General features: G+C 44.1%; 2 protein-coding genes across 2 annotated transcripts in view; both read left to right on the forward strand.

Moving 5' to 3' along the window:
- The first annotated feature begins 44,329 nt into the window (after positions 1 to 44,329).
- On the forward strand, positions 44,330 to 104,992 carry VTCN1 (V-set domain containing T cell activation inhibitor 1). Its single transcript, XM_003933526.4, has 6 exons — positions 44,330 to 44,480; positions 79,739 to 79,803; positions 91,959 to 92,306; positions 95,435 to 95,713; positions 100,850 to 101,019; positions 103,359 to 104,992. The coding sequence occupies exons 1-5, from the start codon at positions 44,449 to 44,451 to the stop codon at positions 100,972 to 100,974; spliced, it is 849 nt and encodes a 282-aa protein (XP_003933575.1). The 5' UTR covers positions 44,330 to 44,448; the 3' UTR covers positions 100,975 to 101,019; positions 103,359 to 104,992.
- Positions 104,993 to 129,043: 24,051 nt separating this feature from the next.
- The window catches only part of TRIM45 (tripartite motif containing 45), a 10,471-nt gene continuing 64 nt past the window's right edge, over positions 129,044 to 139,450 (forward strand). Inside the window, exons 1-6 of the mRNA XM_039460962.2 lie at positions 129,044 to 130,471; positions 132,461 to 133,194; positions 134,663 to 134,792; positions 135,742 to 135,856; positions 138,239 to 138,365; positions 139,248 to 139,450. The exon at positions 139,248 to 139,450 is cut by the window's right edge and continues 64 nt beyond it. Of these exons, the coding sequence (XP_039316896.2) occupies positions 129,984 to 130,471; positions 132,461 to 133,194; positions 134,663 to 134,792; positions 135,742 to 135,856; positions 138,239 to 138,365; positions 139,248 to 139,396 (1,743 nt within the window). The 5' untranslated portion in view covers positions 129,044 to 129,983 and the 3' untranslated portion in view covers positions 139,397 to 139,450. The remainder of the gene's footprint in view (positions 130,472 to 132,460; positions 133,195 to 134,662; positions 134,793 to 135,741; positions 135,857 to 138,238; positions 138,366 to 139,247) is intronic.

Here is a 139,450-nt window from a genome sequence, read left to right on the forward strand (position 1 = left end):
AAAATTCAAGTCCGCTGCCGAAATTTGCAAAAGTAACAAGGAGTTGAAAGTTAAGCACTGAGACAATGGGGAAAATGTCTCCAGGGCATGTCAGAGACCTTCACAGCAGCCCTTCCCATCACAGTCTGGAGGCCTAGGAGTAAAAAATGGTTTCCTGGGCTATGCCCAGGGTCTCCCTGCTCTATACAGCCTCTGGACATGGTGCCCTGAGTCCCAGCTGCTTCAGCTCCAGCCATGCCTAAAAGGGGCTAACATACAGCTCAAGCCATTGTTTCAGTGGGTGCAAGCCCCAAGCCTTTGTGGTATACACATGGCATTGGGCCTGTGGGTGCATAGAAGTCAATAACTGAGGTTTGGAAACTTCCACCTAGATTTGAGAGGATGTATAGAAACACTTGGATGTCCACGCAGAAGTTTGCTGCAGGGACAAGGCCATTGTGGAGAACCTCTGCCAGGGCAGTGTGGAAGGGAAATGCGGGGTTGGAGCCTCCACAAAGAGTCCCCACTAGGGCACTGCCTGGTGGAGCTGTGAGCAGAGGGCCATCATCCTCTAGATCTTAGAATGGTAGATCCACTGACAGCTTGCACTCAATACCAGCCATGAAAGCAGCTGGGAGGGGGACTGTACTCTGCAAAACCACAGGGCGGAGCTTCCAAAGGCTATGGGAGTGCACCTCTTGCATCAGCATGCCCTGGATGTGAGACATGGAGTCAAAGGAGATCATTTTGGAACTTTAAGGTTTAATGACTGCCCTATTGGATTTAGGACTTGCATGTGGCTGGCAGCCCCTTTTTTGTCCAATTCTCCCCTTTGGAATGGGTATATTTACTCAATGCCTGTACCTCCTTTGTATCTAAAAAGTAACTAACTTGCTTTTGATTTGACAGGCTTATAGGCAGAAGAGACTTGCCTTGTCTCAGATGAGACTTTGGACTTGGACTTTTGAGTTAAGGCTGGAATGAGTGAAGACCTTGGGGTATTGTTGGAAGGGCATGATTGTGTTTTGAATTGTGAGGACATGAGATTTGGGAGGGACTAGGGGTGGAGTGATATGGTTTGGCTGTGTCCCCACCCAAATCTCATCTTGAATTGTCATTCCCAGAATCCCCATGTATCATGGGAAGGACAAGGTGAAGATAGTTGAATCATGGGGACAGTTCCCCCCATCCTGTTCTTGTGATAGTGAGTTAGTTCTCATGAGATCTGATAGTTTTATAAGGGGCCTCCCCCTTTGCTTGGCTCTCATTCTTCTCACTCCTTTCACCATGTAAAGGATATAGTTGCTTCCCCTTCTGCCATAATTGTAAGTTTCCTGAGGCCTCCTCAGCCAAGCTGTGAGTCAAATAAACCCCTTTTCTTTATAAATTACCCAGCCTTGAGTATGTCCTTAGAGCAGTGTGAGAATGGACTAATAGAGGGTCTCAGAATCTAAACTATAAGTTCTGTGATAGACTAAAATGTAGTATACAATGTGCATATAGGGAGGAAGAGGTCAGTTCTATCTGAGCAGAATGGGGTGGGATAGGGTAAATCAGAGGAATTGTTATAAATAAGTGATGTTCAAGGCTGTTTTGAAAGAATGAGTGAGTATTCAATGGGTGTTTAAAGGCCTGAGGCAATAAAAGATTGCAGTGGTTCCCTTTTTTCTCCATGGTTTGTACCATTTATCCAAGGCTCAGTCATTAGTCACGTCAAAACCCCTATTTTGGAATAATCTGGGTTCCTCATTCCTTGGCTCAGCAAGAGAGCCTAAACTTCAACTTGATGAGCTTTCAATGGCAGCAGCCACCTTCTCAATTGGAAATTATTTTCTTCATGTTCCTGTGACACTTTCTGAATTCCTTCTCGCAGGATTTACCTAGTATTATAACTGCTTATGTACCTATACTATCTGTAATGAGTTGTAAGTGTGATCAGAGCTTTGAAAGGAGAAGCCCAGTGTGATTTTTCAAGGTAAAGTAGGGAAACTGACATAGTGAGGATCCCAGGAAGATGCACCCAATGGATACATAATTCTTTTTTTTTTTTTTTTTGAGACAGAGTTTCACCCTCTTACTGAGGCTGGAGTGCAGTGGCACAGTCTTGGCTCACTACAACCTCTGCCTCCTGGGTTCAAGGAATTCTCCTGCCTCAGCCTCTTAAGTACCTGGGATTACAGGTACACACTACCACACCCAGCTAATTTTTGTATTTGTAGTAGAGATGGGATTTCACCATGTTGGTCAGGCTGGTCTCGAACTCCTGACCTAATGATCTAGCCACCTCAGCCTCCCAAAGTGCTGGCATGAGCCATCATGCCCAGCTACATAATTCTGTATTGTTCAAATTAAGCTGGTAGCCAAGCATGGTGACACCCACATGTAGTCCCAGCTACTCAGGAGGCTGAGGCAGAAGAATCCCCTGAACCCAGGAGACGGAGGTTGCAGTGAGCCAAGATCGTGTCACTGTACTCCAGCCTGGGTGACAGAGTGAGACTCCATCTCAAAAAATTAATTAATTAATTAATTAAGCTGGAAGACACTTGTCCCCAACTCCTGTCTGGCTAGTTTTACTCCTTGGTGTGCAATGCTCCCATATTTACCCTCTAGTTCAAAATCCTATACAATGCCTCTCTATATAAATTCACTGTACTAGAGATCAAAGCCCTAGTATCTATCTATTCTTCTCTTTTCATTTGTCTCCTCTGTCTTCTATATTAAAATACCAGCTGGGCACGGTGGCTCATACCTGTAATCCCAGCACTTTGGGAGGCTGAGACAGGCAGATCATGAGGTCAGGAGTTTGAGACTAGCCTGGCCAACATAGTGAAACCCCATCTCTACTAAAAACACAAAAATTAGCTGTGCATGACGGCACACACCTGTAATCCCACCTACTCAGGAGGGTGGAGCAGGGGAATCACTTGAACCTGGGAGGCAGAGGTTGTGGTGAGCCGAGATCATTCCACTGTACTCCAGCCTGGGCAAAAGAGAGAGACTCTGTCTTAAAAAGTAAAATAAAATAAAACATCAATATATAACTGAGCAAATGGTCAGTCAGGTAGCAACCATATTCCCCAGCCTTTGTTATAGCTAAGAGGGGAACATGGCCCAATTCTTGCTATTGGAATGTGAGCAGAAGTAACATGAAGAACATCAAGGCCACATTCTTTATAGATAAAAGGGCTTGTTGTGCACCACCGTCCATTCTCTATTGTGTGGGAATGAGCAGCAATAGCAGCAGCCACCTTAGACCACATGGGTGCCACCACTGAGGTGACAGAGCTGCCCCGATACCTTGGGATGATCTTAGGGAACAACTGCCTGTCTGCTCTGGACTTCTAGACTCTCTATGGACCCTTCCCAGAGGGAGCATTCAACTTCTGTCTCACTGTATTTTGGGGTTTCTTTGCCAGAGCAGTTAAACTTATATCCTAACTCATGTATACAGGCTCTGCCTTTTGACATGTCTTTAGCTTAACGGAGGACCTTTAAAGCATTTATCCACTTTGTCATAATCTGTGCATAGTTTCAGTGGGAGGTTTCTCTTGAGCAATTTTTCCAGTTTAAATAGTATCATGATCCCCATCTGGCTCTCATTTCTTCTAACTCATCTCCCCTCATGCTCATTCTTATTGTACAGAAGCTCTACATATTTTGAGAACTGAAGTCACAGAGTCCTGGGTTTTCTTGGCTGGTCACAATGCTTTGGGGAGAGTGAGCTAGGAGAAAAAGGAGATGTGAAGAAGATTCTAATATGAAGATGAAAGCCTTAGTTACCCAGAGTCACAGCTCTCCATTAATGTGAATGTTTTCACTGCACCTTGAGAAAGAAGGAAACTGTGATCAAATAGCTGTTATTAGAGATCCATTCAAAAAACCAATCCATTCAAAAAGCCTGTATCAGAGTTTCAGCCCCATTGCTTACCCTTCCAAGGTGACATGCACAATTCTCTGTGATAAAGTAAGAAATTGTCATAATAGCTCTGGATCAGAGAGTCTCTGCTTTGTCAAAGCATTTTATTTGAGGGGAAAAATGGATGGCAATGCTTATTAAATAAAACATCCTAAAGAAATACTATACAAATGTTCAAGGGTACATGTATAAGGATATTTCTTGTGGTATTGCTTGCATTGGCAAAAAAAAAACCCTGCAAACTTCCTAATAGCCATCAGGATGAGGAAGATGAATAACGTATAGTTTGTCTTATTACAGAAAGCAAAGCACCCACTTCAAAGAAGGTATGTCTGTATCGACTTACTTGCAAAACTGCCCCCAATATACTGTTAGCAGAATGATTCTATTTTTGATAAAAATAGACAATAGATATTAATGTATGCATTTTCATATACCTAGAAAAATAGTCTGGAAAGATACACACAAAATTATTAACAGGGATTACCTCGGGAAGTAGAATTAAGAGAGTTGGAGTAGACCTTCATATTTACTCTATATAATTCTATATTGCTTGAATTTTTTATGATGGTGGGAATTCATGATGAGCCAGAGATCATACTTATTCTGCTCACTGATCTCTCATGCATAGAATAGAGGAGGTGATTAATAATCATAGTAACAGTTATGTAGCACCTACCATGTGCTAGGTAGGCACCTTCCTATGGACTTTATATAAGTTCATCTAATTTTCATATATATGCTATGAGGTAAGTACTATTACTATCTCCAATTTCAAGATAAGGAGACAGAGCATAGCGTAAGCAGTCTGCCCAAGGCAACAAAGTGATGGAGCTGAGATTGAATGCAGGCAAATTGGCTTCAGCGACGGATTGTAACCTCTATCCCATGTCGTGTCGATTAATTGATAGAATGAACAAATGAATGAATGAATAAATGAATGATAAAAAATTAGTTTTCCAGCTAAGTCTCTCATAAGTAGAAGAATCAATAAGCCAGGAAAGCTCATTCCCAGAGCATTCTACTTAATCAAGGTATTACAATTTGTCTTTCATTGCAAGGTAATGGGCTATTTATACTTAGAGCCTTCCAAATGCTGAAAAGACACTGATGTTAACTGTTGTTGATGAGTCACCGGGAGAAGCTGAACATTTTAATTTAAACTAAGTGAAAGAATTAATTGCCAGCGAATTAAAAGGCTTCGTCTGCTGTTCCTCTGCCTTTCACCTGGAACAATAACAAGGGCATCATGAGCACAGGCATGACAGCCTGGCTTTTCCTTTTCAAGCTGTCTGGTTTTCCAGCTTGTGAAATTGTCTTCTCTGTGCTTATATCTGGTAACTTGGAAGTGTAGGACAGAATTCTGTAGTCCGGAATTCTATCTATGCCTTAAGTGACCAGTGGGACTCCTCCCTCAGGGAAAATGGCTAAAGAATAGACCACGCGGTTGGGCACGGTGGCTCACACCTGTAATCTCAGCACTTCAGGAGGCTGAGGTGGGCAGATCATGAGGTCAGGAGATCAAGACCATCCTGGCTAACACGGTGAAACCCTGTCTCCACTAAAAATGCAGAAAATAGGCCAGACATGGTGGCACATGCCTGTAGTCCCAGCTACTTGGAAGGCTGAGGCAGGAGAATCACTTGAACCCATGAGGCAGAGGTTGCAGTGAGCCGAGATCATGCCACTGCACTCCAGCCTGGGTGACAGAGTGAGACTCCATCTCAAAAAAAAAAAAAAAAAAAAAAAGAATAGACCATGCTCTTGGAGCAGAGGAACTAGCTTTTATCTTATTAGTATCTTCAGCATCTGGCAGTACCTGGCATATAGTAGGAGTTTTACATAGCATACCATTTTTATGGTTTAAAGAAAGGAGTAAGAAAAATAAAGCATAGGCTGGGTGTGGTGGCTCATGTCTGTAATCTCAGCACTTTGGAGGCTGAGGTGGACAGATCACTTGAAGTCAGGCATTTAAGACCAGCCTAGTCCACATGTTGAAACACCGTCTCTACTAAACATACAAAAAAATTAGCCAGGTGTGATGATGCACGCCTGTAATCCCAGCTGCTCAAGAGGCTGAAGCAGAAGAATCGCTTGAACCCGAGAGGTGGAGGTCGCAGTGAGCCGAGTCCACATCACTGTACTCTGGTCTGGGCAATAGAGCGAGACTCCTTCTCTATAAAAACAATAAAGGAAGAAAAAGGAAAATAAAGCATACTCCTTGGTTAAAATAGTATTTTCTAAGTATAAAAATAGCATTCATTTAGCACCTACTATGTGCAAAACACTGTGGGAGATAAAAGTGAATACAAAATGTTTCCAGTCTTTAGCTTATACTAGAGTCAGAGATATATGCGCCTATGTCAGCCCTGTGAATTTAGGATAGGAGAATTTTACAAATTTGCAGTAGCCCTCTCTCTATCTCAGTCTTTTTTTTTTTTTTTTTTTTTTTTTTTTGAGACAGAGTCTTGTTCTGTCGCCCAGACTTGAAAAAAGTGGCAACCTCTGCCTCCTGGGTTCAGGTGGTTCTTCTGCCTCTGCCTCCTGAGTAGCTGGGACTACAGGTGTCTGCCACAATGCCTTATCATTCACCCACCTCAGCCTCCGAGAGTGCTGGAATTACAGGCGTGAGCCACGGTGCCCAGCCTCTGAGCCACCATGCTCAGGCTCAATAATCTTTTTATGTTTAGGGTTAAACAGGCTGTTAGAATCTATCCTGGTAACCTAACCATGTAGTCTCGATGGTCTGATTTCCTACCAATAGATGAACTTTTGAAACGCTCTCTTTCTGGACACACTAAACAACTGAATAATGTTCTCCCTTTTCCTCACTTAGTCCCATTGACCTTGCAAATGGCTCTTGGTCCTGTGGCTTCTGTCCTGGAAATACGGAAGAAATTATAATTAGACATGCCGCTTGCTAAATTACACTTGAAACTTCACCATAGTGGCATTTCTTACAAAGTAAGAAAACCCAAAAATGAAACTGTACAATAATGAAGCATTTAAGATAATTTTGGAAATATTCTTCCTGAGATTTGTTGCCATTATATTCTATTCATCTGTGCAAAGGCAATATACTTCTCACACAATTCACCTGAAACCTATGCTGTGGTTCTCATTTGCCCAGAAGTCATAAACTCACAAGGTTGGAAGAGACCCTGGTGACCATCTGGTTAAATGCCCTCGTTTCCCTTACAAAACAATAAAATTGCTTTAGTTTTATCTTTGTCATAAATTTGATATACCACAAATATTCTGAATGCTTCCCGTGGGTTACAAATGTAGCCTATTGGGTTCTATATTGAACCAGCTTTGTTTATAAAATTGCAGGAAGAATTAATACATAGTATCTCTTTGGATAATATAGGACAAAAAACATTGTCAGAATCAATTTTGTAAAGTGAAGTGTTCTGGAAATAAAAGATAACAGACTCAAAATTTTAAATTAAAACTCTGCATGCAGAAAGAATAAATAGGAGAAGCACTCCTATTATTATTATTTAAATTCCGGAGGAATGAATGACTTAACTAGTGGCTTAACTCCCAGGCTCCTTGGTACTTTGGAGGTACACTTAATCTTGCATTTAACTTGTTTAGAAACTAGCTTAGTAACGTGAGCAAATAGAAGCCTCTTTCTCTATAGTTAGAGATATCTTTGTCCAAAAACTTGTTGATTTGGTTTTTTTCATGACTGGGAATTTTTTTTATGACACAGGAAAGCTGTGAGCAGGGGCAGCTGGTAGCACAAAGGGTTGTTTTGGGGGAAATTTCATGGTACAGAAGGATTACAGATACTTCTATCTAAAAAGGGTGAGTGGAGTCTTCATCAGGTGATGGAGAAGATGAGGAAATAGAGGAAAGTGGCAGAAAAGCAAACCTCTGATATACATGTATGCAGACAGAAAGAAAACTGAAAATCCAGAATAGCATCTGGATCACATGTATTAATTTACTCTTCAACCAGATCAGTTCCACTTTCATCTAAATTACCTATTGAGATTCCTTGTAACATTTTGTTTTTAAAGAGTTATACTGAGGGGTATTCAAAACGGCTTAAAAACCATTGATCTGTTTCAATTCCCTCGATTTAAATCAATTAAACAGATGTTAATTAAACACCTGCTACACTTTGTGAAGTATCCTGGTTTCTAGGGACATAAAAATGAATGACACACTTTCTGCTCTTTAGAAGTTTATCATCTTATGGGAAAAACAGACTCATTAATCATCACAACAGAGGTGATAAGAGCTATGGGAACACAGATGAAGGAACAATTAATTCAGCCTGAGAGAGCCAAACAAAGATATAAACAGGCAACATTTGAGTTGGGCCTTTAAATATGTTGGAAGTCTGTCAGGTAGACAAATAGGATAAGAGCACTCAAGGATACATATGGTTGGCATGCCTGAGGTTCAGTGCTTGTGAGGGTGGTGGGTCTGCTGGGGACGTTTGGGGGTTGGCTCAGTGAGCACCATACCATGTTAAGTGGTCACCGGCTGCCAATGTTACTGTTTTAAGAAGAGCGATGAAAGGATTCCATCTATGCTCTAAATATGTAACCTTGGAAACAACATGGCAGATAAAAGATGAGGGAGAGTGCCCTTGGGAGGCTTTAAAAGAGTCTAAGTGGAAGAGGATGGGAGTCTGGACCCCATACACCTGGATGGGAAAGAACAGATGCAAGAACTATTTGGAGGTGGAAGTGGTTGTACTCGCTGATAAACTGAGTGTGACAGATGAGACAGAATAGCCAAAAGGATGCCTAGAATTCCTTCTTGGGAAGGGTGTGGGTAGATATTGGTCTTATTATTCTGTCTGCAAAAGACAGAAACTCAGCTTGGGCAAAATGATAAATATATTATCCTCAGAATCTAAATTTAGGTTAAGAAAACAAATTGGAGATGCAGCTGGGCATCTAGAACGAGAGAACAAATGCAATCTAAATTCATTCTTCCTCTTACCTGCCCTCTCTCCTACTCAAAACTCTCACTTCTGCTTCTTTCTATTAGTTTCTCTCCCATCTCTGCAAGATCTGTTGAAGTATTATTGAATTAAAATGACAAAATAAACTGTGCATATTTAAAGTGTACAATTTTATAAGTTTTGAAATATGCACACACCCACGAAACCGTCATTATATCCATCACCCCATAATCTCCCTGATGTCTCTGCAATTTCTCCCTCCCACCTCGCTTTACCTTTTCTCTCCTCCATTTCCAGCAGTGACTCATCTGATTTCCATCATTATGAATTAGTTTCCATTTTCAAGGGTTTTAATGTAAATGGAATCATCTAGTAGGTACTTGTTTTTGTATGATTTCACTCAGATTGATTCATGCTGTTGTGTGTATCTGTAGTTCATTCCTTTTCATTGCTGAGTAGCATTCTATCATCTCTGCTTTGTTCTCTGTATTGTTTTATTCTTTATCTCCTCCATTACTATTTCATGCGGAAAAAATCTCGCTCATGGAAGTTCCAAGGTTTACACTTTATGATTACCGCCACCAAGAACTGCTTGATTATCTTTCTGGTCTCAAGGTCAGAAATTCCTGGAAAGGTTTTTGATTGGCTCTCTGTTCGGTCAGAGCCTCTACCCTGCACCAGATATCTATGGCTGGACAGGCAAGGCTACTTGGAAAACATGGCAAAAACATGAGAATCATCTGGATGTTTCCAGCCTTCAGATCACCCAGGAACACCCTTCTGACCTTTTCCCCGGCTCCACTCCTCAGATTCACACTGAAATTATGAAAAGCAAATATTCCTGTGGAAAGCTTCAGTTTAGTATTATTTTCATTTCCCAAATTTCTCTGTACTTTAGGATATATTTCTGTTTTGGCTGACAGCTCAGTGATTTACACAGTTTCAAATAGTCTGCTATTTGACAGATCAGTAAAACAGAATCAAAATTTCAGAAATAGGTTCAAATGCATATAGGGTTTTATGATAGAGTTGCCATCTCAAATCAGTGAGGAAAATAATAGACTGTTCAATATATCACATTGGAATAACTCCGGATCCATTTGGGAAAAATAAAGTTGGATTTATGCCTGATGCATTATATCAGGATTCATTCCTAATGAATCAAATATTATACGTAATAAGTAAGTCCTAAAAGGAACATTCCTGTATAAATTCAGAGCAGGGAAGACCTTTCTATGAGAGATAAAATTTAGAAGGCATAAAGGAAAAGATTTTAAAAATTAAAGTTCGTAAAAATCAAAATCTTCGCTTGGCTAAAACTACTTGAGCAATGTCAAAAGACAAATGGGGGCAAGTCGTTTGCAACTCATTTCACAGACAAGGTTTAATGTTCTTAATATTTTAAGCACTCCTACAGGCCAATAATAAAAGACCAATTATCCAAAAGAAAATTGGGCAAAGAATATAAAGAGACAGTTCAAAGAAAAAAGAAATACATAGAGCTTTTAAATATATGAATGTCAGACTTACTCATATTACTCAAACTACGAGACATCATTTTTACTATCAAATTAGTAAAACTGAAGAGTAATGATGCACGCTGTCATCATGGAGAAGGAGAGGAGCACTATCCCACCTGCTGTTGCAAATGTCACCTGGTGTCTCATGTAGGTGGGCAGTCTAGCAACGACCATCAAAACTGATTATTCAAGGCTGGGTGTGGTGGCTCATGCCTATAATCCCTGCACTTTGGGAGGCTGAGGCAGGCAGATTGCTTGAGTTCAGGAGTTTGAGACCAGCCTGGGGAGCACGGTGAAACCTTGTCTCTACAAAAAATCCATTTGCCAGGCATGGTGGCATGCACCTATAGTCCTATCTACTTTCGGGGCTGAGGTTGAAGGATCACTTGAGCCCAGGAGGTCAAGGCTGCAGTGAGCTGTGTGATCACATCACTGCACCCCAGGCTATATGACAAAGTGAGACTCTGTCTAAAAAAATAAATAAAAATAAATAAAAATTAGTTCTTCAATGCAATGAATACTGGTTACTTTAGCAAGAAATTTGACAAGAACCTACCTGTCCACCAATAGGGGACTTATTAAATATATTATGGTATATCCATATAATGGAATATTGTGTAATTGTATTACTATAAAGGGAATGAGGGTGCTTTTTATGAACTGATATTGAAAGATTGCCAAGATGAATTATAAAGTGGGAAAAAATAAGATGCAGAAGAATATGCATAGTTTTCTAACTTGTTTGAAAGGAAGAGATTGAATTGTAAATTTGTATTTGCTTGTATACGAATGTAAAATCTCTAGAAGAATTCAAGGAAAACATTGACAGTTCACTGGTTTGCAGAGATGAAGTGGGATCTGCATCTGGTATGCAGGATGGGGTGAAAAAAAATGTATGTATATAAGTTTATTTAATTTTGAATCATATAAACATTGTATCTACTTTTAAAATTAATTTTTTTAAAAAAATTATTCTTTGTCTTAAATCAAATTAAGCCCCCCCTTTTTCCCTAAGCTTTGGTTCAAGGTAAGCTTAACTTGTAGATTTACCTTAGACCAGCAAACCATTACGTTTTCTTTAGGATTTACCTTTATGATTTTGGCTTAAGTCCCTGACCCTACATATCTATGTCACACCAATACACACATTGATGTGCACACTGCAGCGAGCACTGTACATAGGCAAGCATAGACACTCATTGAGAATCATGCATATATAAAACTCAATACAAGAGCAGAACGAGTAGACATCTGCATAGAAGATGTGAAAGGGAAATAAATATTGGGACCCCCAAATCACTAAGCTAAAGAGAAAAGTCAAGCTGGAAACTGCTTAGGGCAAACCTGCCTCCCATTCAATTCAAAGTCATCCCTCTGCTCACTGAGATCAATGCATAGCTGATTGCTTCCTTTGGAAAGGCTGATCAGAAACTCAAAAGGATAAACCTTTGTCTTCATCTACCTATAATCAGGAAGCCCCCTCCCTACTTGTCCCGCCTTTCCATATTAAATCACCATGCCTCGTACGTATATTGATTGATGTATCATGTCTTCTGAAAATGTATAAAACGAAGCGGTGTCCTGACCACCTGAGGCACATATGTCAGGACCTCCTGAGGCTGTGTCGCAGGTGCACAGCCTTAACTTTGGCAAAATTAACTTCCTAAATTGACTGAGACCTGTCTCAGTTATTAAGCGTTCACAAGGAAGAAGGTAGAGTCTTTGTAAATGCAATTTTGGAGGTGACTGGAGGGAGAAAGAGAAAATGAACAGTGGGAATGGAGGATAGAATCAACATAAACAGAATGTCGTTCTTTTATGTCTCTTGCTGCAAATGCTACAGGTGACTGTAAGGAGACCGTTGTCTCTGATTTAGCAGGAGACTCCAGAGCTGGATCATGCATCCTACAGTGTCATGGGTGCCGATCCAAGAGATCTGAGCCGGCCCCACTTCTGTGACTCCTTGTATTTTCTTTAATTTAGGGCATGGACAGCAGAGCTCTGAGGACAGCCAAGAGCTCTCTGGGCACATCAAGGCCCATTGTAAGTTCCCTACTCGCTTTCATTCCTGACGGCGAGAAGCGAGACCAGTAGAGAATGCCTACTTAGTGTGCTCATTTAAGGAAGTGACAGAATGTCTGTGTCACTGTGCCAGATTCAAATGGAGCCCTTCCTCCGAGGGAAGGGGTTGCTGGCTTTAAGGCCTCTGGGAATCGAATCTGCATTTTTGGCTCAGGTACAGGGTGTGTCTTCTGGAAGCCTCCAGCTCATTTCCTGAGACTCTGTGTCACCCTGTTTTGTATTACTCTAAAGGAACGCCTGAGAACAGATAATTCATAAAGAAAGGAGGTTTACGGCCAGGTGTGGTGGCTCATGCCTGTAATCCCAGCACTTTGGGAGGCCGAGGTGGGCGGATCACAAGATCGAGAGATCGAGACCATCCTGGCCAACACGGTGAAACCCCATCTCTACTAAAAAATACAAAAATTAGCTGGACATGGTGGCGTGCGCCTGTAGTCCTAGCTACTTGGGAGGCTGAGGCAAGAGAATTGCTTGAACCCAGGAGGCGGAGACTGCAGTGAGCTGAGATTACACCACTGCACTCCAGCCTGGCACCTGGCAGCAGAACAAGACTCTGTCTCAAAAAAAAAAAAAAAAAAAAAAACCCACAAAGAAAGAAAGAAAAGAAAAAAGAAAAGAGGTTTATTTGGCTCACGGTTCTGCAGACTGTACATGCGTAGCATTGGCATTGGCTCAGCTTCTGGTGGGGCCTCGGGAAGGTTTCCTCGCGGCAGAAGGCAAAGGGGGAGCAGATACATCACATGGCAAGAGAGGCAGGAGTCCCCAGACTCTTTTTAACAACCGGATCTCGTGACCTAGTAGAGTAAGAACTCACTCACTACTGTGAGATGGCACCAAGCCATTCATGAGGGATCTGCCGCTGTGACCCAAACACCTCCCAGTAGGCCCGTCCCGTAATATGGAAATCACATTTCAACTTGGAGGGAACAAACATCCAGACTATATCAACTCACTTATGTCATCCCTGGAAAATGTTCTCAGGCAAGGGCTCCACATGCACTACAGTTTGATCTCTGTCCTCTGGAAGGCTTCCAGCTCTGAGTGTTAGGCTCTTCAGAACAGACCTCTTAGGAGAATAAACAGAATGATGGACAATTGCTAACATTCGTTGAACACTTACTATATACTAAGCAACTTACGTACGTTATTCAGTTTAACCTTCGGAACTGCTTTATACAATTTGTGTACTTGTAACCGTAATAGGCTTATTCTGGTTACATAAACGATATACTTTACATACTTGTAAACATAATAGGTTCATTGCCCAATGTGTAGCAAGTCAATATGCCAAGATGCCAGATTGCAGCAGAGAAAGAGGTTTAATTATAGGGCTGCTGACTGAGGAGACAGAAGGAAACCTCAAATCCATCTCCCTGAGGAGTCTGGCATTAGAGTGTTTAAGGGTTTTGGAGTGGGCCGAAGTGTGGAGATTGATGATTGGTTGAAGAGTACAGGGTGACGTCATGAGCAGGAAGATAAAGAAACTGTATTCCAATGCTGATTGGGTTCCTCTGTGGGGGTCTTCAAACTGGTTGGCATCAGCTGTTCAACCAGAATTCAGGCTGTGCTTAAGCAATTCTTTTTTTTTTTTTTTTTTTTTTTGAGACAAAGTCTCACTCTGTGGTCCAGGCTGGAGTGCAGTGGCACGATCTTGGCTCACTGCAACCTCTGCCTCCCAGGTTCAGGCAATTCTCCTGCCTCAGCCTCCTGAGTAGCTGGGATTATAGGCATGTGCCACTATGCCCAGATAATTTTTTGTATTTTTAGTAGAGACAAGGTTTCACCATGTTGGTCAGGCTGGTGTTGAACTCCTGACCTCGTGATCCTCCCACCTTGGCCTCCCAAAGTGCTGGGATTATAGGCATGAGCCACCATGCCTGCTTAAGCAATTCTTAAACAAGAGTTATGTGATTCTAATGTGAGATATTTTATCTGTCTTAAACAAAAACCTTATGATGCTAACACTAGAAACCCTCTCTGTAGGAACAATGGGAATGCAAATGGTCAGTATCTAGTGCTCCCTGAATTTTGGTTGCAAAAAAGTGAAAGTTCAGCCTGATTAATGCTTAATTATAACTATATTTCTGTCCAGAATTAACTGTTTCTGTCCTCTTGTTAGCCCTGTGAGGACAGCTTCATGCTGTTATCATCCCATCTTACAGATGAAGAAACTGCAACTTAAAAGTTGACCAACTTGGCCATGTTTGCAAAGTTGGTGAGAAGGGAACCAGTATCAAAACTCAGACCTGTATGATCCCAGCATAATGCTTCATCCCAGAACACGCACGAGAAAACACGTTGCAAACTCAGGTTCTACATGCATTACTTCTTGTTGTTATATCTGTTGCTGTTCACAGCTAGCAGTTGTTGAGTACTTATGATGTGCTGCTCGTCTTACATATATTGTCTCAATTAACGTTAACACTAACACTTTGAATATATTGCTGCCTATATAAGGTGGGTTTTTTTTTTGTTTGTTTATTTTCTCAGAGTAACATAACTGATAAGTTTTGAACCCTGGCCATGTGACGCCTGCTCTTCTCACCACTACATTATACTGTCTTCCCAAAGACTTAAAGATTCTTGAAAAATATATGATGAGGTATTACTATTTCTAAAGAGAAACAAATGGAATTGCAACATTCCCATTCTGTGCGAGCTCAGAACTTTAATGCTTGTCCACTTTGAGTGAGACACAGGGTGAGTACCACAAATATTGTCCCTGTCTAACTCCACCCTGGTTTTGTGTTTCAGTGTTCTATGCCCTTTTTAGGAAGCCCATGAATGATCAGGGAGCCAGCACAATTGTTCATTTAACACTGCTCTCCTTTCCTCCTCCCCAAAACTTCGTTTGTTCATCCAACAGGCGGGTATGTCTTTTTCCCATGGAATTTTCTTCTGCCTTCTCTCTCATGGAGAGAAGAGGGGTACTTATCTGCAGACCTACCCTCAACTCAACTGTGCATGGGTAAACCAGCCCCCACTCTACCAGGAAACCACGTTAATTGTCCTCTGGAAAAGATTCTATTTGTTCCCTCTGCAACACAAAAATGCATTTTAGGCCTGTATACAAATTCCACATGCTCACAAAATTACTCCTGAGTTGTACTTTAAGATTGAGAGAGGCCAAGCGCAGTGGCTCACACCTGCAATCCCAGCACTTTAGGAGGCTGAGGCAGGCAGATCACAAGGTCAGGAGTTTGAGACCAGCCTGGCCAAGATGGTGAAACCTCATCTCTACTCAAAATACAAAAATTAGCCAGGCATGGTGGCGGGCATCTGTAATCCTGGCTACTCGGGGGGCTGAGGCAGGAGAATCACTTGAACCCGGGTAGCAGAGATTGCAGTGAGCCAAGATTGTGCCACTGCACTCCAGCCTGGGTGACAGAGTGAGACTCTGCTTAAAAAAAAAAAAAAAGATTATTAAGCTGGACATGGTGGTGCATGCCTCTAGTCTCAGCTACTTGGGGAGGTTGAGGCAGGAGGGTCGCTTGAGCCTACTCCTGGACTGCAGTGCTGTGTGCTGAGCAGGTGCCTGTGTTAGGTTCATCATCAATATAGTGACTTTCCAGGGAATAGGAGACCATCAGGTTGCCTAAGGAGGAGTGAACTAGCCCAGTTTAAAAACAGAGTAATTCAAAACTCCCGTACTGATCAATAGTGGAATCACACCTGTGAATGGCCATTGTACTCTTGCCTGGGCATCATAGCAAGACCCCATCTCAATAAATAAATAGGATACTTTAAATTTTTATTTTGTTATATTTAGGCTCATTTATAGCATCTTTTTCTTGGGAAAAAATTCCACACTCCCAGCTATAAAGCCGTAGACACATCTCCCCCAGCCCAGCAGTGGGGACAGGCTTGCAGTGGTGAAGACAGTGTATGGGCAGAGACCGGGGTAGGTGGTCAAATCCACTCCATATACCCAAGCTTTATATCTGCCTAAGAGAAGGCAAAATCGCTGCAAACTGGTGAACAAGGAAAAGTTACCTTGAAGAGTGAAGTTTCCAGTGTCAGCTCTCCCCCTTGCTATATTTAAATTATATTAAAAACTGAATATTCGCAGAGGGCTGCTTGTCTTTGTGTTCATTTTGAATCCTGTTTTGTGACCATGATTGAGGACTTAAAGGTTTTTTTGGTCCTTTGTCATGCTTAGTAAATGGTTTTATGTTCCTTGATTATGATAAACTTGTTTTTGAAATTCATTGCAAGATCTAAATTGATCATTATCACAAATGGGTGTCAGTGCTTAGCTGTCAGCGTTTTAGCAGAAATGAATGAACAACATTTTTTGGATTACTATCTTGTGACTTTCATTTTTACCTACTGGGAGAGCAAAAACACAGAATGATAAAGTATATTTTGAACCAAACATGAGCTCAAACATTCATTCAACAAACATTTATTGAGTACCAATTATTGGGCTAAGTGCTTTGGAATATAAAAAGATGAATAAGTCGCATTTCCTGAACTCATGGAACACGAATTTGAGGAAATAAGACGGATAAATAAATAACCCTACTAAAGTTAAAGTGAATAAATTCCTTAAGAGATGACAGAGCTCTTTGGGCATCAAAGTGGGGGTTGGGACCAAGTTCAGCTGAGAATTTTCCAGAAAAATTGGCACGTAAACTGATTCCTGTTAGAAAGGGAGGACTTAAAAAGTGATCAAGCAGGACCCGGAGGGGAGAGAATGGAAAAACCACTGATGGTTTTAGAAAGGCAAATGGCATGGGTTAGCTGCGTGGCTCAGAAAGACGATAGACACTAACTTGGTGGCTATTGCAGTGATTCAAATAAAGTTGTTAGCCAGGTAAGAGACTGCAAATGTGAACGGAAAGCACAGATTTGAGAAATGCTTCAGAAGCAGAAGCAGCAAACCTTGGGGATCCTTTGGAAACGAGCTGGAAACACAGATCTGGCAATCAATGAAGGTAATGACTAAAATCTAAACAGAGTGCTTCTCCAGCTTGTTAAGTGCAAGAATTACCTGGAGAGCTCATCTAATGGTATGGTTCAGGTTCCACTCTGTGGAGAGAAAAATTCTGTCAGATTCAGTGTTGAGCCCAGGAATCTGTTTTTGTCGTTGTTGTTGCTTTTTTATTTTATTTTTTTTTATTGCATTGTAGGTTTTGGGGTACATGTGAAGAACATGCAAGATTTTTGCATAGGTACACACGTGGCAGTGTGACTTGCTACCTTCCTCCCCTTCACCTATATCTGGCATTTCTCCCCGTGCTATCTCTCCCCACCTCCCCACCCCGCGTCCCTCCCCCATTTCCCCCCAACAGACCCCAGTGTGTAGTGCTCCCCTCCCTGTGTCCATGTGTTCTCATGTTCAACACCCACCTATGAGTGAGAACATGCAGTGTCTGATTTTCTGCTCTTGTGTCAGTTTGCTGAGAATGGTTTCCAGGTTCATCCATGTCCCTACAAAGGACGTGAACTCATCGTTTTTGATGGCTGCGTAATATTCCATGGTGTATATGTACCACATTTTCCCTGTCCCGTTTATCATCAATGGGCATTTGGGTTGGTTCCAGGTCTTTGCAATTTTTTTTTTTTTTTAAGAGACAGGGTTTCTCCATGTTGGACAGGCTGGTCTTAAACTCCCGACCTCAGGTGATCCACCCGTCTCAGCCTCCTAAAGTGCTAGGATTACAGGTGTGAGCCACCCCAACTAGCCAGGAATCTGTATTTTTAAGCAGTATCCCAGAAGATGTGGATGCAGGTGCTAGGCTAATCACACTTTGAAAAACACTGCAATGGAAGTAGAGGTTACCCAGAGCGCCTAGGAAGAACAAAAGCCTCCTGAGAACAGCCTTTGTGAACCACCTACACTCAGGAGGTGGGAGGAGGAGGGGAATCTGCACACTGGAGCTCCCGCTGTGTGCCCCCGGCTTTTCTATGTCCTGGGATAGCAACGCCTTGACTTCTTGAAGCCTCCCTTCTAATGTGAAATAGTATACACAATAGACAAACACATAATATATAATTTTTTTTTTTTCTGAGACAGAGTCACTATGTCGCCCAGGCTGGAGTGCAGTGGCACTATCTCAGCTCACAACAACCTCCGCCTCCCGGGTTCAAGTTTTCTGCCTCAGCCTCCCGAGTATCTGGGATTACAGGTGTGCACCACCACACCTGGCTAATTTTTTCCTTTTTAGTAGAGATGGGGTTTCACCATCTTGGCCAGGCCGGTCTTGATCTCCTGATCTCCTGATCCACCCACCTCGGCCTCCCAAATTGCTGAGATTACAGGTGTGAGCCACCATGCCTGGCCATAATATGGTTTTAAATAGTGCCATGGAGAAAATAAAGCAGAATAAAAGCTTGAGAGGGACGGGGCATGGGAACGTTGGGGCGGCGAGAAGGAGAGGGAGGGTGGAAGAGCACTTTTTGATTGAAGAAGGAGAAGCCTCTCTCAGGCAGTGACATTTGAGTAGCAACCTGAGAAGAGGCAGTCATAGAGGGTCTAGAGGAAGAGCATTCCAGGCAGAGGAATGAGATGTGTAATGCTTCTGAGTTGAGAAACAGCTGGTTGTGTCTGGGGAACGGCTGCAGGCCAGTGAGCTGGTGCCCAGAGGAGATCACAGTGGCTGGGCCGTGGATGGGAGCAGGGCAGATGGTCAGAGGTGGGCAATCCTGACAGCAGTTTTGAAGGCAGAAACAACACAACTGCTGATGGATTCACTGTGGCATATGAGAAAAATGTCTCCATTTCTGGGGTTTTGGTGGAAGGAACAATTGAACATTTTTTTTTTTTTTTTTTTTTTTTTTTTTTTTTTTTTTAGACAGAGTTTTGCTCTTGTTACCCAGGCTGGAGTGCAATGGCGCGATCTCGGCTCACCGCAACCTACGGCTCCTGGGTTCAGGCAATTCTCCTGCCTCAGCCTCCTGAGTAGCTGGGATTACAGGCACGGGCCAACATGCCCAGCTAATGTTTTGTATTTTTAGTAGAGACGGGGTTTCACCATGTTGACCAGGATGGTCTCGATCTCTTGACCTCGTGATGCACCCGCCTCGGCCTCCCAAACTGCTGGGATTACAGGCTTGAGCCACCGTGCCCGGCCACAATTGAACATTTAAGAGATAAAGACAATGGAAAGGAACGGAACCAAAGGGGAAAGGGGACCTCAGAGCCTTGTGTCTTGACGTTGCTCGTGCCTCGCACTACGATGCGCGTGGCAAGCTCTTGACAAATACGTTTTGAACGAATGTTTGGATGACGTAATGCTGCGTTTAAGCTAAGGAGGCAAGGACTGGAAAAAGCCGTTAGAGGGTAGAATTAAGACACCTTTGGGGGTCAGCTTGGACGGTGATGTTACTAACCAGATGAGGGACGTGGAGGAAGCTGCCGTTTGGGGCAAGAAGGTAACAGTTTACAGAGGTGATGAGGAAGATGGACAGAGGAGAATAGGCCTTGGTAGGGCTGAGCTGACGCCGAGGAGGGAGAGAAGGAATTTGAACCCAGAGTGGTAACCAGACCAGCTGAATAATGTCTGATACCTAGAAGCAGCACCATAATTAAGAGCTAAATGATTCTTCACACTCTCCTATGGGGACATGTGTGTATGTATCGATGAGTGTGCTTATACGTTTGTGGAGATCTGGGTCTACGAGAGTGGTGTTTGTTAAGAGGAAAAGGTGCTTGTATCTCGGGACATACATCTTTGTCCGAGCAAATTGCGGAAGAGCTTTTCCCATGCTCGTCTTTCTCTCCTTCCCTCTTTCATCTCGCTCCCTTTTTTCTTCCATTTTTTTCACCTGATTTTAATACTGTTCGTGTTGAATACATGTTAAAGTGATACTATTTGGAACGTATTGGGTAAAGTAATACATAATTAAAATTAATTTCACATTTCTTGTGAGGTATTTCATGTGGCCACAAGGAAAGGTAAAGCCGCAGATGTTGTTTTCCATGGGTCCGGGCTGCCAAGGAGACTCACTCCCAGCAGCAATGTTCTTGCCTGCTTTAAAGACCTTCAATCCGTGAGCTAAGACACTCCCTTGAAAAGAGGTTCTAATTTAACTGTCCCGGTAACTGAGAAGGAAATAAAGGATTTCTGACCAATGTCATGCTTTAACAAGGCCCTAGGACAAATGGGAGTGGACGTTGTGTTTCCAAGCCGAAGTGATAACTTAAGAAGTGTGTTTCAAAAGAATCTGAGGCTGCTTTCTAACCAATAAGTCAGTGGACTGCCCTTTGTGTAAGTGTTTCTAAGCATAGGTAAACTTCGGGTTTCCTTTCATCTGTGCCCCTTTGAACTATTTTGGTCAGAAAATACGGTTGCAAAAGGCTTACCCCATTCCAGTCAATAACATCCATTGTCACTTAACAGAGAGAATCTTGGAGAAGTAGTTCAGATGCATAACATTTTATCTTCTCCAGACTGGCCCGTTAAATTAGTTTTAAGTACCTCATAAAATAAGGCCAGATTCCAAGTCTGTGTTCTTATAAGATTATCTTTAAATAAAACATCATAAAGATCTTTTCTCTTGACACAATTACCATTTTAATACAATTTCCTGAATTTCAGAAAATTGCCATATCTGAGTAATCACTTTTAATTGGTCAAACAAATCTATTCTAGCAAACTTACAGCAGCAAAACTAATATCACATTGGACTAGTACTGCACCTGTTTTTAAAGGTATTATCGAGGCTGGGCATGGTGGCTTATGCCTGTAATCCCAGCATTTTGGGAGGCTGAGGCGAACAGATCACTTGAGGTCAGGAGTTCAAGACCAGCCTGACCAACATGGAGAAACCCTGTCTCTACTAAAAATACAAAATTAGCCAGCCGTGGTAGCACATGCCTGTAATCCCAGCTACTCGGGAGGCTGAGGCAGAAGAATTGCTTGAACCTGGGAGGTAGAGGATGCAGTGAGCCAAGATCACGTCATTGCATTCCAGCCTAGGCAACAAGAATAAAACTTCGTCTCAAAATGTAATAATAATAAAATAAACAGACAAATAAAGATATTATATGTACAAGTTTTTGTATGCGCCTGCTTCAATTTTGAGTGGTATATACAAAGGAGTGGAATTGCTAGGTCATACGGTAATTTTATGTTTAACTTAATGAGGACCCACCAATCACTGAGCACCTTTTACGACATCCTGTCCGAAGACTTTCTTAAACTCTCCTTTACATTGCACCCATGTTATCCCTCCTTCTATTCCCACTGTTTCCAATTTACACATCTCTCCTAGCACTTGAACTTGAGTTTAATAACCTCGTATTACCTGCCTCCTCTCAGTAGTTTGTAAACCCCTTAAGAGCTCACAGGCTATATTTTCCTTTGTATTGTTTAGTTCAACTCTATTTATCTTTGATGTCGTAAGTCCTCAATAAATCTTTACTGGACAAAATAACACAAAGGCTTTTCGGGCACAGAAAAGACTCAGCTTCAAACAGGGTGACTTTTCGTTTGGGGAACCCAGAAGTTGAGATGTTATGAAGTGGTAATTGCTGTTTTTATCTGTAATTGCTGGCTCACCAAGGTTGCTATTACATTTATTTAGGCAAGGAAGAGAGGGTGTATGTGTGGAGGAGGGGAGGCTGTATTTGGTATGCTACAGCTTTTTGACAGTAGGCTACATTTACAAAATCTGTCTACCAGCCAAGTGACCTCAACCATTGTGGGAAGAACTTCTCAGAACTTCAACTTTGCACAAGCCTGAGTTGCCGGGCTCCTGGCTGATGTGTAGATATCTGAAAATGCTGCATTTTACGAGCCATGGTTCTGCCTAGAGAGGCTAAAATTTTCGGCAGTCTTGCAAAAATCACAAGGGTTTTAATTAAATTGCTTTCAACAGAGCATTTTACTTAATGGGTCATAGGACAAAATGTTGAATTAACACAAAGCGTTTCCTAGTAGAGTGAAAACAAATGGGAGGTGGCCTCTTGTGAGCTTCCTGTAACTGGAACCACCAATCAGAGGGCTCCCTGAAGGATTCTTTTTTTTGCCTCTGAGTCAGCATACAAAATTAAATGCTGAAGAAACGTTAACTTTCCAAGTGTATCATTGCTGAGGATTAGGCAGAGAAGTTAAAGCATTGCTTCTGCTTGCTAAGGACTAATCATTTAGCTGTAGAGGTTGAGAGGGACACAAAAGATCATAATAAATGTAGGTAGCATGTAAGAAAACTGAAGGAATGATATAAACAATTGGTATTAGGGGCATTAGTTGGGATGGGAGTTGAGGGGTGAGTGCTCACGGTGCCTTGGGTGGAAAGAGAGATGTCTCTTGAGCACATCCTCGAATTATGGAGAAGTTCATTAAGACAGGCAGAGAGAGTGCTGTGTGTCAAAGGAGACCATGTGAAGGTAAAGGGCCATGGAATAATCTAGTTTGAATGGAGGAGGACAGTCAAATGTGCAGATGCAGAAATAGCATGGGTAAATTGGGAACCAGATTGAAATGAGCATTGAAAATAAAACTAAGTTTAGACAAGGCTGGGTGCAGCAGCTCATACCTGTAATTTCAGCGCTTTGGGAAGCCAAGGCAGGCGGATCATCTATGGTCAGGAGTTCAAGACCAGCCTAGCCAAATGGGGAAACCTTGTCTCTACTAAAAATACAAAAATTAGCTGGGCCTGGTGGCATGTGCCTATAATACCAGCTACTCAGGAGGCTGGGGCAGGAGAATCGATTGAATCCAGAGGCCGAGGTTGCAGCGAGCCAAGATCGTGCCACCGCACTCCAGCCTGGGTGACAGAGCGAGACTTTGTCTCAAATAAATAAATAAATAAATAAATAAATAAATAAATAAATAAAAAGTTTAGACAGACTTTCTCCTGTAGGGAGTGAGACGCTGTTTAGGTTTCTGAGTGGGAGAATGACGCATGGACAGTTATACTTACAGCGAAGTAATCTAACAAGTTTTGTGGGACTGGCCTAAGTCAAGAAAATAATGGAAAGAGAAATAAGAGCCTGTTGAAATAGTTCATCCAACAACAGAGAGCTCGAACCAGAGTGGTGGGAATAGGGCTACAAAGAAGGATGGGAGTGGGAGATAGACCCAAACAATAAAGTTGGGGTGTCTTTAGTTTTAGGTAGTTATTTTAAATAGATGAGTCGTATTTTTAATGTGTCTGTTCCTACTTCATTTTCTCCCGACACTGCCCTTTTGGACATCAGAACCCCTTGGCTGACCGGCACACAGTCACGTGACTGCTCTCATTCATAGCTTTGATTCTAACCTCCAGTGGATCCCGAGCACTGCCTGGCAGTCTAAGCACGTTTCTCTAGTGGATTCACTGGAGCGTGAGCTCTGCGTGGACAGGGATCTCTGTGCTATCCCAGGTACCTGGTACGTGACATGTGTGGCATGCGCAGTGAACGTGGATGGCGAGGCGTTTCATACTCTCTCCTCTTTCCTCAGACCTCTGCCACTTGTTTCACTATGAAAATAGAATTAATCTGAAGAGAACATCCACACACTCCCACGGCAAGGTCAACCAGCCCAAGTGCAACCTTATCCACAGGGCTCCTTCCCACTCATCACCAGCAGCTTGCCCCAGCTGCTGTCTAAGCCTAACCCTCCCAGCTGTGCAGGGCATGCCTCCCTTCCTGCCGTTTGACTCCTCTCTCTCCTGCATGATCAGTTTTGCTTCTCAGTGGAGATGGAGATGTTCTGGAGGAATCCCTGAGGTAGAAAAGCAATCCTGCCTCTGGTGTGTGTCTGAGGCAGGATTCTAGACATTGCACAGACCTGCCTGCAGGGGCGCCTTGAGGTGGGTTGCAGGCACCCACGCACCTGCTAAAGGAGTTTACACAGTTTTCCCAGTGCGTAATTTTACACCTGAGAATCAGTAGGTGTTCGATAAATTGTCCCTGAAGAATGAATATCTCCCATCTTCAGGTGTCCCTCCCTTGACTCCACAGTCCTTCCACTGCCATCCCATTTATCTGCACCCTTTTGTGGCAAAATCCGAGAGAGCATTGTTTATACACTGACTGTTTTCTCCTCCAGTCTTCTTAGTCTCTCTTACTCTCACCGGATTGGACTTCCATCTTTACTCCTCTACTGAAACCCCCCCTTTGAGATCACCAGTGGCCTCCATTTCGCCAAATGCAGTTCGTAGATCTCATCTGACTTGACCTTTCAAGCACCATTTGATGAGCGAATCATCTCTTCCTCCATTTTCCTCACTGACCCCTTCTCAGTTGTATTTGCTGCTTCCTACTCAGCTCTCTAATCTCTTAATGCTGGAATCTCCCAGCTTCTGCCCCGAGACATCTCTTTGTTATTGGCCTCTTTATCTTTATGTCCTATCTAAGTGCTGGCGACTCTCAAGTGTACACCCAGGCCCTGAAATCAAGACCCCTGTACTCAACATCTCCTCTTGGATTTTCAATAGACATTTCTCTCTTCTTTTGCATTTCAGGCATGTAGAATCATAATCTTTGGTTGATGACACACTTGTTTTATTGTCACTGCTTGGCTCTCTTTCTAAGTTTTATTTATTTATTGTTTTAAATAATACAGTAAATACCTGTGAACCCACATGCCAATACAGAAAATAGAACATTGACACAAGGCCCGCAGGACCCTACATGATCTCACTCTCTGGATCCTCATCTGCTATCATCCTCCTTGCTGTTCCTTTGGTATAGTCTTTGATGTTGCTATTCCAGCTCTCTAGAATACTGTTTCCCGAGATAGCTTCATGTCTATCTCTTTCATTTTATTTGCGTTGTGACTTACCAGTGAAGTCTCTTTAGCATCTCCATTAAAAATGACATGCGGCCGGGCGTGGTGGCTCAAGCCTGTAATCCCAGCACTTTGGAGGCCGAGGCGGGTGGATCACGAGGTCAAGAGATCGAGACCATCCTGGTCAACATGGTGAAACCCCGTGTCTACTAAAAATACAAAAAATTAGCTGGGCATGGTGGCGCGTGCCTGTAATCCCAGCTACTCAGGAGGCAGAGGCAGGAAAATTGCTTGAACCCAGGAGGCGGAGGTTGCGGTGAGCAGAGATGGCGCCATTGCACTCCAGCCTGGGTAACAAGAGCGAAACTCCGTCTCAAAAAAAAAAAAACGACATGCTTGCTTGGCTCCTGATACTGTTTGGTTGTGTCCACCCCCAAATCTCATCTTGAATTGCAGTGCCTATATTTCTCATACTTCCCATGTGTCATGGGAGGGACCTAGTGGGAGGTAACTGGATGATGGGGTGGTTTGTCTCATGCTGTTCTCGAGATAGTGAGTGAGTTCTTGTAAGATCTGATGTTTTGTTTTGTTTGAGATGGAGTTTCACTCTTGTGGCCCAGGCTGGAGTGCAATGGCACGATCTCGGCTTACTGCTTCCTCTACCACCCAGGTTCAAGTGATTTTCCTGCCTCAGCCTCCTGAGTAGCTGGGACTACAGGCACCTGCCACCATGCTCAGGGCCTTTTTGTATTTTTAGTAGAGATGGGCTTTCACCACGTTGGCCAGGCTGGTCTCAAACTCTTGACCTCAGGTGATCCACCTGCCTTGGCCTCCCAAAGTGCTGGGATTACAGGTGTGAGCCACTGCGCCCAGCTGAGATCTGATGGTTTTATAAGGGGCTTTTCCCCCTTTTGCTCAGCACTTCTTGCTGCCACCATGTGAGAAGGAAATGTTTGCTTCCCCTTCTGCCATGATTGTAAGCTCCCTGTGGCCTCCCAAGCCATGCTGAACTGTGAGTTGATTAAACCTCTTTCCTTTATAAATTACCCACTTTCAGATATGTCTTTATTAGCAGCGTGACAATGGACTAATACACCTCCTAAGTAAGTCACTTTCCAATTTGCTTATTCTTATCACTAGCTCCTTTAACTTATTATTTTTGTATTTGTTTATTGTCTGTCTCCTCCCAGTAGATTGCATGCTCTGTGAGGGCAGGTACCTGGTCTTGTTCACTACTCTAAGCCACAAGCTAAAATAGTAGCTGGTACTTGGTAGCCACTGGTTGTAGGTTGGGTTCCCTCAGAAGTAGACTGCAATAGAGTTTGATGGGCATGACTTCTATTAGGGAGTGGTCTTAGGATCAACAGCTATAAAAGGATAAAAGAGGAAACAGGATGGGGTGGAGGAAAAAGTTAAGCTGTGATGCAGTCTTGACGAAGGCCCCCGCCAATCTCATAGGAGGCTCTGAAGTTGGGATGGCCCTTTAGAGTTGTTCCAAATTGGGGTATGAGGCCTGAACCTTTATAAACCCACATAGACCAGTTAGACCAGTTATTCATGCAGGTTGCCCTAGGAAGGGTTATGACCTTGGAGGAGGGGGCTCTCTTTAGCTAGACAATTGTATTGTGTGATAAGGGCTGAGGACTTGCTGTTAGCAGCACCCCCAGGAGCTGGGTAACAAATCACAGTGCCCATAAGAGCACTCAATAAGGTGGCGGAGTGAACAAATGAACTCAGTGAACTCAGTGAGATCTAAAAACAGAGCAGGTGCAGTGAGGGTTCATGACATGCAAGACAGAAAGAGAAGGAGAACCAGGTCAGTGACTTCTCATACCCAAATTCCTCCATTTTCTTGTTTATCCGTTTTCCTATTATAGCAGAGACCTGTCTGGGGACTACAAGAAATCTAACATTACAGGGCCGGGTGCGGTGGCTGACGCCTGTAATCCCAGCACTTTGGGAGGCCGAGGCGGGTGGATCACGAGGTCGGGAGATCAAGACCATCCTGGTCAACATGGTGAAACCCCGTCTGTACTAAAAATACAAAAAATTAGCTGGGCATGGTGGCGCATGCCTGTAATCCCAGCTACTCAGGAGGCTGAGGCAGGAGAATTGCCTGAACCCGGGAGGCAGAGGTTGCGGTGAGCAGAGATGGCACCATTGCACTCCAGCCTGGGTAACAAGAGCGAAACTCTGTCAAAAAAAAAAGAAATCTAACATTACAGATGATGTCCCTGACCTCAAGGAAGAGAATGAAACGTAGGCACAGACATCCATGGTACAAAGCAGTGTGATCTAATGTACATGTCTAGCACAAATGGGTGCTTATGGAAGGGAAAGAGGAGGGAGAGTCCTTCCAGCAAGGGGAAGGAGGAGGAAGGGCTGGGGAAGGCAACATGGAGGAGGCTTTCGAAGCCTTGAAAGGAAGCTAAGATTTTTTTCACACAGAGGAGGAGGGAAGGCAGCCAGCAGGCAAAGAGGTAGTAGACCAAGGGCTCAGTTGTAGAAAATCCCAAGCCTTGGTATCATTAGTTCTCTCTCCTCCTATGCTCTGATGCTCACAGGTTAAAGGCTGGACCGCATATGAATCCCTCAAATGCCATACAACCTGTGCATTCAGGTCAAATCCTGAAAGGGGAAAGTGCTGTCTCTTTGCCTGGTAACACAATCAGCCTCAGGGGGTAATTTGTAGTTCTAGGAGACTTGTTCTATTTTTAGCACTGTAATGAGCCAGTAAACCCAATCATCCAAACTATAAAACAGTCCATTGTATTTGGGAAATGGACTGTAATGTGCTGGGAAAATACCACACCTTTCTGAAGAGAAACCAATGGGGTGTTAGCTGGGTCCCTGGTTTTAAAAGTTTAGACTCAAGTATGTGGTATAAAGCTCATCACTCGGGTAAGCTTACAGATGAAGAAACTGGGCACAAAAAGGTAAAGGGACTTCCTCGAAGTCACACAGCAGATCAGTGCTTGAGGTGAAATTTAACCGTGAACACATAGTTCCTGCGCTCCTTAAACCGCCCTCCAAAGTTTTGGCCAGGGCTCCTTGTATGATGCCTGCTTTCCTGCTTCTTTAATTAATAGCAGTGAGAGCCACTGGGCAGCCAATCCAGCTGCAGGGAAGTGGCCCCTCTCATCTAATCATAACCACTGCAAAGATGCCTTACAGCAATGAAGTCAGCTTCAAGTGTGTTTTCTCGTAGCTCACGGATGGCAAGCCCAGAAATAAACTGTGGGCTCTATTGTTGGAGTAAGAGAATGATTTACAAGGCCCTGGCAGGTCGTCGGCCTTGGCTCTGATGGAAAGAAGGCAATAGTCTGGGGCTGTAATTTCAGAGAGTGACAAACAGTCACTTGAAACCATGGTTTCAGCTTGATGTTCCAACTTGGCTTTGTGTTTTCCTGCCAGTTAACTAATTTCTGTTTGCCTAACATAATCAAACTGAGTAGCAACTTCCCGATGTGTTTCTAAAACAGTCTCTCCCCAACTCCCCATACTGGAAAGGCACCCAGCATTTTTTAAGGAACTAGATTCCTTTGAATATTGAATTGTGATCTCAGAGTTTAGCTTGGAATGTGTGGAATATCTTGTGATCAGACCAGCGATCAAGGTGAGCACTGGGTGAATTCACTCAACAGCAGTTGCTGCAGGTTTGACCCGCCTGGAATCAGAACCCGGATGGGAAATGACATTATTAGAAATGAGTCCTGAAAGATACAACAAGCCCACATTCAAAATTACTCGAAGTGTGTGATCAGACCTCAAGAAATATAGAAGCAGGTAAATGTTTATTATTTATTCCAAATGTGATGGCTTTTAACTATTGAAGAGGCGCATTGAGCTTTCTCAGTGGCAAGCCACATGACCACAGATACCTGGGTGTGGATCACATGAATCTTTTATTCACAATTATGGGAATTCAAATGGTCCATGCTTGTCCTACAAGTTCTGGCAGGGACCAAGTACATATGGATGCTCAGTTGAGCATCATTCTGTTTGTCAGGATCCCCCACAATGCCCAGTTTCAAGACGAAACTCGGGTAGGATGAAACATTATAGAATTACACTCAGTCCCAAATGTCATCATTAATGTATAAAAGCCAGCTGGTGTCACACCAGGCGGAAGCAGTGTGTTAGGCCATTATTGCATTATTAGAAAGAAATGCCTGAGACTGGATAATTAATAAGAAAAGAGGTTTAATTGGCCCCTGGTTCTGCAGACTATAGGAAGCATGGCTCTGGCATCTGCTTGGCTTCTAGGGAGGCCTCAGGGAGCTTTTACTCAAGGTGGAAGGCAAAGAGGAAGCAGGCACATCACACGGAAAGGCAGGAGCAGGCAAGAGAGAATGAGGGCAGGTGCCACACATTCTTAAGTGACCTGATCTCCCTGGAACTCACTGTCACAAGGACAGCACCAAGCCATGAGGGATCCTCCCCCATGATCCAAACGCCTCCACCAGGCCCCACCTCCAGCACTGCAGTTTACAATTCAGCATGCGATGTGGGTGAGCACAAAGATGCAAACCATATGAAGCAGTTACTCAGCTGTTGTGCTTGTGTGATGGAGCTTCTTAGAGATAAGTGGGCCACTAGCTAAGAGTTAGACAATTAGTAAAAATGGTTTTGCTTCTCTAAACAAATCTTAGACCAGCCGCTCCTTATGGGTCACAGTTTGGAGACTGCAGTTCAACATGTCACTTGTTAGTGCCCCAAGTTTCCTTCCTCTCTGTTACTGACTTCTCTATGCCCAACTTTTGCTCAACTGTCTTGTTCAAAGGTGGATGAACCATGCTGTTAACTTGACCCTTTCTCATCTGCTAGGTGCCTGATTCTATCATTCTCCACGTGACTGTAAGCCTGTTCAATGGAATCACTTCGTACTATTCAAATTCTACCTTGATAGCCTGGTGGTGGTGATGGTGCGTGTGTCTGTGTGTGATACATGTCACCTTGTTTCATTCTAAAAGCAACCATGCTCATTCCCATTTCACGGATGATGAGATGAGAGGCTGCCGTGATGACATGGTAACAGGAACCAGGTGAATGCAGACCTCATAGGCCAGGACAACTTATCTGGAGTGCGAAACCATTGGACGGCTGTTAGGAACCACATGATGTCATCTGCTTTACACGTTTGATCACCATGGCTGCCACTGTGTCAATACTGGACTGGGTAAAAAGAGTGTGTTAAGGAGCCTCCGAGGTACTTCGGGAGAGAGTTCGTAGCTTCTGTTGCCCAGTGCTGAGCCGTGATCTTCACTCCTCCAGCAGGCTGACAGCAAGTGAGGGAAGCTCTGGTGCTGCCTAGGACGCCAAGATGCCGGTTCGTCTCCCACATCTCCTCTACCTATTGCAGCGCCCTTGGGTGGAGTGGTTGGACACAGCTTGGCATCTACGAGCGCCCTTGGGTGGAGTGGTTGGACACAGACTCAACAGGTCCGACTGCTGCCAACCCCTCTTCTGTTTCAGACCCAGCGACACTGATGGCTCCGTCTCAGGAAGACCACGAGCCAAGAATATCCCATGAGGCTGAGATGCGTGATCGTCTGCTTTGGTTTGGTTTTGGTTTTGGTTAAAAGGGAGATATGGGGTGAGGGGTGGGGCATGGGGAAAGAGGTATAACGATGAAAGACAAATTGAAGTAAAAGCTGGCTGTGATGACCAGTGAAAGAGAGGAAGGGAGAAGAAAGGAAGTCACAGAAACTGCCCACATTTACCAAAGATTCTTATGATGCCACCAATCCAGGGGCTATGAGAGCGATAAAAAGAGAGTTTGGGGCTTCATCCCACTTTTGTAACCCTCATAAATGTTTGGGGTGGCAGATTCTTCTGCCAAGCTACCATTCTAACCCCTTTCCTCTCTTTAATCTCCCTCATTTTTCTCTCTCCCTCTCCTCCTTCCTTCCAACCTGAGAGCCTTTTGATCGGCCATGTAGCTGATTTCACGACTGTCATTTTCTTCTTATGTGTATAAGTCACTTTCTGACTAAACTGAAGCTTCCCAAGAAAAGCAATTGGATCTTATGGTTGTACCTCCCGAGGTGCTTGGTACATGGTACATAGATGATTGATGGGTCATGGCATGATTGATGCCAAGGTCACTCATCTATAAGACAGGGATAAGCATTCTGATTTCGTGGCTTGTTGGAAAGATTAAATTAGACAGCGTATATGAGCATCTCTGACATACAGTAAATCTTCTTCAATAAGTCTATGAATCTGAATTCACTGGGGTCTTTCCACAGTCATTGGACCATACCCATCATCAATTATTTAGATTGGGGGGGATGTGGCCTTAGTCATCTGTGTCTAAGACCGCCAGCTGGGAGCTGGGTACGTCTCTCATAATAGGAGGCCACAGCAGAGTGGGGCAACCTGATTTTCTAGTGGGACCACAAGTTCTGGAAGTGATTATATTGGGCCGGCATTTCTGAATTCTTTTTTTTTTTTTTTTTTTTTTGAGACGGAGTTTTGCTCTTGTTACCCAGGCTGGAGTGCAATGGCGCAATCTCGGCTCACCGCAACCTCCGCCTCCTGGGTTCAGGCAATTCTCCTGCCTCAGCCTCCTGAGTAGCTGGGATTACAGGCACGCACCACCATGCCCAGCTAATTTTTTGTATTTTTAGTAGAGACGGGGTTTCACCATGTTGACCAGGATGGTCTCGATCTCTTGACCTCGTGATCCACCCACCTCGGCCTCCCAAAGTGCTGGGATTACAGGCTTGAGCCACCGCGCCCGGCCCTGAATTCTTAATTGTCAGTTTCTTACCTGGATGTTCGCCTCCCCACACTACGTTTTCCCTCTCTATTGCGTGTCCCAAGGTCACTGAAGACAGCTATGCTTTTAATTAGCAATCATTTGTGGAGCAGGAACCTAGCACAAAGCATTATGTTAGAGGCGGTGAGGGAGACCCACAGAACCACGATTTGTTGAGTGTTGTTTTCTAGATACCAAGCTCCGAGGTAGGACTTTTATATACCTTATTTTATTTACAAAGATGAATAAAGTTTCTCACTATAAAGAGATAAATACTATTTAGGGACGTAGGCATGTACGCACAAAAGGATCATGAAGAAGGAAGAAGTCACTGCTAAGGGTGTGGTCATGAAAGTCTGCAAACAAAAAGTTGGGTTCGATAGGGACCTGCAAGGATGGGCAACATTTGGGAAGGGAGAGAGAAGGGAAGGAGGCCAGGCTGGAGGCGGTGGCTCACGCATGTAATCCCAGCACTTTGAAAGGCAGAGGCAGGCAGAGGTCAGGAGTTCAAGCCCAGCCTGGCCAACATGGTGAAACCCCGTCTCTACTAAAAATACAAAATTAGCTGGGCATGGTGGTGGGTGCCTGTAATGCCAGCTACTTGGGAGGCTGAGGCAGGAGAATCACTTGAACCTGGGAGGAGAAGGTTGGAATGAGCTGAGATGGTGCCACTGCACTCCAGCTTGGGTGACAGAGTAACGCCCTCTAAAAAAAAAAAAAAGAAAGAAAAGAAAAAGAAAGAAAGAAAGAAAAGGAGGCCATCCACTGGAAGCACTGCATGAGAAGTCTGCAAATGGGAATGAATTTCTGTGCCCATTGGGCATCAAGGAACCCACTCTGAGGACTGAGTAGGATAACCCCCTCCAATAACTGAGAGACAAGTGCATCAGCATCAAACAAACTTGGACTCACATCCCACTTGTATCACACAGTAGCTAAACTAGTAAACCTGAGTCTCAATTTCCTCATCTCTAAAATGGGAATAAAACGTTTCATTTCCATCGTTAGTAAGAGGATTAGCTCAAATTATAATATATGTATAGTACCTAGCCCTTCATGCTGGCAATAGTGAGACCAGAGAAATGGTTGTATGTCATGTACTATGTGGAAATTGATTGAGCTTCTGTGGGTGGAGGCCCGCACGGTTTGCAAAGCACTCTCACAAACACACCTGATCAGAGAGATCCTCCCAATAATCCTGTGGGTAGGTAGAGGTGGTGTGACTGTGATTCCCATTTTAAAGTTGGGAAATCTGAGGTTTAGAGAAGCCTTGACTTTCCCAAGGTCCTGACTTTAGGGTTAGACAGACCTGAGTTCAGAAGCTGACTAGGCCACTGAGTGGCTGGGCCGCTTAACCTCCCTGAGCCTCAGCTTCTTTATGGTCTGTGGTCAACTCTTTTACATCCACATTCTTTCCTAAATATTTAATTTTATTATTTACATTTTTGAATAGATAATACAAGTTTTAAAAATTAAAAAATACAAAAAGCTGCATGATGAAAAGTCTCTCTCCCACTTCTGTTCATTATGTGCCTTGTACTGCCGCATCCTATGAGTAATCCGTGAATCCCATACTAGATTCCTGTGTATTCTTTTCTGGTCTCTAAGCATGTAGAAACAAATCCAAATTGTGTGTGTGTGTGTGTGTGTATGAGTGTGTGTGTGTGTGTGTATATATATGAGTGTGTGTGTATGAGTGTGTGTATATATGTGTGTGTGTGTGTGTATATATATGAGTGTGTGTGTATGAGTGTGTATATATATATTTGTGTGTGTGTGTGTGTGTGTGTACTTCTGCAATTTATCATTTTTTACCAACACATCTTGGGTATTTTTCCATATCAGTAACTTATAGCTTCCATATTTTTTCACAGTTGCATAGTATTACATTATATGACTGTACCCCACCTCTACCTACCCAAGGATTATTGGGAGGCTCTTTCTGCTGAGGAATGTTTGTGACATTACTCTGCAAACCATGCAATCTCCTGCTGAGGAGCATTTAGGTCATTGCTAATCTTTCGGTGTTATAAACAATACTGCATTGAATAACCTTGTGCATATGTCACTTTGTAGACGAGTACATTGTAGGATAAGTTCCTGGAAGCACGGCTACTAGATGAAACAATCTGTGCGTTTGTCATTTTCATAGCTATTGCCAGGTTGTCCTCTATCGGGTTTTACTCCCACCTGCAGATATGAGACTGCCCGTTTCCTCATGTCTTTGCCAGCTCAGCATGTTACCGAACCCTTGTATTTTTCCAATCTGACAGGTGAAAATTGTGTCTTGATGGAGTTTCAATCTGAATTTATCATACAATGAATGAGATTGAGCGTGTGTGCATATATTTAAACAAGTATTTGTATTTTCTTCGTGAACTGTATGTTCATAATCTGCCCATTTTTCTACTGAGTTGTTGAGCTCATATTTCATAAGAAGGAAATTTACACATGGAAAAATGTGTATTAGAAACATAAGCCCTTTGTTTGTGGTCAGTTACAAATAACTTTCTCATTTTGATTTTTTGCTCCTTACATTAGGTATTTTTTTCTGTGTACAAACCATCCAAGAATTGTTTGGCTTGAAGCAACAATCACTTGTTTGCTCAAGATTCCATAGTTTGGGTTCAGTGGAGACAGTTCATCTATATTCGTATGTTGGTCACAGGTTCCAGGAAACTGCAATAGTGCCAGCACCAGTGTCCACGTGCTCTAAGGCCCTGCTTGTATCACATTTGTTATTGTCCCGGTGACGGAAGCAAGTACCATGGTAAGGCTAGAGTTAGGATGGGAAGAGAATACGTAAGAGTGTGAATAGGCCAGGCGCAGCGGCTCATGCCTGTAATCCTAGCACTTTGGGAGGCCAAGGTGGGTGGATCACCTGAGGTCAGGAGTTCAAGACCAGCCTGGCCATCATGGTGAAACCCCATCTTTTTTTTTAAAAAAAGTTTGTGAATAAAAGGGAGGAATTTAGTGACATTTTTGCAAGCAGTCTACCACACTTATGAGATTGGTTTGCCTGGGTTTTTTACTTCTTTTCTTGGCAATAGTGGCGTTGGTTTATTTTTCTATCAAGTATTAAATTTTTATGTAATGCAGTTTGTAATGCAATCTTTTCCTTCGCAGGTTCTGAGTTCTGAAGAATAGTTAGAAAGCCCTTCCCCACTCTCAGCGTATAAAGGTAATTCTTATTTTCTTCTAGTACTTTTATGGCTTCATTTATCACATATAAAGTTTGATCCATTTAGAATTCACCTTTGTGTTCATGCCATATATGTATTCTCAGCTAATGCATAGTTCTCCTCTATTTGGGAAAGTCATTTTTTCATTCAGGATTGGCAAAGTTATGACCAATCACAAACAACTTTTAAATCTCAGTGGCTCTCAACAGCTCACATTGATCGCACTGCTGTGGATAGAGTCCCGCGTGGTTTGGATAAGCTCTGATCCACACGAACCTTCCTCCAGGCCCCAGGCTGCTGGACCACCTCCATCTAGAATGTGACCAGCCTTGCCCAAAGGGAGAGAAGGCACAATCAAGCATGCACTGCCTCTCACAGTCTCCTCTCGGAGGTAGCCCATGTCCCCCCCCATTCATATTTCGCTGGCTAAAGCAAGTTACATGATCAATCCTGCTGTCAATGGGGTAGCAAAGTACAATCCTCCCTTGAGAAGGGACAGCAAATATTTGGGAACAACTCTCTATCCTCCATCATTGTCCTTTCTGTTGACGTGCAGCTTTGAAAAAGCACACACTGGAGCCAGAAGCAGGCTGGAGAGCCCATCTCATCAGGTAGGCTGAGACATCATCCCTGGCCTGTGGTGATGTGTCTCAGAGCCAAATGAACCCCACCTCAACCTTTCTCCCCAGCTCTTGCATCCTCCTCAGAGCAGAGAACGTGTGCACAGTCAGGAGCAGTGGAGCAGGGAAAGGGAGGAAAGTGGGCCTCCTCCAGGAAGCAGTTAAGGTGGAATTGTGGCCTCCTCCAGGAGACAGTTAAGGTGGAATTCTGGCCTCCTCCAGGAGACAGTTAAGGTGGAATTGTGGCCTCCTCCAGGAAGCAGTTAAGGTGGAATTGTGGCCTCCTCCAGGAGACAGTTAAGGTGGAATTGTGGCCTCCTCCAGGAAGCAGTTAAGGTGGAATTGTTGCCTCCTCCAGGAGACAGTTAAGGTGGAATTGTGGCCTCCTCCAGGAAGCAGTTAAGGTGGAATTGTGGCCTCCTCCAGGAAGCAGTTAAGGTGGAATTGTGGCCTCCTCCAGGAGACAGTTAAGGTGGAATTGTGGCCTCCTCCAGGAAGCAGTTAAGGTGGAATTGTGGCCTCCTCCAGGAGACAGTTAAGGTGGAATTGTGGCCTCCTCCAGGAAGCAGTTAAGGTGGAATTGTGGCCTCCTCCAGGAGACAGTTAAGGTGGAATTGTGGCCTCCTCCAGGAAGCAGTTAAGGTGGAATTGTGGCCTCCTCCAGGAGACAGTTAAGGTGGAATTGTGGCCTCCTCCAGGAAGCAGTTAAGGTGGAATTGTGGCCTCCTCCAGGAGACAGTTAAGGTGGAATTCTGGCCTCCTCCAGGAGACAGTTAAGGTGGAATTGTGGCCTCCTCCAGGAAGCAGTTAAGGTGGAATTGTGGCCTCCTCCAGGAGACAGTTAAGGTGGAATTGTGGCCTCCTCCAGGAAGCAGTTAAGGTGGAATTGTGGCCTCCTCCAGGAGACAGTTAAGGTGGAATTGTGGCCTCCTCCAGGAAACAGTTAAAGTGGAATTGTGACCTCCTCCAGGAAGCAGTTAAGGTGGAATTGTGGCCTCCTCCAGGAGACAGTTAAGGTGGAATTGTGGCCTCCTCCAGGAAACAGTTAAAGTGGAATTGTGGCCTCCTCCAGGAAGCAGTTAAGGTGGAATTGTGGCCTCCTCCAGGAAGCAGTTAAGGTGGAATTGTGGCCTCCTCCAGGAAGCAGTTAAGGTGGAATTGTGTCCCACTCTCTTCTTCCATCTGGGCTACTCTAACAGAATACCAAGGACTGGGTGGATTAAACAACAAACATGTATTTCTCACCAGTCTGAGGCTGGACGTTCAAGATCAGGATGCCAGCATGGTCAGGTTGTGGTGAGGGCTCTCTTCTGAGAAGCAGACTGCTGACCTTTTGGTTTTCCTTACATAGAAGAGAGAAAATAAGAGCGTTCTCTGGGTACCTCCCCTACCTTTTTTTTGGGATGGAGTTTTGCTCCGCCACCCAGGCCGGAGTGCAATGGTCCGATCTTGGCTCACTACAACCTCTGCCTCCTGGATTCAAGTGTTTCTCTTGCCTCAGCCTCCCAAGTAGCTGGGATTACAGGTGCCTGCCACCATGCCCAGCTAATTTTTGTAGATTTTTAGTGGAGATGGGGTTTTCTCATGTTGGCTAGACTGGTCTTGAACTCCTGACCTTAAGTAATCCACCCTCCTTGGCCTCCCAAAGTGCTGGAATTACAGGCATCAGCCACTGCACCCAGCTCGGGGGTCCCTTTTATTAGGGCATTCAATCTCATTCATGAGGGCTCCTCCCTCATGACCGAATCATCTCCCAGAGGTCCCATCTCCCAATGCTGTCACATCAGGGGTTAGGATTTCAACATACACATTTTGGAAGGACACATTCAGTCCCTTGCAAATCCCGAAAAGATGTACTAGAGTCCTTACCATCCCCCTTCAGTACCTCAGAATGTGACATCATTTGGAGTTTAGAGATTAGGATCTTTAGAGAGGTAATCAAGTTATAATGAGGTCATTAGGGTGGGTCCTAATCCAATATGACTGGTATTCTTATAAAAAGAAAAAGTTTGGACACAGATGCATAGAGGAAAGATGATACAAAGAGACATAAAGAGAAGATGGCCAACTATAAGTCAAGGAGAGAGGCGTAGAGCAGATCCTTCCTCACGATGGCTCATGCCTATAATCCAAGCAACTTTGGGAGACCAAGGCATGAAGATCACTTGAGGCCAGGAGTTTGAGATCAGCCTGGCCAACATGTTGAAAACCCATCTCTACTAAAAATATAAAAATTAGCCGGGTGTGTTGGTGCACACCTGTAATCCCAGCTACTCAAGAGACTGAGGTGGGAGGATCACCAGATCCCAGAAGGTGGAGGTTGCAGTGAGCTGAGATCACACCACTGCACTCCAACCTGGGCAAGAGAGTGAGACCCTGTCTCAAATAAATAAATACATATGGGATCTGCTGACCAGGCATTCCACCCAGGCCTCAGGACATTCTGACTTAGTGATGTCAGTAGGGGGTCACACAAATTAGTGAACTGGTAAACCAACAGGCAGGGCTGCCAGGAATTGATGCCTGAGGGCTTTTGGCTGAATGATGAGAGAGGAGGAATGAAGAAAAAGTATGCATCTGCTTCAGATACTGGTCCTCAGTCTGGGCAGTGATGAAGCAATTAGCCCTTCCCTTACAAGGGGGCACTAGTAACTAGCGGAAGAAAGTCAAGGCCTTAGACAAAATGATAGCTCTTTAATATTTTACCAGATGTCAGCATCCTTTTCAATTACCCTTTTTGAAGTGTGCTATATTAAGACTACAAGGTCTGCTCTTCCCAGTTCTGCAGAATATTATAAGATCTCTTCTCCTTTAGCAGGATTCCAAATTCCTGCTAATGACAAGGTGTTTCTCAGAATTGAAACTGCCTTTGCAAAAATCATAACAGTGAGGAAAATTATGGCAACTGGGGAGAGCTGATCTAGCCAACACACTTCTGGCCTTTAGCCTTCAAGCTACACTTAATTATTACTGGGCTTGGGCCAAGCTAACTTTGGGAGACATTTAGTTTATAGTTTAAGTGAGAATAACCCTTCCTCCAAATTTAACTTCCTTTGTAAAGCTAAGGACAGACCACTGGGCTGGAAGGATAGGGAAGCCTGAATGTGCTAGGGTGTACACATAAACAATTGTCAGCCATTACTCCAGAAGTCACAATGACACAGGATTTTTCTTGATCATTTTGCCAGTCAGAGAGCTCCTGCCAGCAATACCCCTGTCCAGGCCTTGTTCAGGCCCAATCCTTCAATTGTCAGCATGACCACATTCTTCTTGGACATGGGACAAGAACTCGGGACCCACCAAATGAGGTTACATGGAAGGCTGTAACACTGTGGCCCCCTGTCCTCTACTGGCGAAGGGCAGCCGCCTCCTGCGACAGAAAGCAGTGGTGGTGCCTTTAGCCCCAGAGCCACTGGCCAGAGTGGGATGAGGTGCTGACAGAGCTGTTAACATGCCACTGTCCACTGGGCTCCAGATGGTGGGACTAAAAGAGCTAACTTGCATGCTGTAACACCCCCTCTGGGGCTTTGGGGTCATGGAAACCCCTGCCTGGGTGCCACTGTGTTCCCCTTGTCTAGATGCTGGAGACCACTAGGGGAATGACTTGCAACACACCTAGTCCAGCCACAAGCACAGCACAGAGCCCACTTCTGTGCCAGCACTTGCAAGAACCTGCCAGACCCAGACTCACTCACGGGCAGGTGCTCTTCTTATCATAGCCAAAATGTGGTGTGCTTGCCAGGAAATCTAAGCCTAATACACAGGAAAATAAGCAGATACACAATGTCAATGAAAAAATAGAGCTCCAGGTCACCGGGTTATTTAAATATTTTTTCAAAAAATTCATAAGACATTTTGGTTCCAGATACATTGTTAGTCTCTGTCTCTCTCTTTCCTTAAGATCAACAAGGAGAGAATAGATTTTGTGTTTTGTCTCCTACATCTGCTTTCCCTGTATCCTAATCCTAAATTGTTCCTCTATCTAAAATGCAACTTGTCCTCTGCTGCCTCTAGTAGTGTCAATTCAGCTCACAAGACATCTCCTCTGAAAGATCTTTGATTGATCACACCCGGAGCTGATCCCTGCTCACTCATCCATCAAATGCTACTGAGTGCTTTTTATGTCTGGCACTGTGTTAGGACCTGATAACGAAAAAAAGATAAACGAGGCATAGTTTTTACCCTCCGGGAGCTCACAGACTAGCAATGAGATAAATGCATAAGCGGAAAATAGTACCGTTACTGTGTGCTGTGAAAGAAAAATGTGCATTTATCCAATAAACTTTTAATGATTCCTTACTCTATGCATGCCTTATGCTCCGGTGTGAAATAGAAAAATGAATAAGACACATTTCTATTAAGGTGTGTCTAGTGAAGGACACAGACAATTCAATGGTTCCAATTTAGGAACACAGAAAGTGCCACCAAGTTCACGTGGAGCCCGGAGCATGTCACCTGCCAGATGGTAGTTGTTGCAAAATGTTCCCATAAATTTTATGCAAAACAAGAAAAAGGCAGGAATGGATTCCAGGTAGAAAGAGCAACAGGTTTAAAGGCAGGATGGTTTGGGAGATCACATTGGCATTTTAGTGCAATCCTCTAAAGCAGCTCAGCATGGTTGGTCTGCAGAGTGAGAAGAGAAGACATGAGGGAAAAATCTGGAGAGGTAGGCAGAGACCAGCCCACAGGCTCTGGAGAAGCATTCATCATTTCAAGCAGGCAAGTGGCCTCATCAGATTTGCATAGTACTTATTTATTTATTTATTTTGTTCTTGAGAAGGAGTCTTGTCCATCACCCAGGCTGGAGTGCAATGGCGCAATCTCGGCTCACTGCAACCTCCACCTCCTAGATTCAAGTGATTCTTCTGCCTCAGCCTCTTACGTAGCTGGGATTACAGGTGAGTGCCACCATGGCTGGCTAATTTTTTTGTATTTTTAGTAGAGATGGAGTTTCACCATGGTAGCCAGGCTGGGCTCAAACACCTGACCTCGTGATCCATCCACCTCGGCCTCCCAGAATGCTGGGATTACAGGAGTGAGCGACCACGCTGGTCAGATTTGCATTTTAGAAAGATCACCCTAGTGGGAGTGGGTGGATCAGCACAGGTAGAGGCAGACTAGGAGAAGGACACTATTTAATAATTTAATTCAAATCGGAAATGATGAGGGAGGAAATTGGGCAATCACATTGGGGATAGAGAAAAGGGATGGACTTAGGAGCCACAGAGGAGTTTTACAGGTTGAATTATGTCTCTCCCCAAAATTCAGAGTCCTAACCCCCTGTATTTGGTGATAAGGCCTCCAAAGAAGTAATTAAGTTAAAACGAGGTGATTAGGGTGGGCCCTAATCCAATATGACTGGTATTCTTACATGAAGATGAGAAGGGAGCTGGGTGCGGTGGCTCACACTTATAATCCATACACTTTGGGAGGCCAAGGCAGGAGGATCACTTGAGGTCAGTAGTTCAAGACCAGCCTGGCCAATGTGGTGAAACCCTGTCTTTACTAAAAATACAGAAAATTAGCCAGGTGTGGTGGCAGGCACCTGTAATCCCCACTACTTTGGAGGCTGAGGCAGGAGAGTTTCTTGAACCTGGAAGGTGGAGGTTGCAGTGAGCCGAGATCACGCCATTGCACTCCAGCCTGAGTGAGAGAGGAAGATTCTGTGTCAAGAAAAAAAAAAAAAGAAGAAGAAGAGGTGATCAGGCCACACACATAGAGAAGGCCAAGTGAAGATGCAGGGAGAAGACACCGTCTACAAGCCAAGAAGAGAGGCTCAGGAGAAACCAGCTCTGCTGACACCTTGATCTCAGCTGCGCAGCCTCCAGAATAGTGAGAAAATCCATTTCTGTTGTTTCAACCACCCAGTCTCTGGTACTTCGTAATGACAGCCCTAGTAGACTAAAGCAAGGAGGAGGAAGCAGGGTGTTGGGAAAGGGGCAGGGGAAATAAAGGGTGGCTTTGAGGTTTCTACTGTGCAGCCTAGTGTGGGATGCTGTTGTGTTCCAAGAGGGGTGACCTAGGAGGAGGAGCCGGTGAGAGATGGAAGATGGTACCTTCTAGACAGCCGAGTGCGGATGTCCACTAAGCAGCTGGGTGTGTGGGATTAGGGTTTGGTCAAGGGATGGGAGTTGTGGCTACAGATGTGATCTCCAGAGAGAGGAGCAGTTGAAGCAGAGCAGGGGACGAGGCCGCCCAGGGCACACGTGTGCTACGAGAAGAGAAGGCAGAGGACAGGACCACAGGGACCCCCTATCCCTTACGGGAGAGGTGAAGGAAAAGGGCCTGGGCACAAGACAGTGAGGGGCATTAGTGAGAGTCTCAGAGAACAGTGTCAGGAGAGCCAAGAGCGGCCCTCACATGCTGGAGAGGTCACTGTTTCCAAGACTCTCTCTTCACACATGCACAGGCATGCAAACACACACATGTGCACATGCACACACACACACACACACGTTTGGCCTGTTGCTTTGGAATGATTTCCCTCATTATTTTGTGTGTGATACTCTTCAGGTTTGGGAGTTGGAACAAGAGTACTGGCTGTTTGCTTCTCCAGAAGCAGCAAAATGCTTTTCAGCTCCACGCCCCTGCCAGATAAAGCCTGTCCTGTAACAGGTGACCGTTTCAGCTGCTTTTTCCCTCTCACCCGGAAGTGTCTCTGCTGAGCTGTCTTGATTTTCCTTCCAGGGTCACCCTTAGCCATCCCTTTAGTGACGATGCATGGCTAGAAGAGAGAAACTCCATGCTCTGCTTCAGGGTGTGTGACATGGGGCTACTGTTTTGTTTTTCAAGACAGTGTTGCTCTGTTGCCCAGCGTGGAGAGCAGTGACATGATCATGGCTCACTGCAGCCTCCACCTCCCGGGCTCAAGTGCTCCTCTCATTCCAGCCTCCTGAGCAGCTGGGACTCTATGTCCAGCTGATTTTTTGTTTGTTTATCTCCTACCAGAAGGATTCTTTTTTTTTTTTTTAGCTTTGTAGAGATGAAGTCTTACTATGCTGCTTAGGCTAGTTTCGAACTACTAGGCTCAAGAATTCCTCCTACGGGCTAGGCTCAGTGGCTCACGTAATCCAGTACTTTGGAAAGCTGAGGTGGGTGGATCACTTGAGTCAGGAGTTTGAGACCAGCCTGGCCAATATGGAGAAACCTTGTCTCTACTAAAAATACAAAAATTAGCCAGGTGTGGTGGCAGACACCTGTAATCCCAGCTACTCAGGAGGCTGAGGCAGGAGAATCACCTGAACCAGGGTGACAGAGGATGCAGTCAGCTACGATTGTACCACTGCACTCCAGCCTACACGACAAAGTGAGACTCTGTCTCAAAAAAAAAAAAAAAAAAAAAAAAAAAAAAAAAAAAAAAAAAAAAAAAAAAACAGAAAAAAGAAAACACAAAAGAATTCCTTCTACCATGGCCTCCCCAAATATTGGGATCATAGGCTTGAGCCACAGTGCCCAGCCAGGGCTGCCTTTGGCTGGAATTACAGAAACCACTGCTCCCACTGTCCTCAGCTTCCCCAGACCCGGGAAGGACCCACTCAGCACTGGCACTGCATAGATTCCAGGGCATCACCCTTTACTTACTCTGGGGAAAGGAAGGCGCACAGACCCCCTCTCATTTATTTCTCACTGCGACCCGGTGAGACACAGCTCGAAGAAAAGTAAAGTGATATTCTCAAAGTCACATGGTCACTCAGGAATCCGGGATTTGAACGTGGCTGTCTGTCTTTCCGCTGTGACTTTGCCCTCTCCTGCTGCCTTCTTTCCACCCCTCAGTTCTCCCTTCCTGCTCCAGCTTCACTCAATGGGTGCTCCACTTGCTCATACGCCAATGCTAGGAGGATGCTGCCCAAGGCCTGGAGCACCTCCACTAGGAACGTAGTCAGTCAGCAGCAGCAGGACGCCCAGCAGCCAGTCATGAAACTTTCCCATCCGAGCTACTCCTGGGGGCTGAAGGAAACCATCGGGAGAGGGCATGCACGATCTAGGCTTTAATGAGGGTCTTGCCTAGCTGGCAATCTGCTGGGTGAAATGTTGGCGATTTTTGCTGACCCACTCACCTTGGACAGCAATAGCTTCTGGGTATTGGGGTCTCCAGAGAGAGGGGCAGCTGAAGCAGAGCACATTCAGTGTCTTTCTGGAGTCTCAAAAAAATTGCAAGGTGGGAGGGGCTGGCCCTCTCCCCATTCCACTGAAATGAAACTGGAAGACAATTGCGCATCCAGCTGGGCATCTCAGGAGACCTAGGTGGGTTCAGTCTGGAGTGACAAACTCAGTGGTCTTGTCACTTCAGCTCATGGCTTTCCTTAGGTTTCCCAGCATGTGTCTCCTCCATGAGAGACCTGACCAGTGGTGACCCAGCCTCGGTCTAAGCATCAGCTACCATCGGGAACGGGGACTCCTGGGCTCCAGGCTCCTAGCCTAGCCTGACACTTTGAGTTGTTCCAGTCCTTCTTATTTTGAGATGAAATCTCCCTCCCTTCCACAGTCAGGAAAAAAACCGTGCTGAATACAAGCCCTGAAGCAAGGGCCTGGGAAGCCTTCACTCCTCACCCTCTCCCAAAGTCAAGGCTCAGAAAGGCAACTCTGGCCCTTGGCTTGGCTGGCTGTGTCTGCAGGGAATTCTGCATAGCCACACCGTTTCCTCATACCTGAGCCATCCACAGCTGCACGCACCACTCCCGGCCTGAGCACACTATTTAAGACCAGCACACGGGAGCTGGCTGTGAGTCACCGAGGAGAGCAGCAGCAGCTCCACTCAGCCGGGACCCAGAAACGCTGGGAACCTTCCCCAGCCATGGCTTCCCTCGGGCAGATCCTCTTCTGGAGGTAGCGTACTCCTCTCTCTCTCCTTATGGGTGAAGGGAACAGCAGTGAGGTCTTTTGGGGGTGCTGAGCACTGCTGGGCTGTCCCGTAGGACCCCACCTATAATTTTATCTGATCCAGCATTGGGCCAGCAGGAGAACGGCCAGACAAGAGCCTCACCGGACTTGACTTAACATCTCACCTCAGCTGCTCAGGGCACCTGTTCAGGGTTAGGGAGGTTTCTGGCTGGTGGCCTGTCATGGACAGCTGGCACTTGCTGGGCAGCTTGGACTGAGGGGAGTGTGTGCCAGGCTGGGCACTCCCCTGAGATGTCAAGGCTGCCAGCACCATGGGGGCACTGAGCAGGCTGGCATGGGCTGTGGGGTGGGATGGCAGGAAATCCATGACTATGACAGTGGCAGGGGTACAGGAGGTGGCAGGGGTATAGCGCCCAGGGTGAAGGAGGAGAATGTGCTTTGGTTCTTCTCTGTGGGTGTGATTTCTTGCTACTCCTGAGCAATTCACACTAGCACCCCTCCCCAGACCCCGCCCAGCTCAAGGATGGGGTCCCTAGTTTTCTTGGAGCTCCTTGGAGAGGAGATCTTGCTTGCTGAACTCCCCAGAGAGGAAGCAGGAAGCAAGTTCCCTCCCCTACCTTTTGCTTCTCTCCTGAGCTGCATTCTGGTTGCCTCTTTTCCCCTCGGAACAGCATTTCCCATCCCAGAAGGAAAGAGACGGTTAGTGCAGGACTTTCTTGAAATGGCACGTTCAATGTCAGTCCCAACTCCGGACAGCGTTTAGGGAGACTGGTACTTGTTGGTTCTAGAGGTTGTTTGAAGGACCAGTCCTCCTATTTCTGTTTCTTTTCCCACAAAAGGAAGAAGAGAGGGAAGGAGAGAGGAAAGGAATCCTCAGCTCTACAGTGAAAAGTTTGTGAAGAGACTGAGTAATGTTCCTTCCCAGGGGCAGCCTAGAAAATTCTTTTCCTTGAAACAAAATGTCAGTTCCCCCCACTCGACTCACGTTGATCTGAATTCACCCGCCGCGTAGCAGGGGTGAGGGCTCCGCAGGGCTGCCAGGGGCGGCTGAAGCCGAACCCCTCCTCCTGACCCTGTGCCTGCCTAGGGCACTGCACTCCAGGAGAAGCAGTGGGTAGCAGGGGTCTTCCCTCTAGATCTTTCTGCCCTGAGAGGACGTCCCTAAGAAGCACCTGTGTCAGAGGAGCCAGTGTTTTGCAAGCGCCTCCTTCCCCGCCTTGCACTAAACACCTTAGAACAGCGTGTCCACCACTGCCTTGTGAAGGCTCGTTGTCACCTCAGAGAAGTTAAGCGCAGGCGAATGTGCAGCTGTGCATGAGGGGATCTTGCTCTGAAATCCCAAGCTCTTTCCCCCTGCCACCCTTGCCCCTGCTCTTGCCAGTCCCAGCTCCCCATGCACCCCATTCCCCCAGCCTGATCCCAAGGACATGAAGCGTTCCTCCTGCAACAAATGGTTCCGTTGTTGGAGGTCGGCTGGGATGTGTGGGCTCTCTCATAATGCACTGCAACCAGCCTGACTGGTTTTGCTGGAGGATTAGCAGGAGGTGGGTGTTCAAAATTCAGATCCCTCACCCTTCAGAAACCCATTGGAATTGACAGAGGCTCCTCTTGTTGGCCCCTGCATGCCGTGTTAGCTATTCACGCTCTGCAGTTTCAGACGCAGAGACTGTCCATGAGGGTGGCATGGACCTCCATGTCCATGTGCAAGGGGCCTCCAGGAAGAGGGCTGATGAGCAGCTTCAGCGGGGAGCAGGGTTCTGAAAGCTAGTCTCAGGGATGCAGGTGGAGCCTGCCCCGGGGAGCTCTTGGCCCTCTTCCTCTGTCATAATGGCTTTCATTCATAAAATACACCTCTCCTGGAGGTGATCATGACTGTGGTGATGCAGGAATGCTCACGAAAGGGACTGCTGTCCTCTGCAGACCTGGTGAGTTATTCTCCTGAGTATGAATCATTGCCCGAGAGCTGAATTCCTTCAGATCTCACTCTGTGCACGCGTGCTGCTCAGGGCTGGAGTGCCGATGTGCAGTTTCCATCGTGCCTGGCCTCTTTGCACACTTAGGAGCTGAGTGTGTTCCCCAGTCCCCATCACGGCCGTCAAGAGCAGCAGCATTCGCTCATGGAACATTTGCCGAGTGCCTGCTAGGAGGACAAGGGTAGACAATCCTTGCTCTGAGGGGGTTAAGTTCCAGTCAACAATATTAACCGAGCACTTACTATGTCCTGAACATTGCACTAGACAATGGGGCAAAGGTGACTAAGATGCTGTCAAGATCATAACGTAATAGGGGAGAAAGACTCCCCAATAACAACTGTAACATGCCGCCCATACGTCCTGAGACAATAAACACAGGTTGCAAGGGGAGCACTTTCCTCACCCAAGGCTTTGGGAGGGTTTCTGAGCCAGAGGATGGGTGGGCTGTGTCTTGTATAATGAGTTTGTATGACCCAGGTGAAGAAGGTTGGAAGAGGCCATCCAGGTAGGGGAAACAGAATTAAATCAAATACAACACAACTCATGAATAAGCACGGTGTGTGAGAAAGCTGCACACCACTCTACATCATCATGACTTGAAGTCATGAGGCAGGGAATTCCGGGAGATGAGGCCGAGAGGTCACACCAGGTCACACTGGGCCTTCTTCATTGGACTCAGAACGGGGATTTGCGGTAATGAGGAGCCCTTACAGGCTCTGAAGCAGGGCAGCCTTGGTGGTTTTCATCTCAGGTGGGCAGCAAGCCTGGAGGCCAGAAGAAGAGTTTGGAAACAGTTGTGGACAGAGAATACAGAATGATAGGGACCTGGCATAGATGAGCGTGACAGTGAAGAACCATGGGAGGAAAATGGATCCAGGAAACGCTGGGCTTAAAGCTGGCGACATTTGATCAATGATTGGAGTGGCAGGTAGGAAGCTGCAGAATAAGAGTAGATGAGGCAAGGGGCAGATCCTAGAATGACTTCCATGTTTCTGGATTGGGGGCAGTGACTTGGGGACAAGGAAGAGAGAGGAGAGCTGGTTAATGTATTGAACTTCAGATCCCCCTGGGACCTTCAGATGGGGATGCTCCCTGGGCAGCAGAAGGCATGAGGCTAAAACGTGGAGAGGGCAGGGCTGGGGATAGACATCTGAGTGAGAACAGCTCAAGGGCAAGGAATAGTCACAGGGGGAGGCTTCTAAGGAGAGCACATGGAGGGAGAGAAGCAAGGGTCCAGGATAGAGAACACCAACATTCAAAGGTGGGCAGAGGAAGAGGGGGGTCAAGGAAAGAGCTGAGAATAAATGGTAAGAAAGGTAACAAGAGGCCAGGATAGAAATGAATGGATGTCAACAGAATGGAGTTTCATGGAACATGCAGGGCTAGTGATTCATAAACTTTGGCTCTGTTTCTTCTGAAATCACTAGTGACAATGGGATTCATAATAGCATGTCACAGGAAGGAAGCTACTGAGGAGGAAGGAGCAGGGATCTTTCTACCAGAAGAAGATGGATGAAGTAGAGAATGAGGGAGCCTAGAACCAGGAGCCTCAGGGAGTCTGCTTTGGAATTTTGGTTTTCCATTTCTCCTAAGTTTGCAAGCTGGTGCCTGGCTCAGACATCTCAGACTTTGAGGGCTGGATAAAACAGTGCCTGGCAACATTACGGAAGCTTGCCTGGTAAGAAAATCTTGCTTGAGCCTGGGTGAGGAGAGCTCATCACAGGCCATATTGGCATCCAACTTTCAGCTTTCCTGAGCCTATAAAATCTGAGCCTTCAGAACCCTCTGAGTCTATCCTGTGAACAGGACAGGAATCTGCAAAATGAGATAAATTGTGCATCGGAAGAGAGACTTAAGTAGGTGGCATCTGTGTTCCTGCCACCATCAGGGGTAGATTATTTTCTGAGTGTTATTACGCTTTTCCACCATCTCCACCTGTTGCAATGCTACTCATTTCTTTCAATATTCAGCTCAAATGCCACCTCCACTTTAAAGTCTTACAGGATCTTTCTAGTGGCCGTCAATTGCCCCTCTTATGTCCACAGCCAGCCATGTTGATGAGTATCTGTCCCTGATGGCTGTTTCCCTCACCAGCATTAGCGGCTTGAGGGTCGGGGCTCTGTCTTGCTCATGGCTGCAGGGAGGCAACGCAGCACTATGGCTATGCATCTGGATTCAAAGCCTTGTGCTGCCACGAGCGTTTACCCTCGAAGAGCTTCAATTGCCCTATTTATGAAATGGGGCAGATAATAGTACATAACTCCTAGGGCCGTATGAATGACATGTGATCATCATGTTCTGGGCACATCCTAGGAGCTTCATAAAGGTTAGCAATTGGTATACTTATTGCTTGCAACTCTCTCTACAATCCGTAGTACATTGTTGGCTCTTAATTTGTTAACTTCAATGTCGTGACTCCACTGGCACTCTGACACTGAAATAGATGTTGCAATGAGAGTATACTTTGGATTAATTGCCCCAGGGGATCTCGTCAGTTCAGTTAGCTCTAACAGAACTCTAGAGAATACTGATAGAGTTCTCCAGATTCTTATTCTACAAAAAAATAATAATAAAGTCCACCACACCTTTTGTTGTCATGAGTCTGAAACACAATCCTTTTCTAAACTAGGATTTAAACTTCTTACTAAATGTCTGACTCTTTTAATGCCAGTATAGAGCATTAAAAACCGGTGAAGAGGTTCAGGGTGGGTGAGCTGTGTCTGGGAGGTCCTTGTGTGTATAAGCTCAGCATCGAGATCTCTGATGAGGCACTGCTGAAACCAAGAACAACAACCTCAGGGAACAACCGGAGCAATGCAACTGTGACCACGCACGCAGGTAGTGATGATTAATTAGCTACATTGTCTCAGTCCTAGTTATCCTAATTATCTCCACTTCACAGGTGCAAATGCTGAGGCAAGTTACCTTGCTTAATGTCTCCTAGCCAGCCAATGGCAGCAACCAACATGTGACTACTTAGTCCTCTACAGTGACTTTTATTGAAAAATTACCTTTCTAGTCAGCCATGCTTATTCTCTTGCTACTTAAGCAGCACCCCTCATCACTGGCAAACACGCACCTCCTCGGTGACTGTTGGGCAGGATAATTCTTAGGTGGCCGAGGTGGGAGCTGTTCCCAGAAGTGGCTGGAGCCTGCCGATTGCAGGTCTGTGTTGCTTCAGGCGGCTGCTTTAGACCAGGTGTCCCCAAACTACGGCCCGCAGGCCGGGTGCAGCCCCCTGAGGCCATTTATCCGCCCCCCCCCCGCCGCACTTCGGGAAGGGGCACCTCTTTCATTGGTGGTCAGTGAGAGGAGCACAGTATGTGGCGGCCCTCCAACGGTCTGAGGGACAGTGAACTGGCCCCCTGTGTAAAAAGTTTGGGGACGCCTGCTCTAGATGAATGAGTGCAGGAGTAAGGTTGATTACAACTCAGTAAGAATTCTATGCTGGCTTGGCACGGTGGCTCACAACCGTAATCTCAGCGTTTTGGGAGGCCGAGGGAGGTGGATCACAGGAGTCTGGAAGTTCGAGACAAACGTGAGCAATATGGTGAAACCCCATTTCTACAAAAATCAGCAAGGTGTGGTGATACATACCTGTAGTCTCAGCCACTGGGGACTGAGATGGGAGAATTGCTTGAGCCAATGAGGTTAAAGCTGCAGTGAACCGTCATTGGTGTTACTGCACTCCAGTCTGGGTGATAGAGTGAGACCTTCTCTCTCTCTCTCTCTCTCTCTCTCTCTCTCTCTCTCTCTCTGTCTCATATTTATGTGTGTGTGTGTATGTGTGTATGTATGTTTATACATATGTGTGTATATGTATACACACATGTACACACACATATATATGTATATACATACATACACATATATGTGTATGTACACACACATATATGTATACACATATGCACACACACATATATGTATATACATACACACACATATATGTGTATGTACAGACATATATATGTACACACATATATGTATACACACATATGTGCATATATGTATACATATATATGTGTATACGAGAATTTTCATTTTAATAGTTCCCAGATAATGTGGATGCTGCTGGTTGGAAGACCATACTTTGAACATTGAATTTGGATGGGGAAGGCCTTAGGGTTCATCATACACATATATATGCATACATATATGTGTCTGTATATATACATATACACAGATATACACACATATATATGCTATACTTATTGCTTGCAACTCCCTCGTCAATCCATGGTACATGGTTGGCTCTCCATAAAAATTTGTTAACTTCGATTTCATGAAGCTCTGAAAGCATATATGTACACACAAATATGTATATGTGTCTGTGTGTGTGTGTGTGTGTGTGTGTGTGTGTGTATGCTCTCAGAGCTTAAAAATTCGGAAAGTCAGTATGCCTCATTTTATGAATGGGATAATCAGTATAAAGTATGTAGCTTCAGCTGGGTGCAGTGGCTCAAGCCTGTAATCCCAGCACTTTGGGAGGCCGAGGCAGGTGGATCACGAGGTCAAGAGATCGAGACCATCCTGGTCAACATGGTGAAACCCTGTCTCTACTAAAAATACAAAAAATTAGCTGGGCATGGTGGCACGTGTCTGTAGTCCCAGCTACTCAGGAGGCTGAGGCAGGAGAATTGCCTGAACCCAGGAGGCGGAGGTTGCGGTGAGCCGAGATTGCGCCTTTGCACTCCAGCCTCGGTAACAAGAGCGAAACTCCGTCTCAGAAAAAAAAAAGTATGCAGCTTGTCCAAGGGTCATGCATTCAAGAACGGCAGAACAGGGTTTTTTTACTGATCCGATATTGCTCAGTACCCTAGCTAAGAATTGTGTTGGACCCCAGTGGACCACACTTTACCTAAGCACCAACAATCCACAAATCAGAGAGACCAAGACTTCATACATACTTACTTTTGCCATATGAAAGGGTGGAAATAACCTGGATACTGGAGTTCGTCTGATCTGTGGATGTATTCCAGCTCTCTACTTCCTCGCTGGGTGACCTCAAGGAAGTTACTTAACTTCTCTGTGCCTTCATTACCTCATCAGTAAATTGGGCATTAACAATAATGGCACCCAGGTCACAGGGCTGTTATAAAGACTAAGTGAGTTAATACAAGTAAAGAGCTCATAGCAGCATCTCATATATAGTTAGCGCTTGAGGTGTTAATCACTCTCAAATTACTCCCTCCGATGTTTTTGCAGAAAGACAGAGACTTGGAGGGAGGGAGAGGAATGACAAGTCCACCAATAGCAGCTGGGCTTAAGCGCATTTTGTGTCTGAAATCTTCTGAGATTTCAACGGATTCAGATACCCTCTTTCTTGTCCTTGTTCTGTGAGGTGTGAGGAAATCCTCTGCCACCGGAGGTGGTGAACTAGGTGAACACTAAGGCCTTCCCCGTCCAAATTCAATGTTCAAAGTATGGTCTTCCCATCCTGGTCAACAAAGTGAAGCCCCATCTCTACTAAAAATATAAAAATTAGCTGGGCGTGGTGGTGCACACCTGTAGTCCCAGCTACTCGGGAGGCTGAGGCAGGAGAATTGCCTGAACCCAGGAGGTGGGAGGTTGCAGTGAGCCGAGATCGCGCCATTGCACTCCAGCCTGGGTAACAAGAGCGAAACTCCGTCTCAAAAAAAAAAAAAAAAAAAAAAAAAAAAAAGGTCTTCCAACTGGCAGCATCCACATCATCTGGGAACTATTAGAAATGAAAATTCTCATTGCCCCCATCCTGCAAAGAATCAGAAACTCTGAGGGCAGGGCCTGGCAATCTGTGGTGTAACAAGCCCTCCAGGTGACTCTCAGGCACATCCAAGTTCAAGAAGCGCTGTATTAGCAGCGTCTCTGTGTCCCTGATTCCTCCAGAAAAGCACGAGGATTTAATCCAGATAGATATAAATTTCACCTGGGGTCATTTATCATTCCACGTTCTTCTTTAAGAAATGTGCTCAAGAGCTGCAGACGGGTCTTGATGAATGCAAAGGAAAGCCACGAAGTTTCTGCAGGTAAGAAACGCAGGCTGTATTTCTCTCTGTAAGTGCCTTTCGCAATCCCAAACCACCTTCCTGCAGTGCTTCAGATTTCCTATCACATCGCTTCAGATGTGTTCCTGCTGCTGCCAGCACAGCAGTCATGGGAGAGAGGGCAGGCAGCTTTTCCTTTTTCTTTCTCTGCAATTTAAAATGAAAAATTTCATAGATAAAAACCACGGAAGATATGAGAGACAGAAAGTGCATCCATAAAATGTAGGAATTGTCTCCTGTAGCTTCCTGCCTCGTCTCCTCGTGTTTTTTTTTTTTTTTTTTTTTGGCACTTTAACCCCCAGAACGGCCATTTCACACCTCTCTTCCCTCTTCAATCCTCTTGCAACCCTCATCCCTTCTCTCCACCCCAGTCTCAGACAATTATCTCGCTCTGCCTTCCACTGAGAAGACAGAAACCAGCAGACAGGTACTCCTTCATCTTTTCACATCCCAAAGTACCTGCTACACTCATCGGTGCCCCTTTTCTCTGCCTCCCCTCCTGGTGCCAGAGGATTTGCTCAGCTCCTATCAAAGGTCAGCCCCTCTGTGGTCTGGATCCATCTCATCTCCCAGCTCACAAACACCTCCTCCAGCCGACATCATCCATCTCTCCTCTGCACCTCTATTATTCCCATCAGCATGCAACCCGTGTATCAGGATTTTCTATTTTAAAAGAAAAGCCTCTCTCATCCCCACAACCTCCCCAGCTACCCACCCCATCTCTCTTTTTTTCCTTTTAGCATTTGTTGCTAGTGTCATCTGGAGTGAGTGCTCCTCCTGGTTTCTTGGCGTTGCGGAAGGAGAATGAGGTATAGAGGTTTCAAGCACAAACTAGAGCCAGGTCGCCTGGGTCCGTCCAACTCTGCCGTTTTCTAGCTGTGTGACCTTGGGCAATTTAGTTCTCCTCCCTGTGCCTGGATTCCTCACCTGTAAAATGGGGATAATATTAGAATCTACATCATTGTTGTAGGAATTACATGAGGAATTAGAATCTACAAGATTGTTGTAGGAATTACGTAAACTAAGACATAAAGCACTTAGCAACATATTCTTATTCTCTCTTCAACTTTAGAGGAATTTTGTCCACATGATTCCAAGATACTGTTCCTGTCAGTGCTTCTAATCACCTCCACATTGCTGAGTCTGATGTTTACACCTCTGTTCTTATCTTGTCTTCACTTCAGCATTCAACACAGATGTCCCCACCACCTCCTTGAAACACTTTCTTGCCTTGGTTTCCATGACACTACACTCCCCTATCTGCTGCTCTCCCCCTCACTCCTGACATCGGGCCGGCTGCTCTCTGTCTCCATTTCTCTATACCCAGTTGCGGGTGGCAGCTTTTCTCCTCTGCTGCCCCCACAACTCAGAGCCACCAGGCTCTGCAGTCAGATGCAAGGACACACCTTTCATCCACTCCCTCTCTTTGATGACTGACCCTACCTTTTGCCAAAACACCTAAGTGTTCAGGAACAGAATATAACAGTATGGGAACAACTACCCTTTAAAGTGGTTGGCAGATGCTTCATAAAGTCTCATGAGGCATGATAGGGTAAGTCATGTAATAGCAAGTACTGTGTGGGAGGGAATTTCTTTCCGCATCCAGAGGAGCCCCTGCCATAAGCCCTTAAAGCCTGAGATAAGGTTCCCAAACAGGTCCTGGTGGAAAGCCCTGAGGCAGGAGAGAGTTGGATGAGGAATTACTCGAGGCAAGAAGCTGAGATTTGATCTCACTTCTGCTCATCCAATGAACCTGCCTTCCAGCCTCTTCCTTCTTTCTTCCATTTTCTGAAAAGGAACTAAGTAGTAATGATCTCTTTGCAGCCAAAAGAGAAGCAGCCAGATTTGATGGGAATGTCACGGTGTCATTTTATTGGCCTTAGGCCAGAGGATCTTTGTCTAATGACCTTAATATAGGGTCATGGGAATTTAGCAAAACAAGCCAAGTTTTTAAGCTTACCCTCAACCCCGTCCCCAGTGGTCACCTTCACCTTGGGGCCAGCTCTGTGGGTGCTTCTCCATAGCCATCTCCTTCAGAAGGACAGTATGCAAGGAATATTAGGGATAGGTTTGCAAATTGCTGCTGGCTCAGAACCTAGAAAAAAGGCTGCATTTGGGGGTGGGATGCGTGCAGGGAAAGGGGGAGATTAGGATTCCAGAATATTCCCTACATGGAGGGAGTCTCCCACAGAGCCCTGGGGAGAAGCCATAATCCTGAGTTACTGTGCCTTTCTGGTCAGCAGCCCCACGATGCCGCAGGCCAGGCTTTGTCTAAATGCCTGGCCAGAGGAAGTCCCTTGGGCAATGACAATCTCATTCTCCACCAAGAGGCTGCTGAGGGGCTTCTGGGACAGTAACCCAAGCAAGACCAGGAAGATATTTTCCTGCAGACACAGCTTTATAAATGGGAGCTAGTTCCCTAAATTAACCGACGAGAGTGGATTCTATGCCATAGTTGTGCATTTATGATAGGATTATTGTTCTACTATTTTCCTTTCCCATTATAAATGTATAGAATTGTCTGGGCAGGATGGTTTATACCTATAATTCAAGCACTTTGGGAGGCCAAGGCAGGCAGATCACTTCAGCCCAGGAATTCAAGGCCTGCCTAGGCAACATGGAGAAACCTTGTCTCTACCTCCTGTACCCCAGCAAACAACAAACAAATAAACCCCAAAAATTAGCCTGGCGTAGGAGGTGGGATTATGCCTGTAGTTCCAGCTACTCAGAAGGCTGACATGGAAGATTGCTTGATCCTGGGAGATGGAGGTTGCAGTGGGCTGAGATTGCACCACTGCACTGCAGCCTGGGTGACAAAGTGAGATCCTGCCTCAAAATAAACAAACAAATAAATAAATTTGCAGAATGTCTAAAACATTGGAATCCGACAGATTTTGGGGGCCTTGCTGGAAAAGCTAATTATCATTTGTAAATGGTGTTGCTGTAAGATCCTGTACAGCAACACAAATAACCAACTTAAACACAAACTTTGGAAAAGAGTCTCCCTGTATTGTCCATCCTGGCCTCAAAAACTCCTGGGCTCAAGCAGTCCTCCCACTTCAGCCTCCCAAGGTACTGGAATTATAGGAATGAGCCCCCATGACTGGCCTATTGTTCTATCCTTATAAATGACTGTTTTCTTTGTTGTTTTTGCCCTTTTCAAGCCCAGCTGTGAATGGTTTTTACATAGTTGTTAATACAATGTGTGTGCTTTTATGCTTCTGCTTTTTCTGTGAAAACTGTTTGCATTAAAACAAAAATTTAAAGCAATTTTACTGTTAAAAGAATCCTTGTGGCCTGGCGCGGTGGCTCATGCCTGTAATCCTACCACTTTGGGAGGCCGAGGCGGACAGATCATGAAGACAGGAGTTTAAGACCAGCCTGCCCAACATGGCAAAACCCCATCTCTACTAAAACTACAAAAAATTAGCCAGGTGTGGTAGCAGGCACCTGTAATCTCAGCTACTAGGGAGGCTGAAGCAGGAGAATCGCTTGAACCCAGGAGGCAGAGGTTGCGGTGAGTCGAGATCACACCACTGCACTCCAGCCTGGGAAACAAGCGCAAAACTCCATCTAAAAAAAAAAAGAATTCTTGCTTCTTAATACTGCAGCAGTTATAACTCTGTAGAGTAGCGTGCATTTCTACACTTTTATTAGATTAGGATATGCTATAATAAGCCAGCCTTCTTGGAAACCCAGCCCCAAGGCTCGGTGGGATTCCCCCATCTGCCTTTTAAAGGTCCTTCCAGCCCATTCATTATCCAGTTGAATGTGAGAAGCAACAAGGTCCAAGCAACACGCATGACTCTGTTTGCAGTCTTTGCGTTTAAGTGCCTTAGACAGTGATTCCCACAGTGAGTTTTGAGAACACCCATACTGCCACCAAATGTTCCCCAGAGGAGTTCTGTAGTTAAGCAGATTTGGAAGTGCTGAATAATATTAGGTTGGACCATATGGTATTGCCCATGTTGAATTATTTTTGACTTATTAAAATGATGTTTCAGGCTGGGTGCTGTGGCTCACGCCTGTAATCACAGCACTTTGAGAGGCCAAGGTGGGTGGATTCCTTGAGGTCAGAAGTTCAAGACCAGCCTGCCCAACATGGCGAAATACTGTCTCTACTAAAAATTCAAAACTAGCTGGGCATGGTGGTGGGCGCCTGTAATCCCAGCTACTCAGGAGGCTGAGGCAGGAGAATTGCTTGAGCCCTGCAGGCAGAAGTTGCAGTGAGCAGAGATCGCACCATTGCACTGCAGCCTGGGCAACAGAGCAAGACTCCATCTCAAAAAATAATGAAAAAGAAAAATGGTCATTTTAAAGGATTTGACCTAATATATATTTCTCTAGGGCATCATTATGCATATTAGCATACTAAAGGCTTTAAAATATCCTACAGACTTAAAAAACTGTTGTTTAATTGTGATTCACCCAAACTATGAAAATGTAATCCCTTTAAAAATAATACTTGTTCATATACATCAAGACACCTTAAAGAAAGTAGGCACTGGGGTAGTTACAAAAGAATAGGAACCTTGAGGAGACCAAAGCACATGAATGAGGGACCCAGGAACAGCATCTGGGGCCTTCTCCCACCTTCCAAACTGGACATAGATGCTGGCTGAGCAGATGCCCAGGAATCAAGGGCAGGCTCGTATTTTTACTTCCCAGGAATGCCGTCCCATCTTTGATATTCAAAGTCATCCTATTTTTCAGGCCTTCCCCTTCTACAGTAATGCTTTCTTGATTCACCTTCCCCAACATTGGCCTTTTTTGTAACTAACCTATGCTCTTTCCTCTCTCATAAAAGTGTAGGGAGGATTCATGAGGTGATATTAATAGGTCACTTCTTATTTCTCAAATGATAGATACTAAACAAACATGGGTATTGTTTTGACTGTCGTCTCGTTATAATTTTAATTGCTTTATCTTTCGAGATGTTATTCTCATCTTAGTTTATAGGTGTTCGTTTCATTTGCTTACAGCTACCGGGTGGGTTACACTGATGTGGATGTGGGAGGAGATGTACCGTGCCGCCCATGCCTCTATAGAGAATGTGGATGCTGAAGGCACACGTAGTCAGAGCGTGAATTCGTTTTTCTGCAGCCACTGGAGCCAAACGTCCAAGACAGGGAGTGGAAATGTTGGATGGGGGTAAAATGAGAATACAGTGAAACAATGCCTGGCCGGTACTAAACCCCCAGTGCTTCTACTTTTTTTTTTCTTTTTTTACTCCACTGTCCCACTATCTGGAATTCTTCCCATAAGAGATCCTTTAACAGGTTTGCCTGTCATTCACATATGACACAAGCCTTTAATAAGGCTGTCTGTCATTCACATGCTTTTAGTATGACCAGTTCTCTAGAGAGTGAGTAGGCATTTTGATGTCACCATGAAGATCTGATCTGGTCATCTAGCAATTGTTAGACATGTGTAGAAATAGTTGTGATACTTCAGGGAAGTGGAAGATGAGAGTTGAAAGGTAGGGTGGGGCTTCCCTGTGAGAGCACATGTTAATTTAATTAAAGTGGTTAACTGTAGCTGGCTAAGGTTGAAGCGACATTAAATGGAGCCCTGACAGTTTTGTGCCCTTGCAGTAGAAGGCAGTGCCCAGAGTGAGTGTACCTACAGAAGAAATTCTTGGACTCTCAGGGGCGTTGCTACAAACACCGTTACTAGGAGGCATAAGAACAAGCCTATTGCTTTCTCATGATGTAAATGGAAGTACAGCCCTTGACTTAGATTCACTGAAAAAGCAAACACTGGGAAAGCTTGAACAAGCCAGGCTATCTCTTAGATCCTTACATCTCATTTTGTTACCGGTGGAAGGTATAAATATGCTACTGGTGGAGCGTGTCCAGGTTCTTGGTGTCTTGAACAAAGAGTTGGACAAAACACACAAACAAAGCAAAGAAAGAATAAAGCAACAAAGGCAGAGATTTATTGAAAATAAAAGTATGCTCCACAGGGTGGGAGCAGGCCAAGCATAGGGGTGTAATGCTTACAGAATTTTCAGAGGCTGAAATACTCTCTAGAGGTTTCCATTGGTTCCTTCGTGCATGCCCTATATAAATGAAAAGGATGAAGTAAAGTTTAAAAGTCATTTCCTCAGTGAATCCCCTATGTACATGGAGAGGATATTTCCTATTATAGCTGAAGTGTTTCCATTTCATTTAGTTCTAGGAAGTCAGCATGAATGGGCCCTATGTTCCCTGCCTCCAGACCCCATTCTGCCTCACATATGTCTACTGTAAAAGTCAAAACATCCTTATAATATATCCTGAGTTCTCTGAGACAAATGAGAAAGGGGAGGAGGTGTGGACATTGCTACTTCTCTTTAAGTGCATGATAAATCTCTTATCTCATATTTCTACATTGATATTTTCTAGTAGACAAATTACTAGATCAATGAAATGCTTGGCTTTTATGGGCTTAGCAAATAAGTACTTATAGTTTCACTAATACTGACCCGAGCATATTGTACTTATCTTAATAAACATGCTGTCTAAAAGTCAATGATGACTTTCCAAGGCAGAAAGCTTGTGAACTGCAAGAGAATCTTCTTAATATGAGTAGAGGCTCCTGCTAGCTTCGCAATTTTCTACCCTTAAGGCAAATAAAATTGTAAAGAAGTGAGTTGCAAGATGGTGGCTTTCATTAACATTCCCCAAAGGTGTCAAACTGCGAAGGAAGATTTCTGTTTATCAGAAAATTCTAGGGGCTCCAGGTGCTGCTCACTTGGGCTCTCTGGAACTGAGGCTGCTCTCTAATCATTGCCTGGGGTAGCTTGTGAGCCATGTATCGACTTATGAAAAACATGCTCACTCACTTAAACTAAGAAAAACAAGTTAACTCTAATTTCTAGCACATATTCACTTGGGTACTACTCTTTTTGTGAGAGCTCTTCTGAAAATGCAAACCACTGAACCAGGAAAGTATTTAAGTTATCAGCTTTATAGGAGCATTAAATGGAGAGATGCCTGTTTGCACAGCATCTAAAAGAGTTAGATTGTACTTTTAAAAAAAAACAACAGAATGAGAAAAAGATTTTGCAATCTACCTATCTGACAAAGGGCTAATATCCAGAATTGCAGAGAACTAAAACAGATTTACAAGAAAAAAAACAAACAAGCCCATTCAAAAGTGGGTGAAGGATATGAACAGACACTTTTCAAAAAAAGGCATGTATGAGGCCAACAAACATATGAAAAAATGCTCATCATCACTGGTCATTAGAGAAATGGAAAACAAAACCACATTGAGATACTACCTCACGCCAGCTAGAATGGCGATCATTAAAAAATCTGGAGACAACAGATGCTGGAGAGGATGTGGAGAAATAGGAACACTTTTACACTGTTGGTGGGAGTGTAAATTAGTTCAACCATTGTGGAAGACAGTGTGGCACTTCCTCAAGGACCTAGAAATAGAAATTTATGGTTTTTATTTCTTTATTAAACTCTTCTTTTTATGCATTGTTTTTCTTATTTTGTTTAATTGTCTGTCTGTGTTCTCTTGCATCTCACTGAGCTTCTTTAAGATGATTATTTTAAATTTTTGTCAGGCAATTACTGGATTTTGATATTTTGAGTTGGTTGCTGAAGTTTCACAAGTTTCTTTGGTGTTGTAATGTTTGCCTAATTCTTCTTATACTGTATTGGGGTTTAGGTATTGCAAGGAGCAAATATCTGTCTTAGACTTTATGGATTGGTTTTGGCTGGTAAGGACATTTGCCTGTCCGTTCCCTGAGCTGATGGTATTCCCTCCAGGATTGTAGTTAAGCAGGGTTGGAGTCAAGTTACATAACTCTTCCTGGGTCTGCTGTGGGGGTCCGCTGTTGGTGGGCCCGTTACCCGTGGCTTGGGTAGGTATGGATCCTATCTGGAGGAGTCCTAGATTTCAGTCAGTAGGGCTGATACTGAGGCAAAGGTCTGCTTTGGGCCTGCAGTTAGGCCTGCAGATGGTGGGCTTGTTATCAGGTACGTATATGGCTATGACTCCTGCCAAGTCTCTGGGAGGAAACCTGCTGGGTGAGTAAGCAGGCAGCATTGGCTCTGGTCTTTGGCTAGGAGGGGCTGAAACCAAGTCACAGAGTTCCTTCAGCATCCAAAGTTGAGACCAAGGTTTTCAGGCCTACCTCTGCAGATCTGGATGGGCATGCCTCCTGCCAGGTTCTTGGGTGGTTAGGACTGCCAAGGGAGGCCAGAGCCTGAGAAGTGCTGGAGGTAGGTCATAGGGCTGCTTCAGAATCCTCAGTCGGACCAAGATTGTCAGATTTGTCTCCATGGGCACAGACAGCTGCGTCTCCCATCAGGTCAAGTGAACAGGACTGCTCCAGGAGCACAGTAGAGAGGGACTAGCACTGGGTCATAGGCTGCTCTGCGGTTCACAGATGGGAACAAGATCAATGGGCCTGTTACCTGAGGTGCTAGTGTCTGTGACATCTCCTGGGTTCCTCGGCTGATGTTGCTGGTGGCAGGACCAAGACCAAATGAAGTTGTAGCTGGATTTACAGAGGATGAGGCTGTTTCTGAATCTGTAGCTTGTGGTGGGTGAGTCTGCCGCCAAGGCACAAGCCTGCCTCCCTGGTCTTGGGCTTCACCGGGGTTTTGCAACCTCCTACTTGGATTCCAAGCTCCCAAAAGGGCCCTTGTATCCTCCAGTGGTTGCCAAATGATCACTGCTGTGGGAGAATATGAGTGAGCATTCTCCTATCCCGCCATTTTACTGATGTCCCTCTTCTTAGCTGCTTTTCTCTTAATTTACCACCCAACTCTACTCCCAGTAAGGTCACTAACACACTCATTTACCCAGCTATCAATAACCAATGAGTTGAACATTATACTAATTTTTTTTTTTTTTTTTTTTGAGATGGAGTTTCACTCTTGTTACCCAGGCTGGAGTGCAATGGCTCGATCTCGGCTCACCGCAACCTCCACCTCCTGGGTTCCGGCAATTCTCCTGCCTCAGCCTCCTGAGTAGCTGGGATTACAGGCACGCACCACCATGCCCAGCTAATGTTTTGTATCTTTAGTAGAGACGGGGTTTCACCATGTTGACCAGGATGGTCTCGATCTCTTGACCTCATGATCCACCCGCCTCAGCCTCCCAAAGTGCTGGGATTACAGACGTGAGCCACCACGCCCGGCCTATACTAAATATTTTAATCAGGAACAAAAGCAAATAAATAACTTCCTTGTTCTAAAATTTCACTTGGTTATCAAGCTAAAGACGAGAGTTATTTGGGGGTGAAGGAAGTCCACCTCTGCCGGGCCTCAGAGTGAGTAAAACAGGTCATCTCTTCCTCTTACTCCTGATGCTGAGTTTTGCTAAGTCTCCCTTTCATGGAATGACAGGGAAAAGCAATTAGATAGTCATAGCCTTTCTTTCTCTACCCAACTTCTCATGAAAATTTAGCACTTTATGCTAAATCGCCACATTCTCCAACTCACAATTATGAGTTCAGTGGAGTAAACCTTGCAGAGAAGACTGAAAAGGAAATGAGAGAAAGGACAGAGGACAATGGACCTGCAGGTGGGGGACAATAAAATAGGCAGCAGGGTGGACATAGAGGAGAAGAGAGTAGAGAGTGAACTTCAGAGAGAGTTTTGAGGAAATTCTAGGAAGGGAAAAGTTTGAAGGAGCTAATACGAAGGGTGGAAGTTGGCAAAGAGGATCTTTTCAAGACGGATTTTCGCTGTGCGTTATCCATGTAACGTCTTTGAAATTTTTCTAAATATTCATTGATTTCACCTAAACTTTTCGGCTAAGTTGATACTTTATTTACTGTGATGCTGTCAAAACGTAGACCACAGATATCTGGACTTTATATGAGTTATAATAACATTGTATCTCTGGAGTTAGAAAGCTATCTTTACTTATATATAATAATCAAGCATGGATTTTTAAATGTGTGTTTATATTTAGTTAATTGTAATTGTTCACATAAAACTACCTAAAGTCGTTCACATAAAGCCTACCCAAAAGTATAATTGAAGGAGTCATTACCCTGATATAAAAATATGAACTTCTTTCAATGGCCTGAAGGATCTTGGGGAAAAAAAAGGCTGCCATTCAGTTGGGCTGTGTCATGGACATATTTTGGTACAGTAGTAGAATCTGTTCCAAAATCAGGTTAGCTCAGTTTAGCAGTCGTCAGACTCCTAGGATGAGTCAGGCATGATGTCTGACACTTACGGAAATAAACGTGATTGAGGAATTGATTCTGCATGACCAGTAGTTATAATCAAAGGAATAATTTCTTTTTATCTCTCTCTGACCTTCTAAAGTGCATGTCTAGAAATACGTGATGAAACTTCTGAAGCCTCTGATGAAAACCTGGCTTCACCTTCAACTGCCTGATACTGTCTCAGCCCCGTATTCCCCAAAAGTCCACTTCACACGTGACTCTCACTGCTCAGTCCCCTCTCCCAGGTAATCCTATTGGTGAGGACTGCACATGGTTCTAGGATATCTGCCTTGGGGCAGGATGTACATTACTCGCCTCATAAGAGAGTGGCGACTCACAGCTCTCTGCTCTCTCTCTCTGTCTGTCTGTTTGTCTCTATCCTTCTCTCTCTCTCTCTCTCTCTGTCTCTGATCTGTTCTAGATCATATTGAATTTCTCAAGTGTGATTTAAATTCGAATCCATGGTGTCCCCCACCTGACCCCATCAAGAACACATTACAAGCTCTTCAAGCTAAGCGCTGTATTTGTGTGTTAGAGAAGGGCAGGAGGATGGTCACATAGCACAGAAAAAAAAATTCCCCAAAGAATTATCTTCCCAAATCTGATCTTACTCTGAGGCCTTTTAATAGCCTTCATCTGAGTGAGACAGCTAAGCACCATGGAAATAATTGTAAAAGTGAATGAGGTGGGTAAGAATTATGGAAATGATTGTCAAAGGCCCCCTTTTTATTTAGTTAGTTTTTTTTTCTTTTTTTTTCATTTTATAATTTCTTTTGTTTTCATTTTTTACGTTCTGTTCTTTAACGATTCCCTTTTTAAATCCTGCATAGTGATGTAGCACCTCACTTTCATATGTAGCATCTATTGTATCTTGGAACCTCAGTTGAAACTGTAAAGGTAACATCCTGTTACACAAAAATGAAAAGACATGGTCCCTGTTCTTGAGTAACTTAGAGGAGACTAAAGGAGACACAAATGTATGACCAGATAATTTCAATACAATGTGACAAATTTGTGATAGAGAAATGTACTTGGTATAATGAGGGCACAGGGGCAGTTTCCGATGCATATGGCCACTAATTTCCCTGAAAAGTTGTCTGGAGGGAAGCCATACACTAAAGAAGGAGTCTGTGTAGTTCACAAGAGCACTGACAGGATCCTGTATGTCACTGGGGACTTCATGCTATTACTTTGTTCCCTTGTTCCTCAAGTGCCTGAAGGAACAATAATGAAGTTATAGATTCTTGATAATACTGTTAAATTGGTAAAGCGGATAAGAAAAAGCTTCTTTTTTTTTTTTTTTTTTTTTAACAAGGTCTTGCTCTGTCACCCAGACCGGGGTGCAGTGGCATGATCTTGGCTCACTGCAACTTCTGCCTCCTGGGCTTAAGCAATCCTTCTATCTCAGCTTCCCGACTAGCTGGGACTACAAGTGCGTGCCACCATACCCAGCTAATTTTTGTATTTTTTGTAGAGGCTGGGTTTCACCGTGTTACCCAGGCTGGTCTGGAACTCGTGGGCTCAAGCGATTCACCCACCTTGGCCTCCTAAAGTGCTGGGATTACAGGCATGAGCCACTGTTCCCTGCCAAAAAGCTATTTTTTAGGGGTTTGAAAAAGGGCCCAGAAATCTTAGCAGCCACATGTAAAAATAATAATCCCCTTTGAATCTGCCCTAAGGAATTCAAGAACAAAGGCAGTTCTGGGGCCTGAATAACACTTTTTAATTTGTTTTATGGAGATGAGGTATGTTGCCCAGGCTGATCTCGAACTCCTGGCCTCAAGCTATCCTCCTACCTCAGCCTCCCAAGGTGCTGGGATTCCAGGTGTGAGCAACCACTGCCGGGCCTGAATAATTCAGATGTGTCTTTCTACAGTGCCCAGGGCTTCATGGACATCAGTGAATTTACAGAGAATATCCGGACTTGAAGTGGAGAGGGGAAAATATAGGGCCCCATCCACTGTACCTACCCTCCCAATCCCTGCATTCTATCTCCTATCCGGTTATTTCTTTTCCTTTGCAATAAATAGTTCATTTCACTTTCCAAGACCCAGTCCCAGCAGAAAACATGACATTATAAAATCACAAAGAAAATACTTAAAAGTCCTAAGAATGAACTTGCTCATCTTATGCCGCTGAGGCAGGGAAGGAGGAAGCTAGCTATAACCAGTTAAAAGCCTTCCCTGGTGTATGCTTCTGAGCACCAGCATCCTGAAAACGTTTCATTTGGCTGTCCAAGCAGGTACAATCCACTTTACACACTGAGAGAAGATGCCTCCTTACCGTAGCTACATGCATCAGATTTATCAAGATTGTTCTAATTTCAGTTATATTACCTATTGTCTTTCCAACTGTCAATATATTCCAGAAATTCAAATAGCTATGAAGCCAAACTATGCCTTTCAGATCTCTCACACCTGGAAGCAGCACTCATGACCATTGTTGAACTACATTTCCAATTTCTGGAAAAGATAGCTCCTATAACTGGGGACCACATTTCAGAACGGTGAAGCAGAATTTAATGTAAGGAATGTGTGAGCCCAAAAGTAGCTGAGACAGGTCTTCACCCATTTAAAAAGGTTATTTTGCCAAGGTTAAGGATGTGCCCATGACACAGCCTCCAGAGGTCCCGATGACATGTGCCCAAGGTGGTTAGGGTACAGCTTGCTTTGATACATTTTAGGAAGTCGTAAGACATCAATCGATACATATAAGCTTTACATGTTCAAACCACCTTCCAGGTTCAAGCTAGATGGGTGGGGCAATCTGAAACGGGGGTTGGGGGGTTCAAGGTCACAGTTAGATTTAAAAATGTTCTGACCTGCAATTGGTTGAAAGAGTTATTATCAATAGAAAGGAACTTCTAGGTTATGATAAGGGTTGTGGAGACCAAGGATTTATTATGCAGATGAAGCCTCCGAGTAGCAGGCTTCAGAGAGAATAGATTGTAAATGTTTTTTATCCGATAAAGCCTGTGTTGCTTGTACTGCTGGTTGGCTTTTCTTGAACTCCAAAAGAGAGGAGGGTATAATGGGACATATCTGACCCCCTCTGCTTCCCATCACAGCCTGAACTAATTTTGCAGGTTAACTTTGGAATGCCCTTGGCCAAGAAGAGGGCTCCATTCAGATGGTTGGGGGACCTCAGAATTTTATTTTTTGTTTACAAATGCCATTTTGGCACCGATCAGGACATCACCAGCCTACCAGATTTTGATTCTGATGGCAGCCCATGGAAATTTTTTTCTGGTGGAAAGTGGTTGGTTTCCATGAGGTAGTAGAAAAATTGCCTCAATGGAAAGGGACTGAGACCCTAGTCACTCCTGCCTCTTTGCATATAGGGCTCTGGTTTGTGCTGCCACAACCTGGTCTTTCCTGGGTTTCTCAGGAAGAAACCTGAGACTCGAAGTGACCCCTGAGATCTGGTGTATTTGACTGAAATATGAAAATATGTTTCTGTCCTTGGTTTGGGTAAGAAATGCCTAAAAGATGGAAGAAACTAAGAGACATTATAAATGTTAAACTAACACAGCTAGTTACTATCCTAACTTCTTAAGTCTAAGTCAAGATCTGACTTAGCTGTGGCAGCATCAGAATAGCAGCATTGGCTCCTTTGCTTGTCTCTGGGTTAGCAAGAAGCAAAGCTAATTAGTTTCTAGACCAAGGGAAAACAAGCTAGGCATTGCTTCCAGGTCTAGAAGGATTCTGTTTCTAACAGAATCTGCCCCTAGGTGTCTCTGAATGAAAGCTTCTTCTCCTAACTCTACTCTCTACCCCTCTGGCCTTGGAACACAACACGCTTGGTATCCACAATCACCCTGGTTCTTGCTGTGGTCCTAGCCTCTGAGTTGTAGGAAAAGAAACCAACATCTTTAGTGCCTTTACAAGAAGCCAGGCACTATCCTCCCAATGCTACGTACATGCATCATGCAGAAGGGCAGCATGTAAAGAAAGGAGCTCTCTCCTTGGACTTTAAATATTCTTCCCTCAAGCTCAGAAATGTGCTGTAAGTATTTAAAAGGTGATATCACTGCCCACTGACACCCCCACCAACCAGCATAGAATCCAAAATATAAAGAACACTGAGCTTTAAACAAATCGTATGCACACATGGTTAAAAAAATTTTTTTAAGTCACTTCTTTCTAATTTTCCTGATTGTTGATTTCCAGATAAGTTCATTGAATCTTAATTTTTCTCTCTGGTCCCTTTTCATGGTTGTGTTGGTCAGGGGTGGGAGAGATAGATTGCCACCCCTGCTTGGCTAATGCTGGAAGGACAAACTCAGTCGTTCTCGTAGATAGCTCAGTGCTGCCCAGGCTTCAGTGACTCTGGACAGGCTGAACAAATGCCTTCCATCTCTTAAGGTTCTTGATAGCTTGGACTGCTGGACAGCAAAGCTGGGGCAGGGAGAGTACAAGAAGGCAACATCCTCACTTGGTCTTGGTGCTGAGTAAAGAAGAAAATCTGTATTCCCTGAAACTGTGTATATATAAGCCAGTTATCATGCAGATTTGAGGCCTGAATTCTTAACACCTCCAGTCCCCAAAACCCCTGAAACCAAGATTTCATTTTAAAGGGCTCCTACTTGGCAGTGAGTCCTCAGCTTGAATGGCCCCTTAGCTTTGTCTCTGGTATTTGGCATGGCTCTGAAGACAGAAGCTTTTGGTCGCTGGAATGCGTAGCCAGTATGCTCAGCTCTCTCTTACTGATCTGGACTCATGTTTGTTTCATTTTTAGCCTCTGCAAATCTCCCTCATTGTTCTTGCTGGCAAAAATGAAGTATTCAAAAGTGTGTGTGTGGTTTTGTGTTTTGTTTATTTTCCGCATTTTAAGTATTTTTAGTAAGAATTTTTTAAAGGCTATTTAGCATACACTATTTTGGAAATTTAACTCTTCATTCCCTACAAAGTCCTTTCTCTCTTAGAGAAACACTTGTATTTTGAACCTTGTTTGTGGAGAGAAATGGCCAAGAGGACTCAAGTTTAACATGGATGCCAACATAGCTATTATGAATCAATTTCTTCTCTAGGTTCCCTTCTTAACCACAAACCAGTTCTTCCATGCACAACCCTGAAAGGCATTTTGTTACAATTTGTAGCATCAGCAAGATTTCCCATACCACAACCTTTTTTAAAGACTGCATAAAGAGAAAGATAAATAATAATCTCTCCCATAAATGGTTTCTCGAAAGTTAAGAATGTGTTCGTTTCTGTAAGCAGCACAGCATGGATATTTATTTATTCATGAATTCAACATATTTTAAAGACTGTGTGCTAGATGCCCCCAGGGAAGCAGTCTGTAAAGTGGGGCATTTATTCAACAAGCATTTGGTAAGTTCCTCCGTGTTCCAAGAACTTGAAAAAATAATGACAAAGGCATGGAGGCCAGAAGCAGCCTGATGTAGTCAGGGACCCAGAGTGGTTCAGAATGGATGGAGTGTGGAGGTGACGGGAGAAAGTCGTCACAGGTTTATGTAAACTCTTCTTGAGCTTATATTTTTGTCCAAACTTTGTAAACTTTCAGGTTTAGTATGCTTTCTTAGCTTTCTATGCATAAATCAATACTTTATATTTTAATCTTACTCTTTTTCTTTAGAAAATGGTATCAGAATATATAGAAGGCTTTAAAAATGAAATAGATGTCTTATGAGTCATAAGAGCCCTGCAGCCCATCTCTGGGTCGGTGTCAGTCCCGGGGCTTCAGTGGGTCAGGGTCAGATTGGCGGCCGGAGGTGAAGTACAGGACACGGCACGTAGCATCAGGCTGGGAGTCTCTACTGGGGAAGTGCTGAAATCTGCAGGAGAAAGCTAAGATCAGTGCCCTGGAAGGCAGCCTGGACCAGACAGAAAAAAAGACCAAGGAGCAGAATCTGAAATCATGAGGCAGGCCCTGGGTTGAAGGCCAGCTCCAGGGAATAAGAAAACTATAGATTCCAGCCTGGAAGGCCAAGAAAACTTCCTTTGTGTCTGTTACAGATGGTCAGGACCACAGAAGGGTTCTACTTAAGGATGCCTCCATCTTAGGACAGGGAGCATCTCCCCTGCCTTGGGTTTCAGAACACCCCTTGGTGTAGGCAGGCAAGGGTTATTATGGTACAGAGCAGACCCAGGGGCTGCAGCTGGGGAATTGCTCAGGCAAGCTGGGTGTCAAGGGGTGGGTCTGGTAGCCTGATTTTCACACATAAATGCTCACGAGGTCTACACAGCTACACCTGCAGAACTGGGCCCAAGACTAAAATATGAGAACGTGGGTCCCAGAAGGTGACATTTTGCATTGGAACTCCTGGTAGATATTTTGGAAGGCAGAACAACACGTCCCCTGCTGATTTCTAGAATACAGTATTCTACTTTTCACTGGGAAGACTTTCTAGCATTATAAAATAGAGAGAGTGGATGACAGGAGCCTTGGAGTCTACAAATACGACATTGTACGTAGATAAATCAGACTGCCTAAGACAAGTGTATGGGCTTTCGTAGAGAAAAGCTCTGAGGGTAATAGATGTACTTGTTTCCGGCTTTATTAATGAATAAACGGTGAACTGATCCCAGGGCTAGGCTTTCTGAGAAGCAGCCAACCCAAATGCTTCTCTGAATCTCTTTAGTGACAGGCAACAGGTTTCGTCAAGGCAAGAAAAGGAATGAAAAGTCAAAACAGTCATGGTGGCTCTAGGGTGTTGCAAAGATAATCTACATTACAGCTCACTTGCCCTGCCAGGCCATCCATCTGCCTGAGGCCCAGATCATGGTGACTGATGACCACAGTGACTGATGACCATGCTGACTGATGAGGAGGATGGGTTAAATAGAAATGCTGCCCTGTCCTTCTTCTTAGCCCTTTCAGGGCCTAGCTCCCCACTCGCAGCTCCTGTCTCAAACCCCAGCGCCACTCAAGCCCTTCTTTTCTCGACAGGTTCAGCCTCCTGAGGTTCACCTGCCTTGTTACTCCCTGAAATCCATTTAAAAAAGAGAAGGTAGGGCACGCTTCAGGGCCACACTCAGGGAAGGAGTCAGAGCTGAGCTGAGCTCTGGATGGGCCTACTTCTGATTACCTGGTAAGCAGTGGAAGAGTGTCCTAGGCAGAGAGCAACGGAGCAGTGAGCAGTCCGATGAGAATATAGGGCTTCCTAAAGGGAGAGGGGTTGGAAAAATAGCTTGGGGCATTTCAGGATGGTCTTAAATTCTAGGATCAGTTTGAACTTTCTCGTTTCTTTTCCATGACCGCCAGGCAAGAACAGATGAACTTTCATAAGCAACCAGGAGTTATTTAAATTTGGGGATAGTGAAAAGTAAAAATAAGAATTCCCTTTTTTTAAATAAAGACAGGGTCTCGCGTTGTTGCCCAGACTGGTTTCCTACTCCTGGCCTCAAGCGATTCTCCCACCTTGGCCTCCCAAAGGGTCAGGACTACAGGTGTGAACCCCCGGGCCCAGCCAAGGATTCACATTTATAGTTTTGAAATAACAGCTGACATTTACATTTTGCAAAGAATAGTTTGTTTCTTTGGACCCTCGCAATAGCCCTTGGAAAAGTCGTGTTGAATCTGGAGGCAGGTACAGGATGGATTCATTGCCCCCCAGCTGCTCATGCCTCCTACCCCTGTGGAGGCCTCGTGAGGAAATGCCAGGATCTCTGTGGAGTGGCTAAGTCGGCGGGGGCTGGGGTGGGGGCGGATAGCAGCAGCTTCTTTTTGCTTCATCCATTCCAGAAATGATGAGGCTGTTCCTGAGCAGTGTTCCCACCCTTATCTATGGCGGGGCCGGAGGAGGAAAGGTGAGCAGAAGTGGAGAGACGTGGGGAGGGCAAGCGGATGCCAAGATATGGTGGGGAAGAGTTGGTAAATGGGAGAGCAGCCAGGGCAACAGCGACCATGAAAAGAAGCGTTCATTAGCGGCAGGACCTCGCCCAGGTGCTGCGAGCACCCCTGCCATCTCTCTTAACCTCCAGTTTGGAAGACACACAAGTAGGCTGTTTTCATTTACACCCCGCAGGCTGCTTAAGGGACACTCAGCTTTTCTAACAGTACTGGCCCTTTGTGGGAGGGTCATAAAAGGTTTGGAGTGGGTTTTGTTAGTAGACACAATGGGATCAGTTAGACTGCTGAAGGAAGCTAGTGGAAGTGTTTTTTTTCTCTGCAGTGAGAATAAGGAGGAACAGGACATACAGGTATGGTTAGGAAAAGGACTGGTAACGAACGTTGCATTGCCTTTTGTCTCGCTCTGCTTGTGCCAGTGGCAAACAGCGTGCACAAGGACGACGAGGAAATGCTGACGTGTGTTTGTGGTAATCAGGGCGCCGGTCTAAATAGGACAGGCCTAAGAATAAAACAGAATGGTTGGGCTGCAAACTCAAATATGGTTTAAAGAAAGGTGTCTGTTTGTTAACATTGTGAAAATTTCCACCTGATATTCACGCCCCTTCCAGTTTTCCTTCCAGAGCCCCAGATGAAAGACACCTCCTGTGGGGAGAGAATTTTTTTTCAATCTATGTAGGATTATATGTGCTGTCCTTCCATCAGTTACCACCGGACAAACACAAGCCTAGCAACTGACTCGAATCCTAAGATTCCTCATCTGTGAAACAAAGAGGATAGTATCTATCCAGAGGTCGTTGTGGGGATCAGATTAGACAGATGAGGCAATGTACTTAAGCAAATAGTAGCCATCATTCTTACATCATCAACAAAGGTTTTGGGAGGCAAATGCAGAAAAGCCAAGGTCAGAGCAAATCCCAGGGAATGTCAGATTACAGAATTATATAATTATTTGAAAGGGCCTTTCAAAATGGTTTGAAGCTTTATGTGACACTGGAAACTCTTCCCACCCCTGTGTGTTGGGGTCTGCTTGCTTATGCAATTGCAGGCCAGTCTCAGTGAGCTCTGTTGGAAAGTTTCTCCGTATTTTGAGTCTAAATCTCATCTCCTAGAACTTTCACTCACTGGCTCTGTTTTTCCTGTCTTCCTCCAGAGTGACGGAAAACAGGCCAAATACCCTATTTCTTTTTCTTTTACTTTTTTTTTTTTTTTTTTTTTTTTTTTTTTTTTTTTTGAGGTGGGGTTTTGCTCTTGTCCAGGCTGGAGTGCAATGGCACAATCTCAGCTTACCACAATCTCCACCTCCTGGTTTCAAGTGATTCTCCTGCCTCAGCCTCCCGAGTAGCTGGGAATAGAGGCATGTGCCACCATGTCCAGCTAATTTTGCATTTTTAGTAGAGATGGGATTTCTCCATGTTGGTCAGGCTGGTCTCAAACTCAGGAGGTCGGGAGTTCAAGACCAGCCTGGCCAACATGGTGAAATCCCATCTCTACTAAAAACACAAAAAATTAGTCGAACATGGTGGCACATGCCTGTAATCCCAGCTACTCAGGAGGCTAAGGCAGGTGAACTGCTTGAACCCAGGAGGTGGAGATTGCGGTGAGCCGAGATCATGACACTGCACTCCAGCCTGGGTGACAGAGCGAGACTCCAAAAAAAAGAAAAAAGAAAAAAGAAAAAAAGAAAAGAAAGAAAGAAAGAGGGGAGAAAGGAAGGAAATAAAGAAGGAAGGAAGGAAAGACAGAAAGAAAGAAAGAGAAAGAAAGAAAGAAAGAAAAAAAGAGAAAAAGAAAACATTCAGCCCGATGTGGTGGCTTATGCCTGTAATCCCACACTTAGGGAGACGAAGATAAGAGGATCGCTTAGGGCTGGGAGTTGGACACCAGCTTGAGCAACACAGTGAGACCTTGTCTCTACAAAACTTTTTTCAAAAATTAGCTGGGGAGCGTGCACCTGCGCTGGTGTTCACCTGTAGTTCCAGCTATTTTGAGGAGGTGAGGTGGGTGGAGTGCTTGAGTGTGAAAGCTCCAGGCTGCAGTGACCCGTCCTCGCACCACTGCACTGCGCTCCAGCACAGGCAAAAAACAAGGCTGTCCCCGACTGCACCAAAAAAAAAAAAAGAAAAAAAAGAAAAAAGAAAGAAAAGAAAACACTCATTAGTGGCGGCGCTCTTCCCTGTGAGCACAGAGGCAATCTTGTAGTTTTTTCCAAACAATATTCTAAGCCACCACTACCAGTCATTGAAATGATTGTTGGCACACAAGGTGAAATCCGTCTGCCGGCCGTGTTTCCCTAGTTTTATGGCATTCGTACCCAGGTCATGATTTGATTCTGGGGCCTGTACTTTGGAGGAATTCACTGAACTGTGTTGTGATTCTTGCGGATAGCTGGAAAGAAAAGAGGATGCCTCAGCCTGATACTCAATAGCAGCCAAGTCTCTTATCTGCAGTTCCCTGAAATTCCTTTCCCAAATACAGAGCCTGGTCATCCACTGCCATGTTGATGGAGCAGGGGCTGCCCAGAAAGGATGTCGCCTCTCTTCCACACACACTCCTCAAGCTCCACAGAATAACTGCTCCTCATTGCCGGGTTCTCCTCAAGCCTGCACTCACCATTCCTGACGCTTCTGCTCTCAGTTTCCTGGACCAAAGCTGGCCTTGACTTTACCAGTGTAAGAGATACAGGAGAGGAGTAGAGGCCAGGAAACATACTCTACACCTTGAATTCTACAGCAAAAAAAAAAAAAAAAAAAAACTTGGGTAGACAACAATCTAAGCTTCTCAGAAACCTAAAACCTATGCTAATCAATATCCAGAAAATGCTTAGCTTTACCCTGAAGCTCAATGCTTTATTCCATATAGCATTTAAAATAATTTCTTTTTCTGTTTATAGTAAAAGACTTTTTCCCCATAAAGAAATTTTCTTTTCCTCTTTTAATCTCCTTTTTTTTTTTTTTTTTTTTTCTTGAGATGGAGTCTTGTTCTGTTGCCCAGGTTGGAGTGCAATGGCACAATCTCAGCTCACTGCAGACTCCACCTTCTGGGTTCAAGCGATTCTCTTGCCTCAGTCTCCTGAGTAGCTGGGACTATACATATGCACTAACACGCTCAGCTAATTTTTGTATTTTTAGTAGAGACAGGTTTTCACCATGTTGGCCAGGCTAGTCTCAAATTCCTGACCTTAAGTGCTCTGCCCGCCTCGACCTCCCAAGCTGGGATTACAGGCATGAACCCCCGCACCCAGCCTAAATTTCCTCTTTGGATAGACTGAAATAAGTGTCTTCAATTTCAGCATTCTTTATAAACCTAGTCACTTCATTAGTTTGTGAACAATGTAATATGTTTCCTGCAAATTGATTTACTCAAATATCCGGCGTGGTATATTCAAATAAATCACACATTTGCAAAATTAATGTAGTTTTGAGAGTTTTAAACATTTATCAATCCCACAAGGGGAGCTAAACTATTGATCTATAAGGAATGTGGTATCTCCCAGTTCTGTTAGTATTTGAGAAATAGGTAGAAACTCGAGAGCATGGAAACCTTCATGTTTGAATAAAACAAAGAGCGTTTTCTGTTTTCTGGACTGAGGGCTCTCTACACTGTGTAGCAGATCCAGAAAGCTCTTGTTTTTAGAAAAGGAGCCCAAGGAGATATTCGGGGTTGGGATGAGAGGAGCCTTCCAAATCTGAGGCCTCCTACCGCTTTTTCTAGAAGTATAGCATATAGTTGAGACCTCAAATCTGTAAGTCATACTTCCTCAGATTGAAACCTGACTTTCTCACCTTCCAGCTGTGACAGCTTCCTCTGCTACTCAAGCTAAGCCTCAGTTTCCCCACATGTCAAAAGATAATGAGAGGAGGACTTACCTCAGGGGGTTGCTGTAGGTTTGAACGAGATACGGTATATCAAAGCATTGACACACATGCCTGATACACATCGGCTGTTATACCATCCTCACGGACCTCTGATAAATGAAAGATTGTCCTTAAGAGACAGGTGTCTCTATCCTGATTTATTTGTGTTGTGTGACACGGTGATACAGCCTGTCTGCTGCAGTATTTGTTTCTGCAGCGTCCAGGAGCTCATGTGTGGTTGAACACGGGAATGATGGCAGTACCCCATGGAAGTTTTGATGTTTCCCATGCATATTTTTCAAAGCAAGGAGAGTTGAAATAGCAGAATAGAATGAGAACATCAGTGGGAAAGGCTTAGCATGGCTTTCAGTTCTATTTTTATTTTATTAAACACTTTTTTTTTTTAATGAACATCTGCACATGGGGCTCCCTCTCCAGAGAAGTACAGCCTACCCTTGCATGTCCTAGGTGGCACTTCCGCTGCACCCACCTTCACAGCAACCACGCTACTGGCGGCACCCAGAAGCCGTAGTATTCATTTGATTCTATTTGCGCATTTTTTATATCCCCTGAGGTAGTTTCTGGACCTCCTGAGCTGCCTGCCTTGTCCGTCCAAGTTACCTCCCGAGGTACCGACAGTTGTTTCTGTTAGTAGGCTAATTACAAAGTCACACAGGTTTCCAGCAGTCTGCCTTTAACCCTGTTTTTCCCCATAAGGCCTGTTACCTTTATTGTATAATTTTACAGAATGTGAGACCTCTCAGGAATGCACATATTTTTTTTTTAATTTTTTTAAATTGCATTTTAGGTTTTGGGGTACATGTGAAGAACATGCAAGATTGTTGCATAGGTACACACGTGGCAGTGTGATTTGCTGCCTTCTTCCCCATCACCTGTAGCTGGCATTTCTCCCCATGCTCTCTCTCCCCGCCTCCCCATCCCACGCTGTCCCTCCCCTATTTCCCCCCAACAGACCCCAGTGTGTAGTGCTCCCCTCCCTGTGTCCATGTGTTCTCATTGTTCAACACCCGCCTGTGAGTGAGAGCATGCGGTGTTTGATTTTCTGCTCTTGTGTCAGTTTGCTGAGAATGATGGTTTTCCAGGTTCAGCCATGTCCCTACAAAGGACACGAACGCATCGTTTTTTATGGCTGCATAGTAAGGAATGCACATATTACGCTTTACCAAATGCGTAATTTCTTCCAAGTGCTGCAGAAGGCAGCAGCAGCTGAGGCAGACGTGTGAAGGAACTGAACCAGGCCCTCCTCAGGGACAGGGACGGAATTCCAGGCTGCAAAACTGCTCCTTCACCTGGAGAGCTCTGCGTTCTGCAGCTTCTGAAAGCACCTTTCCCGCCCACCTCTCAGAGCACTAAAGTTCAATGCTTAGCTCCCGACCCCTGCACCCGCTGTGTGGCAAAAATAACACCTTTTCTTTGTGTTTCTGCCTTGGACAGAGTGTGTAGCTGCATGGATCAGCTAAATATATTTCTGAATAAAGCCTTTCTCTTCACTTTCTTTGAAATTTGTTCATGGAAGTGTACTTTGATTATCTCTGTTTCCCCTGAGTTTAAACTTTCTGTGTCCCTAGAATTTCTGTGAAATTTTGTTCATCTCTTTACTAAAGCTCTGATCACGTTCTGTCTCAGTTCATTTCAAAGGAGTGTATTTGTGTGTCACCTCAATTTAACTAAAAGCTTCTTGAGGGCAGGGACTTTGTTTACATTATTTCTACATTCCCTTCATATTGACTAGCACTATGTCCTTCACATGGTAAGTACTTAATAAATGTTTACTAAATGAGCAAGCCTGCCAAAAACATTGATTTTTATTTGAGTCCTATTGTAAAGAGTGGGTACTGAAAGCACACCGTGAATCCTAACGCAGTGGTTAGAAGATATAGTTTTGCATTAAAAATTTCCTGTCGCATAGTTACTGGAAATTATTGAGGGGAAAGCAAAGATCAGAAAGCAATGTCAGAACACCTGAAGTGAAACATTTTATTCATCTTTCTAAAAAATTAATAAGCAACAGACAGGAATTATTTAATTCAGCTGCTCCGGTAGTTCCTGCTTCTCTTTCCAAGGTTCTGAAGTTGAATTGTTTCCCAAGGGAATACTAGTTCAGAACAAACCTCAAGGTGATTCCTGCTCCGTTAGGGAATTTGGTGACAGATGATAGAGTTCTGTTTTCGCAGCCAGGGAAATGTCGGCCTGGTGTGGTGGAGGGACTCAGGAGCTCTGACTGAAACACACAACTTCCAGTGTGCCCCTCTTCTTGGCCAGTGCCCAGGTATCTGTTCAGTGTCACCATTCAGGTCCCTTCCCGTAAAAGTCACAGCTTTGAATAGTAAACTTACAGCAATCGCTTATAGGTAAAATTTATTTATAGTAAAAAGCAATGTATGAATAGCCCTTTATGAGTAATGCCACATTCATCATCTAATTTGATCCTGAAATGACCCTTTTGTGTTAGTTCGCTGGTGCTGTGGTAACAAAGTACCAGAAACCGGGTGGCTTAGAAATGGAACTGTATTATCTCACAGCGCTGCAGGCTGGAGGCCGGATGGACATGTCTGCAGGATGTGTTACTTATGAGAGTGGTGAGAGAGAATATGTTGCATCTCTCTCTTTAGCTTCTGGAGGTTTGCTAGCAACTTTTGGTGTTCCTTAACTTGTAGATCTTTGCTTTTAACTTCACATGGTGGGGTGTGTGTGTGTGTGTGTGTGTGTGTGTGTGTGTGTGTGTGTTCATCTGTGTCCAAATTCTCCTTTCTATAAGGACACCACCCATATTGGATTAGGAACTCACCCCTCCTCTACTCTAGTATGACCTTAACTAATTACATTTGCAATGACTTTATTAGTAAGTAAAGGCACACTCCGAGGTACTGAGGGTTAGGAATTCAGCATGTGAATGTATGCGGGAGGTGGCACACGTAACCTTTGTGATAGGTAAAGCAAGAATTACTCTTTTTCCCATTTTACAGAAAAAGAAAACCAGCCTCAGAGAGATGAAGTAATTTACCCAAAGTAAATGAAAACCCTAGGTTACCCACAAGTTGGGTGCCTGGCTCATAGTCAAAGACAACCGGGTGGTGCCTCTCGCTATGACTTTGTCTAGTTGTTCTCACTCTCTCGGACCAGTAAGAACTGAGGCTGCATTGAGGTGTGGAGGAAGAGGAACAGTGGCCAAATGTGCTCTCCCCTTGGAATCAATTGAGCAGATGCCCTATTACTTAAAGCTTCGCTTGCTGCCCTGTGGCTGCACCTCATGAGTGTTTGGCCTGCAGGGGAACTGTTGTTTCTGTCTGGTGGGCCCATTCCTGAGCCAAGGGAGGCGGGGTACAATGAGCCTATTCAGGGCAGAAAGTGCAATGCCCCGTGCTTCATTTTTCTCTCTGTAGCACCGTTCTTTGCCTCCCTGTGCCTTTCTTTTGTCCTGCCTATTGAGTAACATCAGCGTGGGCGTTGGGAGCGTGTGAATTGGCAGCTGTGTGAGAGGGCAGCTGAGGACATCTGCCCGATGATGTATGTGCCAGGACAGGCAGGAATGGGCAAGCTTCCCAGAAACCACTTTGACCTGTGCCTTCTGCTCTGCCTGAGTCACTCTCACCAGCTAAAGTGGGTGACCCCTCGTGGACTGCATGTTCTCCTTGGCAGAGAAAAGGGCCACTCCCCATTCGTGAGCTCCTATCCTTAGTACACTTGGAGGGAGTTGGGTACAGATTTAAGAGATGAATTCTAACCTCCGCTCTGCCACCTGCCAACTGCGGGACTTCAGGGACGATGCTTAATCTCCCTGTGTCACTTCCTCATCTATAAAATGGAGACAACAAAATTCATTCTCCTCCTAAGGTTACTAAATGGATAATTGATTTAAGTTATAAATGCTGCTTGGAACAATATGTCTGCCATATAATTCTAGGACTTAGCATATGTAAGCAATACTTCCTTATTTGTTTATTTAGTTTCCCGGGTGTCATTTGTTAATCTGTTCATTAAAAATCTGTGAGGAGCCACCAGTTAGAATGGCAATCATTAAAAAGTCAGGAAACAACAGATGCTGGAGAGGATGTGGAGAAACAGGAAAGCTTTTACACTGTTGGTGGGAGTGTAAATTAGTTCAACCATTGAGGAAGACAGTGTGGTGATTCCTCAAGGATCTAGAGCCAGAAATACCATATGACCCAGCAATCCCACTACTAGGTATATACCCAAAGGATTATAAATCATTCTACTATAGAGACACATGCACACGTATGTTTATGGCAACACTATTTACAGTAGCAAAGACTTGGAACCAACCAAAATGCCCATCAGTGATAGACTGGATAAAGAAAATGTGGCACAGATACACCATGGAATATTATGCAGCCATAAAAAAGAATGAGTTCATGTCCTTTGCAGGGGCGTGGATTAAGCTGGAAACCATCAATCTCAGCGAACTTACACAGGAACAGAAATCCAAACACAGCATGTTCTCACTCATAAATGGGAGCTGAACAATGAGAATACATAAATACGGGGGTGGGGGGGGCAACATCACACACCTGGGCCTGCCAGTGGGTGGAGGGCAAGGAGAGGGAGAGCATTAGGACAAATACTTAATGCATGTGGGGCTTAAAACCTAGATGATGGGTTGATGGGTGCAGCAAACCACCATGGCACAGTTATACCTATGCAACAAGCCTGCACGTTCTGCACATGTATCCTAGAATTTAAAGTAAAATAAAATCAAATAAAAATTGGTGAGGATTATATCAAAACACAGTGATTGTGTTTGGATGACAGGATTACAAGTGATTTATTTGTCTCATTTTTTGCTTCTTTATATTTTCTAAACTTCCTGTAGTAAATACGTATTTTTTTAAATAAGAGAAAACAGACTTCCACTGAGGACCTGTGGGTGCTGTAGGTGAGGTTGAGTGGGTACAAAGTGAAGAAGGCGTGGCTATTGCCCTTAGCGGAGTTTAAAGTCCATGGAAGGAGACAGGACAGGGAGACAAATGACACGAGAGGATGGACAGTGATGCTCAGGGAAGGCTGGGAGCGGGACCAGTCCTTCTCAAGTGGCATCTGGCCTTACAGAGGGTATTTCCATCAATCTCGCCCCAGCGGTCTTCCTAGATGGTCTTCCCTGATCTGGAAGTGGAGAGTAAATGGCACAGTCAGAGGCAAGGATCATTCTTTTCATTGATCGCAGAGCCCCAGGGGGATGGAATTGCTGAAATTCCTTTCTAAGGTACCCATTTCTAGGAAGAACCTTATGTGAAAGAAAAAGTTGAGATGCTTTGTGTAATATATCTTATCCGCGACAGATTTGTACCCCAGTTGCAAAGCGGCACATCAGAAAGAATGGAGAAGTAATTTCCTGTTTCTCTCTCTCTTCCCACAGCATAATTAGCATCATCATTATTCTGGCTGGAGCAATTGCACTCATCATTGGCTTTGGTATTTCAGGTACGTGATTTCTCGCGTCACTTCAATCTATTCACCCCTCACCCTTAAGCTCTTACTCACTCACTGCGGTAGCATGGAAAGAGCCCAGAACTTGGACCCAGAAAACCTCAAAGTATAGCATTCATTCTTCTACTTCTTATGCTGTCTACATTAGTCATTTAAGTCCTCGGCTTCGGTTTCCTCATTTTTTATAATTTATGTATTTATTTTGAGACAGGGTCTGGTTCTGTCACCCAGGCTGAAGTGCAGTGGCATGATTTCGGCTCGCTGCAACCTCCACCTCCTGGGCTCAAGCCATCCTCTCATCTCAGCCTTACGAGTAGCTAGGACTACAGGCATGTGCACCACCACGCCAGGCTAATTTTTTTTTATTTTTAGCAGAGATGGGGTTTCGCCATGTTGCTCAGGCTGGTCTCAAACTCCTGAGCTCAAGCCATGCACCTGCCTCGGCCTCCCAAAATGCTGGGATTACAGGCCTGAGCCACCGTGCCCAGCCTGGTTTCCTCATTTTTAGTAGGGAAATACAGTCAATATCACCAGTTAGGTGAGATAATCGCATGAGATGTTTGTCAGTAGTCTATCCATCAGTCAGTGCTAAAGATGTTCTGGAATCATAGATAAGGGCTGCGTCTGAGCCATTCCGTCAGTGGTTGGACTGGGTAGATGATTTCTTTGCAACGAAGCTTCAGCTGAAGTGTTAAAGAATACCAAGTCTTGATGCACAGAAGTCTTAGGTAAAGAGAAAACTGGTCATGACTGCTGTGCCAGGTAGGAAACAGATACCACTTTAGCACAGATGGCTGGTTTCTAAACGTATTTAACCAATGTCAGTTACAGAAGTCTTCGCTTTCCTCTTCTGCGCATGCCACGCCCCTGAAGCATCTATTATGGATGCTGCTTTAATTTTGACACTGGGTGACTTAAGGGCTGCGCTGTCTTCTCTGAGGTGAAACGTCTGCTCTGCTTTTCATAAACCACCTGACTCAGGCCAGCGCATTCATTTTAACTCAGTCTGCGACCAAAGCTCCAGTTCCCGTATTCCAGCGGCCTTTCTGCCGTGCTCCCCCACTGAAAACGCGCTGCCACTCAATATCGTCACAGGTCAAAACTAAGAAAACTTCCTAGAGTCATGTTTGCCTAGAAAAGACATTCGTCCTCTTCCCCACTTTCTTTGTCATCAATCACATACATTTTAGGGCAGGTGTGGTGGTTCATGCCTGTAATCTCAGCACTTTGGGAGGCTGAACTGGTAGTACTGCTTGAGGCCAGGAGCTCGAGACCAGCCTGGGCAACAAAAAGAGACCCTGCCTCTACATTAAAATATATATATATATATATATATAATATATATATATTATATTATATTATTTATATATATATTATATAATATATATTATATATTATAATATATATATATATTAGATGAGAGCATGTCCTGGCAAAATACATAAATAAATAACATGTATATTTTGTCTTTCATTCATTTTTTCTATTGGGGTATTTGTCTTTCTCTTTTGATTTGTAGGTGATTCCGTATGTATCATGGGTGCAAACTAGTTCTATGTATCGCCAAATCTCATCTACTCTATACTTTGCTTTTCACTCTCTTAATGATGTTTTTCCATGAGCAGTTATTAATTTTAATTTTTATTGATCCTTTTCTTTACATTTGGAGCTTTTTGTAACCTGTTTAAGAAACCTTTGCCTATTCCAAGGTCATGAAGATTTTCTTCTAGATTATCTTGTAGAAGCTTTATTGTTTTGTCTTTCACATTTATATCTGCAAACCATCTCAGGTTAATTTTATACCTAGTACAAGAGAGGGATCAAAAGTCATTTTTTCCTTATAGTGTCTGGTAGACCCAGCACCGTTTATTGAAGACACTGTCCTTCCCCATTTCCCAGCAGCACCATCATGGTTGTAAATCAAGTATCCAATTGTGTGGGGATCTGTTTCTGAATTCATTAGTCTGTTTCATTCTAATATTCATTTACTATGATTTTTTTTTTTTTTTGAGATGGAGTCTGGCTGTCACCCAGGCTAGAGTGCAGTGGCATGATCTCGGCTCACTGCAACCTCTGCCTCCCAGATTCAAGCGATTCTCCTGCCTCAGCCCCCCAAGTAGCTGGGACTACAGTCATGCACCACCAACCTGGCTACTTTTTGTATTTTTAGTAGAGATGGGGTTTCACCATGTTGGCCAGGCTGGTCCCAAACTCCAGACCTCAGGTGATCCGCCCACCTCGGCCTCCCAAAGTACTGGGATTACAGCCGTGAGCCACCGCGCCTAGCCTCTTATGTTATTTTATTTCTTTTCCTGTTCATAATCTTGGTCATATTTCTCTCTCTCTTTCTTTCTCTCTATTCTTCTCTTTCTTTCTCTTCTTCTCTCTTCTGCTCTCTCTTTCTCTGTCATATATGAAAATAGACTAATAAGGTGTTTTTAGTTTTATAGGAGTTTTGAAAGAACTAGCTTTTAGTTTATTTATATTTTTTCTGATCTGTATTCCTATTTTACTAATTTTGGCTTTTAACTTTACTAATGTTCCTCTTCCTGCTTTATCTGGCAATCTTGTAATTCTTTTTCTAATGTCTTAAAACAAACCAGCAGCTCACAAGGAGTATGTCCAAAAGGCCAATAAATAGCTTTTGATATATAGTGCCATTCAGTTTTCCAAAGTGATGAGCCAATCTGCTCTTCCCATTTCACAGGATGACAGCTGATTATTTGGATACAACGGGCAGTTTGTTTGTTTAATATTATTTAGTTGGATTTTTTTCAATTGCCTCTATTTCAAGGACTATCACCTTTATCATCATATTATCAGACTTTAAATAAATGCAATAAAATGTTAGCTGGTTTGATATATACAACACTGAAATTAAGCCAATAGCATTAAGCAGATGATGATGTGTGTTAGGCTGTACTTGCACTGCTGTAAAGAAATACCTGAGACTGGGTAATTTATAAAGAAAAGAGTTTAATTGGCTCAAGGTTCTGCAGGCTTTACAGGAAGCATGGTGCTGGCATCTGCCTGGCTTCTGGTGAAGCCTCAGGGAGCTTTCAGTCATGATGGATTGTGAGGGGAAACAGGCATGTCATATGTCAAAAGCAGGAGCAAAAGGGAGAGAGAGTGGTAGGGTGGTGCCACATACTTTTTAACGACCAGATTTCATGTGAACTCAGAACCTGAGAGCTCCCTTATCTCCAAGGGGATGACCCAAGCCATTTATGAAGGATCTGCCCCCATGACCCAGATACTGCCCACCAGGCCCCGCCTCCAACATTGGGGATAATATTTCAACCTGAGATTTGGGTGAAGACAATTATCTAAACTTTATCATGATGGTAATATCATTGGAATCCTTTCTGCTCATGCTTCACTGTACTAAATAACTTTGCATACATGATTTGTCTTACTACACACAACACATAGGAGGTAGATGCTATTACTATGTTCAGATGAGAAATGTGTGGAAGGACACACAGCCAGCGACTGAGCATGGCTGCATTTCAAGCCTCGGGAATTTGCTTCCAGAACCCACACTCCTACCCATCAGCCCATACCAATGGCAACATTCACACAGAGTTATGGTGGAGAAGGGTGTTTTATGCTTTGCCTTGCAGGCGTGATTTCTGAGACCACAGCTTTCGAAAACTTAAAAATATTCCCCAATGCAGAAAGAAATTATATTTCTTGGTAAGTCTCCTGATGCTGTATATGCTTCCTTCTCATAACCACCCTGCTCCTTACACATTCTAAATACAGACCCTGTAAAACACAGAATGCATTTGAGGTGGACCATTTGAAAGAGAGGTTGAGGGGTTCCAGTCAGCCCCTGGTTAAAGGACAGCCCTTGTGGATAAGCCTTTGAGAAGGAAGGAGACATGATGGAAAGGCCCCTAACCATGCCCAGCCCAATCCCTGTGCTGTCACTCATTCTCTGACTTGGAACAGCTCTGTATAGTGGAAGGATTTCAGAAACAGAGCCATTCCAGTCTCAGGGCTGACCCTAACGGTATATCCTTTGGAATACAACTTAAACATTTCCTCACTGGTATAATAGGCAGGGTTGTTCTGAGAATTAAAGGAGAGTTCTTATCCAGTGCCTGACATCTATGTGTGATAAATAGCTGCCATTGTTATTTATATTGATACCATCAATGCTTTTAGTAAAAATGTGCTTGCCTGCCTGCCTGCCTGCCTGCCTGCCTCCCTCCCTCCCTCCCTCTCTTTCTCTCTCTCTCTTTCTTTCTTTCTTCTTTTCTTTCTTTCTTTCTTTCTTTCTTTCTTCTTTCTTTCGAGACAGAGTCTCACTCTGTTGCCAGGGCTAAAGTGCCGTGGCGCGATCTCGGCTCACTGCAACCTCCACCTCCTGGGTTCAAGTGATTTTTCTGCCTCAGCTTCCCAGGAAGCAGGGATTACAGGCACCTGCCACTATGCCCAGCTAATTTTTTGTGTTTTTAGAAGAGATGGGGTTTCACTATGTTGGCAAGGCTGGTCTTGAACTCCTAAACTTGTGATCCTCCCACTTCGGTCTCCCAAAGTTCTGGGATTACAGGTGTGAGCCACTGCACCCAGAAAAGTTTGCAATTATTAATGCATTCATATAGCAGCTCCTAGGAACTGCACAATTTCCTGGTCACACCAGGAAAGGTCTCCTTTGAAGCCAAAGGATGCTGCCTCCTGATAATTGCTATGAGAAAAACCTGGGACTGTAACATGTGTCCCATGCCACCCCAGCAAACCCCTGCCCACTGCCAGAACAGGGAGGCAGTTGAAAGACCTAAGAATGACTTAGACAAGTCCAATTTGGTGAGTACGTGAGTTTAGCGGGACTTGCATACAGGGCACTCCTGGGCGGCAGCAAGACAGCTCTAGAGATCTGTGCCACCTCCCATCTCTAAGCTGCTTTTAAGCTGATTTTCTGGTTCTTTGCCTGCTGTATGTTTGAGCAATGAGACTGTTTGCTTGTTTTTTTGATGTGCTCTCAGATACTCCTCTGGGATGTTTGGGTTCTCAGGGACATCAGCTCCTCAGCTGGGCAGCAAGGCCTTGGCACACTTCCCAGCTGTCATGGTTCAAGTGGCAGACATACACACTTAAGTAACCTGGTGAGGGAACCGTTACACTACAACAATGCTCCAGCTTCATACACTGGGTAAACCAACTAGCTGTGTGCTGACTGCACCACAATGGAGACATTGCACAATTTATTTAGAAAATATTTGATCTGTCCAAAAAAAAAAACCCTTTAGTCATCTGAGAAAATAAATAGCTACGGGCATTTCTTACAGTTAGTTTGTGGTTTTTAATTGTGTTGATTTTTAAGCAGAATGGGGATATCTTCTTAGTGGGTTGGTGATCCACATGCCTCAATCTGGCCCTGGGTAGCAGCAAAATGTGATAGAAAGGGCAGAGGCTCAGCCAGACACGGTTGTGTTTGACCCTGGATCCAGTCACAGCTAGACCCAAGGCATTCAGCCAGACATTTAACCTCATGGAGTCCCTATCCTCATCCATAAAAGAGTGTAATGGTCATTCTTACTCTCTCCTGGCTTAAAATGAGTCACGTAAGCAAAGCATTGAGTGAAATGTTGCTTTCCTTACCTCCTGGGGCTCTGATCTGCAATCTTTCCAAATGATTCTAGTTAATAATGGTTATCAATATCAATACTGATTTAAGGTTTAGCATGTGGCAACTCAGGTACCTGCATCGCATCATGAAGTCCTTCCGGGAACCCTCGAAGGGAGCATCCGCATTTGACAGATTTTTTTAAAATGACGAAGTAAAGGGTTAGAGAACTTGACCAAGGTCACATAGCCAGTAAGTGGCAGAGCTGGGACTCGAACCCAGACAGCCTGTATCAGTGCCATGTTCTCAAACACCTTGTTCTGCTGCTTCCCTACATTGTTCCCTTATCTGGCCTGGCCCAGTGTCCTTTTAAATTTCTTCTTGCAGAAGCAACTGTTCTCCTAACCCCACCTTCTTCTTTGGCAAGAGTGGCACTCACAGGTGTGACCCCAGGGTTAAGCTTTGCATTTCCACCTTTTAAGCTACGTGCCGTGGTTCCCATCTGGACAGCTGAGTTTTAGCAGATGCTGATGACCTTCTGCTGAAGACATCTAACATGCTCTTTATACTATTGGAATGTACAGAACTTGTCTTTCTGAGTCATTTCAAAGGACAGTTCATTTTCCAGGTTTTATCCAGTGCTGTAGGCTGCCCCAGCATCACAGTTTCTATAAAGAATCCTTGCCTTGTGTTACCTGTACCCCCACTTCAGGATATTCCTGCTCGCCCCATGTGAACACAGAACTGCTCAGGTTTCGTCTTGCCCCTACTTTAACAGCCCTATTTTCCTCATGCAGACAGGAGCTGTGGTACTAATTAACCCTCACAAGCTGGGTAATTCATTTTCAGTACGTGGCATGGTCTTCCAATTTTAAAGGGGTTTGATGAAATCTCAGAGGCTAATGAAATGCTTAAAATCTGTGCCTGTTTAGCAGAATTCTCTATCAATATGTACCTGCCTCTAATCCATCTCCATGGGGACCTTTTGTCCTTTGACTGAACAAGTCACATAAGACTCTCTGGTGGAGCGAGACTCTGTCCCCAGAAATAAAAACAAAGAAGAATCTCTGTTGGCCAATAGGCCTGGAGAGTCACACAAGGCCAGACTGCATTAATCTCCTTGAGTCTCTGTTTGTTTGCAAGTATGAATGGATTCTTTTTCTGTGGGAAGTAATATTTCCCCGTGGTTGCTTGCGAATTAAGTTTTATCGGTTTTAACAATCATTTATTCACTTAAAAAAATGAGTGGTTTATTGACTGCTTTCTGGGTGCAAAGCAATGGCTAGGTCCCTGTGGGTTTTTTTTTAAGTTCTCACTGGCTTTTATTTCTCTTCTTTATTTGACATTGGGGTGGAGGGGATTTAATCAACATTACACTCATTCCATCTGCCACATCATTAATGCAACCTTAAATGACTAGAACCTTCAGCAGGTCCCTGGGGCACTCCACAGCTGCCTGCTTTTAATCATTACATTCTCTGGGAGCTATTTCGACTAATTCTCTACCTATGAGCTCAAGGCCAACAGATTAAAATTAATTCAGTGATACAATTACTAAACTAAGATATGTCATTACTGTTTCCTTCTCTCCATAAACTGTGCTAATCATGTATTTTTTCTGAAAAGTAATTTTTCAATTCAACTTTAATGGCACTTTATCAATGACCATCAAATTTACCCTTGTTCTAACATAGTTGCATTTGATTCATAATTTTATTGTGAACCTCTGGGTATTTTGATTACCTTCCTTTTCACTGGCTCACATTTCCCCAAAATTTAGATGCGGTAATCCCGCCAAATGCCCTTACTCCTACAATAATTTTAGATAGCCTATCTCAAACAGGGCTTTGATTTCTACTGATTTTCATTTATTCATTTATTTATTCATAAACTCAGCGAATACTTTTTTTCTCTGCAGAAACATAGCACTAGGCACTGTAGGACTTACACATAGGATCAAGACAGTTTCTGCCCTTGAAAAGCTCACAAGTGAGTGCAGGGGTGGACTAGAGACCAGGTAGAGGGAGACAGTTGTTCTAATAAAGGCCAAAAAAAAAAAAAAGTTACAGGAAAGTAAAAGAGAGAATCTATTAATTTTTCCTTTGGTGAATTAAAATGTTTTATGGAAGGGCTACCATCTGAACAGGCTTGAATATGAGTAGAATTTGGATTACTGGTCGTAAAGAAGTGTGAGCTATGAATAGGTGTAAGATGAAAGAGTGTGAAGGGGCATAGCGTAATCGTAGAACCCATGCCAGCCTGGGATGCCTTGGATGGCAGTCTTTAAGTAATCATACTTGAAAAGCAAACTGAATCCTTAAATCAATGTTCAGGAAAATACAAAGTGGGGAATGGAGATGTGTTGTATTCTTACTACACAGCACAAACTTCATTTTGTCCCCTTGCGCAATTCCTCTCCTCGATCTCCCTTGCGCAATTCCTCTCCTCGATCTCCCTTGCGCAATTCCTCTCCTCGATCTCCCACCGGAAAGGCCATGCATGGCCATGTTCCCAGGGTCTCTTCTCACACTCACAGGCCTCCAAAACATCCTTCAAAACCAAGCTGTGTGCTTGTTTTTGTTTCCTTTGACTCCTTTTCTGGCTAGAATTTTTCTTTCATCAGTAGCCTTCCGTTCTTTCTGCTGCAAATCCATCTAGATTAGCTTCTCCAGTTCTCTACCTCGTTCGTTACCCTCATTTACTTCGTAGAGGTCTAAGAGCCAATGAGACAATTCTAACCCCTAATTGGCTGGAAGAGGAGAAGAGCCGAGGATATCCTTATGCTGATAATGTTTACCTCTTACATTAAAAAAAAATACACGTCTGCTTTGTTTGTGTGTTTTTTAATGAAGGCAGAAAATCAACAAATAATTGGATACAGAGAAGCAGAATGGACTATGAAAGGAGGTAGTTGGACATAAGGCTGCAAAGATAGCAATAAGAGCGAATACGTATGGAGCATTTACTCTGTACCAGGCAGTGTTTGGCTTTGAAGGCCAGGCTGGAAAAATCTGAAATTCATTCCACAGCTCTTAGGAGCCCTGAAAGGCGATTGATGAGAAAACAGACATGTTCAAATGGCACTATAAGAAAGTCTATCTGTAGGATTAATGCATGTAAAATGGATTGGATGGAGGCAAAGATGAAAGGTAGAAATACCTAGAAATACCAATAAAGAAGCTAAAAAGTCCAGGTAAGAAGTACTCAGGACCCATTATGTTGGGCTTTTGCAGCTGTAGGAAAGAGAGACTTGTATAGGCCACTTTAATATCAGATGTTTGTTTAAAAGATATGCAAAGATTAGGACGGGAACTAGACCCTACCACCACCAGGATCCAACACAGCTCTGGGGACGGAAGACTTTCCATTTTTCTGTCCCATGGTCTCTCCCCCATACTTCGTTGTGTCTCTTCCAATCTCCTCTTAGGCTCCAAGGCCATCCTGCCCTTAGCTTCATATTTAGGCCACAGAAAGAGCCTCACAAGAAGATTCCGTTAATTACATCACCCGGTGTCCTCAGTCAGCAGCCTTCAGAGCACAGTGAACAGCTGATTGATCCTTTCCTGACTGGGTGGGCTGCAGGCTGGCTGTGAGAGGAAGACACAGTTGGATACAACTGGTACATCATATTTCTACTGGTGGTATGTTTAGAGAGGAGAGGGTGGCTTTTATCTTAAACCAAAAATCAATCAAATTAAATACAGTTCTTCACTATACACTGTAAACTTGATCAAATCACTTATTTTCTTAATGCCTTAGTTTCTTCATCATTCAAATAGAAATAAAAGTAACAGCACTTGAGAATTCAGCATTCTTCAGAATGACTAGCCACGTTTAGTTGACATGAGATTTCACTTCTGTGCCACTTCCGGTTAACGGAGAATAACAGTAGCTCATATGTGTAATTACAGTTTGCAAATCAAGTTAATATCCATTTGACTTGAGCCTCACAGAATCCTTTAAAGTAGATGATATAGTTTGACTCTGTGTCCCCACCCAAATCTCATCTTGAATTGTACTCCTGTAATTCCCATGTGTTGTGGGAGGCACGAGGTGGGAGATAATTGAGTTGTAGGGGTGGTTTCCCCCATACTGTTCTCACAGTAGTAAATAAGTCTCACAGGATCTTATGGTTTTATCAGGGATTTCTGCTTTTGCATCTTTCTCATTTCTCTTGCCACCACCATGTAAGAAGTGCCTTTCACCTCCCACATGTTTCTGAGGCCTCCCCAGCCATGTGAAACTGTAAGTCCACTGAAACCTCTTTTTCTTCCCAGTCTTGGGTATGTCTTTATCAGCAGCATGAAAATGGACTAATACAGTAAATTGGTACCGATAGAGTGGGGCGCTGCTGAAAAGATACCTGAAAATGTGAAAGTGACTTTGGAGCCGGGTAACAGGCAGAGGCTGGAACAGTTTGGAGGGCTCAGAAGAAGACAGGAAAATGTGGGAAGCTTTGGAACTTCCTAGAGACTTGTTGAATGGCTTTACCTAAAATGCTGATAGAGATATGGACAATAAGGTCCAGGCTGAGATGGTCTCAGATGGAGATGAGGAACTTGTTCGGAATTGGAGCAGAAGTGACTCTTTTTGTGTTTTAACAAAGAGACTGGTGGCATTTTGCCCCTGCCATAGAGATTTGTGGAACTTTGAACTTGAGAGAGATTATTTGGGGTATCTAGTAGAAGAAATTTCTAAGCAGCAAAGCAGTCAAGAGGTAACTTGGGTACTGTTAAACATATTCAGTTTTATCAGGGAAGCAGAGCATAAAAGTTCAGAAAATTTGCAGCCTGACTATGTGATAGAAAAGAAAAACCCATTGTTTTTAGGAGAAATTCAAGCTGGCTGCAGAAATTCGCAAAAGTCACAAGGGGCCAAATGCTGATCCTCAGACAATGGGGAAAATGTCTCCAGGTCAGGTCAGAGGTCTTCATGGCAGCCCCTCCCATCACAGGCCTGGAAGCCTAGGAGAAAATAGTTTCGTGGGCCAGGAAGGTCCCTATGCCACCTAGGGACTTGGTACCCTGTATCCCAGCTGCGGCAGCTGTGGCCAAAAGGGGCTCAGGCCGTGGCTTCAGAGAGTGCAAGCCCCAAGCCTTGGCAGCTTCCATGTGGTGTTGAGCCTGTGAGGACACAGAAGTCAAGAACTGGGGTTTGGGAGCCTCCGTCTAGATTTCAGAAGATGTAGGGAAATGCCTGGATGCCCAGGCAGAGGTTTGCTGCAGGAATGGAGTCTCATGGAGAACTTCTGCTAGGGCAGTGCAGAAGGAAGATTTGAGGTCGGAGCACCCACACAGAGTCCCTACTGGGGCACTGCCCAGTGAAGCTGTGAGAAGAGGGCCACCATCCTCCAGACTCCAGAATGGTAGATTCACTGAGAGCTTGCACTGTTCACCTGGAAAAGCCGCAGGCACTCAATGCTAGCCTGTGAAAGCAGCCAGGAGGGAGGCTGTACTCTGCAAAGCCACAGCGGTGAAGCGCCCAAGACCATGATAACCCACCTCTTGCATCAGCATGACCTGGATGTGAGACCTGGGGTCAAAGGAGATCATTTTGGAGCTTTAAAATTTTGGACTTGCACAGACCCTGTAACTACTTTGTTTTGGCCAATTTCTCCCATTTGGAACAGCTATATTTACCCAATGCCTACGCCCCCATTGTTGCTAGGAAGTAACTAGCTTGCTTTTGATTTTACAGGCTCATAGGTGGAAGGACTTGCCTCGTGTCAGATGAGACTTTGGACTATGGACTTTTGGAATAATGCTGAAATGAGTTATAACTCTGGGGGAATGCTGGGAAGGCATGATTGGTTTTGAAACGTGAGAACATGAGATTTGGTGGGGCCGGGGCAGAATAATATGGTTTGGCTCTGTGTCCCACCCAAATCTCATCTTGAATTGTACTCTCATAATTCCCATGTGTGTGGGAGGGACCCAGTGGGAGGTAATTTGAGTCATGGGGGCAATTTCCTCCATATTGTTGTCATGATAGTGAATAATGCTCATGAGATCTGAGGGGTTTATCGGGGGTTTCTGCTTTTGCATCGTTCTCATTTTTCTCTTGCTGCCACCATGTAAGAAGTACCTTTCACCTCCCACCATGATTCTGAGGCCTCCCCAGCCATGTAAAATTCTCAGTCCAATTAAACCTCCTTTTCTTCCCAGTCTCAGGTATATCTTTATCCGCAGTGTGAAAATGGACTAATACGGTAGGTAAGATATTGTTACTTCCAGTTTTCTAAGATCCAAAGACGTTACATGACTTATTGAAGGTTACGTGGCTATTATGTGACAAAGCCAAGACTTTAATTTTCATCTTCAAACCCCAAGTCCAATATATTCTCAAGGTTTGGGTTACATGGTCTTACATAAGCTGTTATAGATGACAGATCTGCTATATACATCAAAATGATTATCTTCCTGCTCTTTCTCTTCTTGTCTCCTTTTTCTTAATGCCTCTCATGTTCTTCTATTTTTAATTTATCACAGAATTTTCTGTCTGGCTTTCAGTCATGAAGGGTTTGGTTGTAGAAGTTCAAGGCTTCCCTTAGCATTGATCCTTGCTTCCTGAATTGCAGGGAGACACTCCATCACAGTCACTACTCTCACCTCAGCTGGGAACATTGGGGAAGATGGAATCCTGAGCTGCACTTTTGAACCTGACATCAAGCTTTCTGATATCGTCATACAATGGCTGAAGGAAGGTGTTATAGGTTTGGTCCATGAGTTCAAAGAAGGCAAAGATGAGCTGTCGGAGCAGGATGAAATGTTCAGAGGCCGGACAGCAGTGTTCGCTGATCAAGTGATAGTTGGCAATGCCTCTCTGCGGCTGAAAAACGTGCAACTCACAGATGCTGGCACCTACAAATGTTATATCATCACTTCTAAAGGCAAGGGGAATGCTAACCTTGAGTATAAAACTGGAGGTGAGTTACTTTTGGAGAGAGATTTTTTTAAAGCACTGAAAGATATTTGAGGCTAAAGATTATGAGTTGCTGATGAAATACCATGTTGTGACCAATATCAGACAATGGCGCTTGTAATTCTGTTAGCAGCTATTTTTACCATGTTATGGCCAGACCCACAGCAACCCCAAAAGTAGCCAACTAGAAGAGAGGCCATAAAAATCTTTTGTTCTGGGTTCTCGCTGCTTCTGAATTTCCAGGTGTATTCGCTATTCAACAAAATAAATGTAGTCTCTTTAATGGTAGCCCCTGGTACGAAAAGAAGAGCAGTCTAGCCTGGGACATTTCCATGCTAAGTGGGCCCAAGCCCCATCCTAAAATCAGTACCTCCAGAGACTCATGACAGTGGGTGCATTTTAGAAGTTCAAAGGGAACTAACCCAAACAAAAATAGTGTTGTCCTATAAACTCACCAATTCCCCTTCCCCTGCAACAATGAAATCCATCCCTTCTTGCCAACCCAACTTAACATATGTTTCTGAATTTATATACCAGGGACTCAGATACTGCAAGGAGCACAAAGATGATTAAACAGATTCCCCTAACCTTGCAGAGCCTTGTAGCATAGATCTCACAGAGTTAAGGGTCAGAACAGAGATAATAAATGTCTGAAAATGGTAATACTTAGTAAAGTTTATTAAATGGTTTAAGATACATATAAATAGAGTGATTCAGAGGAAGAGAGAGATACAATTCAAATGCATAGGAAGGGAGGGATGGGAAATCCCCTGGAGAAGCTGGCATTTGAGGTAGCCTGGAAGGATAGGCAGAAACCGGGCCCTATCAGCCTAAGCTGGTCTGCACAGGCCTTTTTTGCACACCTCGTAACATGTGTGTGCAATGATTCAAAGCTCAGATCTAGAATCAGACCTGTGTAAATACAGTGACCTGGGAAAAGCAATCTCTGCAAGTCTCAGTTCATCATAAAATGGGGTCATATCGCCCAGGCACAGTGGGTCATGCCTGTAATCCCAGCACTTTGGGAGGCCGGGGCTGTCAGATCACCTGAGATCGGGAGTTGGAGACCAGCCTGACCAACATGGAGAAACCCTGTCTCTACTAAAAATACAAAACTAGCTAGGTGTGGTGGCTGACACATGCCTGTAATCCCATCTACTCAGGAGACTGAGGCAGGAGAATCGCTTGAACCCAGGAGGCAGAGATTGCGGTGAGCTGAGATTGCGCCATTGCACTGCAGCCTGGGCAAGAAGAACAAAACTCTCTCTTAAGGAAAAAAAAAAAAAAAGGAGTCATGTCAAAGAGATACTGAAGCCAATTGAAAGAGCTTCCAATGGCAAAGCTGGAACGATTTAAGCAACAAAATAAATAACCTAGTATTGAATTCTTCGTTTCTTTAAATATGAAGTCATGTTTTAACATGCTGTTAACATGATTTCATACTTATTTAAAGAAACGAAGGATATGAAACCAATTCCCCCTACAGATGATTCCAAATAATTTATTTAGATCTCTTCCCCTCCAGAAAGTGGAACTTAAAACCTTCCCCACCCAACTCAGGGTATATTGGACTTAATGAAGCCAGCTTCCAAAGAAATCCAGCAAACTGCTTCAGCCAGGTGATCCAGCTTAACATCATTAATAAGTCATGTTAACAGCATGTACCTTCTGATATGATGTGATGAGAAGGGCTCTTTACCTCCTATGCTCTTCCTCTCCAAAACCTATAACCTCAGTCTAATCATGAGGAAAACATCAGACTAATTCCGTCAGAGACCCATCCGACAAAATACCTAACCAGTAAGTACTCCGCAAAACTGTCAAAGTCATGGAATATACAGAAAAACTCGGAAAACGTGACAGATCAGAAGAACCTCCGAGGACATGATAACTAAAAGCATGGGGGTGTTCTGGATGGAATCCTGGAACAGAAAAAGAACGCTAGTGGGGAAACTGTTGAACTACAAATCGCATCTGGAATTTAGTTGATAGTAACGTACCAATGACAGTTTTTCAGTTTTGACTAATGCACGCTGCTTATTTACGATGTTAACATTAGAAGAAACTGGGTGAGACCTACGCAAGAACTCTACACCTTCTATGCAACTTTTTTACATCTAAGTAATTTCAAAATTAGAAGTTGATTTTTTTAAATGGGGATTACCATATTCACAGGAGTGTTGTGAGGATCAAATTAAATAAGGTCTGGAATACGGTACTGCCCACAGAGTCTGCCCACAATGAATGGTGGTTCATTGTTATGTAAACTTAGTTTCCCACCTCATCTCCCAAGAGCGTGTTCCCTGCCTGCTCCCAGCATGTGAGACTTGCCTCCCTGCTAGATAATAGACTCCTCAGGGTTAGGCAAGGGCTTTCCATATACTGCTTACTCAGCACCAGCTCAGTCCCAGGTAAAGGAAGACATTAAGTAAATTAATAAATTATGTTTTGCCATTTTGGCCCCATAAAAAGTCCAGGCTTTAACATGTTTCCATAAGTGTCTCTCTGCCTGGATGCAGTGGGAAGCTAAGTCTTAATTTCAAAATGCAGTTACCTCTCCAGTGGGGAGAATTACCTTGGAGAAAAACAAATGTCTATTTCTATCCCTGGATACCAGACCTGGACAGTCTTTACCCAAGCACACTCCAAATCTCTGTGATGACAAAGGTCGTGGATGGAATTTCTGTGGGTGACAGATGAATGCTGTTTGTTTCTTCTTTCTCCTTCTCCCTCCCCACCCTAAGTTTATCCTCCAGGGAGAAAAATACATAAAATCCAGAAGCTTCACAGATCTCTAGGAAAATGCCTGATTTCCCAAGGGATAAGCTTTTTTATGACCACTGAAGTTCCTCTTACTTGGAGAAAATTATCTATTGTGACAATAATATACCTAGAATTTAGGTCCTTGGGATTTGCAATGTTGCCCAAAGGGTTGTGATGTATAGCAATACTGTGAGCAAAGAATTATTCACACCTACAGTACAATGGGCCGTACACAGACGGACCTCTGGGAAAGCACTGAGTAGCTTCAATGGTAAAAAATGACTGCGTTTTTAAGACCTGGCACTTCAAAGCCTGTATTGTCTTTGTGTCTGACCTTGACATCTGCCCTTTTGACCTTTGACCCTGCAGCCTTCAGCATGCCGGAGGTGAATGTGGACTATAATGCCAGCTCAGAGACCTTGCGGTGTGAGGCTCCCCGATGGTTCCCCCAGCCCACAGTGGTCTGGGCATCTCAAGTGGACCAGGGAGCCAACTTCTCAGAAGTCTCCAATACCAGCTTTGAGCTCAACTCTGAGAATGTGACCATGAAGGTTGTGTCTGTGCTCTACAATGCTACGATCAACAACACATACTCCTGTATGATTGAAAATGACATTGCCAAAGCAACAGGGGATATCAAAGTGACAGGTGCGTTTCTCCATGCCTCCTATATGGATTTACTAGGGAAAGAGTAAAATCTAAATTAAAATTCAATTTCATTAATAGAGATCTACCAAGGCACAGAAATCTCTAGCATCATCTTCACTAAGACTTTGATCACTCAATGCCAGTTGAGATTGTATTACATAAGAGAAAGCCCAACACAAAGCAATATGTTTGGCATATAGGTCAAAGACAGCAGTTAGGTTTTGTTGACTGGTTGTCTGGAGAACAGTGTTTAGGATTCTGAGGCTCTGTGTAACTCAGCAGGACTACTTTGGTCTAGCAGTGGGGAAGTGATAATTAATTACTTGACACCTTTGATATGTTCAGCTGGACTTCAAGCCCTCCAGAACTTAGGCTGGAAACCAAGGTTTGCTTCCACCCTGCCTCTGAGAAGGCTGTGGGTCTGAAGACTGAAAGTCTGAACTCTGACTTAGTTGTATTCATCCCTCATGGGACTGACTCATGATCCCATTGATATTGGCTCGGGATTAATCTGAATCCCCTAGATGGAAGTGGTCTCCCAGTACCCTAGCTGAGAACTGGCTGAGAAGACCCAACCACCTAGTCATCCCACAGTGCTTTAGTGCATACAAAACCTTAGGTTGAGCTAGCATCAGGAAAATGCATAGACTGAATTTTGACTTTTAAAACCATCGTTCCTGGGGCTAAATTGGATTCAAACTGTGGTGAAAGGAGTTTGTCAGGAGGCTGCTGTTTGAATCAAGCCTAGCGTTGGGCACAAAATACCTTACACATTATAAGTACCCCATAAATGATTGCTGAATCTAACTGAGTAAATCATATTCTTATGATTTTTTCATTTAAAATTATACATATGAAACCAAAATTATCTACACGTCTGATCCATCAACTTAAAAAATAAATTATACACACACACATAAAAAAGCAACCTATGGAATGGAAGAAAATATTTATAAATCATTTCTCTAAATAAGGGGTTTAAATCCAGAATATATGAACTCCTGCAATTCAACAACAACAAAAATCAAATAATCTCATTTAAAAATGGGCAAAGCACTTGAAGAGACATTTAACCAAGATGAGATAAAAAGAGCCTAAAAGCATATGAGAAGATGTTCAACAACACTAACCATTGGAGAAATGCAGACCAAAACCACAATGAGATATCACCTACTGCCCATTAGGGTGGCTCCTCGAAAAACAAAACAAAATAAAACAAAAAAAGAAAATAACATGTTGGTGAGGATGTGGAAAAACTGGAACTCTCATGCACTGTTGGTGGGAGTGTGAAATGGAGCAACTGCTAGAGAAAATAGTATAAAGTGTTATCAAAACAGTAAACACCAGAGCTACCATATGATTTAACAGTCCTACTTCTGGGTATGTCTCCAGAAGAATTCAGAGTCTGCATGAGATATTTGCACAGCCATGTTCACAGTGGCACAATTCACAAAAGTCAAGAGGTAGAATCAACCCAAAATGTCCATCAGTAGATGACTAGATAAATAAAATATGGTATACACATACAATAGAATACAATTCGGGCTCATAAAGGAAGGAAATACTATTTTATGCTACAGCAAGAATGAACTTTCAGGACGTTATGCTACGTGAAATAAGCCAGTCACAAAAAGACAAATACTTTATAATTTAAACAAGGTACCTAAAGCAGTCAAACTCACAGAAACAGAAAGTAGAATGGTGGTTAGCAGGTGCCAGGGTAGAGGAGTTGAAGGAGAAAGAGGTTTTTGTTCAATGAGCATAGAGTTTCAGATTTGCAAAATGAAAAAGTTCTAATGATCTGTTTTATGACAATGTGGATATACTTAACAGTACTGAATTGTACACTTAAAATGGTTAATATGGGAAATTTTGTTGTTTTTTTTACTGCAATTTTTAAAAATATCTAATTTTAAAATTATGTATATGTGAGCGAGAGCTCTTGCACCATCTGAGGAACAAACTGGCGACACCTCCTGGTTAGGACTCTTAGTGGCCTGTAACAGAAAACCAGTATAAATCAACTGAGGCTAAAAGGAAAATGTATGAAGAATGTTGTGGAACCAAAGACAGGAAGTGCAGTTGACCTCAGGAACAGCTGGAATCAGGAACATAAATTCCATTGGATTCTTTGTCTCTCATTTCTACTTAATTCTTTCTTTACTCTCTCTTGCTTTAGTCCACATGGCAAGATACGATCGCCAAGCATTCCTATATTTTAAAATCTCTTTTACTCAAGAGAATGACGAATCTGAACCTCGTCCGTCAGTCTCATTCTTCATTTCTTTTCTTTTTTTTTTTTTTTTGAGATGGAGTTTCGCTCTTATTACCCAGGCTGGAGTGCAATGGCGCGATCTCGGCTCACTGCAACCTCCGCCTCCTGGGTTCAGGCAATTCTCCTGCCTCAGCCTTTGACTCACCTTGGGTCAGCTGCCCATATCTAGGGCAATGAGGCAGTATCTGATGAAAGGCCTTCCCAGAAAGAAGACTGAAGTATTGGTCATTTAAAACAATGGGTGCTGACCACAGTATCTCAGTCCAGATCTCAGTAAAAAGCTCCTGTGTAAATAAGGTCTTCTAGTAGTGAGGGCCATAACCGAACAAGACATAGACATTGAGCACATCTTTTATTCAATGAAGGAATCTTTTTTCTTTACATGTTTGTTGGATATCAACATAAGTGTTAGAAGTTTCAGTCTAGGACAAAATACAACTTTTAGTAGCTCAAAATTAAGAAAAGAGCAGAATTTCTTATTGCTATACACAAAGTAGGTGCTCCATTTAAATACATCCTGTGTTCTCTGACTATACCGCTAATTTAGGTCATTCGTTTAACAAGTATCTATTGTGTGCCAAGTATGTTCAGAGTACTTTTTTAAGCCCCCTGAGATGCTGAAATGAACAGCTTGAGTATCAAAAGAGAAGTTAATCACAATGTAGATTTAGTACCTATGGGAAAGAGTTGTTAATTATGACTGAAGTGGATTCACAGATAAGGCAGAGTTCAGGCTGGGTTTTGAAGAAGAAATAAATGGTTTGGATAAAATGGGAAGACATGAAGTCAGGAGCTTACAGTAATGGCCTGGGGGAGAAATTATGAGAGTATTAACTGGGGCAGAGGCAATCAGGAAAGCAAAGGGGGAAGAATCACAAGTTGCTCAAACAAAATAAGATACAGGCCTTGGTGATGCAATTGTGAAAGTCAAGAGAAGTCACAAGTTAAAATGGGTTTGCCATTTCTACCCAGAATACTTAGAAGGTTGGTGATGCGACCAGAAAAAAATAAACAACACACACACACACACACACACACACACACACACACACACACACAAGCCCCACAACATATGTGGGGAGTACAGGAGGGTTTTAGAGATGTCGGGTTTAAAATGCCCATGGTGTATGCAGATAGAGATGCCCAGTGCTTAGCGCAATACCCAGCTTGTGATAGGTTCTGGGGAGAATGCCACACCCTTCCTCCATATATTTCCTTTTATGAGAAGGTATCCCCACTGGTGTAATCATTGTAGCCTCTCTCTTCCTCCCTCTTTCACTCTTCCCCAGAGAATGAGGAATTCATTTGTCTGATTGAGGAGTATAATAGCAGCCACTGGACATAAGCAGCTCCTTCTTTTTTTTTATTTTTGCTGTCTCTCAGAAAGCTTCTGTACTTTCTGCTATGCTCCTCCATGCCATCAGTTGTTCAGGGGTAGAATCTGCTTCTGCAGGAAACTCACGCCAATCTGGTTCTGTCTGACAGTGGAAAGTCTAGGCTGTACCCCACTTGCCTGCCTACAAAGCCTCATTCTCTACTAACAGATTTTCAGCACTGAAGATGATATTTTGATCTTCCAGTTGCCTTATATTTTTTTCCTTCTCTTTAATTGGTTCAGAACTAAGGTGGGGAAGGAGCTGTTATTTATTGGACTCCTTTGAACCCCAATAATAGGTACTCAGAAATATTTACTGAATGATTATGTTTCTAAATGACATATCTAGTAGCAACTGGAAATCTAGATGTGTAACTCAGGACAGAGTTCAAGCTAAGGAGGTAGACTTGGCAATTACCAGCATGAAAGTGATGTTCATTAGGCTTGAGTGATGTCGGTTTTATTGTTGTTTTTACAGCCAATACTTACTGAGTGCTTATTACGGACCAGATACTGTTCTAAGTGCTTTGCATGCATTAACTCATTAATCCTCATAAGAACCCTATGAAGTAGGTTATTAGTATTTTAGCCCTATTTATAGATGAAGAAACTGGAGCACATATATTGAGTGGTTTGCTTAAAGTCACACAGCTGGTTAAGTGACAGAGCTGAAATGAAATAAAAGAGATAGGATCATGTAGGGAGGAAATCGAGCAAAAGAAATATTATTTTATTTCTTTACATCTACCTTTCTCTACTTCAGAACGAGAATAATACTTCCCAGACACTGTATATTGGTGTGAGGAAAGCGAATGTAATGACATCGATGCTGTAAAGATTACTGCCCAGAGGAAAAATGCGTTTCAAGCCAAGAACTGGCCATGACTGTTCATTTAGCCTATTCTTTATTTGGTAACCAATAACAATCTCTCGATTGGTATAGTTTTTCATTTGGCTGAGTGCTCAATGGAGTGGACCATAGAGTGGATTTTTTTGCGGGGGGAGGTGAAACAGTCTCCTCTGTTGCCCAGACTGGAGTACAGTGAGTGACTCAATCTCGGCTCACTCCAACCTCCGCCTCCCAGGTTCAAGTGATTCCTGTGCCTCAGCCTCTTGAGTAGCTGGGACTACAGGCACTTGCCACTATGCTCAGATAACCTTTGTATTTTTAGCAGAGATGGGGCTTCACCATATTGGTCAGGATGGTCTTGACCTCCTGACCACTTGATCTGCCGTCTCGGCCTCCCAAAGTGCTGGGATTATAGGCGTGAGCCACCATGGCCTGCCCGAAAGGAATTTTCTTTGAAGAAAGGGAAAGCTGTACACTTTTAAGCCAGTTATGGAAAGGTGAGTAAAGAGGTAAAAAATTGCCCGCATTAGGAACAACTTGTTCTGTTTTTCAGGTGCTTTTCTTTGCTAGTCAGTCATGTGAAGAAGACATCCAGCTTCCCTTACATGACCCTAAACTTTTTCTCTCCCTTCACAGAATCTGAGATCAAAAGGCGGAGTCACCTACAGCTGCTGAACTCGAAGGCTTCTCTGTGTGTCTCTTCTTTCTCTGCCATCAGCTGGGCACTTCTGCCTCTAGCCCCTTACCTGATGCTAAAATAATGTGTGTCGGCCACAAAAAAGCATGCAAAGTCATTGTTCCAGCAGGTGAGATCCGTTCTACAGGTGCTTGTGCTCTAACGAGAGTTGGGTACCCTTCAGCACGGCCATAGAAAGAAACATTCAATGACATCAGGGCTGTGACATTATTTCCACTAGCACTGAGAAAGGTAAGCATTTGTTAAGTCATCAAACAGCATAGACCTCATCGACAGACCCATAGGAAAAATAACTCCATACAATTCAAGTATTTGTGTAAATTCGAATACATTTTAAGTTACTCAGACATCCATGAAGGCAAAATAACTTATTGAAGAGAGATATTAACCCTGACTATAATAATGACATGCATATCATCGTTCACATAAGTGGCCCCTCCCCTCCCCTCCAGAAGGTCCCTGTGGACAGGAGAGTTGTCAGATGACTCACCAACTAGCCCTCCTGCTGAGATTTCCTTCTCACTTCGGTCCTCTGGCTCCAATTACTGTTAGGATATTTCCTTCTGAGTATCCTTCTGCATATGAAATGTGTATAAAGCTGAGATCATGAAGTTTCAGTTGACACTCCCATATTACTCAGCGGCATCCCCACCAAGCCTCCAAGTTGACAGCCTCAGAGCTCTCCTCTGTCCCTCAGGTCAATTTGTTATCAACCCCCACCTATCACATTTTCCCGTGTTGTCTCTCAGATTGGCCCTAATCTAGCCTTCATCATCTCGCACCCAGACTGGTTTTGAAACTCGATACCTGGTCCTTCCTTTCCCTATTTCAGCCGATAGGAAACACGGTGTCAGAATGGAAGTATTCTGAAACACGATTTCATCATGGCATTCCTTTGCTCCAGAGCCTACAGTGACTCTCTGGACATTACTATGTCAAAGTTGAAGTCACACAAACATACCTACCCACTGCTACCGACCATCACTACTGCCTACCACTAGCTGCTACCTACCATTACTCTCTGGTCTTGCTCCCTCTCTCACTGTCTTTTCCTGGAAATCTCCTCTGCTCTATGGCAATTTATACCCACTATTTCCTTTATCCATTTTAGGAAAGTGCTTCCTAGCTGATAGCTCGCCTTCTCAAGGGTCTCTGTATTTTACATCCTCTTGGCATGCATGTATGATTGATATACATCTTACACTCTCTAGGACACAGGTATTCTCTGCCTATATTGCTAGGTCCTCAGAGGCAGGTAAAGATCTGTTGATCTGCTTCTTTTCATTCTTTCTCTTGTTCTCTGAGCCTTCACTATAGTGCAGTGCACAAAGGAGATTCTTTGTAAAGAAACCCGCCAGTTTCCTCATTTCCGATCCTCCTCATTTTTCAGCAGAGATTTCCCTAAGGAAACTGTCCCTTGGGGATCTCACTAGTGGAGGAAAAAACACTTTTTTCTTTCCTTGATTCCCCACAACACTGCAAATGAGTTTTTAATAACCTGCAACTAAACAACATAACCTAGATAGCACAGCTGACTCATTTTTACCTTGTATTCCCTTAGAGTAATAATTTACAGCTTAAAAAAAAAGCCATGTCATGCATCTAATGGATGATGTTCACATGTAGCACACGTAGGCTTATCTACAATTACCCAGTTAGCTGCAGTCCACCTATTTCTCCTGGGCACCACAGAGGAATAACCGTAAATCAAGTAGATTTTTAAAGTAAATGAGTAAGGCTGAGAACCACAGCTTGCACTTTGTAACCTCAGCACTTTGAGAGGCCAGGATGGGAGGATTGCCTGAGCCCAGGAGTTTAAGACCAGCCTGGGCAATATGGTGATACCCTCACCTCTACAAAAAAATTTAAAAATAAGCCAGGCATGGTGGTGTGCACCTGTGATCCCAGCTACTCTGGAGTCTGAGGTGGAAGGATTTCTAGAGCCCAGGAGGTCGAGGCTGCAGTGAGCCATGTTTATACCACTGCACTCCAGCCTGAGCAACTGAGTGAGACCTTTTATCAAAAAAATAATAAATAAATAAATAAAGGTAAATGAATGTATCATCATTGGAGACACACATTATAATGGATCATGGCATTTGAGGCCACACACAGTCCCTGGTTGGGAATGAGGCAGAAGCCACATTTCCACCTCTGTTCAGAAGCTGGCCCAGACTCCTCTCAATTCTCATTTACTCTGAGGACACATCTCTTCTCTTCCTTGAGGGTGCCACTGGGATGATACTTCCTTCGGGAGAGATTCAAGCCTTCTTCTTTTCCCCAGCAACCCATGAGACCCTGTGGCCTCAATAGAACAACATCAAAATACCAGAAAGGAAGCCCCTCTCTAAGTAAGAGATCCAAGTGGCAGTGAAGCTCTCAGTTCTCAGTAAGTGTTTTGTGAATGGCTCTCATGGTATCTTATTGCTGTTATTTCCACAATCCCAGGGATCTGCAGAATGATTTTGCCACCAGATATGACCTAGTTTTATCTTTCTGGGAGGATATGAATTCATATCTAGAAGTCTGGCGTGAACAAACAAGAACAAGAAACAAAATGAAACCGAAAGCAGAAGTCTCCAATATGAACAAGATACATCTACCTTCAAAGGCGTATTAGAAGTTGGGAAAATATTTCATCTGGACTAGACAAGTGTGTTAAGAGTCATAAGTAAAGTGCACATGGAGGCAAGTGCATCCCTGGATCTCAGGGACCTCCCCTACCTATCAACCGGGGAGCGAGAGGATAGGACAGTGATGTCCTTTGTCTCTGGATTTTTAATTATATGTGCTATCACGTTGCTCTGAGGAAGCTCCTGGAAAACCTCTATCCCAAGGTATCCACATCTTTTATTCCACAAATTCAGCTGCAGTGTATACTCTAAGACGCGGCTCATTGACTGCCACTTCGCAACTCCAGGGCAGCTGCATTTTAGTAATGGGTCAAATGATTCACTTTTTATGGTGCTTCCAAAGGTGCCTCAGCTTCTCTTCCCAACTCACAAATGCCACAGATAAGAAAAATGATCATAATTTTAGCCTAACTAGTCGGTGCCACCGATTTTACAAATAAACTCAACACCTTCTTTTTAAACAAACAAAGGCGGGTTTATTTCTCAGATGATGTTCATCCATGAAGGGTCCAGGGAAGGACCTTTCGCCTTGGCTCTGTGGCATTACGTCACCAAAAGCTCTGAGGCTTCTCCTTTCCACCCTGCGTGGACAGCTAAGACCTCCGTTTTCAATAGCATCTAGAGAAGTGGAACTCAACTGGGGTGATTTCGCTCCCCATCCTCAGGGGGATGTCTGAAGACAGTTTCGGTTGCCACAGTGAGGGGGTGGAGGAGGAGACAGTGCGGCCAGCAGCCAGTGGATAGAGGCTAGAGACGCTGCTCAACCCCCTACCATGTACAGGACGTCTCCCCGTCACAATTACCCAGTCCCAAGGGTCAGCTGTGTCAGGGCTAAGAAACCCTGGTTCAGAGTAGAAAAGGCCTAGAAAGAGGTGAACAAACAAATCTGTCTGCTTCCTCACATTAGTCATTGGGAGAGAAGCATCTGTCTCTTTGGCTGCTGCCTCAGCACAGAGAACCCCTGTGAACTCTAGCATGCACCCGGATAACATCTCTCAGAGAACAGAGTTGTCAAGGCCTGTGGGAAATGCCTGATGGGATTATCTTCAGCTTGTTGAGCGTCTGAGTTCCTTTCCCTTCATTCTACCCTACCGGCCAAGTTCTGTAAGAGAGCTGCCTGCGTTCTAGCTCAGCTTTTCTTACTCTGAATTTAGATCTCCAGACCCTGCCTGGCCACGATTCACATGAAGGCAACAGACATGTACCTTCCATGAAGTACACAGAGACTTTTGAAAGCAGGGACAATGACTGTTTGAATAGAGGCCTTGGGGAATGAAGCTCTGATGGAAATAATGGTTGGTTTCCAGCCCCCTTCCCACACTTTTCCTGTGTTAACCACTGCCTTCCTGGTTCCTGGAGCCACCATGACTGTATTCCATTTTGTTATAGAAAACTGTGTTTAGAGTTCTGATCGTTCAAGAGAATGATTAAATACACATTTCCTACACCGTTGTCTGCCTGGTTTGTGGAAGAAAGTGAGTGAAAGGGAAGACAGACTAAAACGCCATAGAACAGTTCTAAAGATGAGTACCTAGCACATAGCAGGCCTTCAATAAATGTTTGTTGAGTGAATGGGTAAATGAATGCGAGGAATTATAAGACTGAGTGTGGCTAGGTGGCTGGGTCTAGTTTCTTTGTGAAATTCCACTGGGCTTATACAACCTCGCACATTTTCATCTCAGGAAATACTAGTGGCAATGGGCTTCAGGCCGATAAATGTAGAATACATATAGGTCGACAACTGATTAGTGTCAAGAAATCTGACTTTCACTACTGAGAAGTCATTAAATTCTCAAATGTTAGAGCTGTTAAGAAACTCAAAGTCATCTTTTCTAGTCCTTTAATTTTTCAAATAAAGACCCAGAGGCTCAGGGTGAAACAAATGTAACTGGCTATGCTCAGATTTTATAACGTTCTAAAAGTCACACCGGTAATTGGTAGAGAGATGTAATCTACAGAAAATTCAATTGCCAAATGGCAAATTTCCAGGGGATATTTAGACCAAGTTTGCCCTGTTGTGTTCCCAGTTTGGTCCCAATACAGGCCTTCTGCAAGAAAAGATCAACGCTGAACCAAACTGAGGAAGCAAACTCTGAAAGCATACACAATCCCGGCCCAGGTTAATCATTTGGCTTTGTCCATGAGCACACAGTAGATACATTAGACAACAGATGTGTCATATCAGCCCAACTGCAAGGACCAGATTTTGAGGCACAACACGGACATCTGGGGATGTTCAAACCGAGGTGCCAAAGGTGAAAACATTGCAGAAGTGTTGACATGTTGGAGGGAACAGACAAGTTGAACTTGCAGGTGAAGTATGGGCTATCAGGATCTTCAGGTTGGAAGGGCACAATGACCTCAATCTGTGCATTGTTAACCGGGGGAGCGGAGTGTGCAGGGGTCATTATAACAAAATAAGGCTTCTGCCCTGTGGCATATGTCAGTGCTTTGGTTCTGTTAATGAAACTTGTAATTCCCAGTCTGCTTCTATCGGGCTGCTCTAATTCTGACTATATCACTATGTGCTTGAACTGTTCACTCCTTCGAACCTTGGCTTATTTCATCTCTCATGGAATCATTCCCCAGAGTTTCAATATGGGAGTCGTCAGAGAAAAGAAACACAGTCACAGAAACAGGTGCCCTGTCTCTGAATGCACAGTAGATACCTTAGACAACAGATGTTATCTCATCAGCCCACTGCAAGGACCAGGTTGAGGTATACCACGGACATCTGGGGATGCTCAAACCTAAGTGCCGAAAGCTAAAACATTTCAGAAGTATGGATACATTTGCTGCCTCCCATCTTTCTTTAAATTTTACCCATCATCAAGCTTCCTCCAAAATTCTTCTTTCCTCATGAAGCTATCACTTTCTGGTCCAGCGCACTGTGATGTGACTCTTTTCTTTAGTCTATACATGCATTTTAGCACAAAATCACACAATTTTTTCTTTCATTGCTGTGCACTTGGACTCCCTTGATGATGATAGCAAAATAAGGACGAGGACCCAGGCAGCCCTTGGAAGTTTGCTCTGTGGAAGAGGATCAAGTAGATATTCCCTGGAAGGCTTGTTTACTCCTAACGCCTGCTGGGCCGGTTCGATTGATTTGCAGCCTGGAAACAGCGGTTCTGTAGTTACCACTCCGGGAGCCCCTGTCTACTAGAAGATTGGCTCCTTTAATGATGACATTGCCTGATTCTTCTCAAAGTCATAGCTTTGACCGTCAGCTCTATCTTACCTCTTCAGTTCAAATCTAATTGCCTGGCCTAAGAAGTATTCTCAGTAGTTTCAATGGAAAGATCCCTTACCCCACACTCTAAAAAATCCTTTAAGAACTTTATGACACTTTGGTCTTATATCCTTTCCTTAGAATAAACCAAAAGCTATGCTCAGTTAATCTAGCCTATAGATTGGGACCACTTCCTTTCTCTCTAGTTTTCTATATTTGCAGTTACCAAACTTTATTTGTAACGATTCATGTATCATTATAGGGACAATTATTTAGGTATTGACAGATTAAATCCAAGAACCTTATAGTACTTAATACGACCTTAATGAAGTGGATAAGGTAGCCATGTATAATCCAAGTGGTGGGTCCAGGCCTTACACCTAGGGTACCTGGGACTGGACGGGAGACAGGTGATAGTATAAAGATGGCAGCCTAGTGACAGGCAGCAGGTGCTCCTGGAAACAGCCAAGTCTCAGCTTGCTAAATGAGACTCTATAAGAAAAATGATCATTGTCTTCAATTCCTCTCACCTTCCCTTTTCTCTGTTTTTCCTTATGGTTCAATCAACCCTCCTGTAGGTCTTGTGTACTCTCCGTCTTTCCACTATTATTTCCATCAAAACTCCCGTCAGCACCCTCGGCAACAAAAATGCTCCCTGGCATCAAGCTAAACACGAAAAGGTAATTTGTCAGCGATAATTTTCATTAGCTTAATGCACTGCCCTCCCATATAAGCAAAGCCTTACTTTATTGAAATAAAACTAAGAGTGAAGGATAAGATATCACAAAAATATCAAACTAGTGAGAGATGCTTGGGGTATCATACTATAGACTGACAATTCTCAGTCAGCGGGCTCAGGGGTGCTTTTTAGCAATACTGATATTAACACCTCTATGCCCCATTGCTGAGTTATGAATCACTATGAGGCCAGGTGTGGTGTCTTATGCCTGTAATCCCAGTGCTTTGGGATGCCAAGGCAGGAGGATCACATGAGGCCAGAAGTTCAAGACCAGCCTGGGCAACACAGCAAGATCCTGTCCTTACAATTGTGTGTGTGTGTGTGTGTGTGTGTGTGTGTGTGTGTGTGTGTTTGTGTGTGTGTGGTGGCATGCACCTGTAGTCCCAGCTACTCAGGAGGCTAAGGCAGGAGGATAGCTTAAATCCAGGAGTTCAAGGCTCCAGTGAGCTAGGATCACGCCACTGCACTCCAGCCTGGGTGACAGAGTGAGACTCTATCGCTTAAAAAGTAAATCACCATGGAACATGGGACATATTTGAAGAGAACACATCACCTCTATAAACATGTAGCTGTTGTAGAAATCTGAGGTCTACTGATGCAAATAACCACCTTTATAGAAGGAAAGGAAATGGAGTGCCTCTTATGTGTCAAACAAGCTAGGTACTTCCCTCATCCAATCCTTATCCTGTAAGGTGGTATCATTTTGATCCTAGCACCATCACCATTACCATTTTATAGAGGAGAAAACAGGTTCTGAGAGGTTAAGTAACTCACCCAGGACCACATAACCAACAGGCGAACCAGAAGTCAAACCCAAATCTATCACAACCCATACTATTTCTGAAAGAGTACAAAGTCTCTTTGTACAACGTGCAAAAATGCTATGTAAGGTTTAAAACATTGTATGAATATTGACAATCACATTCTTCTTTGTATTAAAATATAAGGATTTGTTGGGAGGTTCAGCTTCATTGCTCATGAAGATATTCAGCCATCTGCAAGGAGGCTGGCTCCTCTCTCTGGAAGAGACAGCAATGACTGTTATGCTCAGGCCTTCCCTGCTGCACAGAGGGGCTGGCAGTGCCAGTGCAAGCCTCTTCCTAACTCCCTGTGAGGACACTGCCTTGTGCTCACACAGCTCCTTGCAGCTATCTTCAAGGCTTCACATGTAGTCTGTAATCCGATGAGATGGAAGTCTTTACCAGATGATGCAAAATGTTTCCCGAGGCCAGATTATGTTCCTTATTGTTGGCCTCAAGTATACCTGGAAAGAATAGATTTAAGGGCCGGGCGCGGTGGCTCAACCCTGTAATCCCAGCACTTTGGGAGGCCGAGGCGGGCGGATCACGAGGTCAAGAGATCGAGACCATCCTGGTCAACATGGTGAAACCCGTCTCTACTAAAAATACAAAAAAAGTAGCTGGGCATGGTGGCTCGTGCCTGTAATCCCAGCTACTCAGGAGGCTGAGGCAGGAGAGTTGCCTGAACCCAGGAGGCGGAGGTTGCGGTGAGCCGAGATCGCGCTATTGCACTCCAGCCTGGGTAACAAGAGCGAAACTCCATCTCAAAAAAAAAAAAAAAAGAACAGATTTAATTACTAAATCCTCCTGAGTCCACTAATGCTGAGAACTAGATTACATATGGTTCTAGCTGCTTTGCCATGACCCACCACACTGCTTTTATATAGTCAAATCTATCATCATTTCCTATTTTGATTTTTCTTTATGTTTAAGTACTTCCCTTAGTAGTTATGCTTTCTGTAGCCCTCAATTATATAAAAAATTAATCTTTACATTTTAATGCTTCCATGTTTTATTTTTAACAATTAAATATTTAATCCAATCTGAAATTAATTTTTAGTATATTCTATGAGGTAACGATTATTTTTAGTGATTTCCTAATACTATTTGTTAATTAATTAATCTTTACCACCACTGACTTTTTAAAATATTTTATTTTTTTTATATATATATATATTTTTTACATATACTTGTATCTGTTTCTGAACGTTTGATGACCTTTGAGACCTACAGTTTTAGCCAGCATATACAGAAAGGAAAATATTATGTTCAGATACATTCACCCAGCCATTCCCTGGATATGGGTAAAAAAGAACAAAATAGAGGAAAAAATTAGAAATTGTTAGTGAATAATTAGAAAGGATTCATCAGTTTAATAAATAAATAAACCCTTGTAAGAAGCCTTCCTGGTGCAAATTAGGGTATTACGTTCTCATTTACTGAGCAAGGAGTACACAGGTAGATACAATCTGGATAAAGACACGTAAATGTCAGGGAATTCTTGAAGCCAATAAATTTCTCTCCCTACCTCATCCATTTATAAGCCAGAGTATTCTACTTACCTACCTTCAGGGCCAAGCCTGAGCAAACTAAGAACAGAGTTCCTGCAAAATTTATATTGGGAATCCCTGTCTAAACAGTACATGCTTCATCTAGTAACTGTGACAATTAAATGAGATAATTCATAAAAAGCAGTTATTACATTGCCTGCCCTTATTAGTCTGTTAGGGCTACCATCACAAAATACCACAGATTGGGTGGATTAAACAATAGGAATTTATTTCTCACAGGTCTGGAGCCCAGCCTAGGATCAAGCTGTCAGCAGCTTTGGCTTCTCCTGAGGCCTCTCTGTCTTGCAGACAGCTGCCTTCTTGCTGTGTACTCACAGGGTTTTCTCTGTGTGTGTGCACTCCCTATGTCGCTCCCTTTCTTTTTCTTTTTTTCCACTGACGCATTTTATTTGTAAGTATGTATCACATCCTTAGAAAAAGAATCCCAGGATTTTCCCTTTGTGTGTTTCTGTCTTACTTCTTTGTGGTCCATGGTGCCAGCTTAGATTGTCAGTACAATGAAACCAAACTGGCTGGATGGTAGCAGATTATTCTGCCATTTTTCTGGATCTTTGAGTTGCACATCAAATCTGGACCTGATCACTCGGCACTTGTTTAACCTGCCTTGTGAGATTCACAACAGTTTTCCCAGCTCTGTGATCATCAGCAATTTCCAATTTGCCAATGTAATCATGCTTCAGCGTCACAGTTAGAAACCAGATGATGACTCTGGAGCTTAGCCTGGTAAGAACCTGGCGTTTGCCTTTTTTTCCAGTGTTGATGTGCTTGAGGGCATCAGCCAGGGCATTCATGCATTCCATTACGGCAGCGTGGAAAGAAGGCGGAAGGAGTATGGGAGCAGGGGAACGCATGGAGTTCTCTCTCTCCTTATGAGGACACCCATCATGCTGGATTTGGGCCCACCCAAATGACTTCATTTGACCCTAATTGCCTTTTTAAAGGTCGTATCTTTAAATACAGTAACGTTCTGAGGTCTCCTGGAAGTCAGGAATTTAACATGTAAATCTGGGGTGGGAGGTGCACAATTCCATCCATAACATGGGCACATACGAAGGAACTACTAAAAATTAGCTATTATTAAGTACATGTGTTGGTCAGAGTGAATGAATATCAAGGAACCACAAAAGGAAAGATATGAACTTTGCTTTTTTCCCCTCCCTTTGACCAAGAATAGATGTTTAATGCTTGAACAGCTGGGGCACAATGGAAAGTCTTGTCCAAACAGCTACTCATAGCAAACCAGGTCAGAGGACACTTAAAAACTAGAGCACAATGGCTCAGCAGGTATATGTTGTTAAGGGAACAGAATTGGCTTAATGGCCTCTCCAAACCACAGGTTACTATTTTAAATGTTACAAAAGTCCATAGATCATGAAAAGATCAGAAATAAACTAGTGTGGGTCCAATCTTCAAAGGAGGAGAACTGAGTGATAAAGGGGCAGTTTGGCTCCATGTGACTAAATTGCCAAGTACTAGGGATGTTCTTAGGCTAGAGGTAGATTACAATCTTTTCTGTCCTGGGGCTCTCAGGATAGAAACTGGTGTGTGCATATGTGTGTGTGTGTGTGTGTGTGTGTGTGTGTGTGTGTGTGTGTGTGTGTATGTTTTCTTCCTTCTCACTAAAACCCTTATCTTTCTGTAGTCCTTGAAGACTGAAAACACCTGCGTGCTGGCCAGTCAGAGAAAAGGGATAAATGGTCTGGATTGTATTTGCAGGAAAAATAGGCAAACATGATGCTATGCAAGGCCCCAGTTGAAGAAATAGCCTTGCTGGAAATGGGCACCCCCAAAGCTCAGGAGCTATTATTAGGTTGTTCTTCCAAGGACTTCCAGGGCTTTTCAGATAAGTATCTGCTCAGTTAAAGAAAAGAAGTAATCGGACCTCCCTAATAGCCATTGTAGGAGGGTCAGGCAATCCTCCCTACATACAAATGTCATTGAACTACTGATCAGTTGAAAATGGAGCACAAACGTTGACCATGCATGTGGCCACATGTGCAGGGTGAGTCAGCTCCCCGCCAGCTATGGGAAGAAGAGGCCTGCAGGACTCGGCCCAGATTTGCATGAGTGTTCAAGTGAACAATTGCCCCAAGCTCCCAACTAGTCTTCCTGCCTCCAGACTCTGAATTTGTGATCCATGAACCAACCCCACTTTTTTTTTTTTTTTTGAGATGGAGTTTCGCCCTTGTTGCCTAGGCTGGAGTGCAACGGTGGATCATTGCAACCTCTTGGATCATTGCAACCTCTGCTTCCTGGGTTCAAGTGGTTCTCCTGCTGCAGCCTCCCGAGTAGCTGGGATTACAGGCGTCCACTGCCACACCTGGCTAATTTGTTGTATTTTTAGTAGAGTCAAGGTTTCACCATGTTGGCTAAGCTAGTCTCAAACTCCTGACCTCAGGTGATCCACCCGCCTCAGCCTCCTGAAGTGCTGGGATTACAGGCATGAGCCATCATGCCTGGCCTGAGAACCACCCCTTTGAGGCATAATACAAATACAGGTAATTAAGGAAGGGGATAGCAAGCATTCATTGTGCCTGCAGGTTCAAAACAGAAGAGTGAAAAAGTTGAGAAATAGACAAGTCTTTCCCAGGTCAATGTGTCATGGTGCGATGGTTTGATCCAATAATTCTAGAAGAGTCCTGTGCATGTTCTTGAGAGAAGGTGGGAAGATTGTCTTGATTGGAGCTAGAAAGACAGAGGGAAAATGGCTACTCAGCTGGGCGAGGTGACTCATGCCTGTAATTCCAGCATTTTGGGAGGCCAAAGCAGGCAGATCATGAGGTTAGGAGTTTAAGATCAGTCTGTCCAGATGGTCAAACCCCGTCTCTACTAAAAATACAAAAATTAGCCGGCTGCAGTGGCAGGCACCTGTAATCCCAGCTACTTGGGAAGCTGAGGCAGAAGAAACACTTGAACCCAGGAGATGGCGGTTGCAGTGAGCTGAGATCCTGATCCTGGCACTGCACTCCAGCCTGGGTGACAAGGTGAGAACCATCTCAAAAAAAAAAAAAAAAAGAAAGAAAGAAAGAAAGAAAATGGCTACTCAGTTAGTTGAGTTAAATAAGCCAAGAATCCTTTAGGACTGAAAATAGGTAATTCTCAGCTTTCTTTAATGTGCAAAAGAACTTGGGTATTTACATATGCTAAAAATTATTGACAATTTTTAATTTATAAAGAAAATAATTACTCCTAAATCCACCTCTCTAATAATGATCAGACTGCATATGCTTTAGTCCTCATCCATTTGCACATATATTTTGAAAAGCTGTGATCATAGCCTTTGTCTTGAATAAACAGATATTATTACATACTCAAATATTGGCTAATTTAGAAAATAATGGATTTGCCAATCCCATCCATTTCACTTGAGGAATTTTCAGTCTGGAGTACATCTTTCCTAGACAACAGTTCCTGCTGTCTAGGGCTGAAGTTGCAGCCCGGGCTATATCTACGCACTTTTATACAAAGGGAAAGGTGCAGAATTGGGTAAGGAGAAGTAGATGTTAAATGGTGTACACTAGATATGGGGAAAACGCCTGGACTCTAGAAAAGCAAACAAATAAAAAGAATGTTTTACTACCATAGCACATCCTGGCTTATGTTAAAATCATCCTTAACATGGGGTTAATAATACCTACTTTAAAGGGCTTTGAGGGCAATAAATAATGGGAAATTGCACTGTAAACTGTGAAAAAAAACCACACATACACACAAACAAAACCATGATACAAATGTAAGCTAGAACTGTTAGTATCACTCATGAGTCTGTATCTCTCGCTACACTCCAAATTCCTGAAAAACAATTCCCTTACTTTTCATCTTTGTACCCTCCCACTCTCCCCCACCCCACTTCCCACCTCCCACCTTACCTCCTGCAGAGCGCCGTAAGATAGAGGCAGAAACGGAGCTCTGTTGGAGCTGAGAGAAACAACCAACCAGTTTTTCCTAGGACTGTCAGGGATATTTCAGCCAGAGTTTTACATGGCTAATAACGGGGATCTGGGAGCTGTTTTCACTATTTTATAAAAGTCTAACCTGAAATTATGCTGTTGTCAGCAGTAAAGCTTTACAAACCAAATAAATCAAAGTTTTATTTTTCCCCCTTGTTTTTTTTTTTTCCTTTTGAAAGGGATTACATAAAGCAACTATGCATTTTATTGAAAAAATAATTATTACTTTAATAAAAATTGTCAGAGAAGCTGTCATAGTACAGAGGACAAAGAATGAACAAAATACATCATAATCCTTCCTTTTTTTTTTTTTTTTTTTTTTTGAGACGGAGTTTCGCTCTTGTTACCCAGGCTGGAGCGCAATGGCGCGATCTCGGCTCACCGCAACCTCCGCCTCCTGGGCTCAGGCAATTCTCCTGCCTCAGCCTCCTGAGTAGCTGGGATTACAGGCGCACGCCACCATGCCCAGCTAATTTTTTGTATTTTTTAGTAGAGACGGGGTTTCACCATGTTGACCAGGATGGTCTCGATCTCTTGACCTCGTGATCCACCCGCCTCGGCCTCCCAAAGTGCTGGGATTACAGGCGTGAGCCACCGCGCCCGGCATAATCCTTCCTTTTAAGAACTTACAGTGCAGTGAAAACAGACAAGTTTAATGTACAAGTATAATATTGTATGACATGGGCAATAATAAGAACAATTGCAATAAGGAAAGAATGTATGAGAGTCCTAACTTAGACTTTGGTGGGCTTAGGTGATCATGGAACTCTTTCTGGAGGAAGCTAAACTTTAAAAGACCCCTGGGAGTTATCTAGGCAAAGGCTTGTGTGTGAAGGACGAAGTGGGAGGCCGGAGAACATGGTCCCTGCAGAGGGAGAAATACATGCAAACATCCAGAGGTGAGAGAAAGCATGTTACCAAGAAACCGTGGTTCTATAGGGCCCTAGGATAGAACTGGAGAACAGGAACAGGTGGAGAGAGGATGTGGGGAAGTATGGCATCTTCCCTTTTATTTGGAAAAATCTCACACCTAGAAAATACTTGAAAAAATAAATGCAATGAACATCTAGGTTTGCTCCACCTGGATAATGCATGCACACACGCACATACACACACACACACACACACACACACACAGAGAGAGAGAGAGAGAGAGAGAGAGAGAGAGAAATTAATTTGTCAAAAAGGTTAACATCTGGTGTAGAGATTTCTAACACTCCTCAGATACTTCCTTCCCCCTAATCTGTAAATGTAAATCTTTCTATATCTTTACTCTATTTTACACTTTTCTCCTGGCTTAGGAGACTTTGCAGATTAATTGTTCGTTAGAAAGTTCCGTTGGTACGTGCACACAGTCTAAGAATATCTAGGGTAGATTAACCAGTGTTTGCCAGCCTTTCATGATCAATCCCCTAAGGAACAGTCTTAAGACTTTTTTTTTTCTAATCACCCCTCGGGAAACTTTAATCTATCTATCTGTCTATCTATCTATCTATCTATCTATCTATCTACATACATATATACGTATATACGTATATATATACATATATATACGTATATATGTATATATGCATGCGCATATATATATGTATGCATATATATATATATATATATATATATATATATATATATGTGCTTTGTACACTGAAAGAGAAAGAGCTGGGCGTAGTGGTGTGCACCTGTAGTCCCAGCTACTTGAGAGGCTGAGGAAGTTCAGGACTTAAGCCCAGGAGTTCAGAGTTGCAATGAGCAATGATGGCACCTCTTCACTCCAGCCTGAGTGACAGAGGGAGCCCTCATCTCCAAAATAAAAAAAAAAAAAGTAAAAAGAGTAGGATTTTTTTTTCACAATCCAAGAACCCAGTTCTGTCCATTTGGGGGCAATATTTCTCCCATTTAGAATGTATTAAATAAACATCTAACACAAAAAAGAAATAAATTAATTATAATAGAATGAACTCCTATTACAATAATTTTTTAGAAAGAATATTAATATAGTAATCACTTACAAAAATGTGAAGTATGAGATAAATTGTACGTTCTCTAACAAAAAAACTGCTTAATTTTGCTGTAAACTTAAAACTGCTCTAAAAAATAAAGACTATACCTTAAAAACTATAAAAATAAAAATAAATACAATATCATAGCCGGGCACAGTGGCTCAAGCCTGTAATCCCAGCACTTTGGGAGGCCGAGGCTGGTGAATCACGAGGTCAAGAGATCGAGACCATCCTGGTCAACATGGTGAGACCCCATCTCTACTAAAAATACAAAACATTAGCTGGGCATGGTGGCACGTGTCTGTAATCTCAGCTACTCAGGAGGCTGAGGCAGGAGAACTGCCTGAACCCAGGAGGCGGAGGTTGCGGTGAGCCAAGATCGCGCCATTACACTCCAGCCTGGGTAACAAGAGTGAAACTCCGTCTCAAAAAAATAAATAAATAAAAAATAAATAAATAAATTATATACATATATAATATTATTTCAACATGCAATTAATATAAAACATTACTAATGAGATATTGTACCTTCTTTTTTTCCATAATAAATCTTCTAGAACCAGTGTGCATTTTCCACTTACAGCAGCATCTTAACTTGGACCAACTATATTTCAAGTGCTCATATTGGAAAATACTGGTCTAGAGCAGTGGCAGTACTGAAGGTGGCTTGGAGGGACTTTACCCACCTTTGACTCTTCCTCCCTCACCATCTCCATCAGCAATGCTCCAGGCCACACTACACACATATATGAAAAAGTGCTTTACTCTGCAAAGGCAGCTTCCAAACAAGTCTCTGAACCTTCTTTCCACCCAGATTGCTGCCTCTCAGCTCCTCAAATACAGAGATTCACCCAGCCCTTGCCAGCCCAGTGCTCCAGACAATACCATTCCAAAGATTTTCTTGGTAGGATTCTGTTAAAAGAGGCACATGGATTGTTAAAAGGGCTATATTACATCAGAATTTCCTGAAGACATCATGTACTCCTCATTAATAATAGGAGAAGGAGCTTTCAGGTTCTGAACACTGCGCAAAAAAGTGAAAAATTTATTAAAACGCAGTGCAGATTTAAATGCTACCTAGAAAATAGGTACTTAAGAAAAAATAGTTGCTGTCAATATAGAAATAAATTCCTAGGCTTTGCCCCAGTTGGTGGGGATTATTTATATTTCCTTACATCTAGGAACATTATTTATTAATATTTCCTAGCAACATTCCTGGAACTAATGTATAGACTTCTCTGTATGCCATGATACATTATAACCTGCTCATCCTCTAAATATTATTACCATGATGTAGGTACACTTTAGCTCAGAAAAGTTAGTTGTCATTTGAATTAGAAAAGGTACTGCATTAAATCATAGTCTGCCCTTATACATTCCTCATTTTCAGGTTTGATCACTTAGAGAGAAAAAATGGTTTCTTTTCTTACTGTTTTCAACAGCTCTTCCAAAAGAAGGGAAAGAAAGATAAAATGCGGACAGACTATAAAATAAAAAGAGATGCAGTCTCACAGAATTCTGCAAAGAAAATTGCATGGCATGAAGTGGAATGTACCCGTTTAGGTTTCATTTATAGTCGCAAAATCATTATTTATTGCTAACTCCCACCTGAGTCCTCTGGAACAAAGGAGGAAATATTAAATATTTTTAAATTAGGGCTGGGCATGGTGGCTCATGCCTGTAATCCCAGCATTTCGGAGGTTGAGGCAGGTGAATCACCCGAGGTCAGAAATTTGGGACCAGCCTGACCAACATAGTGAAAACTTGTCTCTACTAAAAATGCAAAAATTAGCCAGGTGTGGTGGCATGTGCCTGTAGTCCCAGCTACTCGGAAGGCTGAGATAGAATTACTTGAACTCAGCGGAGGTTGCAGTGAGCCAAGATCGCACCACTGCACCCCAGCCTGGATGATAGAGACAGACTACCTCTCGTAAAAAAAAAAAAAAAAAAAAAAAAAAAAAAAAAAAAGTATTAACTGGTTGTCTCTGACTTGAGACCTGGCATGGGAGATTTACTATTTACTTATATTCTTATAAATTGTTTGCATGTTTTTATCAGATACATTATTTACTCAAGAAAAAGTATACATATATATATATGTATATGTATACACACACACAACATACATACACACACACATGCCAGTATCTTGGTAAGTATACAGCACTTACTTCCCGAGTTTACTGGTTATGCATTTCGCTTATCAGTTGCTTGCCGTTAGGTAAGTTACTTCTGAGCATTCTTATGGAAGAATAACATTTAAATGAGGTAATGCACTTGAAATTATCCAGCACAGTGCCTGGCACAATACCGGTGTTCACTTAGTGTCGGTTTAAATTATATTAAATATGTGGAGAAACTCGATTTATTATAGGAGGCAGAACTACTCCTAAAATTTAGGAGCCATGAGCAAGAGGACAAACAGGGACACCCAGTCCATGGCCTGTTCTCATCTTTTTCTGTCCTACCAGAGGGTCTCGCGTTTGTGTGTGGACACTGCAACAGGTTTTTATTTATTTTTATTTTTTTTAATTGCATTTTAGGTTTTGGGGTACATGTGAAGAACATGCAACATTGTTGCATAGATACACTCATGGCAGTGTGATTTGCTGCCTTCTTCCCCATCACCTGTATCTGGCATTTCTTCCCATGCTATCTCTCCCCAACTCCCCATTCCCCACTGTCCCTCCTCTATTTCCCCCCAACAGACCCCAGTGTGTAGTGCTCCCCTCCCTGTGTCCATGTGTTCTCATTGTTCAACACCCGCCTATGAGTGAAAACATGCGGTGTTTGATTTTCTGCTCTTGTGTCAGTTTGCTGAGAATGATGGTTTCTAGGTTCACCCATGTCCCTACAAAGGACACGAACTCATCATTTTTGACGGCTGCATAGTATTCCATGGTGTATATGTGCCACATTTTCCCTATCCAGTCTATCATCGATGGGCATTTGGGTTGGTTCTAGGTCTTTGCTAGTGTAAACAGTGCTGCAATGAACATTCGTGTGCATGTGTCCTTATAGTAGAATGATTTATAATCCTTTGGATATATACCCAGTAATGGGATTGCTGGGTCAAATGGAATTTCTATTTCTAGGTCCTTGAGGAATCGCCACACTGTCTTCCACAATGGTTGAATTAATTTACACTCCCACCAACAATGTAAAAGTGTTCCTATTTCTCCACATCCTCTCCAGCATCTGTTGTCTCCGAATTTTTTAATGATTGCCATTCTGACTGGCGTGAGATGGTATCTCAATGTAGTTTTGATTTGCATTTCTCTAATGACCAGTGATGACGAGCATTTTTTCATATGTTTGTTGGCCTCATGTATGTCTTCTTTTGTAAAGTGCCTGTTCATATCCTTTGCCCACTTTTGAATGGGCTTTTTTTTTTCTCGTAAACCTGTTTTAGTTCTTTGTAAATTCTGGAAATCAGCCCTTTGTCAGATGGGTAAACTGCAAAAATTTTTTCCCGTTCTGTTGGTTGCCGATTCACTCTAATGACTATTTCTTTTGTTGTGCAGAAGCTGAGGAGTTTGATTAGGTCCCATTTGTCTATTTTGGCTTTTGTTGTCAATGCTTTTGGTGTTTTGGTCATGAAGTCCTTGCCTACGCCTATGTCCTGAATGGTTTTGCCTAGATTTTCTTCTAGGGTTTTTATGGCGTTAGGTCTTATGTTTAAGTCTTTAATCCATCTGGAGTTAATTTTAGTGTAAGGTTTCAGGAAGGGGTCCAGTTTCTGCTTTCTGCACATGGCTAGCCAGTTTTCCCAACACCATTTATTAAACAGGGAATCCTTTCCCCATTGCTTGTTTTTGTCAGGTTTGTCAAAGATCAGATAGTTGTAGATATGTTGACTGAAACAGGTTTGATCAAGTTCCACCACTCCCAAAAGCTGTGACCATTCCTGAGGCCTAAGTGTGTGCACATTTACCCTGCAGGCTACAATTGCATGGGCCTGGGAGTGGGCTTCTGGCTATTTGTCAGAGAATTACAGGCTTGTAGGTGGCTGGAATCTAGTCTGAAGTAGGTTGAGGGTGGAGTGGTGAGAGGAGAGATGTATTCTTGGAATTTCTTGGCCCATGGGAAGAGTTGTGGCTGGAGAAGGGCCGGAGCAAGTTCTTTCAAAGCAGGGTCCAGGGCAAGTGCCACGGGCATCTGGATCTAAAAGCAGTACTGATTCAAGACAAGGTGTTATATTAAGCCACTCAATGGAGTAGGAGTCAGAAGACATGGATTCTTGCCCTAATTCTGCCAGTAACATCATATGTGACCTTAAATCAATGTCTTTACCTTGCTGCACCTCAATTTCTCATACATTCACTTAATAAATATTTATTGAGCTCCAACTATGATCCAGACAACAGATTGCCCTCATTGACTTAGCATTTTGACAGAAAGCAAGTTAACTGGGGCAAACATATTCCAAAAAAGGGCCCCTTCTAAACCAAAGCTTTCCATTAAAAATCAGTCTTCAAAGTTGACTTGTTTAATAAGTACAAGTAATAAAAGAATCCTAAAAGGAAAAACAGTGTTAAATTATAATGCAGTATTACCAAGAGACTTTTATGATCAATTCTCTAACACAACAGCCTGAGCACTGTACTATTTTTTTTTTTTCTGAGATGGAGTCTTGTTTTGTCACCAGGCTGGAGTGCGATGGCGTGATCTCAGCTCACTGCAACCTCCACCTCCCAGTTTAAGTGATTCTCCTGCCTCAGCCTCCCTAGTAGCTGGGACTATAGGCATGCACCACCATGTCCAGCTAATTTTCGTATTTTTATTAGAGAGGGGAGTTTCACCATGTTGGCCAGGCTGATCTTGAACTCCTAACCTCAGGTGATCCTCCCACTTCAGCCTCCCAAAGTGCTGAAATTACAGGCATGAGCCACGATGCCTGGCTTGAGCACTGTACTAATCACAAGCACTACTGCCAAATGCAGCATGAAATCCAATCTCTAAAATGTGCCATTTTCTTACTATTGTTACTCATTTTATTTATGAATATTTTATCTGAAAGATAAATTTATGTAAAAAGAGTATAATCACATTTATCTACATTTAAAAAATAAAATACATCAATATAATGTAGCAGATAATTTTTAAAACATGTCCTTCAAATAGCATTAATAGAGAGCTCTATTATGTAATAAACAGAAAAAAAGGAGTTCAGAGAAACAGTTGAATAAAGTATGAATAGTCGAAGAACCACTTATATTTATACTAGACCAACTAAGATTGGGTACATCTTCCTGACTACATCAACTAGATTGTTTGGGGTCATGAAAAACAATTGATCAGACAACTAGGAGCCAATTGAGAAGAGCTAAGGAATCTGTCTTGGATAAAACAGCACAGAATTTTTTCTAAAAGGCTAGTCGTTAATAATGGAACTTACATCTTGTGTACTTCTAGTTTGACCTAAAAGTAGTTACACACGGAGAGCTCCAAAGCTCACATTATTCTAGCTGTTTACTTCTTAGCTTCTCAAAGTTGAAGAGTTGCCCATTTTCACAAAATATCAGTGATAAGGGACTATTTATACTTGTTAGATCTCACAACTAGATCATTTCAGGTACAGTGAACTTTCAGATAAAAATGAAAGTTTTTTTTTTCTAATCCTCCCTTCTCCGTCTGTCTTGCTTCAAAATAAATAAAAAACAAGAGACCGAGTTTTATTTATAGTACAGCGTTTTTTATTGTGCTATTTCCACTAGATGGCACTAAAGATTCTGTGTTTAAGGAATTAGGCCCTTTTAAAAAAGAAAATCGGCCAGTCATGGTGGCTCACGCCTGTAACCCCAGCACTTTGGGAGGCCGAGGTTGGTGGATCACGAGGGCAGGAGTTCAAGACCAGCCTGGCCAAGATGGTGAAACCCCATCTCTACTAAAAAGTACAAAAAAATTAGCCGGACGCCGTGGCAGATGCCTGTAATCCCAGCTACTCAGGAGGCTGAGGCAGGAGAATTGCTTGAACCCAAGAGGCAGAGGTTGCAGTGAGCCGAGATTGTGCCACTGCACTCCAGGCTGGGTGACAGAGTGAGACTCTGTCTCAAAAAAAAAAAAAAAAAAAAAAAAGAAAGAAAGAAAGAAAGAAAAAAGAAAATCAGAAGACAAAAAAGATCTGTCTGAAATAAACAATAAATTTCTCCAGTCATCTGTCCTAATGATCAATTTCTTTTTTTTTTTGAGATGGAGTTCCACTCTTGTTACCCAGGCGCTGGAGTGCAATGGCGCGATCTTGGCTCACCACAACCTCCACCTCCTGGGTTCAGGCAATTCTCCTGCCTCAGCCTCCTGAGTAGCTGGAATTACAGGCACGCGCCACCATGCCCAGCTAATTTTTTGTATTTTTAGTAGAGACAGGGTTTCACCATGTTGACCAGGATGGTCTCGATCTCTTGACCTCGTGATCCACCCGCCTCGGCCTCCCAAAGTGCTGGGATTTACAGGCTTGAGCCGCTGCGCCCAGCCTGATCAATTTTTTAGAAATGAAATATGAATCTTGGCCATTTATTCACTTACCAAACATTTATTAAACCATATGACGTTTCAGACGCTGTGCCCAAGTATTAAGGGTGCAGAAACAGGACATGGTCCCTTGTCCTTAAGGGTTCCCAGTGTGGAAGAGGAGGAGAACAGTGAGAGCAGAGGGCAAAATCAGACAATCAGTAGAAAATTGAAATGCAGAATGTTAAAGACTTGATAGAGGTCATCACAGAGTACCACGGGTAGCACACGGAGGGACACTAATGAAGGCTTGGTGAATGAAGGCTGCCTAGAGAAGCTGATGTCTAAATCGAGCTTTGAGGAATGGGCTGGAATTCATTAGGCAAAGAAGGGTAGGCAGGGTGTCTCAAGCAGAATAAGTAGTAGCTTGTATAATCACAGAAGGAGGCTGAAGCCCAGTCTGCATGCTTGGGTTTGCATGGGGCAGTGCAAGAAATGAGGTTGACTGGGCTGGCGGAGGTAGGGTCATGAGAAGCCATATATACATATGAGATGATGTACGTCAGTCTAAGACATACGGAGTTTTATCCTGAAGGCACCTCCTACTCCTCTCCCCCAAGTTCATTCTGATTTTGTCACACTGGCCTCCTCACTATTGCTCACACATGAGTAGGCACATTCCTTTCTCAGCCAGCATGAACTCTTCCCTCATGTGAACTACCTTTTCTCCATGGCTCGCTCCTTCACCTTCAAGTATTTGCTCAAATATCACCTTTTCAGTGATACTTATCCTGACGACTCCAGTGATATTGCAACACCCTCACCTGCACTGGATGCTCCTTACTCTGCTTAATTTTTCTCCATGGTAGTCTCACATTCTAACACACGATATAGTTTCTGCAGTTATTATATTTATTGGCTTTTTGTTTTTTGAGACAGCATCTCACTCTGGCATCATACAGTAGTATGATCTTTTCTCACTGCAACCTCTGCCTCCCAGGCTCAGGCGATTCTCGTGCCTCAGCCTCCTGAGTTGCTGGGATTACAGACGTGCACCAACATGACCAGCTAATTTTTCTATATTTAGTAGAGACAAAATGGTCACAGGTTGGCCAGTGACCTCAAGTGATCCGCCTGTCTCAGCCTCCCAAAGTGCTGGGATTACAGGCATGAGCCATCGTGCCCTTCCTATTTATCGTTTATTGGCTGCTTTCCCCTCCTAGAAGAGAAGTTCCACGAGAGCAGGAATTTTTACATTTTTAGCAATACATCTCTGGTGCCTGGCACATAGTCAAAAGTCCTTGCTGTCAAGGAGTTTATTATTTTAGAAGGGAGTAAGCTGTGAAGACATTTGGGAAAATCATCTTCCAGGTACTCAGAGGATACTGGGTGAAAAAACAAAGGCACAAAAGAGCTACCAAAGAGCATCATGATCAAAATGGAATTGCAGAAAGATCACGAACAGGATTTTAGAGAATGAATTGGAAACAGGGAATGAATTCAGAGGTACGATGGAGGCAATAATACACCCTCATGTAACAAGTGGGTTCGTGCCTTAAAAATCACCTCCAAATCCCACATTGATAAAGGGAGGCTGAAAAGGTTAAAAAGAAGAGAAAAAGAGAAAGAAGGAGGAGGAGGAGGAGGGGAGGAGGAGTAAGAGGAAGAAGAAGGAGAAAGAGGAGGAGGAGGAGGAAAAGAAGCCAGGCCTAGTGGCTCACCCCTGTAATCTCAGCCTCGATGAGTGAATCACCTGAGGTCAGGAGTTTGAGACCATCCTGACCAACATAGTGAAACCCCCATCTCTGCTACAAATACAAAATTAATTCGGCGTGGTGGTACATGCCTGTAATCCCAGCTACTTGGGAAGCTGAGGCAGGAGAATTGCTTGAACCTGGGAGGCAGAGGTTGCAGTGAGTTGAGATTACGCCATTGCACTCCAGCCTGGGCAATAAGAGAAAAACTCCATCTCAAAAAGAAAAAAGAAAAGAGGGAGAGCTAAGGACCCTGGAAACCGGCAACACTTCAGAGCCACGTGGAAGAAGCAGTGCCCCCTAGAGAAAAAGAGAAGAGGTCAGAGCAGCAGGAAGTAGAAGAAAAATCAAGAATAGCATTCGGCAAATGAAGAAGAAGAAAGTTTCAAGAAGAAGGTTGTCAGTGTCAGATCAGGCATGGAGGCTAATCCAGCACTTTGGGAGGCCAAGGCTGGAGGGTCACTTGAGCCCAGGAGTTCGAGACTAGCCTAAGCAACATGGTGAGACCTCATCTCTACAAAAAAAAAAAAAAATTAGCTGGGCATAGTGGCACATACCTACAGTCCCAGCTACCTGAGAGGCTGAGGTAGGAGGATCGCCTGAGTCCAGGAGATTGAGGCTGCAGTGAGCTGTTATCACACCACTGCACTATAGCCTGGGCAATAGAGTGAGACCCTGTCTCAAACAAACAAACAAACAAAAAACACTGTCAGTGTCAAACAATACAGTTAATCCAGTTAATTAAAAACTGGAAAGTATTGAATGGATTTAGTAGGAAGTTATTGGTGACTTTGGCAAAGGCAAGCTCAGAGGAACTGTGAGAGCAAATGCCAGATGGCATTGTGTTTCGGAGTGAAATGCAAAGGGAAGAATTAGAGAAGCAAATGTAGACCATCCTTTTCCAGCAGCTTGGCTATAAAGAAGCAGAGAGAAATCGGGAGCTACAGAGGGGAACAGGGTAGAAGGAGAGGCTGAAGCATGGGCGTGAGTGAAAAGAAAGATCCATCAGAAAGAAGATAAAGACGGAAGAGACAGATGAGGCAGGCGGGGCTGAACTTCAGAGCACAGGTCTCAGGAGAAAGGCGTCTCCTTCACTTGAAGGAAAGAAGGAAGGATGGTGACAGAGAGAGATGGAATGGCGAAAGATAAGTCTGACAGAGCTCTCTAGTCCCTTTTCATATATTCACTCAATGTCTGGTGGTACTGATCAAGCGCAGTGCCCAAACCAGACTTGCCTGATTTCCTGATGGTCATTCTCCCTTCCTGGCTTTTTTGCGTTCAGTATCTTTCCATCTTGGGCCACAGGGGTGGGTTGAAACTCTTTAGAGACTTTGATGAACCCCAGTCACTTTCATTGGTCCTGCTCCTCTAATCCCATGACTTTTGCACTTCCCTTTAACTATTTGCTATCTGGGGACCCCAGACAGATGAAGCAGTGCAGGAGCATGGAACAAGACACCGAACTAATTCTGAGAAAGGAGCAACCTTAGCAAATCCTCTCTCGTCCTGGGATGTCACCCCATACCACCTATGGTCTGCACTGTCCATAAAACTCGTGGTTGAATGTGCTCCTGTGTGTCCTCCCATTATTTGAGATCAGCATTCTCTCCCTCATCAATACCAGGTCTTTATTAAACACCTACTGTGGGTGGGTTGCCAAGGTTTTTCATCTTAACAAAGACAGAGTATATGTGTAAGTATATGATATATATATAGTGCCTAAATATAAACACTTATGCAAATATATACATATGCATAGATATAACACACATCATAAATAAAAAAATACTAGAAGGTAGCAGAAACTGCAAAGTGAGTTATCTAGGCAAACAGAATCTATTGTGGAATCCAGATATTATCCTACAAAAATGTGGAGCTACTGAAGGTTTTAGAATGAAGACTGACTTGTACCATATTTTTATATATTTTTACAATTAATTTGGAAGAACTGTATAGATCAATTTGAAAAATAAAAGGTAGAGATAATTCAGACACTATTTTGTGATACTTGAGGTGAGAGTGATAAAAAGCTATATCTTTTTTTTTTTTTTTTTTTTTTTTTTTTTGAGACAGAGTTTCGCTCTTGTTACCCAGGCTGGAGTGCAATGGCGCGATCTCGGCTCACCGCAACCTCCGCCTCCTGGGTTCAGGCAATTCTCCTGCCTCAGCCTCCTGAGTAGCTGGGATTACAGGCACACGCCACCATGCCCAGCTAATTTTTTGTATTTTTAGTAGAGACGGGGTTTCACCATGTTGACCAGGTTGGTCTTGATCTCTTGACCTCGTGATCCACCTGCCTCGGCCTCCCGAAGTGCTGGGATTACAGGCTTGAGCCACCGCGCCCGGCCTATACCATCTTAAAAAGTGTATGCAGTGAGGTGCTGGCAGTGGGGATGGAAAGAAGTTGGTTTCTGCCTGGATATGGAAAGAGAGAAAGGAGGCCAGCAGCACTGTAAGGTTTCCTGCAGGAGGGAAAAAGAGAATGAGGATACTCTGGAGACAATCAAATAGGAAAATTCAGAGAGTGCAGTTTAGTGAGCAAAGAAGTTCAATGGAGTTTAAGCTATATGGGACTTGGCGATAGGAACACATCTGAGCTTAGATCTAGCAACCGATGACAAAAGCTCCGGGAGACATCAGTACTGGCAGTGTGGGCCTGGGAATCATCCGCAGCAGAGATGCAGGGGCAAAGGTAGAAGATGAAACGGAGAAAGAGGAACTAGTGAGGATGGAGGATAGAGAAGCAGCCCAAGAGACAGAAGGCAAGGAGGGTGGAATATTTCACAAGCCTAGGAGGAGGCAAGTTTTAAGGATAAGGAAGCACAAAACAACTGTAAATAGTAAGAAGACTGCCTGTTGAGAAAAGGCCAACGACATGGTCGCTCAGGATCTACAAGGAAGTCTCATTCGGAAGGAGGGGAGGAAAAAATGGGTGGGGATGGTTATAAAAAGACGATGATAAAAGCCGACAGTGAGACCACTCCTTGGAGACGCAGGGTGGTGAGAACCACCAACGTTCATACGTTGAAGGGGAGCTGGGTCAAATGACGATTTGCTTCCCCTTTTAGGACTTCATCAGAACTCTCCGCAGAAAAACAGACTGACTGAAACAGGAGGGGTAAGGTTTTCAGGAAGCAGGACAGGTTGGGATAAAAAAACAAAGATCTTGAGAAACTAATCTTGGCCCTAAAGAATGGCAATTAGGAGAGGCATGAGAGGAGGTGTGAAGAATCTGGATTTTTAAAGTAGAAAGGTGAGGCAGTTCTTAAACTGAGAAAAGAAAGGTAGAGGTGGCCAGGCGCAGTGGCTCATGCCTGTAATCCCAGCACTTTGGGAGGGCGAGGCGGGCGGATCACCTGAGGTCAAGAGTTCGAGAGTAGCCTGGCCAACATGGTGAAACTCCATCTCTACTAAATACAAAAAAATTTTCAAGCGTGGTGACACATGGCTGTAATCCCAGCTACTCAGGAGGCTGAGACAAAAGAATTGCTTGAACCCTTAAACCCTGGAGGCAGAGGCAGCAGTGAGCTGAGATCCTGCCACTGCACACTGGATTCCAGCCTGGGCAGTAAGAGCAAAACTCTGTCTCAAAAAAAGAAAAAAAAAAGGAAAGGTAGAAGTAGCCAGGATATAATCTTAGACATGGCATCATAAGTCTGTGTTCAAGTTCCAGATATGCTAACTTGGGCTGGTCGTCCAAGGGTTGGCAAGATCTCGTTGAGGCCATTTCCTTACAAAAATTGTTAAAGGTTAAATGGGATACTGCTAAATGAGATACTGCACGTGTAAATTATAAAGCACTTCTCAAACAAGAGAAGCTTGAAACTACCACGAGAAATGTGATACAGCATGAACAAGAGATAAAGTAAAGCCCAGCCAAGCAGCAGGGAACGGAAAGGTGAAGCTCAAAGCAAGAATATATAGCAAACCTAAATCCACACAGTTTTTGTGATTTCCTCCAGCCTACTGGAGTGGAGAACGCAGATTCTGAGTGAGAGTCGATGCAAGAAGAACAAGAGGCTGAAAAAAATCTAGGTAAGGACTATTTAAAAATCTTTGGGGATATGCTTACATTTGGAAATTACATGCAAAATTTACATAAAAGTGGCATTTGACTCATTGGCGTGTTTTATTTTGGAAATGGCCGAACATTTCATCTTTATATTTTACAGGGTTTTTTTTTTTCATATTTTGGGGTTAACTTTTTTTTCAGATTCTGTATTTTTAAAAGCTTAGGCTCCAGACAGTATGCCTTGAGCACGAACCGAGTAATGAAGGCATCAGTGCCACAGCCGCCCACTGGGTCCAAATTAAGCAGGGAAGGTCATGAACAAAGAACGCAGTGACGGCCCAGCAGACAGGCTGACGCGACTGCAGGTAAGAACAGGTGGAGGGGAAGGGAGCGGCGGTGACCGTTTTTGGGATTTTGGGACAACCAGGAGCCTCCTGGTAAGTACAGAGAAGGCAGCCGTGTAATTCCGGTTAAAGGGGTGGGACGTGCTCCTCTTCCCGATTAGTTTGGAGCCCACAAAGCGCCTGCCCCTCACTGCCACCGTCCACTGTCCCATTGTGACTGAGCAGGAGCCCTCCGTGATGGACTGGTTACAGACAGCGGGTCCGATGTGATCAGCTCGTTTCCGTTACACACAACCGTGGAATCCTGGATGACAAACATTCCTTCTTCCCGGACAGGGAAACGAAGCCTGCCCGAGCCCGGGCAAGGACGGTGGCGCTCCCCGGGCCGGCTCGGAACGAAATCCGAGACCTCGGCTCCACGGTCTCCCCAGCCGGCCCCCGGCACGCGAGCCTGACACGCCCTCACCCCGGGAAAACACCCGAAGCCAGGGAGCCGCGGGAGCGCGTGGACCCCGCACGCTAGGGCTGGGGGCGCCTGGGAGCTGCGACAAGCTCCGGAGGACAAAGGCGGCCTCGCGGCCTCACGCCGGCCTGGAAGAGAAACGCCTGGCGCCCCCGGGCGGCCGCGGCCTGGAGAGCCGGAAGAACGCCTCGCACGCCCAGCGCCGGGCCAACGGACGGTGCCATCCACCAATGGGAGGGCCCAGTCTGCGTCCGCGGGACCCGTCCGAGGGGAGAAGACGGCCGTCCCTGCGGCAAATCAGAGTGGTCCCGAGGCCTCTCTGGTCACCACGGAGATAGCGGGACAGTCCCTGTGAAACAGTGACGCCGGCTACACTGTGTCGCTCGCTCTCAGCCTCGGCCTTTCCCTCCCCGCCGCGCGCCGAGCCCTTCGGCCGCCCCGCCCACAGCCTTGTTAGGCCCGCCCCCCACGTGAATGGACTGGCAAAGATGTGGCATTACCGAAGCTTATTGGATGCTTAGTGGCGTCACTCTGGAGGGCCGCCCCTCTCGGATGGTGATTGGCCTCGCCGGAGTAGAGCGGGCTGGGATTGGTGCGAGGCGGGGCGAGAGCCCGCGGGCGTCCGGGGCCCAGGCGCGGGGGAGGCGGTCGCCGCCGGGACGCCGGCGGGGGTGCTTCGCGGAGGGAAGGAGCAGGAGCGCTCCTGCCTGGGGCGGGGGCGAGGGCAGGGGCGGCGCTTGTCGCGTGTGGGTCGCGGTGGAGCGGGCGGCGGGAGGGGGGTGGCAGCGGAGGGACCGAGACGGGCAGGGGTGACTGTTGGCAGCAGGACCGGCTGGAGACCTAGGCCTGGAAGCGCCTCCGGGGAGGGTCGGGGGGAGGAGGAGGCCGTGGGCGTGTCTGGTATGGGATGCGGTGGAGCGGAGGGGGCCCTCCTGAGCAGATCCGTGGGTGGTTCCTTGGAGGAAGCCTCCTCTTCCCCTCTGCCTGTTTATTTGCCAGCGAGGGAGTCCCCATGGTCTCTGTTCAAGTTCTGGAAACTTTCTCTTTGGGTGGGCTTAATCACCTGCGACTTCGTCGTAGAACTGCCCGGGGTCTTTTCTGATATTGGTCACAAACGTGGGGAGTATGTCAGAAAACAGGAAGCCGCTGCTGGGCTTTGTAAGCAAACTCCCCGGTGGGAGTGCACTTGGGAACTCAGGCAAGACTCACTGCCCCTTGTGCAGGGGGCTTTTCAGAGCCCCCAGGCTCTTGCCTTGTTTGCATACAGTTTGCACCACGTGTCTGGAGCAGCTGGAGCCCTTCTCAGTAGTGGACCTCAGAGGGGGAGACTCCGACACAAGCTCTGAGGGGTCAATATTCCAGGAACTCAAACCACGAAGTCTGCAGTCGCAGATCGGCATCCTCTGTCCGGTATGTGATGCTCAGGTGGACCTGCCCATGGGTGGAGTGAAGGCTTTAACCATAGACCACCTGGCCGTGAATGATGTGATGCTGGAGAGCCTGCGTGGGGAAGGCCAGGGCCTGGTGTGTGACCTGTGCAACGACAGGGAAGTAGAGAAGAGGTGTCAGACCTGCAAAGCCAATCTCTGCCACTTCTGCTGCCAGGCTCATAGGTAAAGATGGGACACTCCACCAGGTGTAGCTTAAGAGGAAGTACAAAGAGATGTCAAGAGAGAAATCCCTTGGTGAGGAGATGAAAAGGAGAGCCTTCTCAAATACCACGGAAGGTCAAAGGGCAGTATAAGGATGCAGCAGCACATACTCTGGCACAATAGTTAACCCGGTCAGCCTTATATAGTACCTATAGTAATAGCAATAGAGGTTTGCATAATCTTTTTCAATTTCCAAAGTGCAGCTACAGTTTCCTTCAGTCATCAGTCATTCGTGTAGTGAATAATTGTACTGGGTGCAGGAGAAACAGGAGAATGTATATAATAGCATAGATCCTGCTCTTGATCTTGTTTGATCTTGCAACTCTTTCAGAAAAGCAGGCACTGTTCCCCATTTATTAATTGGGGAAACTGAGGCTCAGCAATATTAATGTGATTTGCCAAGGTCCGATAGTTGGTAGGGGTGTAACAGAACTGGATATTGAATCTAGATCATTTTGACCACATTCCACTAACCCATGCTACCCTCCTGGAATAGGAGAATAGAATAGAATACGTGATGCTTGCTTGGACCTCAGCTTTTGCTTTGTACCTTAGAGTTACTCTGGAGCTTGGTGAGGTGAGCTTGTAGGTGTTAACTGGGATGCAGACTGTGTCTTTTATGGCATTTGGTGAATAGTTTGCCAGACGGATCACTTTTGTCCCTTCTCACCTTCCTTACTCCATCCTAGGACACGAAAATATAAAATGACGACAGTTTTAGGATCAGCCTAAAATAGATTTCAGGTTCTAACTTCCATTTGTTTTCTGGCCACACTAACAGAACAAGTTTGTAGACTTCACTCTATTTTTAACTTGCAATTATGTGATAGTCCCTGCAGCTGTCTTGCTGCCAGCCAAACCAGCTGACCCTATTTTCTCTGCAGCTACTCTTCTGGTGCCAGAATAGGCACCTAAGCTTCCAATTGTTATAATGCTAATGGAGGAACTCTAAACAGTCACCATGTTTTCCTAGGGATTTCCCTGAATCTCTAGAGGGCTATTACAGGAAAGGAATTAAAAAGAGAGCTTTGATTCTACTAACCATTGGTTTCACACTCTTTTCTTTCTTTTTTTTTTTTTTTTTTTTTGAGATGGAGTTTCACTCCTGTTGCCCAGGCTGGAGTGCAGAGATGCGATCTTGGCTCACTGCAACCTCTGCCTTCCGGGTTCAAGTGATTCTCCTGCCTCAGCCTCCCGAGTAGCTGGGATTACAGGTGTGTGCCACCATTCACGGCTAATTTTTTGTATTTTTAGTAGAGATGGGGTTTTACCATGTTGGCTAGGCTGGCCTCAAACTCCTGACCTCAGGTGATTCACCCATCTCAGCCTCCCAAAGTGTTGGGATTTACAGGCATGAGCCACTGTGCCTGGCCGGTTTCCCGCTTTCCAATAATGTTGATGGTGTCTCTTGAAAAAAATTCTAGCCTGCTGATTTGGGTAATATAGGTACTGGACAATAGAAATGCTTTACAGAAATCTTAGATGCAAGCTAGATGAGATTCTGTGTCAGGACCAGCTAGCTGCATTTTAATCGCTTGGACTTTATTGCTGTGTTACCTGGCATGGCTTCTGTTTCTTGGTGCTAGTTTTCTGCCATGCCCTCACTGCCAGCTTACCTTAGGAAGCAGACGGTGGCTCTTGTCTGAACTCTCTGGGGAAAGTTCTAGCATGCAGTCGCAGTCTTGCGACCTTCTACAAAGGTATGGATCAAGCCAGAGCCCTGGTCTGTTCACATGTTATTGTAGACAACAGCCCTTTCAGGCAGGGTGTGTCCCCACTGTACAGATGAGGAACAGGAATCAGAGAGGATCATGCAACTAGAGGTTAGAGCAAGGAATTGAAATAAAAGTTGTTTAACTTCAGAGCCTGTGCTCCTAAAACCTCTCTGCCCAACTATTCCCAACTAGAATTGTTCCCTTACCTCCTGTTATTGACTCTGTTTGCCCCTAGGCGGCAGAAGAAAACGACTCACCATACCATGGTGGACCTAAAAGACCTGAAAGGCTACAGCCAGATTGGGAAGCCCATCCTCTGTCCTGCCCACCCTGCGGAGGAACTGAGGCTGTTCTGTGAGTTCTGTGACCAGCCCGTGTGCCGGGATTGCGTGGTGGGGGCGCATCGAGAACACCCCTATGACTTCACCAGCAATGTCATCCACAAGCATGGGGACTCCGTGCGGGAGCTCCTCAAAGGTACTCAGCCCCACGTGGAAGCCCTGGAGGAGGCCCTGGCTCAGATCAGGACGATGAACAGTGCCCTCCAGAAGCGAGTGGAGGTAGTGGCAGCTGACGTCCGGACATTCTCAGAGGGCTACATTAAGGCCATTGAGGAGCATCGGGACAAGCTGCTGAAGCAGCTGGAAGACATACGGGTCCAGAGGGAAAATTCCCTGCAGCTGCAGAAGGCCCAGCTGGAACAGTTACTGGCAGACATGCGGACTGGTGTGGAGTTCACCGAGCACTTGCTGACCAGTGGCTCAGACTTGGAGATCCTCATCACCAAGGGGGTGGTAGTAGAACGGCTCAGGAAGCTGAACAAAGTGGAATATAGCACCCGCCCTGGAGTAAATGATAAGATACGCTTCTGTCCTCAGGAGAAAGCAGGCCAGTGCCATGGCTACATGATTTATGGGACCATTAATACCAAAGAGGTTGATCCAGGCAAATGTGTCCTACAAGGAGAAGGTAGGAAGGCATTTCCCATGGACACTGAGAGGACAGTGGGCAGGGAGATGGTGTGTAAAGATTGGTGGCTCGTTCTCCTAGGAAGCCCACGTTACTGACCAGGTTACCAAAGGTGGGGAGATAAACTGATCTAAAAGACAGTGACCCCCAACTTTGCTCTTTCTGATTTGTTCTGGTTAGGGTACAGTTAATACTCAATACAGGAGTGAGGCTTGACCCTGTTCCAGTTCAGAGAAGTAGGAACGGCCGAGAAATGCAGAGATCATGTTTTGTTTCTATCAGATGGCAGAACAGACAGTGCCCGTTGGAGGTAAGAGCAGCGCTAGGGCCAGATGAAATTATGCCTGCTCAGAGAGGAGCACGGCAGGCCCTGGATGGCTCAGATCAAGTTCTGAAGGGGGTTTCAGATGAATGAGGAAGATGAGATGACGGCTTCCTTTCTTTTAAGCCCTTTTGGTTCACATCAACCTTACTGGCATTTAAAAGGCTATGGTAGGTGTTTCATTTAGTTGGGGGGAAAATGGTTTCTTTTAACCAGCGTTTCCCTTTCTAATGGAAGCATGTTATTCAAACATAAAGTCAGTCCTGATAGGAAGATTGTATCTTAGAATCATCCGACTCTGACACAGGCATTCTTAACTGTTTGGAAGTCATAAATCTCTTTGAGAATGTTGTCTCCTACAGAAAAAACCAGTAACTGGGACATACAATTCCAGATTTTTAGACTCTTCATAAGCCTTTCCATAGACCTCGTAGTAGTTAATGAACCCCAGGTTAAGAAACCCTGTTTCATCTGAATGCTGGAGTAGGGACTGTAGCTACTGGATACCCCGCCACCACACCTTGGCATGAGCTACCAAGTTGCAGGGGATCTCACAAGGTGGAGGTTCGTGAGGCTGGTCAGCTGTACCCCCGGCCTAGCGCAGCAGGAGCCGGAGCCTGGCTGGGTGATTTTGGTGTTACTAACCTCTCTTATAGGGTCTAAAGCAGGTGTCCCCCAACTTTTTACACAGGGGGCCAGTTCACTATCCCTCAGACCGTTGGAGGGCCGCCACATACTGTGCTCCTCTCACTGACCACCAATGAAAGAGGAGCCCCTTCCTGAAGTGCGGCGGGGGCCAGATAAATGGCCTCAGGGGGTCGCAGTTTGGGGACACCTGGTCTAAAGGTTTTCTTCTCTAAATACCTAAGTCAGCCCTGAGTATTTTTAAAGCCTCCTAGGACTGAAGGTAAGGTCCAGGATCATGTGTGATCCAAAGCGGCTGCTAGCCGAGAGAACCAGTCTCACTAGGAAGGACTCCTAAGAGGTGTACTCTGGGAGGCAGAAGGGGAGCGAAAAGAAAGGGAGCCCGGGTGGTTACAGTAAACAGGAGAGCACAACCCTTTGTTCTGAAGAGAAAAAGCAAGATGGAGATGTAGCTGCTGCAGTTTGCATTTGAGGTGAGGATCACTGTTTTATCTTTTTCAGATCTCCACAGAGCCCGGGAGAAGCAGCCAGCCTCTTTCACCCTGCTTTGCAAGGATGCCGCAGGAGAAATCATGGGCAGGGGAGGAGACAACATTCAAGTTGCCGTTGTCCCTAATGACAAGAAAGACAGGTTTGTATGAGACACACTTAGGTGTCATGGATAACAGGCCGTGAGGAAACTGGAAACGTGAGGTCCTTTAAGATATCGGGGCCGGGTGTGGTGGCTCATACCTGTAATCCCAGCACTTTGGGAAGTGGAGGCAGGAGGATCACTTAAGCCCAAGAGTTCAAGACCAGCCTGAGCAACATAGGGAGATCCCGTCTCTACAAAACTAAAAAAAAAATTAGCCGGGCATAGTGGCATGCACTTATAATCCCAGCTATTCAGGAGGCTGAGATGGGAGGATCCCTTGAGCCCAGGAGGTTGAGGTTGCAGTGAGCTGTGATTGCGCCACTACACTCCAGCCTGGGTGACAGAGCAAGATCCCAGCTCAAAAAAAAAAAAAAAAAAAAAAAAAAAACAACATAATGGAGTGTAACTCAGTGGTTACATCTTACCTCCCCATGAGGCTATGAAAGAAATGTTATATGACCAAATGTGTTTTCTTGTGTGGGTTTTGTATTCAGTTCACTCTCAAAGCTGCGGTCTGCCCCTCAGATTATTTTCATCTCAAGCTTTAGAATAGATTGAAAAATCTTCTGTGGTTAGGCTGAATGGTACCCTTTTCAAAATTCAGCCTCCCTTTGCTACTAAATTATGCCTGGAGCATGTTTATATTTCTCTGGAATTGGAGTATGGAGAAGGGACAGCAGAGCAAGAGGGTTCAACAGAAGCTTGTTGAAAAGGACACAATAATATATTCAAGGAAATTTGTCTGAATATCAGACTAAATTGGAATCTATGCTGTTTACCTTCTGTTGTATAATTAACTTGTGAAGCAAATGAAAGAAATACCCTGTTTGGGGTTATTTAACATGCATATTGAATGGAATGGTATAGAGTTTACATTCTGAAATAGTAGCAACTGAAGCTGGCTTGTGGGAGTGAGTGGTGTTTTTTGACCCTTTTCTCCATTCAGCCCAATCAGAACGATGGTCCGGGATAACAAGGATGGGACATACTACATTTCCTACACCCCCAAGGAACCTGGCGTCTATACTGTGTGGGTCTGCGTCAAGGAGCAGCATGTACAGGTAAGACTGGTGCACGTGCCTCCCTGAGCTCCCCTCACCCTGGTCCTCTGGGTGCTATTGTCTTAGGATCTGGAGACATTTTACATAGGATCAGCTATACAGAGAGACTGAATAGAATCCCCTGGTATTCTTCTTCACTTCAGAAACAGCCAAGATTTTGCTGCTACTCTTCTTAGAGGATGCTGTTGACCGTAAGAACCCTCTATCTCTGTGTCACTTCCTGGCAATTATGAGTTATGCTTATAGTTTATCCTTCTCCCAGTTGGTTTCTTAGGATTCTTAATATGGAGAAGATGTCTTGATCACAGGAGGTGATCTGCCAGCAGACAACCATGCATATTCAAAAAATATAATCTAGCTCAGAATTTTCCTGCTTTGTCCAGACTGGACGTGAACACAGTTGGGAGGGTTATGCCCCTCCTCACAACCGACTAGTGATCTATCTGCCTAACCATCTGCCCATGTCATTTTCTACTCTGTTTTACATAGAGGTTTTTCTGTTACTATGGTTACCATAAACAAACAAATATACCAAACAAGTTGTGTTACCATGGTTACTACAAACAAGTGTAACACAAACAAGTAGAGCAGTTTCTGCTTTAGAGATTATGAGTTTTTTAAAATTGGGTGACACTCACAGGTCCAGCAGAGTCTCTCTGCTGACACTGTCAGGGGTTTCCCTCCACAGAAACCAACACTTGATGTGGACAAGAAAATACCATACAGCATCGTGATATGTTAGGCCGATGACTTATGGACTTAGGAACACTCATATTTAATCGCCATTTATTGTTTACCTAATAGGTAAGTCAGGAACAGGCTATGTGTTTTCACATACATTATTTCAATTTTCTTCAAAACGACTCAGGCACAGGGATCATGGTCCAATTAGACTGAGAGACCAGACTTGCTACAATGCACAGGAAATGTAGCAAAATAGGAATTTGAACCTATTTCTTTGAAATGCCAAGTTGTTTTTTAACTGGATTGTGAACTCTTTAAGATGGGAAAGTTAAAATCTCAAAGACTTCCAAGGTACTAGGCTCTCTGCTTTGTGTTTTCTCCAACTATGTGGCTCTCACATAATGATAGGCACATTGCAGCTTATTAAATATTTAAATTGGGCATGATGATGTGCACCTGTAATCCCAGCTACTTGGGAAAATCATCTGAGCCCAGGAGCCCAAGGCTGCAGTGGGCTATGGTTGTGCCAGGGCACTCCAGTCTGGAGACAGAGTGAGATCCCATCTTAAAAAAAAATATTTTGGGCCGGGCGCGGTGGCTCAAGCTTGTAATCCCAGCACTTTGGGAGGCCGAGGTGGGTGGATCACAAGGTCAAGAGATCGAGACCATCCTGGTCAACATGGTGAAACCCCGTCTCTACTAAAAATACAAAAAATTAGCTGGGCATGATGGTGCGTGCCTGTAATCCCAGCTACTCAGGAGGCTGAGGCAGGAGAATTGCCTGAACCCAGGAGGCGGAGGTTGGGGTGAGCCGAGATCGCGCCATTGCACTCCAGCCTGGGTAACAAGAGCGAAACTCCGTCTCAAAAAAAAAAAAAAAAAATTTTGTGTTTAACATGGGATATACATTAGAGAATGAAAGTTATCCTTAAAGGAAAGGAGGCAGATGGGAGTTACTAATTTGAGAATTATTCTCTGTACACATTTAACCTTTCTCCTTTCCATATGTCTTCACAGTCCCAGAATAAGTGGGTGAGTAAACAGATAAGTCACGTCCAGGATGGAAAGAAAGAGGCTAGCTTGGTATGTGAGAATAGGCACATGGCTGAGAAACTGGAGAAGGGACCACAGGATGTTCTGTCTTTGTGGTTGCAACATTCTACTTACCACCCCTGAGGTTCCTTAAGAATTGAGATTGAGAGTCCCAGACAAGAGTCAGTCTGAGATTACTAATGTATTGAATGACCTAGATACTCATACTTCACACAAGCATAGAGTGAGTCAGAATCCATTAAGAAAAGCTTACATTACTGTAGCATGGGCTTCTGCTTTTTCTGCCATCCTGCACAACAATCCTCAGCTAATACAGATGCCGTTGAAAATGGAGGCGACTCTGTGTGACTTCTGTCGGTGTTCAGCAGGTTCAGCCACACGGCATAAATCAGTACCTCCGTTGAGTAATTAGCATCTGTGGTGAAAAGCATGCTAGGAGGGCTGCATAGACTCTGATGCTTCCATTGCATCTGTATCTGCACCCTCTCAGCTGAGCAGGGTTCTTGTCCTCTAATCTGTTTCTCTCCTGCTGTCATCGTGCCTCAAAGCGCAGGCCCTGTGCCTGACTGTTTAGCACACAGCGACGCTCGGCACATCCTGTAACTCATAAGGTGCTGTTCTTTGCTCTTGGTCTGAACGCTGAAGGGGTCACCATTCACTGTGACCGTGAGGAGAAAGCACCGCCCACACCCAGGCGTGTTTCACTGCTGCACCTTCTGCTCCAGTGGAGGCCAGAAAACTGCTCGCTGTGCCTGTGGAGGCACCATGCCAGGTAAGGAGAAAGCACTACCCTCTGGGCCTTTCTGCCAGCAGTGGGAATACAGCGACAGACCCTCCCCTACCACACAGCCACCAGACCTTCGGACTTAGGCTCTGCTTCTAGGAAGCACAGTCTGTGATTGTAGAGACACCACTGTTGTAAAGGCTTCACTTAAAGCTTCCTCGTTCTGAGTGGAAATAGCAGGCATAAAAGCTGAGTTCTGCTTTGGTACCGCTCCTGGGAGCCCTGTGCTGCTGTCTTGGATTCTGTCTGTCCCTTTCCAGCAGCCTGAGCAGTGTGAGAACCGTGGGCCCATCTTATTCCTTTTAAAACCTTAAATAAATTCTAAAGGAGGCACGACTGGGGGAGTGGATGATTAAATCAACTGAACAAGGTCTAGGTCTTTTAGGGGCAGGGAAAGGGTGGAGTCAGTTTAGGTAAGGGATCTAACACTTTTCTAAAAAAATTATTCTATTGCGTTCACTCTAATAATGGGCCATAATATAGGCTTTGTATCCTTCTGTATAAACACTTCGGGATCCACTTTTTTATGTTCACCAACCTACCCTTCTTCATTTCAAGGATTTTACAGTTAAAAGTCCAAACCAATTTATTTTACAGTTAATGTGCAAACTAGTCTGCCTCCTTCAGGTGGTGAGTGTTATCACTACAGCGGTCCTAGAACTCTGGCTAACATGAGTTGATTTGCTGCCATCAATTTTGAGGGTCCTCCTGACTGCAGAGCAGTCAGATAGCTTGTTCGCATTGCCAAGATTTTCTTAGGTATTTTCACTCCCAGGAATCTGCATGTTTTCAGGAGGTCCAATTACCATGGTGACTGCTGGACTCCACTCTAATGGTCGATTTTTTTCCTTTCCTCTTTGTACCATGCAGGTGGGTACCTAGGCTGTGGCCATGGACACAAAGGCCACCCAGGTCGTCCCCACTGGTCCTGCTGTGGGAAGTTTAATGAGAAGTCTGAATGCACGTGGACGGGTGGGCAGAGCGCACCGAGGAGTCTACTTAGGACTGTGGCACTCTGATGGGTTTGTGCTCAGCCTGTTAACGCTGCAGTCAGCACCACTTGAGATTTCCAG

Source organism: Saimiri boliviensis, chromosome 11, assembly GCF_048565385.1.
Source record: "Saimiri boliviensis isolate mSaiBol1 chromosome 11, mSaiBol1.pri, whole genome shotgun sequence".
Lineage (NCBI taxonomy): Eukaryota > Metazoa > Chordata > Mammalia > Primates > Cebidae > Saimiri > Saimiri boliviensis.

Bases quoted from the DNA above. Each gene is read 5' to 3' on its own strand.
- VTCN1 (XM_003933526.4), top strand. From the start codon at position 44,449: ATGGCTTCCCTCGGGCAGATCCTCTTCTGGAG. The intron at 44,481-79,738 runs GTAGCGTACTCC...CTCTTCCCACAG, and splicing joins GGGCAGATCCTCTTCTGGAG to CATAATTAGCATCATCATTA. The intron at 95,714-100,849 runs GTGCGTTTCTCC...CTCCCTTCACAG, and splicing joins AGGGGATATCAAAGTGACAG to AATCTGAGATCAAAAGGCGG.